Raw genomic sequence first — 126,709 nt, 5'->3', positions numbered from 1 at the left:
TTAATTTGCTTTTGCTCATTTTTAGAACCTGGCTAATGGCTTATTAATTTTTTTTCACTGACTATAAGGGAGTTTTCCCTTCAAATAAACATAATATTAAATCCTCCAAGCAACCTGCCCAAAAAATAATTTATAGGCTCAGTATGAGTAATGAGCACACACTAGTCACCTACACCCCACTCCCCCTACCTGGGCATTTCATCTACAGGTGCCTTTGCCCCCATGGGCAGGCAAAACAAAGGACTTGCTTTGTCTCCATGGTGGGGAGAGAATTATGTTATTTTACTTTTTTTTGTGGAACTGAGGTTTGAACTCAGGGCCTACACTTTGAGCTACTCCACCAGCCCTTTTTTGTGATGGGCTTTCAAGATAGGGTATTGCAAACTATTTGCTCCATCCTCCTTATCTCTGCCTCCTAAGTAGCTAGGATTACAGGTGTGAGCCACTAGCACCCAGCCATAGGGGTGGAATTTTGAAAAGAAATTTGACTGAAAACAAGAAAGACAGTGGGAAAAAAACAACCTATAAGTAGTGTAAGACCAGGTGGATTGACAAAGACCCCGTGTGAGACTCATGACGCCGGACTTCTCCCTGAATGCCTGTTGGGGGTACATTCCTGATTTTGAGAATTCTGAACCCTACCCAAACAGATCTAGTGGAATAGTTGGGGCAAGCACTCCAGTCTGAAGTCCAGGGGTGGCCATGGGGTCAACAGAAGCCCCACCCCAAACCTTCCTAACCCCAGATATATATATGATGAAAAGGAAGAGCCAGGTTGCCTGGCAGGACCTGTCACCTCTTCCATCTTGTCCCAAACTGCTCCACTCTGCAGAAAGGTAATTTCCTCCAGGTGCTATTGATTAGGCTTATCAATTCTCCCTTCTTCCTCCATTTTGTTTAAATTTATTACTTCCCTTTTTTCCTTTCTCTTAGTTTGTAGCATAAGGGGAACAAAGTTCACCAGGTACCGACGTGATTTATTGCTTTTTTTTTTTTTTCCCACTCTAATGTAAGCACTGGGTGTAATAAAATCTCCTCTAAGTACTCATGGCAGCATCCCAGAAATGGAGATGTGTCACTTTCATGGTTGTGTTCTTAAAATATTCTGTGGAGTGCCAAATGTCTTCCCTCATGAAAGGTTTATTTAAGAAAGGATCCACTCTGCTGAATGTAATAAGAAACAGATGAAAAGAGAACAAGCAGAAGAAAAGGAAGGAGATACAATTATTATTTGTTAATAATAACATACCCATGATAACTAAATGAAAATTTTGTAAAATGGGCAAGGTGGCACATTGGTGTAATCCCAGGACTGAGGAGACTGAGGCAGGAGGCTGGTGACCTTGAGAGGTCAGCCTGGGGGAGAGAGAGAGAGAGAAAGAAAAGAAGAAGAAAAAGAAGGAGGAGGAGGAGGGACAAAGGGAGAAGGAGGGAGAGACAAAGAGAAATTATTATAGTAGGGGTTAAAGTAAATGGATACAAAATAAACATTCAAAATTCTCTTCCTCTCACCAACAATTAGAAAATAAAGAGGGGAAGACCCATACATATAATAGCAACAGTAAAAATAAAGCACCCTAGACATTAGCTTAACAACCAATATGCAGAAACAACATGAAAACGACAGAATTTTACTAACAGTTTAAAGGAATACAATAGATGATAGATAGACCTATCTTGCTCATGGTGAAGAGAACTAATGTTGTAACTGTCTTTTCTTTCAAACAGATATATGGATTTAAAAGTATTCAGTTAAAATGTCAATGAATTTTTTTGGGAAGCTTTCCCAAATAATTCATTAGCTCATCTGGAAAAACAAAGAGAAAATGAGATACCCCTCCACACTCACACACTCCCGCACACACATACTCCTGAAGAGGTGGAGGTCTGAGCTAGACAGCTGGATGAGGGCTTGTGGATAGCTGCAGAGACAGGCAGGCAGCGGGGAGGGGACCAACAACCACCGGCGGGCTTGTGGTCCCTGGGACAAGTGGGGAGGACGTGGATCTGTTTCATTCATCAGGTGCTCCATCTGGCAGATTTGTGGGAGCTAGGGCTGGAGCTGTAAAGAAGACATGGTCCATGCCCTCCGGGGAGCTTGGGGTCAGCTTGGGGAGGCAGACAGCACACAAGTGAACATGTGTTATCACATCGCATGGGATGCTGTGAGGAAAATTAAACCACAGCGAAGGGACACGGGGACACACGGGCTCCGCAGACCCAGCAGGCAGGACAGCTGCTCCCAGGAAGAGGCGCCCTCGATGAGGGATGGAAGGGTGGGTTATGTGCGCAAGGATGAAATCCCATCCAGAAGAAGAAGGGGTGGAGCCAGGCAGGGCGGGGCTTCGCAGGGCGGTGGCCTTCTCTGTAGGGAATCCTCCCTGCCCAGGAATGCTGGCTTCACTGATAGCACCCCTCCCGGCCCCCAGCAATGGGATATAAGCCTGGGTGGGCATTCTCTCACTCCCTCCCCGTCTTCCCTGCTCTCCTCTCCCCTCTTCTCGACCCTCCCCAGTCCTGTTTCCCCTTCTCCCCTTCCCTTCTTCCCTTTCTCCCTCTTTCCCCCTCTCCCCTCCCCCACAGGGCTGTATGGAGTCGTGGAGTCCCTGAGTAAAGGGCCACTGAGAGACAGGAAGAGGGGAGTTAGGCTCCAAGGGGACTTCCAGTCAGGGCTGAAGGCAGGAGTGGGTGTGCAAAGAAGAGGTGAGACAGGACTGTCCAGGGGGAGAGACCCAGAGGGGATGGGGGTGAGTTCTATACATGGGACTGAGACAGAGAGCAGCAGAGAGACAGAGGGAGTGAAATACCCACCATGACATTCAAGTGTCGCTGACACACCTATGGGTCTCACAAATAATAGAATTCATCTTTTATTGGTCACCAAATGACCAACTCACCAGACTTAGCTAGGACACTGATTTCTCAAACAGCATTTCAGGAAATATGCTTTGTAAATGTCTCATATTCTTTAAATTTCACTAGCATGTTCAGACTGTTACAAACTGGAAGGTCAGTTTAGCTTTCCTCTGACGCACTCTTTATGTAACAGTATTCCAAATTTGTAACATCTCATATGAGAATTTTTCAGTTGACACTGATCGCTCTAGAATTCTTTCAAAAGTCATTTTCTGTTTTGCCAACATTTAACATTTTTAGGATTCTTTTACTAGTTTCTCTGAATGGCCAGCTTGATGAATTTAGCAAATGTACAGATGTAACAGACTCAGGGCTGCCTGCTAGATATGAAGCTGACAGGCAACTTGTATTTTATGGAATGGTTTTAAAAGAATTTGAAAACAGTTTTGACTTTGTCTTCAAATGAAATTTCAAGGAGTGATCCAGAGCTACAGACTAGGAAAGGAAAGTAGGGCCTGGCCTCTGATTAAAGAAAGGAGGCTGAGAATGGGGGTGGCTTGCAAGGAAGAAAGGGACACTGGCTATTGGGTGTCTGTCATTTGCAGAGCATCAGGAGCAAAGTGACCATCAAGCAGGTAAAAAAAGAAAGTAGAGTGGCTGGGGTTGAGATGCACAGGATGACCCTGGAGGAAGGGCAGCTATGCAGCAAGGTCTGGACAGCTTTCCTGTCCCAAGCCTCAGTACCCACACCACAATTCCCACAGGAGTCTTTCTTCCTCAAGTCCACAAAACCAGGACTAGAGGACAAGTAAATTAAATATTTGCCTAACCCCAATACATAAACAATTAGGTTGTTTCTGTTCCCTGTTATAATAATTTATATTGACTAGAACTGAGATTTTACCATGTTTGGGAATATTTTCTTAGGAAAGAATTTTTGGAAATAATTGGTCAAAAGTTAGAACATCAGTGGTCATGCCAAACAGTTTCCCCATCTGGGGGGAAAGCACTGACACCAGGAATCTCTGAGAGAGTAAATGGGTCTATCATCCTCAATACCCACTGAGTGTTTGCTCCTTAACAAAGTCCATATGCTGGGCACTGGTGGCCCACACCTGTAATCCTAGCTACTCAGGGAGCAGAGAACAGGAGGATTTGTTTGAGACCAGTCCAGGCAAAGAGTTCAAGAGACCCCATCTTGAAAATACCCAACACAAAAAAAGGAAAAAGAGGCATGCTCAAGTAGTAGAACACCTGCTTAGCAAATGTGAGACCCTGAGTTCAAACCCCAGTACCGTCCTAAAAAAAGAAAGTCCCTATAGATTAATGTATTAGTCTGTTTTTAATTAATATAACAAAATACTTGGTAACTTTATAAATAAAAGATTTAGCTGGCGGAGTGGCTCAAGTGGTAGAGCACTGGCCTAGCAAAAAAGAAGCCCCGAGTTCAAACCCAGTACCACCAATAAATAAATAAATAAATGAAGAAGTTTAGGACTGGGGGCATGGTTCAAGTGGAAAACAGCCTGCCTAGCAAGCTAGCACAAGGCCTTGAGTTCAAACCCCAGAACCACAAAAATAAAAAAGGTTTATTTTGTTTATTAGCTCATAGTTTTAGATGCTAAAAGTCCAAATGATAGTGGAAAGTCAATCCCCTGACTCAATGCCAATTCACAAACAATGAAAGCAGGGTTTTTGGAGAAGAGGAAGTAAAGGTTTATTAATTTTGCAAGGCAAGGTAAGAACTTTATGAGCTGCTATGTCAAAAATTACAGTTCAGGACTGAAGGTGTGGCTCAAGCAGGAGAGTACCTGCTTTACAAATGGGAAGCCCTGAGTCTAAACCCCAGTCCTGCCAAAAACAAACAAAAATTACAGTCCTACTCTCAAAATGGGAAGATGGGTTTGTAAAGGAATGCCCAGGAGTTTGGACTGAGTCACGGCCAACGTGTGATGGTAGCCTTGAGTCTGCTTATTTCCTGATGTGTTAGCATTAGTCGTGGAGTGGAGTCGTATTCTTCACTGTCTTATATGTTCCTTCTTTCCCATAGTCAGTAAGATAAGAAGAGCATGATAACCTTGCCTGGAGCTGGAAAGACTTCTTGAGTTCCCTCATGTGGGGGAATGGGGGAGGGAGATAAGACAAAGAGAAGGAAAAGAAAAGAAAAAAAAATGTAAGTAAAGGGCTGGTTAGCAAAATGAGTTATTGAGCTAAAACTGTTGTGGGAAGCTCACACAGGGCAGCAAAGCTTTTGGGAAGCAAGTTTACTAAGCAAGCCAGCAGCGACTCAAGGGGGCCTTCCTTATATACCATTTAGAGGGTTATAGAAATAGGGGTGGGGGTAACAACTTGTCCTGAAGGGTGGACTGCAGGAGGTCCATGTATTCCCAAAAGGTGTCAGTTAGCCAGGGGGGGAAAATGCCCCTTCTCGTTCCCAGGAAATACCTGTTAGCACCAACAAGACACTTCTCCTATGACATCCATCTGCCAAAATCTCTGCACTCAGGCAATAAAAAAAACACGATAAAACCCAATTTCCAATCTGACCAGGGACCACGGTTTCCAGGTCCTGCTGCATGACCCATGCAGCCTTTCCTTTCTCTTCTCTACAAATAAAACTTCTGTGACCTTTGCTGCTCAAGTCCACCTTTGATTTCTATCTAAAAGAGGACCAAGGACCCTCACCACCTGAGTTCCCCTGCATATCATCTTGGTGACCATGAAGTGACACTTCTTCTTCACCTGAGGTCTGACCCACTAAGGAGGAGATCCGAAAATGGCCGGTGGGGAGGAAAGTTTGTCTTTAACCTACAAGGGTGCTCTGGCTGGGGCAACTCCCCAGTGGGACTGAAGGCTGAAGATGCAACTTCCTGATCCACCCTGAGGCTCTGAAGGTGGCTAAGTATTGGAACCCCTCCGGCTATGCCTGAGGCACACAGACAATCAGATCTCTGCACTTTCTTCACAGTTCCGTGGCCCGAGAGGGGAGGTCACCCCTCGCTTCCAGTGCTCCAGTACTGCCTCTTGGGGAGTCGACCTGGACAGCAGTGATGACTTATAATCCCTCATGTGTTGAGCCTGGGAACTCTGTTTTCCCCAATCCTCAACTTCCCCTTCTTCTTTTCTAAGTAGATCAGGATGAATGGCCTCCCCCTTTTTCCTAGACAGCAGTGGGTTTCCTTCTTTAGTGGAGTCTGGGAGAAATTCTTACATCCCCCTGTTCAAAACCTAACCCCTAGACTATGTCCTCAGGAGCTCCCATGTCCCTTCTGCAGCCCCCATTTCAATTGAGTACACCAAAAAGTGCTACTCTCTAACTTGGGCTTAACTGTTTTTGTGAGGCATCTGGTTGATCTGGTTAAGCAGGTTCCTGCAGTCTGCCCTTAGGGCAGAAAAGAGCATTTTTACCTGAGAGCTACCTAAGAAGACAGAGACCTCAATGGTCCCTTACCACGGGGTGGGGGTGGGGGACAATGCTTTCAGATGCTCCCTCTCTTTTCATAGAATATATATAGGATATATAGGGGGACAAAAGTCTACCTCATTAAAAGTCCCCACCCATGTCTCTACAAAGGCCCCCTCTGGCCATGCAAACCCTCTTGGTTGCTTTAGAGGCCCTCACTGATAAGAGTTATTTTTAAATTACAAGCCTTCAGCTGGTAGGGGAGAACCAGGTACCTGGGTTGCAAGGCAAACAGGCGAAATAAAATGAACAGGTGAAAAAAATTGATCAGACTTACCCTGGCTGGCTGGCTGCTGCTGGATGTACCTAAATGTCTTCCTCACGACCTTAGCTACAGGTGGTAGTGGCAGGACAGCACAGGAGAGAGGGATGCCCTCTTCCACATAGAGGGTTTCCTCACCTGGGGATGCCTGGGTAAAAGGAGAAAACTCCTCTTAAGGTGATCGATTTTCCCTTGCTTCCCTTTTTTAGATGGGGAATCAAGCTTCCAGGATCCTGGAAGGATCCCCCCTGCCTGCTTTCTAAAACATTAAAAAGACCTTGATCCAGAAAGTCTTCAATAGAAGCAACTTCAGTTTTACTGCACCCAGGCCTGGCCACAATATCCTCTGGGAGATGAGGAAAAGTGGCCAAAAAGAGGGAGCATTAATTATAATACCATTCTGGAATTGGAGAACATCATTCTGAGTGAGGTTAGCCTGGCCCAAAAGACCAAAAATTGGATGTTCTTCCTCATATGCAGACATTAGAGCAAGGGCAAACACAACAAGGGGATTGGACTTTGAGCACATGATAAAAGCGAGAGCACACAAGGGAGGGGTGAGGATAGGTAAGACACCAAAAAAACTAGATAGCATTTGCTGCCCTCAATGCAGAGAAACTAAAGCAGATACTTTAAAGCAACTGAGGTCAATAGGAGAAGGGGACCAGGAACTAGAGAAAAGGTTAGTTCAAGAAGCATTAACTTAGAAGGTAACACACATGCACAGGAAATCAATGCGAGTCAACTCCCTGTATAGCTATCCTTATCTCAACCAGCAAAAACCCTTGGTCCTTCCTATTATTGCTTATACTCTCTCTTCAACAAAATTAGAGATAAAGGCAAAATAGTTTCTGCCGGGTAGTGAGGGGGTGGGGGGGGAGGGAGGGGGCGAGGGAGTGGGTGGGGGAAGGGGGGAGAAATGACCCAAACATTGTATGCACATATGAGTAAAATAAAAATTTTTTTTAAAAATTATAATACCATTCTTAAATTAGATATGTTCTGTAGAAAAGAGGGAAACTGGACTAAAGTCCCATATGTTCAATTGTTCTTTTTCCTAAGAGACCACCCAAAATGGCTAAACAAATACAGGCTAGATACTCAGACCATGGTGACCTTTTACAAAAAGCCCCCAGGCTCCCTTGAGGAACAGAACCCAAAAAAACCATCTGATGCCCAAGGGCTCCCAACAATGTCAAAGGGGGCCTCCCCCGTGACAGAAATCAAATCTCTAGGGGAACCACAGGGGATATATCCCACCCTGAGGAAACTGGTCAATGCCCCATCAGCTACCCCTCTACCCCAACATTGCCCCACAGGATTCTATCCCCTCCAGTTAATTCCTGGAGGGGATAGGGCTATGTTCCTTTCAGATTAAGTGAGCTTAAAGAAATAAAAAAGGATTTAGGAAGTTACACAGAAAACCTGGATCAGAACATCCAGGCATTCAGAGAAGTCAGCCAAAATTTTAAACTAAGCTGGAAGGATGTAATGCTATTGTTATCTCAAACTCTCACTTCTCTAGAGAAACAGAGATTCTCTAGATCAGACAGCTGCAGCTGGGGACAATTATCACTTAGATAAATGTGACCCCACAGGCCTATTTCAGAGTGGGCCCTTGGCGGAGGAGGAGAGGAGGGGGAAGAAAGACAGAATACTGGATACCTAAAAAGGAATCCCAATTCCCAGCTCCCACAAGAGATCAGGCAGTGCCTAGATATGATCCTAAGTGGGACCCTAAAAATGACAAGGATGAATGGATCCGTAACCATTTCATTCACTGCATTCTTGAGGGTCTAAGGAGAGCCAAGATAAAACCCCTTAATTACTCCCAAGTCACGGCTGTACAGCAAGTACCCTTAGAACCCCAGTAGCTTTCCTATAGAGACTTAAGGATGCTTTACAAATGCACACCAACATTGTACCGGAGTCACAGGAGGAGGAAATTGTCCTAAAAGATAAATTTCTAACACAGTCAGCCCCAGGTATTCATAAAAAGTTTCAAAAGCTTGTGGCTAAAGGGAGCAGAGATCTAGACCAGTTGGTCCATATAACCACATCCATATACTATAATAGGGACTTAGAAAAAGAAAAAAAATGACCTGGAAAAGGAAAAGAGAAAGGATAAACAGCAGAGGCTCTGATCACAGCATTCCAAGGGGACTCCCTGGAGCACAGTCCAAACCTGAGGACATGTTTTCAATATGGAGAAGTAGGCCATTTTAGGAGGCAGTGGCCCTAGAGGAAGCCATCTCTGGGACCCTGCCCCATCTGCCAGGGAAATCATTGGAAGGCATACTTCCTCAGTTCCCAAGGGAAACAAGGCCAGAGTCTGCCACCAAATGATGCCCCTGCAGCTTCCCATCCCGGCTCCTGTGACTACCATAAAACCAGAGGAGTCCCAGGCAATACTTACTATTAAAAAACACAAGGTCAGCCTCCTTATCAGGAGGCTGATACTGGAGCCAGCAGCTCAGCTATTCCTTTCTCTCTCGGACCCAAATCCTCCAAGAAAATTACTGTTCAGGGCATATTAGTCAGCCCCTAGAGTGTTATTTCACTCAGTCTCTAACCTGCTCATGGGGAGATTTCCACTTCTGTCACTTGTTTTTATTGTCCCAGAAACCCCTACTCCTCTGCTAAGGTGAGACCTTCTATCTAAATTGGGGGTGCAGCTCCTTTTAACCCCAGGGGAGTACTTTTGCTTGCCCCTGATAGAGGAACAAGTAGACCCCATGGTGTTAACGGATGGACATACTGTGGGATGGACACAAATACAATATCCCTTAAGACCAGAAGTTAAGGAAGGACTAATTCCCATAAACAAAGACTTAAAGAAACAGGTACTACTAATAGAATGCTCCAGCCCATATAATACTCCTATTCTTGGTGTCAGGAAGGGACCTAACAAATGGAGACTAGTCCAAGATCTCCACCTGATCAATGACACAGTAGTGCCTCTCCACCCTGTAGTTCCAAATCCCTATACACTTCTAGCCCAAATACCCCCAGGTACTGCTTACTACTCTGTCCTGGACTTACAGGATGCCCTTACACCCTAAAAGTCAACCTATCTTTGCCTTTGAGGACTCCACATGAAAGGCTGAACAGGTCACCTGGACTGTCCTCCCCAGGGATTCAGAGATAGCCCCCATCTCTTTGGGTTGGCTCTAACCCAAGACTTGGAAGAATGGCAATATCCACAAGCTACTCTGCTACAATATGTAGATGAACTCCTCCTCTGTGGCCCAACTGAACCTGTCATTTAATGATCCACTGAATCCTTACTAAACTTCCTAGCAGATAGAAGATATAAAATCTCTAAAGAAAAACCCCAATTGTGTCAGTCTAGGGTTACATATTTAGGCGTCGTCCTGGAGAAGGAAATGAGGGCTCTAGCAGAAGACAGAATCCATCCAATCCTGATGTTTCCTCTACCTAAAACTCTAAAACAACTTTTAAGGGCCTTTTTTGACAGGACACTGTAGAATTTGGATCCCAGGATATGCAGACCTAGCCAGGTCCTTATATCAGATCCTTAAGGAAGCACAGAAGGATCCCCAGCCTTTTATTAAACAGGATGGCAAGTCAAAAAGTACATTTTACCAGTTTAAAAAAAGGCCCTTATGACAGCTCCAGCCCTGTGTCTCCCGGTTCAGGACACATTTCAATTATATGTCTATGAACAGGGAGGACAAGCCCTGGGAATGGTGACTCAGCTCTGGGATATCACTCCCCAGCCAGTGGGCTACTTAAGCAAAGAATTAGATCAGGTAGCCAAGGGATGGCCAGGATGTCTTCAAGCAGTCACTGCAGTTAGGCTTCTAGTGCCTAGAGCTCAAAAACTTGTCCTAAACTGGCCCCTGACAGTTTACACCCCACATGACCTAGGGGAAAATTTGAACTTAAAATACAGCTCACTCGAATAGTTTTAGGGATAATTGATTGCAGCCTTAGCTGGAATAAGCTATGGGGTGGTTGCCAATCATGTAACTACAAAAAACCTAACCAAAATAGGTAAGGGCACCTCAGGTCTTTGTTGTCCCTTGCCTGTATGGTCATGGACCACCACCTAGCCCTAGATTTTCTTTTAGCTAAACAAGGAGGGCTATGTGCCATCACCAATACTTCCTGTCGCACGTATATAAACACTTCAGGCCTTGTAGAGGAACGTGCAGACTACATTCTCCAACAGGCTACGTGGCTCTGGAACAGTGCCTCAAACTCAGATATCCTCACAGGTATGGGATCAAATAAAATCCTGGCTCCCTCCAGGACATGGGTCCTACCTTTTCTGAGGCCTATAGTTGCCATTATTCTGTTACTTGTGTTTGGACCTTGCATTTTAAACTTACTTGTCAAGTTTGTTTCCTCTTGCCTAAAATCCATCAAACTACAGATGCCCCTGATGGAGATGAAAACGACCTACTATCGAGGTCCCCTCGATAACCCCTCTCATGGTCAGCTCTGATGCTGTGGGTCCCTTCGTAACCCTCTGTCAGCTAGAAGCAGTCACTAAATAGACTTTGCCATCCCTATTCCTAACAGCAGTTAGGGTGATCATTGAGAGGGTGACTTGAAGGGTAGACTGCAGGAGGTCCATGTATTCCCAAAAAGTCAATTAGCCAGGGGGAAAAACGCCCCTTCTCCTTCCCAAGAAATATCTGTTTGCACCAACGAGACACTTCTTTGACATCTGTCCCCAAAATTTCTGCCCTTGGGCAATAAAAAACCCTATAAAACCCAATTTCCAACCTGACCCAGGGACCACCGGTTTCCAGGTCCTGCTGCATGACCCATGCAGCCTTTCCTTTCTCTTCTCTACAAATAAAACTTATCAGACCATTGCTGCTCAAGTCCACCTTTGATTTCTATCTAAGACAGGATCAAGGACCCTCACCACCTGAGCTCTCCTGTGTATCAGTCCCATACGTAGCCACATGTTATTTCATTGGCCACTTTAACCTCTGGGGCGAGGTGACCCTTCTCTGATCTCCATGTAACATTTCCCAACTCCAGTTTTTCTTTGTTTCACTGTAGCACTCATTAGCTCCCTTCCCCTCCCTGCCTTCCTGCCACAAAACTACAGTTGTGAGCATACTAAAGTATCTGTCCCCATTACATAGGTGGTATTGAGACAGAAGAGCCTCTGGAAACCTCCGTTACAACCTCCCTATTGCCTTAAAGGGTAGAAAGAAGGAAAAGCAGGACAGACAGAGTAAGGACTGTGTGAGGTTTATGTCACAACCAATCAGAACAGTGCAGGCACAGCCAACCAAAATGCTGCTTTATATGTACCTAATTAGCATAGAGATTGAGCAACACCCTGGAGAAAATGGATAAAAACCTCAGACCTCTCAGGCACCCTCTCTTTGGACACCCTTCCAACCTGATGGTTCTACTCTCCCACTTTACACTTTTCTATCTCAATAAACTTTCCTGCTTTTCTCGATTTTACTCAACTCTCATTGTCCATGAAGTTGATTCTTCAGCTTTGTGAGATAAGAACCCGGAACTCCAACACTCCCTCTGGCTAAACACCTAAGCCAGCAAGGTTGAGTGGAGGCTCTGGGTCCTTCACAAATCTTCCTTTTTAGTATGGTGCAGGTCCTGACAAGGGCCTCCCTTAGCTGCATCACCTCATGGTAGGAGTGGATATGGGAGGAAAATCATATCACTGAAACAGGAAGTTAGAGCGGTCCCTCCCAAGGGCACTCCCTCCCCAGTGCATTTCAGCTTGGCTCCACTTCCTAAAAGTTCCACACCACCCTGTGCTGCCACACTGAGGACCATGTTCTCACCACATTACCCTTGGGGACAAGTTATATCCATATGGACAAACCATAGCAGTGTGAAGCTGAAATTCTATGATGAATCTATATTAAAGTTCCTGCATACTAATCTCAGCTGAGTAGAATATCATGATTGTGGAGAGATGGTATAATAGTGGCCGACCCTTTGTGAATTATCCTTTGACTTCCCCTCCCTTTGCCAAACATTTTAAATTTTAAAGAAAAGCCACAGCTAAATAAGATGTTAATTACTGCTGGAGCGCCCTGGTGGCTCACGCCTATAATCCTAGCTACTCAAGAGGCAGAGATCAGTCAGTCTTTTTTTAGGTTTACAGAATTCAGAACATCTGGTGACCCTCCCATAACATCAGAATGTGTAACACCCCCTTTATTTATTTATTTATTTATTTGGTACTGGGGTTTGAACCCAGGGCCTATACCTTGAGCCTCTCCATTAGCCCTTTTTTGTGATGGTTTTTATCAAGATAGGGTCTCACGAACTATTTGCCTGGGCTGGTTTCAAACTTCGAACCTCCTGATCTCTGGTTCCTGAGTAGCTAGGATTACAAGTGTGAGCCACCAGCACCCTGCATCTCCTTTACTTTAGTCCTGTGTATCAACAAACACAATAATGTGAAGATTAATTTGCATGAAAGTAGTATGTTTGTCTAAAGAATTATAGGAATTAGTTTCAGGAGGTTGAGGTTGACTGAGATGCTCCAGTCAGAGAAAAACAAAGAGATGGTGAAGACCCACCCAGCATGTAGTCTTCCTACCAATGGCCTTCTGTACCTCCTCTTTCTTCCCATAATATAAAAGCCCTTTTGTCTACTTGAGTTCCCTAAGATGGTCTTTTTTTGGGGGTGGCAGAGGGTTGACAATGTTACTGGTAGATAGGGTGTTCCTCCATTTCTTTGGGTGCCCCAGGAGCAGCAAAAGAACCATAAAGAGTAAGAACATAGGGACTGAAGGGTGGCTCAAGTGGTAGAGTGCTTGCTGAGCAAGTGCAAGGCCCTGAGTTCAATACCTAGTACTGCAAAAAAACCAAAATAAGTAGAAAGATAGCAAGGAATGATTTACTAACAAAGTGAAAAGTATACCTTGAGACATGAGGCAGGCAGTTCAGATATGGACCAACTGCCTTGAAGTTGGCACTTAGGGTTTTATTTTCTGATAGGACAAGGTCACTAGGTGGTGTGAAATTGAGGCCCTCCTCTTGGGGCCCCTCCCAAATGATTTGGTGGTGACTGCATTATAGCTGCTTGGCTGTGAGAAGTCTATGCCTGTGCTTTTGAAGTGAGGGTAGGCATCAGCATATTTAATCCCTTTTGCCATTCTGACTTAGCACCACCAGTGGAAGGTCATAGAGTGGTCATTATGCCCTGTAAGGGGGACAAATGCCCTTGATGTGGGAAGTGTGCTAGATAAGTAGGGTAAGAGCTGTTGTTGTTATCCTAATCACAGTTGCAGGGTGTGAGTCTATCTGGGGTTTCAGAATCTTACCTCTATGAAAGGGGAATGGAATCTTGTGCCAGGCGTATTTCCATCCTCATTCCTGCTCATGTCTACCTAGATGTTTACACTAACAATAACTCCCTGCCTCCCCCCACCCTGCCGCATCTTCTCAGGGTGCCAGCCCTTGAATAAACCTGATTTCATTCCCACCAACTCTTGTCTCTTAAAAATTGGCTTTCAAGTAATGAGCAGACAGATGTGGGCCCAACAACAAAATGTTGCAGATCAAGAGCTGAAATTATTTTGGGGTATCTTAGTACTTTTCATCATTTACTTTCAACCTCTGTATCTGACCTAACGTCCTCCTGACTAGTAGGTAAACCTCTTAGCATGTATTGCTAAACTTAAGAGACCTCTAGCCTCCACCAAGCCTAATGCTAAATAATACTATAAAATAACTTTAAAGTTATAGAAAATATTTCTCCATCTGTATCCCCAGCTGCTCAGGAGGCTGAGGCAGGAAGATCAAAAGTTTGAGGTCACCCTGGGTACATAGTGAGACCCTATCTCAGAAGGAGAAAGAAAGAAAGAAAGAAAAGAAAGAAAGAAGAGGGAGAGAGGATGGATGGAAGGAAGGAGAGGGAGGAAGGGAAGATGGAAGGAAGAATAGAAGGAAGGAAGGAAGGGAGGAAAAGATTTCCCCACTTTGCTGTAACCCACCAACCCAATGTCCTCAGCAGTGTATTTGGCAAATGTATTTAAGGCAGGCTAGATAGGGAGAGACCAGGACTCTTAAAACATATATGACTCAATATTATATTTCAAATATAATATTTATTTAATATTATTTAATAATAACATAGTGTTTTTCTTACTCTGAGCCTTCTTTTCAATTGCAAATATGTGCATATTATTTTACACTAAGGTGTATTTACACTAAGGGCTAAGGCCCGGGGAACAACTCAAACCACCACCCTAGCCCAGGGAACATGCAAACCCCTCCCCACTCATCAATTATTGCCGATCAAGGACTACTTAGGTGGCTGGTGGAGTGGCTCAAGCAATAAGAAGATCTGCCTAGAAAGTGTGAGGCCCTGAGTTCAAACCCCAGTGCCAAAAAAAAAAAAAGACAAAACAAAAAAACTACTCATACTTGGTTCATCATGGCCTTTTGTAACCTGTTTCCCTAACCTTGAATAAACCTTTATTTGGGATTTTTTTTTTTTTTGGTGGTGGTGGTAATGGAGTTTGAATTTAAGGCCTCACACTCGCAAGGTAGGTGTGCTACCACTTGAGCCACTCCGTGAGGCAGACTAACCTAGGGGATGTTCAGGACTCAGAAAAACATTACATCTTAAATTAGCCGTGCTTTGGCTCAGGTTACTCCCCTCACCTGGCTGGGAATCGCCTATGCCCCTCCCCACTCATTGATTATTGGATGGGAATCTCCAAGTTCTCCCCTTCCCATAGGTTATAGGTTATCATAGGTTTTAAAAGCATCAGAAACGCAGAAACAGGCTCTTTTGGCCGCCAGATTCTGTCTGGGCCTCGCCATGCTCCCCTTTATATTTCCCTGCCCTAACTTTCAATAAACTTTATTTACACCCACGAGTCCTGCCATGGATTCTTCCACATGGGACAAAGAATTTGGAAGTCTTTCAATCACAGACTGAACCAGCGTCATGAGGCCTTAGGTTTTCCAGCCGTGGTAGCTGCTGCCTCTTTCCTGCAGCTGCCATGAATCTGCACCCCCACTCCCCCTCCTCACTTCTCTTTGCTACTGGACTTTTAGCCAGCAAGTGAGTGGCACACCCCACCCAACCATCCCCAGGCCTTGAACTGAGGGAAAATGGCCTTGGAGTAAAAGTGACAGTAAAGTTTGTTGGGAAGGGAGAGTGCTTTCTAGCAGATTGAAGGTGGTTTTCTCTAGAATAAAAGCAATGAGATCAGATTTTAAGGCTAAAATATTTACTAAGAAACTCTTGCTTTGGATCCTTTTGGCTCCTGGGTTGATGTTCTGAGTTTGGGTCATTGTCTTGTTAAGTGATTACTGGTTCCTACTCTAATTGATGGAGAATTTCTGTTTGAGATTCCTAGCCTATGCTCTGTCTAGTTCCTTGGTTTGGGTCTTTGGTTTATTAAATTCACTTGTGAAAACCTCTCTGCTCCAGGCATAGTTGATGTTTAGGGTGTAAATTACTGTTGGCTTTAGGGTAGTGGCTAACTTTAGATAGCTCTGGCTATCTAATCTTAAAAAAGGTTAGTGGAGTTAAAAAGTTAAATTACTTTTAAAAGGGGTAAAACCTCAATGTTCAAAAGGTAACAAAATATATGATGTAATTAATATGACTATAATTTAAGAGGTTATCTAAATCATTTCCTAAAATCAAAATTTAGTAAACTAACTTCAAGCTAGCATCTAATTCTATCTTAAAGATATTCTCTTTCTTTTTTGAAGGTTTAGCAAGGATTTATTTTAGTATGTGGAGGGGGAGAAAAAGAGAAATATTTCCTGTTCCCCATGCAGTAAATGGGAGCAAAGACTCCCTATATTAAAGATATTCTGCTCTTAGTAATATTTGCTAAAAACTGGCTTATAGGAGAGGTTTTATGTTTTATCAGGATATTTGTTTGTAAAATTTATTAAACGTCATTTAAATACTATACAAAAGTTTACAGGATTAGAGTTATATTTTTAATACAAAGTGGCTACCATTTGGTCAATAAAAAACAAGTCTATTTGAGGGAACTGGCACTGTCTTCATAAGCTTGTAAGAGTTCTAAAAATTTGATTTTTGTTACTGCTGCACACCTACATCTGTGTAGCTGTGATGTTAGTTGTTGTCTTTAAATGTTAAATGTACTTAAATTCTCTTGGCTTTCTAAAATTAAAAACAGTGCCATTTAATTAAGGATTGACACTGGTCACCCATAAAGTATATCTGTCATACTCGAAAGGCAAAACTAAAAGGGGGAATTTATTCTATTAATAAGATGTTATTTTTTTACACTAGAATACAAGTTTTAAATATATACTTGAGATAAGGAAAACTTAATGGTACTAGTTAATGCTGTCCATAATTATTATAAAACATTTCTATCAAGTATCTATTTCTCAAACAATTGTCTATTTAAATATTTGCCATTGTTGGTTTTGTTTTGTACTTTCCTTAACAAAACTTTAACTGTTCTGTTGATATTTTGCAAAGTACAACATAAATAGCATGTCTTTTTAAAATGCTCTATTATCTACAGAGGAAAAAACTGGGCTTACTTACAGCCACGAAGTTAAAAAAAACAAAAAAAAATGGATCCTTATGTGTGGGTATTTTGAATATGCAATTTATTTAGGGGCTTTATTCTTAGCAATTAAATCTATTCCATCACGATACTTCAATTAGTAAACTGGACAACAAAAAAAGTCCCTCAAAGTTTAAAGGTTTACTGGCCTTTGCCCTAGCCCTGGTAATCCTAAATTTAGATAAGCCTTTAAAACTAAAAGACAGGACATTACATTGAAGGAAGGAAAAGTTCTGCAGCCTGTGACTAATTCTCCAAAACTATCCAATGAAACTTTTTGAATCCCACCTTAGTTTGCTTCAATTATTTGGTCTTCTCATTAGCCTGCCTAACTAATATGGACACCTGTTTCTCAGGGAGAAATGTCTTTTATTCCTCTAAAAGATTGCTATTTTGAGCCTGTATGTTGCATGTACCATGTCTTTGTGTTCTATTTGAGACCCTTTGGAGAGACCATGTGGTCGCAGGAAATGCTGCCACCATGATGGAGCCATTATGTGTTCAACATCATCTTGCCATCCTCTAGGAAAATTGTAACTAATTTGTGATTAAAATCCTCTGAATTAATCTAGTTTTTATAAATGTTGTTTCTGATACATTAATCTGTTAAGGATTGGACGAAGTTTAGAGTATTTGTTAGAGATCTATTATAAACTACTTAGGAATCTAGCTAACTAATCTACTAAAGATAATGACAAAAATTAAGAGTGCACTCTAAATTGTGATTGCTTTGTGTGTCATTGTGTGCTTTCTGTGAATGACTTAGTCTATCTTTTACCTGTGTACTGTGGCCAATAAATTTTTGAGCTCATTTAAATGCTTATATTGATATTCTTTGGCATGCCTAGGTCAACATCTGTGTGTGTATGTGTGTGTGTGTAGTCTTTAGGATGATTCCTAAGCTACTTTTATAAAGTTAATGTGCACAACTGTCTCAAGTTATCTGAAGTTCTAATTCCAACCAGTCCTAACTATCCTCTACCTTAGGACTAAAAGAAAATTTATGGACAATAAATTTCATTCTATTATGAATGTAATTTACATTTAGCTTTTTTATAATTAGGTTCTTATAGATTAGTGTTATAAAAAAGATAGTTCTTATAGATTAGTATTATAGATGTGTTCTTATAGATTAGTATTATAAAAAAGATAGTTTGTCTTCCTAAGTCTTTTAAGGTATAAGGTTGGTAAGAGTTTTATTAAAAGCAGTGTTAACTAAATTCAGGTTTTTACAAATATTGTTTCAAGATACAAATTAAGGTCTTAAAGCTTAAAAGTTTATATATGTGTGACAGGGTTGGCTACAGTTTAAAGTTTGCCTAGAGAGTTTTCTAATGTTAAAATTTAAGGTACTAATGTGTATTTAAAAATGGGTTAATGTTTTATCAAAATAACTGTCAAGGACTTTTGGTGCTATCAGCTGATACTAAATTTTACCAAAACCAAACAAAAGTTCACCCTCCACAAAAAACCTTAAGTTTTTATTGGGGTCTACTAAAAGGTGGTTAATCCTAGAATACTAAATTATGTGTGTCATTAACTCTCAGTGACTGAGCCTTTTATTTTTGGGATCTATGGGGCTGCATGCAGGTCAACAACAATCCTGCTGTGTGTCCTAAGTCATTCTGTTAGTTATCATCAGCTGTCTAGGATGTGATTTCTTATGCTTACTCCCTTATCTCTATTTCTGTATTTAATCATTTGAGACATTAATCTTGCTGGTTTTTATCTTTTTAGGAAATGTACTTGTTTCCCTATTCTTCTCAGTTTACAAGCTAACTACAACCCATGGCCTGATGTGAACATTGACCATGAGTGATGAGTTTATATCTGCCAAGCTTACCTTGGTACAAGTTAGATTCTGTACTGGTTAAAAAAATTCATAATAAGATGTTTCCCTTTTTTTTTTTTTTTAACACTTAACAGATTGTCCTCCTTTATATTGTTATCTTTTCATTTTACATGTTGTTTTTGGTTATCGGCCTCTTTGCCCAGTATGTAATAGTTCTGATGTTTTAGTAGTTGGGTTGGCATTCAGGATCAGCATCCCGTTTAGGAATCCTCATGCAGGGGTGTAAGAAACTGGCCCTTCAGAGCAGTAGGAAGTCAGGGGGCCCTGCTGCTTGTTTCACAGAGATGTCTGCGGGGGGCCTTTAAGGCAAGGCAGGTCTACAGGACCTGCAATTGAGACTTTCAAGATGTAAGAGGGACACTTTGAGGATCATGGAATTGATTTTTATCTCTACCAAAGGGAAACTTTCCTCCTTTCCTTTTCCTTCCTTCTTCCCTCCCTCCCTCCTTCCCTCTTCCTTTCTCTCTATCTCTCAACCTCCCCTCATCCCCAAGCCAGCATAGGAAATTCTATTCAGAGCCCTCATGCAGGGGTGGAGAGACTGATCCTAAGGGAGAACAGTTCTCCCTTAAGGGGTAAAGTTCCTCTTCCCTCTCCCTCTCTCTCTTCATAGGCCCACATGGGTGGAGATGCTTTGATCCTGCTAACCAAAAATAAGATGGCAAACTCTCTATATAGCCCATTTAAGATTATTTACTATCTTTTGCATCCTGTCTTATCAGACACAAAAACCCTAAGGTATTTTTTCTGACAACACTGAGGAAACTTAAGTTAAACTAAGTAAAAATTCTTTTAAATAGTTCTAATTCTGCTAGTGCCTTGTATCTAAATGTTACAAAATCATTTACAGAGTTTAAAAAAGTGGATACATGTAAACACCTAGTTATTTTATCTAAGGTATATTCTATCTAATAAGGTATTGACATTTCTACTCTTTATGACAAATGCTAAAAGTTCTGCCATTTAGGCCTGACATCTGTTTGTCAGATAAACACTGGTTTATCTGACATTGGCTAGATAAACATTGTTTTATATATATAATAAGCAACTGAACATCAAAACAGGGGCTTTTTGAAATTACTGACACTGCCTTCCCCTAACCATTGGAAAATTCAGGGTTTTTAATTGTCAGTACTGTATTGATAGTACTGACAACCACTAACTTGTTACTTTACCTAACCAAAATTGAAGGTTTAAACTCTGATGCTGCTACTGGCTCCTTTATATGTTAGGTGTCTTTGTCTTCTTCAAGTATGTAAGCCCTCTAAAATCGTTACAAAAAGACAATGCACCAAGTTGATGTCCTAACTCCTTTTACAAGTTGGCGCATATTTCCCAATTGTAATGAGAGGCTTAGTAGTACTATACTATTAATTGCTAAACTATTAACCACAGTTATTTTAAGTCTTGTCTTGTAGTTCTGATCCTTCAGGAGCATTTATAGGCAAGCCCATAAAAAAAATGACAAATGAGATCTTTGTGAACAACCCACATCTGGACAGTAATTCAGATAACCTGTGTCCAAATGAGCCCCAAGGGAAAGAAATAAGAGAGACAATTTCCCCTTGTAGGTAGGGTCTGCTGCCCCTTGGTACTTTGAAGCAGATACTGAAGATGGACTGCCCCCCTTCAGCAGCCCCCAAAAAGTTTTGTGTATTTTCTCTCAGCAGGAACTTGAGGCAGGCTAAATCAGGGAAAGTTCAGGACTCACAGAAAAACGTTACATCTTAGATTAACCATGCTTTGGCTCAGGAACCGCCCTCACCTGGCTGGGATTCACCCAGGTCCTCCCCACTCATTGATTATTGGATGTGGATCTCCTTGTTCTCCCCTTCCCATGGGTTATCATAGGTTTCAGAAGCACCTGAAGAGCAGAAACACTCAGCTTCCGGCTTCCACCTGACCCACCATGCTTTCCTTTGCATTTCCCTTCCCTAAGTTTTAATAAATTCCATTTGCACCCATGTGTCCTGCCACAGATTCTGCCACATGGGACGAAAATTTGGAAATCTTCTGATCACAGACTGAACCAGCACCATACCACCACCAGCCCCCCACTTTTTTTTATGGTGCTGGAGTTTGAACTCAGGGCCTACACCTTGAGCCACCCCACCAGCCCCTTTTTGTGATAGATTTTTTTCAAGATAGGGTCTCATGACCTATTTTGCCCAGGCTGTTTTTTCTTTTTTGTTTTTTTTCCTCTCTTTTTATCATTTCCCAGGCTGGTTTTGAACCATGAGCCTCCTGATTTCTGCCTCCAGAGTAGCTAGGATTACAAGCATGAGCCACTGGCGCCCAGCACACCAGGCCCCTTTTAATAAACTTTTACTATCACTCTCACTACATCTACATCTCCTGCCTGGATGCATCCATGTGGGATATAAGAATCTGGGTTTTCTGTTTATCAGGAACTACAACATATCCATTTATGACTTTGTTTCATGGCTATAAAATCTCTCATATAACCTCTTCCATGGAGAAACACAACATTCAGTGTAACTTGAATCCATGTTCCTGGGCCATGGTCACCCATATTTGTCTTATAACAAACTATTTTTTTATTAGAGTTGTTTTATGTCTATAATAGTACTCTATAGCTGCAAACCATGAGCAAAGTTTCAATTTTGTTTTTGAAACCTGCATAAAGTCCTATGGCCAACACATAGTTTTTCCTGTCACACAGGTCACAAATTCTAACTCAGGGAACTTCTGTCTGCTGGCAGCCTTACTACACTTCAGTCTCTTCTCTTTCAAATCTAATTGGCAATTGCTAAGCCTGGAGATCTACATTTTTAAAATGTCACAACTGTAATCACTTGTATGCCGCTGACTTTCTTAAGAGGTGGACTGACTGGAAAAGGAGGCCCCTATAGTGGAAGGAAAAGGAGTGGCAGAGACTAGCTGTGTATTTTCTAAAGCAGCAAGTCTGAAAAAAGAACAAAAAATCCTTATGCACACAAAGGAGCCCAGGGAATTTCACCCCAATATATGGCACCCTGGAATTCTATATATTCATTTTAATTTTAATTTTAATTTTTTTCTTCAATGCCAGGGACTGAGCTTAGGGCTGTGGGCACACCAGGTAAGCACTATAACCACTGAGCCACACCCCCATTCCCTTGATTATTTTAAAGGCCCTTGAAGACCAGAAATTCTTGGAAGAGGCTTTACTCTAATATTCCCTTATCTGCCTTGAGACTGGACCCACCAAAGAGCACAGTTGCCTTTCATCCCCTCTCTGAAATACCATCACCTGCCCCAGAAAAGAAGACTGAAGAATGAACAACACCTGGATGGACTCTGTCACAAGACGTCGTCTGTCTCTTAGACTCATTTCAATTCCAGAGAATCATTTACAAGATATTTTATCTTTCTGGGCCTCATTCACATTCCAAAGAGAATAATTTGCAAGCTAATTTCTGTTTCCTAAGTCCATTCATCCTCTCTAAAATCATTTACTAACCCTCAAAATCAACTACACCCCCCAACCTCCCTTTGCCCTTTGAAGAAAAGTATTCGGCATTTGCAACTCACTGACAGTCATGCCTCTGTGGTTTTCTCCTAGTGTGTTGAGTACATTTGTGTCTTGTCTCCTGTCTATTGTCTGCTCATATTAGTGGACCCTCAGAGGAACAGAATGGATGGGAAGACCTTCAAATAACCTCCCCATCTGTTGATTCTACTGTCTCTTCTGCACCAAAGAGGAGCAAGCAAAAGGTTTAGTGGCGGTCTAGGTGGGGGTCAAAGGGTAGAGCTAGGCAAAGGTTCCTGTGTGGAACTTACAGCACTGAGGTTCTCTGAAGGGAACAAACTTTCCTTTAAAGCAGAGCTATTCTTTTACATCAATAACCTTCATTACTTGGTAAAAGTAACTGTACTCAGCTAATAATGGACAAGTTCACTTTAAACTTATTTGAATTCTACATTGTTTTCTGTGTTGAAATGCCCTTAATGATTTAATATGAAATATGGAAATGTGAATTCTTTTAGAAAAGTTTTTATCTGAGACAAGTGTCAAAATTGTAGGTTTTTGATGGTTGCTACAATTACTACCTCCAGATCTTGGATTGATTAGGAAAGTGTGTGTATGCATGAGTGCATGTAACTTCATGTGTGTGCAAATGTGGGGGGGGGGTGAAATGAGACTTACCAATTCAGCATTGTCACTTGTTACAAACCCATCTCACAGTCACTTCGTCTACCCTCAGGCTCACTGCCCCTCTCAGCAATGAGGAAAATGCTCTAGGAAAAGCTCTTGTCTTCATGCTGATCCAAAGTGAGGAACCACTGTTAACACCAGGGCGGAAAAGACCAATATTCTCCAATTCCAAGCAGACCCTTGTTGGAATCCTAAGGGAAGGTAACAAGGGCATTGTTCCTGAGTCTGGTCAGGCTGCCCAGACACTGATGGTCAACTGAAAATTTGCAGGCATCAGAGACCTAGGTGGGAAGAAGGAGGCTGGAATGCGTGACCAGCAAGATTCTCAGAGGACCAGATTCCCAAAGAAGGGGCATCAGGGTCTCTACTTTGGGCCCAAACAGATGTGAACTCCCAGGACTCCACTAGGGCTTCCAGACTTTTGGGGAGGCCTCTGCTCATCTAGTCCAGGCTCCACATTCACCCTGACAGGGGAAAGCTCCTTCCCACCTCTTGAAGATTCTATTACCACCTGGTCTCACCAGCCCCTGTTGATGGCAGAGTCCTGGAGGAAAATCCAGGAACAGCAGGCCAGGAGGCTAGAGCACCTCAGCAGGGGAATCAGCCCAATATGGTGAGCCACTGAGAGTTTTTCCTTGCACCTGGTCAGCCCAGGGAGCGTCCTGCTCTCCAGGAGGAAGGGATTCATCATTTGCTCAGTCACTCATTGGATACCTACTATGTGCCAGATACTCTGCCAGGTGTTTATGTAAAGCCAAGTGCAAATCTTTTAAAAAATAAAATAAAAATTCCCATGGTGTCTCAGGGAAGTTTCTTTTTCAGTATTCCCTCTAGAAGGCTGGAATGCTTTCCTTCTTTGACAGGCATGCAAATCTTTTCAAAAGCTAGATAAAGTGGCTCAGGCCTATAAATCCTAGCTTCACAGGAGGCAGAGATTAGGAGGATACTGGTTTGAAGCCAGCCCCAGGCAAATAGTTCCAGCAAGACCCTATCTCAAAAAGCCCCATCACAAAAAAAGGGCTGGCAGATTGGCTCGCAGTAAGAGTGCCTGCCTAGCAAACATGAGGCCCTGAGTTCAGACCTCAGTACCAAAACAGGGGAGAAAAAAAAAAATCAAGAAAATAATTATTGTGGAAATGTATTATTTACAAAGGAATTTGGCATGCAATCCTTTTTTAGTGGAGGTTAGGCTGGTTGTCTTGTAGCACTCTTTGCCTCTGCTGTTTGTATTGGAGGGCTATACATCTTCCAGGAGCCATAAAAACAAAGTTTAGTGACAGACAATAAACTTTCAGGACATCAGTTAGTGACAAAGATGGAGTTTTTTGATGACAGTATTAAAGTATAAGTAGGGTATTATATCCCTATATAAATTATGGTTGAGGCCAGGTTAATTTTTTCAAAGGTTACATATGGCTGAGAAAAAGGTGTTTACATTTTTATGAGGTCAGAGAATGTCAGGGCTGACTAATGACTTTGAATAAGCATCTCATGCATGAAATTTAACCTCTCCTAGCTGCCTCTTGAAGGAAAACGCAAATGAGTAGACAGCTATCCACAGCCTGCCATGCCTAGATTGGGGCACTTGCTGAAAAATTCACTTTACCCTGTGGACGGAGGCTCCTAGATGTGTTCCCAACAGAATGGCACAGAATGATAATCACCCTCCTGTCCCTTTGGGACATATGGCTGAAACATGAGAAGTGCATGTGCCCAGGCCATACTCAGTCTTCACAGGATCAAAGTCACATTTCAGGTCCCACACTCAGAGGCCCTGCTGGAGTACTAAATTAGTTATATCCATGTTTGATGGCACTCCTTGGTACCTGCAATAAGGATTTCTCCAGATTTCCCAAGAATGTAGAAGATAGGGGAAAAGACTGCCTTCCAAGAGTTACCAAAGAGAGCCTAAAAGGATATGGCAGAGCTAAGCCTATGGGACAGACCTAGAATGGCTCCAGGGCCTCTCTTGGGAGCTCTGCAGAAGGAAGAACAGATCTCACAAAAGGTCAAGTCCTCCAGAAGGGGGGCTGGTGACGGACCACACAAAGGTAATCACAGTGCAGCCTGCAAAATAGTGGAGGGTAGCAGCTCTGCCCTCAAGCCTCTCCAGTCCTCACCCCTTGAGGAAGCCCACCCCCTTAAGAAATAAATGTGTCTCTCTGTGCTGACTCGATGCCATTAGCTGCCCACTCATCAGACTTTTTTGTGCCAACTCCATCTTCCCCAGGTAATCTGCTTATGGTTTGCATTTTCTAAATGTGGGTCAGTCACAGAGAAGAAGAAAAAAAAAAAAAAAGATTGTGGAGCCAGAATTTCTCCATTTCTTCTGGCAGCAACATTTCTCAAAAAAAAAATGAATTAAGTTGGTGTTCTTGGGTTGATACATAAATCTGGTAAGTTTGATTAATGTGAATCTGACCCACAGCAGACAGCATGATAGACTGAATCAGGGTCCAACCCAGCCTGACCACCACTATCCCCAATAGAAAGAACAGCTGATTTCCGTGTCCAATTTTTTGTGTGCACATGTTTTCAGTTCCTTTGGATATATACCTAGGAGTAGAACTGTTGGATCAAATAGTAACTCTATGTTTTTTATTTTTATTTTTTTTGCAGTACTGAGGATTGAAGCCAGCACCTAGATCTTGCACTCTGCCGCTTGAGCTACACCCCAGCACTTTTCGTTTTTACTTTGAAATAGGATCCTGTTAACTTTGTCCAGGCTGGCCTGAAACTTACCATCCTCCTGCCTCAACCTTCTGAGTAGCTGGGATTTCAGGTATGCACCACCACTAACAAGCTTCTATGTTAAATTTTTGAGGAACTACCAGACTGTATCCCAAAGTGGGTGAACCATTTTACGTAACAAATGGCTTCATATATGGGCTTCAGTTTCTCCTTACCATCACCAACACTTGTTGTTGGTGATGTGTTTGGGAGAGCAATAGGGTGCACCATTCCTGGAAGTACTGTAATATCAGGTCAATATGTAAAGTTGACAGAGCAAACTCCTATTCCATCTACTTGCTCCAAAAATTAACATTTAACATACCATCTTCAGACAGAGGACATACCATATGTTAAGCTGATTAGAACAAATACTGGATCTTAGCCAAAAGGCTGAGAAGTGATTTTATCTGTCTTTTAATTATAATTATCCCTGTAGGTATGAAGTGATACCTCATTGTGGTTTTCATTTGCATTATCCTGTTGGCTAATGATGGTGAAGCATGTTTTCATGTGCTTATTTGTCTTTTATATAGCTATACTATATATATATATATATATATATTTATTTATGTATCCATTCAGATCTTTTGCCTATTCTTTAATTGAGTTGTCTTGTTAGGCAAGCACTCTACCACTGAGTTACATCCCAGTCCAGGTTCTTTTTATTATTGATTCTTTATGTATTCTTTACATATTCTAGATAACAGTCCCATATTAGATATATAATTTGTAAACCTTTTCTCCCATCTTGGATTGTCTTTTCACTTTTTTTAGAATCCTCTTAAGCAAAAATGCTTTTAATTGTGATAAAGTCCAATCTACCTATTTTTAATCTGGTGTTATACCTAGAAGCTGTTACCAAATTCAACATGACAAAAATTTACCTTCATGTGCTTTCCTAAGAATTTTATTGTTTTAACTCTTATATTTAGGTCTATAATCCATTTTGAGCCAATTTTTATTTATGATGTAAAATAGGTATACAACTGGGCGGAGGAAGTGGCTTTGACAGCTATATCTGGTTCCCAATCTCTTCCTCACTATGGTTTGTTGCTGTTGTTTTTCTTTCTTTTTTTTTTTTTTGATGGGACTGGGGTTTGGACTCAGGGCTTCATGATTGCTTTCTCTGCTTCTTGTATGCCATGAAGTGAACAGCCTTCCTCCCACATGCCCCCACTACCATGATCTTCTACCTCATCACAGGCCCCAAATCAATGGAGTCAAGGACTATAGGTTCAAACCTCTGAAACCATGAGTTAAGTTTATTTCTGTCAGGTATATTGTCACAGTAATGAGAAAAGTTACTAATATACTATCCTTATACCATTATCACATTGACTTACTTACTCTTGAATTTATTAAGTTTTGTAATCAGGAAATGTGAGTCCTCCAATTTCCAGAGTCCTCTTTCTTATTTTTCAAGATTGTTTTGGCTGTTCTGGGCTCCTTGATTTTTCATATGAATTTCAGGGTCAATTTCTGCAAAGAAGCCAGCCAAAATTCTAGCAGGAATTGCACTGAATCTATAGATCAATTTGGGAAGTATTGCCATTTTAATAATATTAAGTCTTTCAATCAATGAACGTAAGATGTCTTTTCATTCATTTAAATCTTTTAAATTTTAACAATATTTTATAGATTTAAGAGACTACTTTGCACTTGTTTTTATATTTATTTTCAGGCACTTTTGCTACTATAAATTGTTTTATTTCATTTTCAGATTTTTCATTGCAAGTGTATAGTAATGGATATTTATATGAATCTTGAATCCAGTAACCATGTTGAACCATTTATTAATTTTAATAGTTTACCATACTTTTTGGACACTATATGATAACAGGAGAGGAAGCACTGTGAAGTTAGAAAAGCCTTCTCAACTCACCTCATTCCAAAAGCTCAGAGTAACTTATTTTGTATAAAAATTGGAGAATACAAAATAATGTCAAATTCTACCCAAAATGTGTACAAGAGAACAAGAAGATAAAAAGTACAATAAGACCTCACAGACGATAAGCAAAACTAGATCAAATGTTTCAAATCATAAGAAGGGGTGTGGGGTGGCAGAACATGTGCCTAGTGCAAGCACGGCCCTGAGTTCAATCCCAAGCACAGCAAAAAAAAAAAAAAAGGAAAAATTAATCATTTTAAGAATCAGAATTAGAAAATCTTAGAAGTGAAATGACAGAAGTCAGGACAGATTTAGAAATGCAAGCAAAAAGTCATTTCGGATATGAAGAGCAAATCAGAAGAAATACACAAGTGAGCCAGGTGATGCCTCAGAGAAATACAACGTGAGAAGAAACATTTAACTCAAAAAGAAATGAGGGCTGGGGATGTAGCTCAAGTGGTAACTGCGTAACAAACACAAGGCCCAGAGTTCAAAATCCCAGTACCACCAAAAATATAAAAGGAAAAAAAAAAAAGAAAGTTTGGCATGGTGGTAGACACCTGTAATCTAGCACTTTCAAAGCTGAGGCAGGAGGATCAGGAGTTCAAGGCCAGCCTGGCTAGACAGACCCTGTCTTAACAAAACAGTGAATACATGTAAGGAACTCATGGGAAATGACAAGTACAGGAAATAGGCAAAGAAAATCCAACACATATATAATAGGAGCAAGGGACTAGAATGGAGACTAAAAACTAACTTAGGGAAACATCCCTGAAAATAAGAGGAAAGGAGAGGGGAGGGTGGAAAGAAAAGAAAAACGATACATTACTCAGGAAGAAGAAACCACGAAGTAATCTGAAAAGAGAAAGTTTATTACAACAATTACTAGAACTCTGAAGAACACTGGAAGGAATACTGGATAAATGGCAATGCCTCTATGCCAACAGATGAGACAAGAAGGCCAAGCAAAGGTCCCCAGCGCATCAGGTCTGAAATCAAGACTTTGAGAAGACACTTCTGCGGCTCCTGGGGTGGTGAAACTCACTGAGCTGGGAAGCATCAGAAGCAGCTGCTCACCAGGAGGTGCCATGGGCAGCTTGCTGGCCACCAGGCAGCCAGCTGAGCACCCATACACCACATGAGCTAGGCCAACTTCCACTACCAGTGTCCTACAGCACCCTCTACTGACAAAGCTGGACATCAGGCTCGCTTACTGCAGAGACAACAGGTTAGTAACTGGTACAATCTGTATGCCTGTAAAGACAGTCCTGCAATGAAAATCAGGATATTACTGGATATTATAGAGGAAAAATCCTTGAAGTATCAAGAGGAAAAGAAGTGATTTATAAAGAAAAGAAAGTGAGATAATCATCAGACATTTCAAAAGCACTGTTTTGTATCAGTGCTTTTGTATTCTTTTCTAAGGGAAAAGAAATGTCAACCAAATATTTTGACAGTCAGGAAAACTGACTTTCATGTATAAATGATACAAAGTGCTACTGATGTATAAGGACTCGGAATACTGTTCCAGTGAGACCTTCCTGAAAAATTTACTAGAGTCCAAGCCTCAGACTACCAAAATTAGTGAAGATGTCAAGTGGTAGAAGGCATCAGATCCACAGATACTTGTCAAACTAAAAGAATACAAGATTTAAAAAGAAGGGAGTGTTGTGTATGATGGCTACAGGCTCTAAATTGTTGATCCAGAATAGCTGTAACAGTGGGGAGACAGAAATTTCAGACTCTTTTCAGTTATAATTCTGGTGGGCTAGCATTAGGATCCTTATTCCCTATTGCCTGAAACTAAAGATATTTTCAGTATCATCCCATTTGTCCTAAAGAATCAGGATTCTCAGTGTGAAAGAAAGGAGAAATAGACATAATTTTTAAGAGATTAAATAAAAATCTATGGTACTGAAATTTGAACTGAAAATAACAGTATGATCTCATCTATCATTCTATGTATGTCTGTTATCGCTGACCAGTGAACAGGCCTAGAAACAAAGGCCAACCCAGTAACAGTGAGCATCCCTGGGGTCCACATGTGGTCATGAGATGCCCTTTCTCTCTGACAGTCAGGGCTGCATGGAGAAACAGCTGATTCCATACCTGAGGGGAAAATGTCCAAAAGAGAGAACAGAACACCTTAAAATTTATGAAAGCACAAAGCCATCATACCCTACCAGGTCATTTCCAAAGGACTCAGGTGACAATCCAAGGAGACCAAAGCTGGGACAATTTGAGATTTGACCATAGTAATAACTGTAAAACCCACAAAATACATTTAAATCCACGGGTTTATAGTGGCATTAGAAAAATGAATCAGTCACCTCCAGGGGTTAAGGGACCAGTTTGTTGTTTTTCAAACTGGTACATATAGGGAGACAAGGAAGCATTTTCCTGCTTTTCCTGTCCTATATGCTGGACAAACTCACAGCAGAGCATCTATTGATAAGAATTCCAGCAAATAAATGAAGAAGAAATGGTGGAATTAAAATGTTATCATCTATAGCAGTAACAGCTGAGGTTCTTCCCATTACCTGATGGGAAACCCTAAAGCAGCCTCACTAATGTTGCCATCATCTGTCTAATGCACGTAGTCTATTTTCCCAAAGTCTATTTACTTCTACATTGTGTGGAATGACAAACCTGAGAAGCAATAAAATCTGACTCAGAACACAATGAAAACATGTATGTGTTGCCACTTTGCAACTCCCAGTGAGTTTGTAACTCCCACAGTTTGCAAATCCCAAACCAGGGAGTATTAGTGGCACAGATATCCCAGAAGGTGAGGCAACTGGACATCATGCACCTCCATGAAGGAATGCACTACCTCCTGGAGGCTTGCCAAAGAAACAAGTGTATCTAATCAAGCTTCTGAACCTGACAGATGGTGAGCAGCAAACGCAGAGCACACAGGAGCATGGTGAACTGACCCATGAGCGGGTAGTCAGAAAAATCCAGTGGAAGCACTACAGTCACATGGCTCAAGTTCTTCAACAGATAAATTGAAAGTAAAGAAAGAAATGAAGGGAGAGCCTGTTAATTAAGAGAATTTAGTAAAAAGACTTTTTTGCAGTACTAGGGTTTGAACTCAGTGTCTTGCACTTGCAAGGCAGGCGCTCTTACCGCTTCAGCCACTCTGCCAGCCCTTTTTTTGTGATGGATTTTTTTCAAGATAGGGTCTTACAAACTATTTGCCCAGGGCTGACTTTCCAACTGTGATCTTCCTGATCTCTGACTCCTGAGTAGCTAGTATTACAGGCATGAGCCACCTGCGCCCAACCAAAAGACATTTTAAAAGTTGACAAAAACCAAGCTATGGTGTCCAGGGATACACAGTTGGGTGACAAAATTATAAGCATGGAAGTCACATAGCACTTACAGGAACTTGGTACTACCAGAGACCAGCAGACCACCCTTAGGCAAGTCATCTTACACCCAGCCCAACCAGCAAGCTCCTCACCAAGAGCACCCACAGGTCACCTCTGTGGCTTCCAAACTTTCTACTAGCTCAAGGACTGGTTTCTGGGCTGGCCTAAGTTTCTGCTGCCAGGTGAGCCCTTCTCTGCAAATAGGTCCCCTTTTCACCATTCCTGCTAGAGCACGGGTACTCAGAGAGGACTAGGTTCACTCCTTCTTTGCCACTTACTGCTGTGTGGCCTGGGGCAGATTACCTAACCTCTCCTAGCCTTTGGTGCCTTGCACATAGTGATCGTTCAACAGAGGGGGGCTAATTTTTATTTCCTCACACTCAACACTTGGCATTGGGTCTATTATGCCTGTTCAGCTTCTTGTACAATTAAAACAGTGAACTCCAGGATTGCAGCCTTTGGTCTCTTTTCTATGGTTATAACAATTATCTGAGATCAGGGAATCAGGAATCAGTTTATTTTGGTTCACAACTTTGAAGGTTGACAAGTCCAAGATTGGGCAGCCAGATCTGGTAAGGGCCACATGTAGCTTCAGCTCATGGCGGAAACCAGAAGGGCAACTGGGCACATGTGACAGGGACAAACACGAGATGTGGCCTTGCTTTTTAACAACGTGCTCTCACAGTAATTGATTCCCTAAGAACTGCATTAATCCCTCTTAGTGACCTAATCATCTCTTAAAGCCCCACCTCCAATGCTACCATAATGACAATCAAATTTCAACATAAATTTCAGAAGGACAAACCATTTCCAGACCATAGCAAACAAGATGACTGCTCTGGAGCCTTTCAAAAAACATAACTTCTCTTTTTTTTTTTTTTTTTGGCAGTACTAGGGTTTGAATTCAGGGTCTAGGACCTGCTAGGCATGTGCTCTACCACTTGAACCACACTCCCAGCTCTTTTTGTTTTGGTCATCTTTCTTAAAAGGTCTTGAGTTTTTGTCCAGGCTAACCTCAGACTGCGATCCTCCTACCTATGCCTCTGAGTAGTTGGGATTATAGATATGTCACCACATCCAGCTTATTTGCTAAGATGGGTGTCTCACCAACTTCTTTGACCAAGCTAACCTTGAAAAACCATCCTCCCAATCTCTGCCTCTTGGTAGCTGGTATTACAGATATGCAACACCATGCCCAGCACTATATGTAACATTCTTAAAATGACAAATTATAGGGTTAATGGTTTCTAGGTGTTTTTAAGGACAGGGCAGATAGAGGAGGTGACTATAACAAGTATTATGAGGGATCTTTGGGATGATACAGCAAGTTCTGTATCTTGGTTGTGGAGGGAATCCACACATTGCATAGAAACACACATACACACACACACACAACCACTGTCTGGCAACAGCAGCCCATGACTCATGTAATGCCACAACACAAAAAGTACCTTTCAACTAAAGGACTCCTGGATGTCTCCTATAGACAGAATTCAGAATTCACCTGCCTCTCTGGGACTTGGTCTTGGCCTTTTGCAAGTCGTCATCTTCTTGTTCCTGGCCTACACCATAGACTTTCAGACAACTTCAATTTAGACAGGAAATTAACTGCCTTGTCTGAGCTTCTTCCCACCTCTACCTACCCTGTGGTTCTATGGTTTGAATTCATGGCCTGCTTGTTAGGCAGGCGCTTTACCACTTCAGGCATGCCTCCAGTCCTGTCTGGGCTTCTAAATCCTCACCTCCAGCCTCAGGAACCAGGCTCTGCCTTTGACCAAAATGTACTTGAGCCTCTGATTTCAGCATCTTTCCCTACAGACTGACACATAGCTTCTCTCTGCTGGCCATTTCTGGGTAGTACTTAGAAATCAGCATAAAAAAATGACCCTAGTGGGAAAATGAGTGAGAGAACAAGGAATCACAAAAGACAAGCAATGGGGTAATTAGCATACAAAAAAGTTTACCCTCATCGGTAACTCAAGAAATTCAAACTAAAACAGACATCAATTATAAGTAGTGGGTCTCCAGGTTATACCACTCTCTTTTAACTTGGTTACAATTTGGGGGCTGGCACAACCCCTCTTTAGTTTTGAAAATTTGCTATAACAGCTCCCAGAATTTAGGAAAACACTTTACTTACTATTTCTGGTCTCTTATAAAGGGGACCATAAAGAATACAAATGAACAGTCACTGAAGAGATATACTGGATGTTGTCCAACAGGGTTCCCAAAACAGGAGCTCCTGTCCCCACTGAGTTGGGTTCTCCACCCTTCTGGCATGGGGATGCTTTCACCCATCCAGAATATCTTTGAACACCCTCAGTGTAATGGAGCCTCCATTTAAAACAAAGACAACAAAAGGGTTTTTATTGCTGATAACTGATTAAATCACTAGCCCCTCCCTGGAAGTCAGTGGAGGTAGGGCTGAAAGTTCCAACCCTCTAATTACATGGTGGGTTCCTCTGGTAGCAAAATGCCATTCTGAAGCTGTCTGGGAAATCATTAAGAAACACCTCTTTGGGGGCTGCACATGTAGCTCAGTGGTAGAGCCCTTGCCTAGCACGCAGGAAGGCTGAGATGGATCCCCAGCACAGGGGAGGGGAGGAATTCTTATAGTGATGAAAACATGCAGTGGTTGTGGATACACAAACCTAAACAGGTTGTTAGACTGCAAAGAACCTAACACACATGCACACATACCCAAATAAGTAAATGTGAATTTATCTGAATAAGATCTGTGGGCTGAATCAATGTCAATATTCTGGCTGCCATGTGTTAGTTTGGCAAAATGTTACCATTAGGGAAGCTGAGCAAAGTGCACAGGGACTTCTCTGTATTGTTTCTTGTGAATGCATATGAAACTACAACTGCCTCAGTAAAAAGCTTTTAAAAATATTTCAGATACTGCCATGACCATGGACTGAAACCTCAGAAACAGTGAGCCAAATAAATCTTTCCTCCTTTACGTTGATTTTCCTCAGCAATAAAGTGACTGAACACCCCTAAAACATTTTAGAATAGGCAGGGGAACACAGAAACTCTGGAGATCAGGGCCATGAAAGCTGAAGACTGCTTGAAGTGGGCTCACCACTGCCAACTACAACATAAAGATGGTTAAGCCAGATAGAGGCTGAGAGAGTCAGCTGGAGGTCAATGGCCTCCCTGACAAGAAAATGATCAGTGGCTGGTCAGGGGCAGGTGCTGATGAGGAGGAAGCAGAGACAGAAAAGGCAGATAATCTCATGAAGCTTGGTTGTTAGAAAAAAGTGGAGGCTAGAAAGGGACATGAGGTTCCCAGAGGGAAATTCTTCTCACACGCGTGAGGCTGAAGACTGCTGGGAGAAGAGGCACAGGTGGAGAAGCTATACTCACAGAATGAGGGACGTCTTTTCCACCACAGGACAAAGGAGGTAAAGATGAATTAGACAAATCTGCAGAGGGAAGAAAAGAAACCAGTTTCTCCACCAAAGTTCTCTATTTTCGCTATGAGGTAGTAAAGCATAGGGAGAGGAGTGTAATCGGGTAAACCACTGTCAGAAATTGGTGGAACTTCCTAACAGTTGTAAGGAATGAGAGAGACAATGGGACATATAAAGGGTGGCTCAACAGCTCTGAGGACCCAGTTAAAGTTGGGGAGAACAAACCTATAGTGGAACCATCTGCAGTCATGAGATTTCTCCAGTGGTGTGTGAAGAGGAAGGGTAAATCACTGGCTTGATCCATTGCAGGGGTTTGCTAGAGAAAGCAATACAATAATGGGCATAAAGGACCCCAGGAAGGAAGGCTGCCTCATCTTTGCTTTCCCCCCTCACTGGTTCTTAACCAAGGACAGTAGCTCTCATCCCTAATAGACACAATTTCTGTAATAAACACGACGATGGCATCCACCTTTACTGTCCCAAGGTCAAGTCACAGACAACCTACTTAGCAGATAAAAACTTAAGAGCTCCACTTAGAGCTGGGTGTGGTGGTGCATGCTAGTAATTTTGGCATTCAGGAGGCTGAGTTCCACGCCATCCTGGGCTACACAGCAAGACCGTCTAAAAAAAAAAAAACCAAAAAGGAATCCACTTAATGCCCTAATGGTGATATAAAATGAAATCTATAATAGCGTATGTATTTAAATTTACACATCTCAAGCAAAACTACAAGAAAAGACCAACAGCCAGGCACTGGTGGCTTATATCTGCAATCTCAGCAACTCAGGAGACAGTGATCAGGAGGATCGCAGATCAAAGCCAGCCTTGGTAAATAGTTCACAAGATCCTACTTTGAAAATAGGCAACACAAAAGGGGGCTGGCGGAGTAGTAGAGCACCTGCCTAGCAAGTATGAGGCCCTGAGTTCGAACCCCAGTACCCTCACCACCAAAGGGAAAAAAAAAGACATACTAATCAGATGCTCATGGCTATATGCAAAATCCCCAGGAAGATACAGGTGAAATCACAGACTGCCCAAAAATGCTAGACTTGACACTCAAATACCATGAGAAGTGTAATAATTGGGTCCTCCAGGACCAATAAATGTCAACCAGCTGCTGCATATAAAATAAAAAAAATTTTGAAGTCTCAGGCTGTTAGAATAATGACATTTTAAGTAGAAGAACTAGAATGATCTACAGGAGGTGGGAGAGGTAAAGAAAATATTAGAGAATGAAAATATTAAAACAACCCAGATATAAATGGAATATAATGTAGTAGACAGTAAGCTGTTGAATATTAGGGGAGCTTGGTGATACAGAATAAAAGGAGGAAGAGGGGGTTAATTTAACTAAAGCATGATATACAGGCCTGAGGTACCAAGGCAAAACCCCCTTGAACTATTAATAATTCACTTTAAAAAAATTAAGGCAGTAGGGAAAAATAGGTCTTTTCTAGGGGTGGATACCAGTGGGAGGTAAGTGGCCACCAGGAAAGGGGGAATGAGGGTGTGTACAGTGGATGTGTTTTGTTTACATATATGAAAACAGAAGAGGGAGAATGATGGAGGGGGATAAATCTAATTGAGCACATATGTAAATATTAGAATCTGTCCCCTCATGCAACTATTAAATGCTAATAAAATTTTTTTAAAAAGAACTAGAATGCTCAATTTCACTTCAGGCAACCCAGCATGCCTGATTTCAGCATCAAAAGCAATCTATTCTCTTTATTTCTTTGGTCATCACTCCATTTACCTACTCAAATCTGGAAAGGAGAGGAGATGATGCTATTGGTGGTGATCATCTCAGATTTGGGACACAAGAACAACCTGCATTGGCTTTGACCAACTCCCTGATGTTACCCAAGTAAGAGCCATGATTCTTGTTAGTACAAACAGTAGAGCACAGAAGGGACTTCAGGAAGTACCAAAGCTCAGGTAAAGAAGGTGGATTGGGCAAGGTGTGGTGGCTCACATCTGTAATCCTAACAACTCAGGAGACAGAGATCAGCAGGATCATAAAAGTTTGAGACCCCATCTCAACCAATAGCTGGGTGTGGTGGTGTACATGACTGTCATCCCAACTATACAGGAAGCATAAAATAGGAGGATCCCAGTTCAGGCTGGCCTGGACATAGGGTGAGACTCTAGTGTTCAAAGCCAGCCCCAGATAGTTTGTGAGACCCTATCTTTAAAAAAGCCATCACAAAAAGGGCTGGTGGAGTGGCTCAAGTGGTAACAGCACCTGCCTAGCAAGCATGAGGCCCTGAGTTCAAATCTCAGTGCCACCAAAAAACAAAAAACTTGTCCTCTAAAGTAAGGATGACTGTAATAATGCCCTTACTAACTCTGAAGACTGGAGAAATGACTTTATATACATGAAAACATTTTGTAAAGTACTTTACCAATGTGTTAATATTGCCATCATTTTCAAGGAAGCAGGGCCAGGCGCCAGTGGTTCACACCTATAATCCTAGCTATTCAGGAGGCAGAAATCAGGAGGCTTGCGGTTTGAAGTCAGCCAGGGTAAAGAGTCTGCAAGACCCTATCTCAAAAAAACCCACCACAAAACAGGATTGGTGGAGTGGCTCAAAGTATAGGTCCTGAGTTCAAACCCCAGTGCCACAAAAAAAAAAAAGGAAGAAGCAGAGCTGTGGAGAAAATGTTCCTACAGATCCTTAGGGCCGTGGGGACCATCAAAACAAATGACCATGCATGGTATACAAACCAAGCTACATTTTATAACCTACTTACCAGAGGGAAAAATAAGTTCAAAAGGTAGCTTTCCAAGAGTATTCCTCTTTTAGGTCTAGAAAGAATAGCTATAAACACCTATGAGGTTGGGAGATAGTCTCTCTTAGGGTTTTTGAGAAATATGTTTCCCAAAACTTCCCCCAAAATGTAAAATGTGTCCCACTAGAAAGAGCAATACTCCAAAAGATTTGGTGATGAAATCAGCTGTGGGCACAGGCTCCCCGCCCCCATCCCAGGACTTCTCTAAGCCCTTAGTAATGAATTTCCAGTGAGGATATGGGATGCAGGGAGTGCCACATTTATTTAATAACAGAACCCCTTTTCCACAGAGCATCTGACCAGGGGATTCATGAAATACACTTTGGGAATTAAACTTAACTCTCCTGTTGGACATAATGTGGTATGGGCACATGGACCGGCGTGAAAAGAAAACAAGGACACTTGAACATTTCATCAAGGGTAGGCAGTTGCTGGACATTTTAGAAAAAGCTGAAACCCAGTTTTCCACCATGGAATTGAATAACATCACATTTCTCTGAAACACCCTAATCACTGCCCCTCCACATCCACCCTCTATACAACCCCACGCTCTACAGTCACATACAGCAAAATCTATGCTTTTTATTTTTTGTTCTGAAATGTGCTTTTTCCTCAATGAACTTTAATATCAGCCCAGGACCTCCACTTCCCCTCATAAAAACAAAACACACACACATACACACACCACCCTCCCACCAAGTGAAAAATCCCCGGCGATTAATCTTTAACAAATATTGACACAGGGGAGAAAAAAGCACGATGAAATGTATTAGAATCAACCTGTACAAAAAAAAAAAAAGTTAAAATATAACCTGAAACTGTTCAAATTCTGAAAGTCTAGTCAAGTCCTTTTCTCTGGCCAGGAGTGCGGTGTCATCAGAGGGCTCTGGGTCACCAGCCAAGGAGGAATGGGAAGGAAGAGACAGAAGCAGCAACTGTCCTTCTCCAGACGAGGGGCCTCGGCACCACCACCCCACTGCAGGGGCGGCCAGGAGGCATGAAAGATCTCGGGAGAGCAAACGTTGGCAGACAGCCCCAGCGGGCAGCTGGGCCTACATGCCGAAATGAGGCTGAGCAGTCAGAGGCAGCAGGAAGAGTGGCCAGCAGAGGATACCAAGCCGGGAGAAACAATTTCTGCCACCCAGCAGACCCCAGCACCCTCCGTTTGTGCTCAGATACCAGAGGTTAGTCAGCCCAGCACTCCCAACTGATGAGAGATCTGAACTGGGCTTAAGAGGCTAAAAACCCGCAGGTTTAGTAAACATAGCCCAGCATCACATCCCTCCATTGCCTGAACTGGAGCTGCCAACACAGGGTAAGGCAGGAGAGGAGAACAAAGCATGTGGATACCTGGCTAGACGTCTGCACCATTGTGGGTACTGCGGTACATGGGGCTGGAGAAGGAAGGCCCCTCCTTGCTCAGAGAGGGAGGGGCCTCCTCTGCAGTCATCCCTGTGGGCCGGGTAAAGCTGCCTCCGGCTTATGACCAGCCTGACAAAAGGACACGGAGCAAAAGAACAACTGGGAGGGAGACAAGCCCGTACGCAGAGACAAAAACCTCCTGGAGGGAAGCCGGGCAGTGTTCAATCCTGTTAGGACGGCATCCGTGGAGCCCCTGAGTCTGAAGGGAACAACTAGGGAAGGAAAAGGTGGATAGGGGTAGGAGCAATGGTTTTTCTGGACCGGTACCAATGGGTGAGGAGGTGCTGGTGAGGGGATGGGCAGGTCTGGAACTCACTGCAGGTAGAGAGGAGAGGAAATAGGCCCGTGGTGTCCCCTCCCCACCTGACCCAGGCCTGGTGAGTGCCAGCTGCCCCAGCCAGCCCTAGTGGCGGCTAGAGACCAGACCTTTCACTTTGGACATCTTCTTGGTGGGCTGCCTCTGCTCAGTATGAGGGGGACACTCCCGCTCGGCCAGCTGCTGCTCCATTTCCTGAGCTGAGGAGGACGCGGTGGCTTTAAGTGTCTTCTTGATGTTGGTAACCTGGAGGAGAAACAGAATTGGCATGTTCAGCCTGTAAGCACCTGAAACTCACCAAGACTTGTTCTCACTGTAATGAGGACCACTCAGAGAAGCAGCCAAAATCCTCTGTAAGAAAATCTGAATGATCTTCAGAAGCTCAGAGGGGGAGAAAACAACCAGGAGCTACTCGTTCAAGACATGTGGAAATGAGTCTAGCAAAAATGGGAAACTAATGCTTTCTTGGTTGATACGAGCAGTAGTGGACCATGTGGCAAAGAGATACAATACAGGAGACAGAAGTACCCATTAAAGTGTCCCTAGACAAAGGGTGTGTGACCCAAGCATTCTATACTCAGCTTCTGTTCATGTATAAAGCCACATTTTCACAAAGATATTGACAGTACAGTTCCACAACTCTTCTGAATAAACAACTGGAGGATGAACTTCAAGCAAATAAAGAAAAGAAGGAAAAAACTGGCAAGTGGTACATGTCTGTGATGCCAGCACTCAGGAGGCTGAAGCAGGAGGATGGTGAGTTCCAGGTGAGTCTGGGCAAAAAACATGAGACCCTACCTGAAAAATAACTAAAGCAAAAGAAAGCATAAGGCCCTGAGTTCAAACCCAAGTACTGCCCCAAACAAACAAACAGCAAGAATTGGCACATCCTATCACTATCTCACCATTATTTGCAGTATACATTTTCTTTCAGTTAATAAAGAAGGGGCTCAAACATATCTAAGCAACTTCTGAACAGTTTTCCATGTCAGCACATAAAAATCCTCTGTAATATCTGTTTACTACCGTCTTATACATGTTCAACAATTTTAAAATTTGTTCCCAGTTTGTTTTTTGGTGATAGTCTGAACAGTTTTCTGTTCATGCCTGCATACTGTGTGAACTCCTGTGCAAGACAAACTAGAAGTGAGATTTCCAGATCAATGGGGCTGCACATTTTACACTGAAGCAGTACTGCTACATAGGTTGAGCATCCCTTGTCTGAAGTGCCTAGAACCACAGTTTCAGATTTCAAAGCTTTTCAGATTTTGGAAGATTTGTGTAGTTTTACTGACTGGTGGAGTGGCTCAAGTAGTTGAGGGCCTGTCTAGCAAGCATGAGGCCCCGAGTTCAACCGAGTTTAAACTTGAATACCGTCAAAAAAAAAAAATCAGATTTTTTTTTTTTTAGATTTCAGATTTTTGGATTAGGGATGCTCAACCTGACTACCTTGTGAAAAGTGATTGTACCAATTTTTATTTCTACATGTGTACTCCAGTGCCTGTTTATATACATATTCCCCAACACGAGTTCTAATGGTTTTTACATTTCTATTCTTCAGGTTGTGCAAAGAAAGAAAAAGTACAGGAAACGTAGCTAGAAGTAGGAGAGGCAGAAGGGAAGAACTGTCCACTCAAAAAAACATTAGGCTTGCCAGGTGCTGGTGGCTCACGCCTGTAATCCTAGTTACTCAGGAGGCAGATATCAGGAGGATCGAGGTTTGAAGTCAGCCCAGGCAAATAGTTCTGCAAGACCCTATCTTGAAAAAACCCTTCACAAAAATAGGGCTGGTGGAGTAGCTTAAGGTGAAGGCCCTGAGTTCAAACCCCAGAACCACAAAACAAAACAAAAAACTATTAGGCTTAAAAAAAAAAAAAGTTGGAAGAAAGAAAAGAAAGCTGACACAGAGAGTAAGATCTGGAGGCGAGGCTCAAGTGGTAGAGTATCTGCCTAGCAAGTGTAAGGCCCTGCAATCAAACCCCTGCACCACCAAAAAAACAAAACAAAAACAGAAATGTGATTTCTCAGTATAACTGTTTCATAAAGTAACATCTCAAGGCATCTGCATGTTGATATGCTTTCTAAGCATCAGGAGGAAGTAACTAAAATCTTAGTAAGAGGTAACACATGACTTAAGTTTGTTTCTTTGCATGCCAGTTACCTCTGACTTTCAAGGTATGAAAAAGTCCTGCAACAGAACAGTATCTGAGCAAAGGGTTTGTTTTAAGGTTCCTCCAGAGGTGACAAATTTTTAATCAAACAAGACATTAGAAAACTAACAAGTTTTTGCAGACTGTATACAGCTCAGTGGTAGACAGCTTGCCTAGCAGCATCTGCAAGACTCTGGCTTTCAGCCCCAGCACCAGCAACAAAAAATATTTCCAAACCTGGTACCTTTCCAAATGATTGCCTTTTCCACCTAACAAAACAGCTTTATTAAAAAATTTAAAAATAAAATAAACAATACATAGCTTCCTAATTTTACCTTGGCTGGTAAACCCATTTAATCTTATTTCCTCGGGTTATTATATAATAATTTTTATTAAATAATCAGTTTATACCACAAATAGTCTATAGTCTACACTGATTCTTTCATTTGATATCTCTTAGATTTACTGACAGTCTCATAATCCCTGCATGTGCAAGAAAAATACTACAAGCAATCAATCCCCAAACAATGGTTGCATTTTCAAACCCCTCCACTGTTTCTGTAGCATAAAGTCATGACAAGCCTATCAGAAATAAACAACCATTATTTCTCTTTTTTACAGTGGTGTCAGGTGATGTAGGGCAGATTTGGACTCAGAGTATCTGTGGTTGAACTGAGCAGTCAGTCCCTGACCTGCCGGCTAAGAGCAAACCCTGCCTGTGGCACACAGGCAACATTCCCTTGTCAGCCTCCCACAACTACCCCCAGTGCTTTGCTGTTTTATCCTTTGGTTGCATGTACACTTGTTCTTCTCAAAGCTCAATACTTCCAGTGTCATGTCCGTACATGTGAACTCTCAGGTTCTGATGAAATTTCCAGTGGAGCTTGAGCATTACCCCTCTCCAAGGGGAGAGAAGGGCTTATCTCTTAGATTTAAAGACAGTCTCATAATTCCGTCTTCACTTCCTGTCTACACCAGCACTCTCCACCATGATAACACAGCCTCCTCATCTCATGGGGACATATTATATTTAAAAGCTTTTGATTCAGGATCCTGTCAAATGCTTTTGAGCAAGAAAGCAGACCAAAGCATGGACACCCATCCCCGTCACTCAAATGCCTGTCTACTTCCCCAAACAATTTTCTCTCAGTAAGCTCAGTGACCCTGGTATGCAACAAAAAGAAAAAAGTCTTGGCCAAGGGAAATCCTGGTTCTTTCTCTAGTTTTAAACACCAGTGAAGGTCTAATACCTTCCTTTCCTGCTCCTCAATACAGCCTGCATTCCAGCCCTGTCTCCAACACCACACTCAGAAGCAGTCATTTCATTTCTGCCTTTCACAACCCAACAATTTCAGCCTGAGAAAAATGCCTCCTTGGCTATCCCTGACTGGAAAGTAAAGTACCTCTTCTATACAAGGTGCCCTGACCGCTGCAGCCCACAATGTCCTGCCTCCCCTCCATCCGCACTTGCCTGGCAGTGCCTTTCACTCTGTTCATCTGGCCCACCATTCAGCCTCCTTCATTTTTCAGGCACACATATCTCACTCCTCCAATAAGACTAGACAACTGGATGTGGTGGTACATGCCTATAATCCCAACTACTCAGAAGGTGGAGGTAGGAGGATTGAGGTCCCAAGCTCCAAAGCAAGCCTGGGCAAAAATACAAGATCCTATCTGAAAAACAAGCTAAAAGCAAAAGGGTTTGGGGTGTGGCAGGGCACTTGCTAGAACACAAGGCTCCAAGGCTCGAAGTTCAATTCTCAGTACCGCCAAAAAAAAAAAAAAAGACTACTGACAGTGGTTAACACTTGGAAGCAAAATGTTAACTCTATAGTGAAGAGGGCTTCATGGGCAAGTATCTTTTATGCCTGAGAAACTAGGACTTTCTTCCATGGACTTAGTCTGGGCAGGAGAAATGCCACAGCCCACAAACTGACTCCCAGAGATGCCATGCTCAAGTCAACTGTACTGCTGGCACTTTAAACATACAGACCTCACAGAGGGGACTACTGAGCCAATTACTCTCATGGTTGAAGGGAATATTAAGAGTCAACTAGTTCCTGCCAGGTATCCACCTGAGTGGATATCTTCAGAGACTTCTAAGACTTCAGATTGGCCACCCAGGTAGGGCTGCCCGTTAAACCTGTTTTGGCCTGATATTTTGAGATGTCTAATTCCTCTTTCCTAGTGCCCCCATCAACTGACAACAAACAACCCCAGAGATTTGCCCCCTTCTAACCTCACTCCTCAAGGGGCTGGCTCATAGGCCATCCTGCCCTACCTAAGAGTTTGTGGAGCTTTTCAAAACATGGGTCTCAGGAATTTTCCAATGGGACTGTACATACTGGTCAAAGTGCAGCCTGGCTCTGTCAGACCTTAAATACTCAGGCAAAAAGAGAGAGAAGAGCCTCCAGGGATAGGAAACTTCCTTCAACTATGGAGCAAAGCAAAGGCAGACAACAGCTGGGTATGACAGCAAACACCTATAATCCCAGCACTGTGGAGGCTGATGCACAAGGATAGAGGCCAGCGTGCTATATAATGAGATAACTGTCTCAAAGAATAAACAAACAAACAAAAAAAGGCAGACAATAGGAAATAGAGCCAATGGTTGGGAAAGTACTACAAAGAAAAAGCAAACCCTCTCTCCAGGGGGTACCAGGATGCGTACTTGCTTTTAGTGTGCTATAACAGCCAACAGGCCTCAAAATTTGTCATCAAACTCCTGGGGAAGTTTCTATGTAATGATAAATAGAGCTTACTTTTGCTTTTTTACCTACATGAGTAGAACATAGCCTATTTTGTAAATGTTTAACAGTAGCTATATACTAAATTCCACAAAACACCAGACATGGGCACAGTCAAATAAAAAGAAAAATACATTCCAAAACCAAATGTAAGTGAAGAGGGGCTATCTGACAGTGTAATTCATCACTTCTTCCTCTCCAGACCACTTGCTCAGAAACAGTACAAAGGCCATAATGTTGCTGTTCTTTTGCCCCAGGTACACTGGAACTACACCAAATAAAGCGTTAATCCTACAGAGGGCTAAGGGAACATTCTTAGGAAGTTTGTGATAGAATTGACTTCACTCAGAGGGAAGGGTATGGAAGGAGAAACTCACCAGTTTCCCCCCTGAAAACAGCAATCTAATTTAAGAGCAAATGAAGAAATATCATCAACTTAGTTGAAAAATGGCTGTACAAGTTAGGCCAAGGACAAAAGAAATTAAACATAAAGAGAATACAACAGAATTTCCTTTGTTCTTTATAGATTTGTCTTCTTTTCAAGAGAGTAAGTACATTCTGTGCACCTCAAGCAGTGGACAATCAGCCCCTATAATTGGAACCAAGCACTGACTGACCGGAAAACAAGACTATGAGCTCAGATCTCTCTTCCTATGTCAGTCTGTTCCAAGTTTTCCAGAAGACTATTAAATCAATACATTATTCTATCTGAAGTTGGACATAGCCTTGACTTTTTTCTTACATTTCTTTCCCTCAAATGTAAATCCTTAGTGCCACCTAGTGGCAGCAACAGGCTCTGCCACCAGGGGTAGCTGTGTTTGACCACAAGCAGACCACCCAGAACAAATCTTCATCTGTCTCTGGCCTGCCCTTCCCCATCTCTCTTTCTCTCTCTCTCTAAAAAACAGCCATGATTTAAGCCAAGTGTGGTAGGTGGTGTGGCATTTTTGCAATCCCAGCACTCAAGAGGCTAAGGCAGGAAGATCACAAGTTTGAGGCCAACCTGGGCTATATAGCAAGACAATGTTTCAAAAAAGAAAGAAAAAAAGCACTACAATTTAAAGAGTATGCTGTTGCCTTAGCGTGTGCCTCAAGGGTCAGACGTATCTACAATAGCTCCATCACACCCAGCTGTCTTTTGTCTCATGCCATTCACCACAAAAGAAACTCGAACAGTTCAAAATTCTACAACTAGTACCATTCATCTTTGTTAATGACCACCATGGGCCTTTTCATGGGGAGATTCCAAGATGGCCAGCAAGCTCACACTGGTTACTCTGGGTCATTGCCATGGTAAGGCAAGCAGCTCCTGCCTGCCTCCGTTGAGTCTCCTCGTTCTGACACTGCAGATCACTTTTACTTTTATTTTCATTAAAATTTATTGAAGATATCTGTTTCTTAAAAAATGGTTTTAAGGTTGGTGACATGTGTCTGGTGGTATAGCACTTGCCTAGCAAGCACAAGGCCCTGAGTTCAAAACCCAGGACCATAAGGAAAAAATTTTAAAAAGATGACCACAATGTCACCTACCTACCTACTTCCCACAAATTCAGTAACAGTTCAACACAACCAGCAGTGATGAGGCTCCTCTGGGTACCCTCAACTAGGTTAAAGGTTATAGGTTTTGCATAGGGTAGGCTCTCTGAGATTAGGCAGGGCATGTGGAGCCTCTCCAAGCCTCATTTTTCCCAGGGTTGGATTTACAGGAAAGAATAAACAAAAAGGAGGGTAGCCACACCAGAGTACTTCTTTGCTCAGATCTCAATGCTGGATCAGAGGGGAGGCCACCATCATCAGGAGGGTGCTGTACAGCTTATTAGAAAAGCAGCAGGCTTTCTTTCCTGCCTGTCTTTGCCTGTGCTAATGCTAAACTAAATGCAGTTCATCCTCCTTGGCTAGAAGCAGGATATTAAAAATGACCATAGATTGAACACCCACAGAGTGATGTACATGGGAGAAGGGGAAATGTATTCAAGATTAATCAGCTCTAACTCATGAAAAGCCTAGCTCGGAAGTCCACTGCCATGCAAATACAGCATACAGAATATTTAGCTCAATATCTGAGTACCTACTATGGGTGAGGTATGGGACAAGGATCTGGTTTTACAAAGACACGTAAGACACAGGTTTTATTTACAAGGAGTACAGAAACATTTTAAATTTCAGAGTTCTGTTTGAAAGGCACACCTATTCATTTCTTGTACTCCTCAGCTAGAATTCTGGTACGTTCTCTGCCACACTCTTGATTTTAAAATCACACCTGATTCTTTTTTTTTTTTTCATTTTTCTTTTATTATTCATATGTGCATACAAGGCTTGGTTCATTTCTCCCCCCTGCCCCCACCCCCTCCCTTACCACCCACTCGGTCCCCTCCCTCTCCCCCCTACCTCAATACCCAGCAGAAACTATTTTGCCCTTATTTCTAATTTTGTTGTAGAGAGAGTATAAGCAATAATAGGAAGGAACAAGGGTTTTTGCTGGTTGAGATAAGGATAGCTATACAGGGCATTGACTCACATTGATTTCCTGTGCGTGGGTGTTACCTTCTAGGTTAATTCTTTTTGATCTAACCTTTTCTCTAGTACCTGTTCCCCTTTTCCTATTGGCCTCAGTTGCTTTAAGGTATCTGCTTTAGTTTCTCTGCGTTAAGGGCAACAAATGCTAGCTAGTTTTTTAGGTGTCTTACCTATCCTCACCCCTCCCTTGTGTGCTCTCGCTTTTATCATGTCACACCTGATTCTTAAAACTCATTCAATACCACTAAACACTTTAAGCATGCCACACTAGAATAGGACTTCAAATGCTAACAAAGAATAGTGCGTTTGAGCATAAGAGTTCTATCTGCTATAGGCACATGAACAAATGCCCAGAATATAAAAGCTGGAGCCTGTGTCCCTCAAAGAGACTACAGAACAACTCAGTGTCACCAAAACCACATGCTTATCTTCCTTTTCATTTCATCCACTGAATTTTTCCCCAAGTATGAAACAGATCATGCATTTAAAAAGTCGCAATACATACTTATCGGTTTAGAGAATAAAATGAACACTAGGAACCTACCACACCTGGTATATTACCACCAGGTGCAAGTGGCTCATTCCTGTTATCCTAGCTACTTGGAAGGTTGAGATCAGGAGGATCCAGTTTCCAGGCCAGCCTAAGCAAACAGTTGGTGAGACCCTCATCTCCAAAATAACCACAGCAAAATGGACAGGAGGTGTGGCTCAAGAGGTAGAGCAACTGCTTTGCAAGTGTGAAGCTCTGAGTTCAAAAACCCCAGTTTCACCAAAAACAAAGTGCATTACCAGAGTCTTGAAGCCCATGTGCCCCTGACTACCTGCACCATTCTCCTACAGGCAGTGCTAGTAATCAACCTCAGGCTAGTACTCTACCACTGAGCTATACCCGCAGCTTCCCTTCTATTCACTTTTAAGACCCACCCAGAAACTCATTTTCTTTTGCTCAGCAGCTGCAAAATATGTACAGAGGAATTAAAACCATCTCTGTAACCCAAGCCTGTTCACTCTCTGCTCACTAAGAATTAATAGAGAGATAGAGAGGATCAGGGCAGGAGCTGTGTCCCACATATCCTTGTTTCCCAGTACCTAACCCAAAGCCTGTTTGGGGAACTGTTTGTTTCATCCACACCAAGACACATGACAAAAACAAAAATACTGCAAAAAGAATAGCCAGGTATACCCTGGGGAGAGAAGCAAATGTTCCCTGCCTCCTTACCTCTGCCTCCACCTGCTGCTGAGTCCGGTGGTGGTTCTCTTTGTACTGGTTGGCTCTCAGAACTTGCTGCTCAATGCCCAGTAGAACCGCTTCACAACCATCACACCTGCAACAGAGAAAACCAGCCCTGATTACCAAAAGTCTGAGGGAATCTTTTCCAAGCCTCAGGAATCTCCTCCCCACAGCCCTCTCAGCACCTTATGGGACATCCTTTAATACTCCCTGTCAGGGCCCCTGCTCCTCCCTCCTTCCAAGCAACAAGCTTGTCTCAACACATAACACAAAACAAAAAATGTGCTTTGTGGGTAGTTTCTTGGTACAGGGCTCTAATTTCCAACTTTTACAGTCGATGGGAAATGGTTTTATGGAATGTGAAACTGAAGGAGAAGGGAGAAACTCTCCAGGTGTCCCTGAGTAGTCACTTTCTTCAACAGGAAAAATATTTCTAAAAGTCTTGTATTTTGGAGACTGCCCTGTTCCTCAGAAATTGAAGTTACTTCCTAATTGCCCACATCCCTCCTCACTTTTATTCTCCCCAGTTTTTATTTTGAGAATTAAAGATAAATAAATAGATTTTTTTTGAAAGAATAGTACAATAAATATCCACATACCCTCCACTTAAGATTCACTATTATAAGTGGTGGAGTGGTTCAAGCAGTACAGTGCCTGCCTAGCAAGCTTGAAGCCCTGAGTTCAAACCCCAGTAACACCAAAAAAAAAAAAAAAAAAAAAAAAACCCAAAGATTTATTATTGTGAACACTTCTGCCATATTTGTTCTACCTCTCAACACAACTCTGTTGCCAACACCTCAATAGGAGTTATAAAAATCTCCCCTGGTGAAGACCCTGGGACAGGAGTCAGGATTTCTTCTGGTCAAATATATTGGGGACTTACCAGAGGAAATCAGACCATGGTCAAAGTTGGAACAAGACAACCAGCTTTAGTATGACTGCACATCTAGATTTGGTATGCCAGTCCATTTTTATATCAAGTATATTTTTCTTTCTTTCTCTCCTTTCTTCTCTCTCTCCCTCCCTCCTTGCCTCTTTCTTACTCTCTTTCCCTCTTTCTTCCCTTCCCTCCCTTCCTCCTCCCCCTCCTCTTTCTTTCATAGTGCTGGGGATGTAACATGCCCCGCAAGCTCTCTACCACTGAGTCACATCCCCAGCCTGCTAAGCTTATTCTGTTTTAAGTTTTACAATCTTTTGAAAATCCCTGCTTTTGTCAAATGTTGCAAAGGGAAGGTATATGGGGCCACAGTTGAGACAGAATTCAGGGTGAGGGCTGGGTAACACATGTCCTGAGGTCTAGTAGCATAAGTGAGGGAAAACTGGGGCATCAGACCCTACCAAATCAAAGCTGGGCCACTCATATCTGGATAACCTCTACTTGGGGATAAGCCAGAGATTCAGTTTGTTTTGAAGGAAACACTTTCCCTATCCCTCTGCACTAAGTTTGTAGTTCTGCTCTGTGACCTTCCAGCATGCCTGGGCCTGCCTGTGAACATACTCTCCTCACCTTCAATTATACTCTACTCCTGGCCCTCCTTCAAACTCACTAAAACTTCTCTAAGTCTATCTGGATTTATAAGCTCCAAATCATTTAAGTAACTCCACAATAAATCCTTATAAAATATGTAACTGCTCTTACAAATATCGAATTCCATTAAAATTAATGACTACACCCAATTTTTGGTTGTTGTTATGTACTAAGGATTGAACACAGGACCTTATGCTTGCCAGAGCTCTACCACTTGAGCCATGCCCCCAGTCCTTTTGCTCTAGTTTTTCAGATCAGGCTTTGAGCTTACTTTGCCTAGACCACAATCCTCTTACCTCCACCTCCTGAGTACCTGGGACTGCTAGCATGCATCTCCATATACAGTTTGTTTTTGACACTGGGTCTTGCTTGCTAACTTTTTGCCCAGGCTGGCCTCAAGCTGCAATCCTATCACTACCTCCAGAATAGCGGGAGTAACAGACATAAACCACAGTGCCTGGTACCCAATTCTTTTTATACCAGGACAAATAGTCTGTGTGCTAATCTGTGTTCCAAATAAGAAAAATTCACTCCATGTCTGCCAATATCCTTCACAGTATTTTACAAAACACCAGCCCAGTGTATTACTGACTCTGAACATGGATTCTCAATCTTACAAATGCTAACTTCTGAGCTTGGCCAAACTTTGAGTCTGCAGGGTTGGAGATGTTTGGGAAAGTGCAGAATTGGTGGTGTTACACAGCTATGATGCAGAGGCTCCACCTGCATCTCCACCTGGGTATTTTATAGTATACTGTTAAATAGCTCCTACTGCATTTAAAATAAGAACAATTTTACAATCCAGGCACCAAGAAGCCTAAAACTATTGCTACACAGCTGCAACCACAAGGCAGTCCCACTCTCCGGTTCACTGTCTTAAGGTCCCAGTTCCCCAGGAGCCTCAAGGCCTACACCAAGCTGACTTCTAGAAATCATGTTTTTGCAAGCAGAAGCACAAAGGGAATGCTAGCTATCCCCCTCCTTCTTTCAGCCTCACCATTCATGCAAGGTCTTGACAATATTATTGATATCCTTCTTCCGGATGTCACGGCCAATGCAAAAATCCACTTCAAGCAGCTGGTTTCGCTGGTCCAGCTTGCCCTGGATGATATCAGTGTAGACAGCCTCTATGATAAGGTCTTCTAGTTCCCGGAGATTTCTCATCTCCAGGTCCTTCAGCAGCACAGAGTAAGGGATACACTGTGGATAAGATCATGTGATAGTTATAAAGAACACCTGGTAAGCATTAATGAAAATGCAGGTACTACCCACACAACCAACAACTGCCTCTGGATTTGGGCAATGGAGGCCAATGGTAATCATCAATATCTAGGACAAGAAGAGATGATAAATGAACTGTGAGACCCAGACAAGACCCACAGCATCCAATAAGGGCCCGCTATTTTTCTACATCCCAGACCTCATCCAGCCCTCAGCTTCCACAACCTGGAGCATCCTCTTACAGATCATAAATACTTCTTCCAAAGGAAAGAAAAACACTCAGTAAGTGACACTTTGCAACCTTCTGGAAACTTGTAGACTTTGCAGAGAATGCTAGATTATTCAAACCTCCAATAGATTCCAAACACTGAAGAGAAATAGCTGTTTGTCCAGCAGAGCAATTTAAAACAAAAAAAAAATTGCAGGCCAGAACATTTACCTACAGATGGCCAGTGGAGACAGCCAGTCCAAATCACCCTGAAGTTTGTTCCTGTTTTCCCAGAAACCAATGCCAAATTCCCAACAATAGTCCTTTACTGGGTTGTACTAACATTCTGCATGACTCTAAAACAAGATATCTAAATATCCAGTCCAGTCTCAGTGGCTCATGCCTATAATTCCAGCTATTCCAAAGGCAGAGATCAGGAGAATAGCAGCTTGAGGCCAGCTCACACAAAAGTTAATGAAACCCCATCTCAACAAATAAGCTGGGCATTGTGTTTTTATACCTCCAGCTAGGCAGGAGGTGAACATAGGTGGATCACTATCTGAGGCCTCAGGCAAAACTGTGAGATGTTATCTGAAAAATAACTAAAGCAAAAAACAGGCTGGGGTGGGGTAGGGTGCTGGTGGCTCACACTTATAATCCTAGTTACTCAGGAGGCAAAGATCAGGAGCATTGCAGTTTGAGGCCATTCCAGGCAAATAGTTCATGAGACCCTATCTTGAAAATAGCCAACATAAAAAAGGGCTGGTGCAGTGGTTCAAGTGGTAGAGTGCCTGCCTAGCAAACATGAACCCTAAGTTCAAACCCCAGTGCCACCAAAAAAAACGGGCTGTGGGCATGGCTCAAGTGGTATAGCACCTGCCTAGCAAGCACAACGCCAAGTTCAAACCCCAACACCACCAAAAATAAATAAAGAGCTTGTTGCAAATCCTGATACATCACTAGTAGTTTAAAAATAAACACAGTGAACAAATTTGTAGAAACAGCCGGGCACAGGTGGCTCACACCTGTAATCCTAGCTACCCAGGAGCCAGAGATCAGGAGGATCTTGGCTCAAAGACAGCCCAGACAAACAGCCTGAGAGACCCTATCTCGAAAAGACCCAACACACAAAAAAAGAGGGCTGATGCAGTGGCTCAAGGTGTAGGCCCTGAGTTCAAACCCCAGTACTGCAAAAAAAAAAAAAAAAAAATCTGTAAAAATAGACAAGAGGAAGATGTACACAAAGAGAACATCTAGAAGGGTTTTCTATAACTGATGGCATTCTATCTAGGCTGCAGAAAGGAAAGAAAAAGTCACCCTGCTCTTTGCCACCCTTGGAAAAGTACATAATCAGGAAAAGAGAAAGGTCAGGTCCTCACTTCTCAAGAAAATAGGGCTCCCTGAGCTGGCAATGTAGCTTAATAGTAAGCACTTGCCTAAAATATACTAGGCCCTGAGTTCCATCCTCAGCACCAGAGAGAGAGAGAAAGAGAAAGAGAAAAGTGGAGAGGGGAAAAAAGTCTCTGCCCTGAAATGCCAGGCTGAGAATCAAATTTGCGATTAGATCAGGTAAAATGATTTCAGAAACTGAAAGGGCAATCCAGGAACAAACATCCATCTCTCAAACTCAATCACAGAGAAGTGCAAAAGGCCTACTTCCACAAAGATTTAGACTCAGGCTAGATTAGGCGGAGGGCCAAAATTAACTAAGTCTGGACCCTCATTATTAATGGCTGTAAACAGCTGGCTACAAGGCTTCTTCTAAATCAGCTGAGGCAGAGAACCTGCAGGTATGGTGAAGTAGCATCTTACAGGTTAGGTCTAAAGCTAGTATATGAGGTAAAAATTCTAACTGATGTTAATTAACTGTAAAAATCCCAAAGACAGAATATTAGAAATCTACCTCCCTGGGCAGGGGTGTGGCTCACTGATTAAGCATTTGCCTAATATGCACAAGGCCCTCAAGATAGATAGACAGACAGACAGATCTACCTCTCTATAAATCCTATACAGCAAGTTTTTCCTTCAGCATGGGCACAGCTCACTGTACACCAAGCAACAGAGGGAGTCATTAACTTACTACAAGACGTCTTGCTAATTGAAAAGTATGTATCTTTAAACAGCAGTCTCCCCTTAACATAGCAAAATGCTTACCCCGCATGAGGTCCACAACATGCCAGAACAGAGACCTGCTGATCCAATCACTGCTGGGCATGCTTTTCCTGAGTGGAATGGGAGTAACTCTACACATTCTAATTGTAATATTTTTCTCTTTTTTCCTTTACCAAGTAAATTTCATGCATTTAAGATAAGACTCTACTTGTGCAGCTAGGAGTTCCCTCACTGATGCCAATGAGACACCTGAGTGTGGTTCTGAGGAAGACAAGAAAGGGCTGGGGGCCGTACCTTCATTCTTGACGCCAAACTCACGATGGTAAGATGTTTCAGCTTGTTCTGCTGAGCTATGCTCAGTTCCGGCAGGCTCTCCTTGTTGGCTGCTCAGTCCCACCCACCACAAAGATCAAGACACAAAATAAAATTAGGATTTCTTTTATGGAGTAAGTTCACTGACTCCCTACCAAATCTATTACTAAATCACTGTCATGGCTCTGTACTTATTCACTGGCAAACATTCCGTGGGCACCTCCTCTCTTCCCTAAAAGATCATGTGCTTCCAAAAGAATGTTCAATCTCTACATCCAAGGAGTTTAGTCTCCTGAAAACCCAGGTATGAACAAATAAAATGATATAGTGATGATTTTAATGGAATACTTTGTGCCCCTTGAAAAGTTCAATTAAGTTCAACACATCTTTACTGAGCATCTGTTATGTGCAAAGCATGCACTTTCTTACAGGGAATCAAGGATGAATAAGATAGACTTTGTCAAGAGCTGCTGCATCACACAACTCTGGGGACACCGACCACCTGGAATTGTACAACTCAGTGGCCCTGGACTTGTCCTCAGTATTACAATTAGGTGTGTCAACAGCTACGAATGCAAGGCAGGACTACCAAAGAAAGACAGAAACCACCAGAAGGGGAAGAGGAAGACAAAGAACAGGGGATGATGGGAAGAGAAGGGGAAAAAGGGAGGGGAATAAGGACAGAGACAGGGAGAGGGATAAAGAGAAGGCAAACACAATTTCATCTGGGAAATACAGGAGATGAAAAGAAAGAAAGGCTCATGAAGCCTGAGATGAACCTTGAGGGATGAGAAAATTTTAGTATTAATAGTATAGCAGCAGTTGCAGGAGACAAATTGAGCACACACAGATGCATCCATACACACACACTAATCTTCACAACATCCCCAAAAGACATATTCTAAATTACCATAATTCTGGACTCCAAAAAGCTGGATCCACACTGATTGATTTTTTTCTCGAGTATGGTGCTAAAATTCAATTGGTAGTGATTCCTGTCCTGAACTGAGGCCAGCTCTTTATTCCACATTTTTTTGTGGTAAAATTATCCATGTGTTTAATTACAAATGCTGCCTACACCCCTCTGCAAATGTTATATAAAAAGGTATGCATATCATATGATCTTTTTCAAGTCCCCAAAATCCTAAATTCTGAAAACATCTAGCCTCAAAGAGTGCAGGTAAGGGATTAAGGACTTGTATTATTACTCTCATGTTACTGATACATAGATTATTTAATTTGTTGATAGACACACAACTAGTAGAAGTGAGTTAAAACATAAATGCAGGCAAACTGGTACCAGAGTCTGCACAATGCTGCTTCTTTTGTAAGTAAGGACACAAACAGAGAATACACTCATCAGAACAAAGAGGTCAGAAAAATGTGGTGTACCAGGAAGTGACAAACTGTTCAGTCTCATGGTAGCAAAGAAAAAGTAGAATTGACCAGTAAGAAAGGAGGAGAAGTCAGGGATACTGTAGGGAAAATCTTAAGTGTCAGGCTACTTTTATACCACAAAAAAAAAAAAAAGATAGAAAAAACCTAGGAAAGCCAGAAAAAAATGGTTGGATGTAAGGGTAAATTAGTGTTTGGACATGCAAGTCCTTCATTCCTGTTGTTGAAGAGTCTAATCTAAAACATCTCAAATGGACTAGGGATATAGCTTAGTGGTACAGTGGTAGATTATGGGATATTAAAAATGCCTATAATCCCAGCACTTGGCTGAGGCAAAAAGACTTCAAGTTCAAAGCCATTCTATGCTACGTAGCAAGACCCCATTGTCTCAAGAAAAAAATAAAAAGAAAAAATAATTTTGATAACATTAGAATGTTGAAATATTTACTATTAGGTATTCTAGCAATCTATACCATCTGAGTACCCTACAAACACTAGTTCTCAAGACTCTCATCTGGGAAATTAACAAAGGCTCTATTTATGGATGAATATACCCACAGTCCCCATTTTATTCCCTAGGAAATAAAAGGTGAAAAGAAAATTCCTTTTGTGAGGTCACCTATGGGGCACAGTAGAATGAGAAACAGTCAGGTCAAGAACCCCTCACCCCTACAACATTCATACCCACAAACTTTCTATCTCAAACCTCGATGATCCTCCAAAAAGAGAGAGCAACATAGTTAAGACAAGTCTTTTGAAGGATCTTAACCAACTCACCTATGTAATCTGGGTATGTTCCATAGGCAAACAGGTTCAGCAACTGCAAATAAGCAGCATTAGCTCCTTCGGCAAGCTGAAGAGGAAAAACAAAGTTCACCAGAGTCCAAACATTTACCGATCACTATGGTGTTCAGAGGACAAGTGACCATGTGCCAAAGATGCCATGGCTGTTTATTCTGTTCTTTCCAATTCTCTGGTTCTTGAGGAAAAAATTAAGTAAGATTATTAAAGTCCTAAATTGAATTATTCTCCCTAAGGAAGATGTTTTATACTACACATAGTAGGCCCAAGTGGCTGCTTCTCTCCTTCTTCCTGTCCCTACTATGTGGACTATGAACCATGGGAGAGATTAGTACAAAAAAGCCAGGCTAGGACAGGAAACCAGGATATCAAGCTGCCTCAAATAAAACTTTCCATTAAGACTACTTACTCTTCACTGATGTCGATGGCAAAAAGACATCTGTAGAAGAAAAACAAAAGAAAGCTCTGCCCTACTGTCAATTATCTTAACTGGGTGCTTCTTATACTATAAACAAGGTCCTGTTACTCTTCCAACTTACCAATTCCATAAAGTCTAACACACATAAGTGGCAGACACCGATAGCAATACTACTTAATTTTAGTCATTTTTTAAAAAAAGGTTCCAAGAACTACATCCATAATTTCACACCACTGAAAGGCAACAAGCTTATTCCCAGTTCACAAGAGAAAACATAAACTGTGGGAGACAGAGTGGTTTGCCAGTCACTCAAGGAGAACTCTGCTATCTTATACCTCTCTACATTTTCAGGTTACCATGACCTCCTGAGGTTCCTGACTCAGAGTTGGAAGAGACCTAGTAGAAACCACCAAATCTAGCCCCGACCTTCCAGGCAATTACAAAACTAGCCAGAATAGACTACCTCCTCTGCAGCACATGCTTGGAAACTTCTCCCACTGGCCTAAGTCAATAAGGTTGTGTCAGTTCTAATTTTCATACGTTTCCTCTTAGCCAAGCTTTCACAGTTACAATACTGCCCCTTTCCACAGCATCCACTTGAGGTATTCGTTCAGGCTTTTCATGAACCTGAGGAAACATATTATCCCTTGTTCATCTCTTCTGTTGAAAATGAACCCAATCCTCTCAAATCTTCCTCAAAGAATTCATTTTCCAGGGCAGGGAGGAAATTGGCTGGGGGAAGAGGATGGGGTAATCTAACCAATGTACAATGTAAGGTTTTTCAGAATTGGCACAATGAATCTCCCCATATAATGAATATATGCTAATAAAATGGGGAAAAAAAGAATTCATTTTCCGTATCTGGTAATTTAAACTTTTATTAAAAGCTTACAGTGTGTCAAACTAAGACTTCAGCTCCAAGGAAATAATGGTGAGCACAGAAGACCTCACCTTCACAGAGCATAACACTTTTGCAAGCAAGACTGACAATAAAACAAAACTTACAATTAAAAACTAAAAGTGGCTCCTTCTTTCCATCTCTGGCCATTAGAGGAAGAGGATCCAGGTATGGAATGGATATGGAGAACTACTCTAGTCTCTTGATCACAAGGAATAAGCAGACATATAGCACTGAAAGCCCACAGCTCAGATTACAACTGGTTGTGGGAGTGGAGCCAGCAGCTGATGGCAAAGGTGCCATGGTAACCATGAAGGTGATAAAGCACCCAACAAAAGCCAGCCACTCCTACATGCAGGCCACCACCAACAAAAGCATCAATGTCACTCTACACAGCATCTAGCACATAACCAACAAGAAGCACCACACCCTGGATCTGTGCATGGTAGCCATCCACACAGTAAGCACCATCCTGTGCAACCAGAAGCCTATGATAGAAAAGAACAAGTGGATCTGCCCCACTAATATAACACGTAATTGAGTACTCCCTCCAAAGCTAGAAAGATGTTTATAGTTATCTCAAATAAACAAATAAATAAAAATACAAGTGTCAAAAGTGAGATACAGAGGTTGAAAAGTATAAGCTGCTTTATACTTTGTTCCATCTGGTGATTCTTCAAGAGACTGTCTCATTTTTGAGGTATAATGATGAAAACTAGATATAATAATAAAACAAACAGACAAAGCAAACTGTATTATTTCCTTGCTTTATGTGTCTTAGCTTTTTAAGCACATTTATTTTAGCACAATACTGCCCCTTTCCACAGGAACAATATTTTCCAATTCATGCTCATCTCATGTTCAATAGCAGCAGTAATACGGTTAGGCACCATAGTTCAGACCTGTAGTTCCACTTACTTGGGAGACAGAGATGGGGAGACTGCAGTTCAGACCAGTCTGGGCAAGAAAGCTAGCAAGACCCCATTTTAAACAATAACTGTGTTTATACTGCTTGTAATTGTAATTCTAACTAGCGGGAGGTATGGGCGGATACACACAAGACAAGACCCTATCCAAAAAATAACTAAGAGCACAAAAAGACAAAAGGGTTGGGGATATGGCTTAAATGACAGAGTACCTACCTAGCAAGCATGAGGCCTGGAGTTCAAACTACAGTACCACCAAAAATAAATAAGTAATAGTAATTTTCTACTCCATATGTCCAAAACCAATCTTCCTTGTCTATACTATATTGAATCCCTGAAACTATCTATGTTGAAATGTATCCACACTTAAACCACTACTTTTCTGATTTATCAAGACCATTTTGCCTTTTTTACTATCTTTCTGATAACTAATGATCCAATCTAATTTTACCCAAGTTCAGGGGAAAATATTGAATAAAAGGAGTCCATGCTATCATCCTCAATCTCCTACTCTTGACTTACCAATTTCTACCTCTCCCTTAACAGAACCACTGTACTTGAGCGCTTGAAAGTCCATGGACATTTGGAGAATGAAGGAAAAGCTTGGAACAAAGAAGACAAAGAAACTGTTTGGAAACCACTCTTACCTCCTGAACGTTGGCCAGTTCCAGCAGTTCTCCAAAGACATACACTCCGGGAGCCTCTAACACCTGGCTTATGAGAGCAGTGAGAGCTGAGCCACTGGTACCTTTGGCTAGTAAAATAAACTGCTCCAGAAGGTTACTTGAGGGTTTCTGTTCACCTGCCATTCTCTGGCCTTGTGATCTGTCCAAAAGGAAAGTGTAAGTAAGTCATTCTTCTTCTCCTTTCCAAAAGAGATCATGCTGGATTGAGATGCCAGTATACTTTTCTAGTGTTCATAAAAATAAAACAGATCTGGGAGCATGGGTCAAGTGGTAGAGTGCCTGTTTGGCCAAGCACAAGTGGCCCTGATTTCAAACCCCAGTCAAAAATATTTTTTAAAAAAACAGCTCCTGAATGTAAGATGGGTAAAGTTCAACCTGGAGTTAAAGGGATTTTGCCCTCAATTCTAAAGTTCTGAAACACTTTGTTTTCTTTTTTTTTTTTTTTTGGTGAGACTGGGGTTTGAACTCAGGTCTCTGCACTTGCAAAGCAGGCACTTTACCACATAAGCCACACTTCCAGTCCTGAAACACACTTTGTAAGAAACACTTCCTGCTTTCCTTGCAACCATGAGGCCAAGTTCAAACCCTAGTGCCACCAAAAACAAAAACAAAAAACTTCCCTAACACTGTCCTTCTCGCAAAGAACACCACACTAGAGTGTAGAGTGTCTCAATATGTTTTTGTTTTTTAATTTGTGGGACTAAGGTCTGAACTCAAGTAGGTATTTTACTGCTTAAGCAACAACTCCAGTCCATTTTACTCTGGTTATTTTTGGAGATGGGGGAGGGGGTGTGCAGGGTGTGTCTGAAACTATTTGTTCTGGCTTTGAACTGCAATCCTCCTAGTCTTGACCCCCCACCAAGTAGCAAGGATTACAGGTGTGAGCCACCAGTGTCTGGCCCTCCCTGTATGTTTCATATCTATGTCATTTATGGACTCTTAAGAGAAAGAAAACATTCCCATATAGAGGCAATTTGTTACAGCTTCCTGTATGTCACCAGAATCCCCTCTAAAGCCAAACACAGATAACAAAAAGTACACAAATAGCACATTTCATTTCATAAAACAAAACAACAACAAAAACTCATTCATGGGCTGGAGGTGTTAGCTCAGTGGTACAGCAGTGCTTACTTAGCATGTCTAAGACCCTGGATTCCAACCCCAGCGACACAAGGGAGGAAAAAAAAAGGCATTTAGCGACAGGAAAAGGGAAAGAGTCATTGTGAAAAATAAGGAATATATAGTCAAACTTAGAAAACACATGCTTTGTAAGTCTATGGGGAAAAATCCCTCCATTTGGCCTCCTACTGGTATGTGACATTTTACCAAACTTGACTTCAGAACTGTACAAAACCTTAACAATAGCAAGATTTTGGAAAACAACTTAAATACTGTATTTCAATCCCCAAGACATTTAAGCACAAGAGGGCCCATCACTTGTGCAATCTAAACACATACTGAGTATGTGGACACATAGCATCCCTACGCTACAGGAATCCCACATAAGAAAAATTTGTCTTACACAAATGATACATATTGAGGAGTGTGACAAAATGAAGGAAAGAGGTATGGATAATAGAGTAAAGCAAAAGAATAAAGAATAGTTTGGTGCAAGAGAAATTAATTTTTCCTGTGGAGTCAGGCATACGGAGCGGCAGTCCTTTCATCCTATTAGAAAAGCAAGTGTATTGCCTCACTTAGGGTTACCTAAGAAGGTCCTGTCAGAAACAGAAAAAGTGAAGTACTAGGAAACAAAGAGCTCTGAGGAGGGAAGAGGAAAGGGGAGGAAGGGGAAAGGGTGATAGGAAGCAGGGGAAGGGTGGGGAAGAAGGTAGGTGAGGATGGTTAGAAAAGGAGGAAGGAATACTGGCCCTTCCAAGTGGACACGTGTGAATAGACACAAAGATTGGGATATAGGCCAAGAGACGAAACAGAAAGAGCTGGGAGTGGAGAGGAGATAGGGAAGTGGGGAGAAACTTCGGTGTCTCCAAAAGATCTCAGCCTGCGGGGGCAGAGAGTGTAAGGCGTCGGTGATAGTCCTTTTCTTCTACAGTGAGAAGCCCCTAGGAGGAAGCTAGAGACAGAGACAGACGGAGATAATTCCCGTCAGAGGAGGGCGCTATTTCTATGGACCGGACAGGGGCAAACGGGCAGACTCTGGGGGAAGGGAGGCATCCAGGACAGCCACAGCGCAGAAGCTTTGGGTTGCAGGCTGGAGTGGACGTCAGGGCTGGCAGCTTGCTCCGGGCAGGCCCGCGGGCGTGGAGCGAGGAACCGTGGGGAGCGCTCCCCGGGGCGGGGGCGGGGCAGGGCGGCCGCTGGCTTTTCTGCGGCAGGGCACAAAGCCAGAGGTCCGGCCGAGATTGGCGCATCAGCCCCCGCACGGTCCGCTCTTTCGCTGTCCGTACCTGTCCACGCCGACTCTCAGTCCTCTTCGTCGCTGGCTCGGCCTCCCGGAGCCTGCCCGCAGGTTGTCAAGCGTCCATGATCGGCCCGGCGTCCGGCGCTTTTCTGCCTCCGCCGACCCGCCGCCCATGAGGCTCCCCCGGAAGCCTCCCGCCGCTGCACTCGAGTTCCGCCCACACAAGGTTCCACAACCTGGTTCACAGCCACCGATCCTCAGTAGGGCACGGGTGGGAAAAGAGGGTCCCGGCCAGGCTGCAGCCCGCGAACTGGGTGCAAAGGCGAAGGACAAGAGGCCCAAGGAGAGGAATGTGGCCTAGGTGATACCGGGGTCCGAACCGTGGCGATCGCCATCACCATCTGGGCCGGAAACCCACCCTTTGGCTGGGCTTTACTGAGGGGCTCCGCATGGCAACTGCGGCTATCCCGGGATTCTGAGAAACATTAAGCCTCAAAACAATGTGCACTTATTGAACATTTTTCCATGTGTCAGGTGCTGTACATGTGTTATCGCATTGAATTTTCATAACATGACCTGTAATATTCCTATTTTCCAGGTGAGCTAAGCTTAAAAATCCAAGTCAATAAATGGCAACACCACTTACTATGGTAGAGCGCCTGCGTGAGGCCAAGTTCAACTCTTCAGTGCCATAAGTAAATAAGTAAATAAATAAAATAAACAAACTTAAAAATCAGTTTATGTGGCGTTTCTTTTTTTTTTTTTTTTTTTTTAGGTGGTGGTGGTACTGTGGTTTGAACTCAGGGCTTACATGCTTTCTGGCATTCCACTGTTTGAGCCAACACTAACAGCCCTTTTGCTTTAATTTTTCAAATAGTTTCAGGCTGGCAGAGTGGCTCAAGTGGTAGAGCATCTGCCTAGTAAGTGTGAGGCCCTGAGTTCAAACTCCAGTACCACCAAAAATAATAAGAGTCTTACTTTATGCCCAGACAGGCCTGGATCAGGCTCCTCCTATTTATGGCTCTGGCTCATACCTAAGATGACAGGCTTGCAGCACCACGCTCAGCTTTTATTGGTTGAAATGGAGTCTCTAACTTTTTCACTAGGCAGGACTCCCACAAATCCTCCCATCTGTGCTTCCTGGAGTAGCTGGGATTACAGGTGTGTGCCTTGGTGCCCAACCCCTTAAACTGATTTCTTTTTTTTTTTTTTTTTTTGGATGGGCCTGGGGTTTGAACTCAGGGCTTCATACTTGCAAAGCAGGCACTCTACTGCTTGAGCCACACCTCCAGGCTAAACTGATTTCTTTATAGCCACAGATTTTCAGGTCTTGAAGACAAGGAAAAGAGCCCTATTTACCTGTTGTGCATTAAAGTGTAGAAGTCAGAAAAGACAGATGCTAAGGAGCCTAGTACCAATGAATTCATTCATTTATTCAAAATATTTCTTTAGTGTCTATTATGTTCTAGTAGGTGTTGTAAAGGTTAGGCTGGCGGAGTGGCTCAAGTGGTAGAGCACCTGACTACCAGGTGTTGTAGAAGGTTACAATAAGATAAAACAAGGTTCTTGCCCTCAAAAAGTTCCAATGCATTAAGTGCTATGAGAAAGATATGACATCACTTTAGAAGCACAAAAGAGAATAGATCGGGGAAAACAGCCATTTTCTGAGTGAAAAGGAAGTAGTGGCCATATTCACAGAGGCTTGCACTATGCAGCATGCACTAATGCAGAAAAAGGAGAATGAGTGGCTGGAACCCAGTGCTCAGGGGTGGGAAACAAGGGGTGCAGTGCTGCTGTCAAGTCATTAAGGGTCTTGGAATCCACATACCCTGTACTATACCCAGTAAAAACCTAAAGACAGCAAAGGCTCCACCTTAGACAGCCCAAGACCCTGAGAAACACATCTTCCCATAGAGGGTGGCAAGGCACCGTGGGGGAATAATTAAGGCTCTCCTGAGTGTGGTCTGGGGAGAGGTGTTTAGGACAGGTATCTGGAGGAGATGAGGCACGGTGAGCAAGCAAATCAGAGGGTGTAAGCCAGATGGAGGGTTTTTATTTTCTCTTGAGGGCACTGAGGAACTATTTAGGCTTTTTAAACTGAGAAAAGGTGTAAATAAGTGGCATCTTAGAGTGACTGGTTGGCTGTGGAGGCAGGGAAACCCCTGAGATGTGACTGATTTATTCCAAATAACAGACTGTGAGATCTTGAAGAATATTCATAGCAGCTGGAGATGAAAAAGAAGGGACACCATTGGAAATATTAAGACCATAGAATCTATCAGACTTGGTGGCCAGCTGAATGCAGGGAGCAGGAAGGAGGGTACTTGGGATTCTGCCCAGGAAGCCAGGGCTGTCTAAAGGTGGTGTTAACACTGCCCGGAAGTTACCATGTGGGTTCTCTGACCCTTGGCCTATGACCACATCCTGTTGACTGTCAACACTCTGGCTATCACCAAGAAATGAGAGTGAGGAAGGGCCAAGAGCTGCAGCCATGGCTGAGTGGGTCTCCATCACCATGGAGACTTTTTTTGGTTGAAATAGTTATTGCCTGTCTGTTAAAGAGGGTGAAAACAAAAAAGATATTTTAATAATGATTTATTCATAATGCCTTTGAGCTACTGAGCATTTTATCTGACACAGGAAGAGACAAGTTTGGATTATTTTTATAGAACTTATCTTTGATTTTCATTAAATGTCTCCATCTCTGAAAAAAATAAATAAATAAAGGTGGTGTTAATAGGGCAGCAGAGGAACAAGGGCATACTTGAGAATGGAAGACAACTGGGTGCAGTTTGAGTTCATAAAAATTCTGCTAATACCTCTGCATCCCCCAGAACAGTCCAGACCCACAGGGCTTCAGCTAAAGCCCTTCCCAGGGTGCCTCCCTCCTAATCCTCCTACCTTTGCCTCTCTTCACCCTTTTGACAGCTCAAACCAAGCCTTCCCCTGCTCAGCATGACTTAGATCAGGCTTGTTGCTCTTCTCTTTTGCCTCTTCTCTCATATCTGCCTATAATAATCTTACTAATCCTACAGCCAAAGATTTCTTAAATTCAATGCCAAGAGTGTTCCATAAAACAACACACTAAGCTATTGCACTACGTTAAAATTAAGAATTTCTATTTCAAAACCCGCTAGTGAAAAGACAAGCCACAGTTTTGGAAAAGATATTTGCAAAAGTGTATATCACACAAAGAACTCTGTATCCAGACTATGTAAAGAACTACAAACCAGTAAAAGACGAATTTTAAGAAGTGGGCAAAAGACTTGAACAGGCACTTGACAAAGAGGACATTCAAACTGGCAATAAACATGCAAAAAAGTGCTCAACATCAGAAACATATAAATAGATACGTTAATGAAATGCCATGTTTATCCAGAATGGCTAAAATTAAAAAGGCCAATGACAAATACCCAGTGAACAAGGATAAAGGCAACTAGAATTCTCTTACATTACTGGGAAAGGAAATTTGTACAGTCACTTTGGAAAGCTGCATACCCTCCCAGCTAGTCACTTCTCTCTTAAAATGTGTGCACATGTCCACAAAAAGAAATATACAAGCCAGGTACCAGTGGCTTATGCCTGTAATCCTAGCTACTTTAGAGTCTGAGATTGGGCAGATCAAGGAAGGATGCCTCGAGAGACCTCCCCCCTCCAAAATACCAGAACAAAATGGACTGGAGGTGTGGCTAAAGTGGTAGAATACCTGCTTTGCAAGTGTGAAGTCCTGAGTTCAAATCCCAGTCCCACCAAAAAAAGAAAGAAACATAAAGGAATGCACATGTAAGAATTTGGCTGTATTAATACCAGCCAAAAAATGGTAACAATCCAGATGTCCACCAACAATAAGCTGTAGCATATACATACAAAGGAGTATTACTGAGCAACTGGGAAAAAAGGTACACATAACTTGTATGAATCTCACAAAAATACTGACAAGAAAAGCCAGATATATACTATACACACTTATCATTACATTTAAGTGAAATTCAAGTACAAACAAAACTGATCTAACCTGTGTTAAAGTCAGAAGAGTGGTTGGTTATCTCCAGATGTGAAGATGCAGTACCAACTGGGAAGGGGCACAAGGAGTGCTGCAAATGTTTATATCTTGATTTGGATGGTGGCAACAAGGGTATGTATATATGTGAAAATTGTTCTCTCACTGCATGTATGTTATACCTTATTAAACAAAATATTTAATGGAGATGTGTGCTTGGTGGCACACATCTGTGCACTTGGGAGACTGAGGCAGGAAGATTGTCAGTTTGATGTCAGCCTGGGCTTCACAGCACGACCCTGTCTCAAAACAAAAGTCTGTAATCCCAGCACTCAGGAGGCTGAGGCAGGAAGATTATGAGCTCAAAGCCAGCCTGGTCTACGTAGAAAGTTCCATAGTGAGACCCTATTTCAAACAAACGAATGAAAATCTGAGGATAAAAATGTGGTAACATAGAAAAAGATTCTATGATCCTTCAAGTTGAAATGCCACTTTCTCCATAAAGTTTTGTCAACTGTTATAAATCTCTCCATCAGGGCTTCTGTGGCATTCTGACACCGTTTCTTTTATGGCATTTATCACATTACGTCTTGAGTTTCTTTATTTCCCTAACTAGGTGGTTATTCGTTCTAGTGACAGTGAACATGTCTTTCACCTTTTACACACTCTGTACCTGACAAATAATAGAAGCTGACAATATCTTTGAATTACATGAAAGAAAAAATTGGCTTGGTGCCCAGATGGATGAGAAAGGGGACAGGAACAGGAAGGAAGGTCTAGGAAAGCACATGGGAGGTCTTCAAGGAAAGCGTGGCTTACACCAATCTTACCTACTTCCTGAAATCACATTAAATGTCACCTTGAGTGACAAAAAATAGCAAGTCGAAACACCAAGTATGCTTACACTGAGGATAAACAAACACGGAGCATCCGCACTTGCAGGAAATCCATCAACTAAATGCTTACCTGTCTTCCGGGTGTTTCAAACCTGATTGGGAAAACTGTTCATCAAGGAGAATAACAGTCACGTTGTCACGCTACTAAAAATAACGTCCCCCTAGCGTAGTGCAAAGAACTGGACTTCAGGTCAGTAGACCTCAGGCTGCATTCTAACTGTCCCAACTTGCTGTGATCTCTGACCAATCTCTTTGCCTCTCTGGGCCTCAATTTCCTCACATGTAAAAACAAAAGGGATTGGAATAGCAAATTCTTTAAAGTCCCTTTCTGCATTAACATTCTGAGTATACAATCCATAGTTTTCCCAGTCCAAAGCAAGAACACACCAGAAAACCCAGCAAAACACGTAAAAAGCGCCTCAGACCAACAAACCGAACACGATTTGAGGAAATCATCTTGTTCCACTTTCATGGGTTAATGAGTGTTTTTGTTTGTTGTCTGCAGCCTTACCATGATTTGAAGGAGACTTCTGAGTTCCACGTAAACAGAAGTTAATTCTTCGTGGGCTGTCATCTTCTTTTCAGCGTGAAGAATGTCTTCCCGCCTGGTTTCAAGTCTCGGGATTCTGAAATCACCAAGCTCGCTAGCGGGCGGGTTGTGAATTTGTGCACACTGCAGGGCACACTGGAATCTAAGTTAGAGGAACCGAGCTCGAGGAATGCTGGGATTTGTAGTCTCGGACCTCTGGTGTGTTCTGGGATTTGTGGTCCCTGACTCACACTAGAATGCTGGGAAATGTAGTCTCAGCCACTTCTCACGGTGCACACTACCATCGTCTCAGATGGCTAGTGTGCACAGCGACAGGAGTAGGTCCCCGGAGCCTCTGCAGATTGCAAGCCACCCCTCCACTGGGGCAAACTCTAGGCAACAACACCGAATGAAAATTTTGCCCTATGGGACTTCTCGAGGAGGACCTTTCCCATTGACGCTCTTCGTCCCCGCGAAGCCGCTGAACATTCCTATTGGCTGCTGAGGATGCCAATCGCGAAGACTGGCTTGCCATTGGCTTTGGGGCGGACGCTCCGCTCCTAGAGGGAAGGAGAAGGGATCAGCAGCGGGAGCTGAGGGGAGGGAGAGGCCGGTCCGGGTCTGGCCTCTGCTGCTGCTCTCCCGAGGTCTCCAGGCCGGGTTGTGGCTCTGTCCTCGGCTTCTGGGTACCGTCTGCGAGGCTCGTCCGGCCAGTGTGGGAGAGCCGCGGGTGGCAGCCGCCACATCATGTCGGCCAAGGACGAGCGGGCCAGGGAGATCCTGAGAGGCTTCAAACTGTATCCGCCCGGGAGCGGGGCGGGACCGGGAGGACTTGGAGGCGGCCGCTCCCTGAGGAGACTGGCGGGGGCCGGGGGCGCCAGGTGGGCACCCGTAAAGAAGGGCCGCGAGAGGGGACTGGAAAGGAACAGCGTGCGGGCCGCGGGCGGGACCGGGAACGGGACCGGGAGCAGGCACAGAGGGGCGCTCTGAGGGAGGAAGGGGACGTTGGCGGAGCCCGGGGGCGTGGAGGCGGACGAGACCCGGGACCCAGCTGCGAGAGGCGTCGGAAACCGGTGTCCCGGGGCCAGCTGGGTCCGGAGCTCCGGCCCGGACCCGGAGGCCGGGAAGCCGCTGCGGCCGGCTAGCAGGGCTGAGGGGGCGCGGCGGGCCGGCCTGGAAGGAAGCCTAGAGGCGTCTTTGGCGGGAAGCCCACCAGGGCAGCGGGGAAAAGTGACTCGGAGCGAGTGACCTTGTGTGGGGTGCGTGCAAATGCTGCGTTTAAACTCTCAGGTCCCCCGCCCCACTCCACCCCCGGCTCGTTGCCACAACTTCCCTGCCTCACTTGTGGCTTCTTCCAAGGCTGGAATAGTAGAGGGAGGTGGGAATAGAAATCCGAGATCGACCTCGTCTTCACTCTCTGGTTGCCTTTAGGAGCACTGGACAGCCAGTGTTTTCCCCTCGTCCAGCAAGACGAGGACCGTAAGCCTGCGTGTGACGTGCCTTGAGGGACTTGGGATTTGCATTGAGACTCCTAGCAGAGGTATCTCACGCTGGCATCCGTGTGGTTAACGCCTAGCCACGGTGGAGCTGTCCAGCAATTATTTGACGACACCATAGGATGTGTGTAGTAGGTACAGATCTCATTGTCCCAGGTTTGTCCTGGTGCCACTTTTGCCACCTCCTCTCCTCAGTGTAGCGAGGAAGCTTTGAGTTTTGATGGCGTCTTAGTCTGTCACAAGATGTGCAGAGAAAACATTTGATCCTGTGTATTGCAATTTTACCTTCTCCTGCTGACCTTAATCTCTTCTTACCTCCCTTCTCCTGGAACGTTCTTAGTTCTTCTCTCGAAGAAATGTCACCACTTTATAGAGCTCTTTCTCTGGAGATTTATTAAGCAGTGTTGTCTGAGTCGCCTGTTGTGCTTTTCACAATGCCCATTTCACCCTTGCAGATCGTGTAATTGTTTTGTCATAGTCAGAAACCGAGTTGGTAGTAAATTTTAGAACACAATGGAGAAAGGTACAGGAATGAAGTGGAGGTATTGGCATCTGAGAACTAAGTGGTAGAGTGTTTGCATTCACGAAGCCCTGGGTTCAAGCCCCAGCACCAAAAAGGAAAAAAAAAAAAGAAAGAAAGAAAGATTAAAGAAGTTTTGCATGGGGCTGGTGGAGTAGCTCAAGCAGTTAGCACCTGCCGAGCAAGTGTGAGACCCTGAGTTTAATCCCCATTACTGCCAAAAAAAAAAAAGTTTTGGATGTACAAATGAAATTCTTCAAGTGGAAACTAACCTGCCACATTTTTTAAAAGCCCAAAGCTGTATCCTCTTTACATACTACCATTCGTGATTAACTTTCAGTATTTTTATGTAGTGTAGTGATGTTTAGTAGCAAACACGTATAGCTCTGTGTACTTTTGTTTTTCTCCATAATGGAGTCTATAAGTAGATAGGATGAGTAAAGTGTTAGAAAAGTTATGGTGTGGATTCTATTTTTCCCTTGAATAATTTTTTTTTCAGTACTGGGGCTTGAACTCGGGGTCTTCACCTTGAGCTACTCCACTAGCCTTTTTTTGTGATGTGCTTTTTTCAAGATAGGATCTCAAGAACTATTTGACCAGGCTGGCTTTGAACCACGATCCTCCTGATCCCTACATCCTGAGTAGCTAGGATTACAGGTGTTAACCACCAGTGTCCAGCCCCTTGAATAATTTATATAGCTACTTAACATGGATGCTGTGAACAGTAGGCCAGAGACTGTGGAACACTGAAAGATTTCAGAACCAATGTTTTTGTCTGGTTATAACTAACGTGTTGCTTGCTGAAAGCAAGTGTTTTCAACAAATGGCTTTGAATGAAGCAGAAAAATCTTAGAATTTCTCATCTTCAGTTTTGACTCTTAACCCAATTGACAAAGTGGCTAAGGAGTCAATATAGAAAAGAGTAGAAAAAAAACTTCTGTCGGCCCACTAGAAGGAAGGTGAGTTAGCCACTTCAGTGATGACAGTGCATTAAGAAAACAGGCTTTCAAGAAAAGTGGATGGATGCTGATTAAATCCTGAAGCACAAGGGAAGCAGGTGCATAAAAGTTAGCAGGTGCATAAAAGTTAGCATGGGAGCACTAGAGTGCTCACCTCTGCTAGCCTTTACTGGGATCTGAGGGTTAAGAGAGAAACGGAAAGTAAGAACTTTCTTATCTTTTTTATTTGTCATTAAGTTACTTCAAAACTAAAATATTTGTTAAGATTTTTTTGTCATACCACTTCTACACCATCTCTCCCCACCCTTTTCAGCTCATACACATTAAGAGTTTTGCATTTCCTTTTTTTTTTGGCTGTATGAGGGTTTGAACTCAGGTCCTTGTGCTTGCCATACAGGCACTCTACCACTTGAGCCACATTCTCATCCACCAAGAGTCTTGAATTTTTTTTGTGGTTTGTTAAAATCATATTTCCTAATTGTAAATGAAAGTTATGAAGGAAATATTACTTGGGGGAACATTTTAGCAGCTGATTTAGAGATTGTTTGTGAATTCCACATTCCCCATTGCATGCTTTCAACCAGGGTCTGTTGGGTGGCTTTTATGCATAGGGCACTCTGCTTGAAGGATACAAAAATGTATAAGTTGCAGTTCCTTCTGCACAGAGGAATATCTTCAAAAGATGTCATAGTGTAAGATCTCTATAAATATTTGTGTCCCCAAAATGTATTTTTTAAAATAATATTTAATTTTTCTATTACAAACTCCAGCCACCTAGGATAACCTTTGTTCCTTTGAGGGGTTTTTTGTTTTGTTTTATTTACAGTACTGGGGTTTAAACTCAGGGGTTTGCATTCTTACCACTTGAGCTACACCTCCAGCCCCCTTTGTTAATACTTTAGTGTATTCTAACATGGCTAGCATTTATTGTATTTGGGAGTTAGGCAGGGAATGGTATAAGGATTTGAACTTGGGACCTCATACTTGCTGGGCAGGCACTTACCACTTGAGCCAGCTCCTATCCCTTTTTGCTTTAGTTATTTTTTGAATAGGGTCTTATGTTTTTGCCTGGGCTGGACTGGACCTTGACCTCATATTTGTGCCTCCTCCATAGGTGGGATGACAGGACGTGTGCCACCACACCCGGCATATTAGTTGCAATGGTGTCTCAATAACTTTTTGCATGGGCTGGCCTCAAACTAAAATCCTCCTAATCTCTGCCTCCCAAGTAACTAGTATTACAGGTGTGAGCCACTGTACCTGGCCTTATATTTGCTTTTTTTTTTTTAATGAATTATTGTTTTGTGACTTACTTTATTTGCTTAATAAACTTATCATGTTCATAATTTCCAAAGAGTTGTTTTCAGCGACACACATTTATTATAGTTCTCTTTTTCTTTTTCTTTCTTTTTTTTTTTTTTGAGATAAGAATCTCTGTGTTGCTCAGGTTAGTCTGGAACTTCTGAGCTCAAGTGATTCTCCAGCATCAGCCCCTCTAGTACATGGAACTATAGGTATGCCAACAGCCCTAGCTTATCATATACTCTTATACTTGGTTTCTACTATATGTGTAATGCAATGTTTGACCTATTTGATTTATTTTTGCATTGGCATCAATATATACCTTGTTAAATTAATATCAAGAAACTGACAGACTATCATAAGAAAGGGTTAAGTTTTTATGATTTCATTATCTTGGGACATTACTTTGGTAGAAGATATGCACCAGAGAATTAGTTTTCTTTAAGGTTAGCTAATTATCTCTATTTATTTTTGATACTATAAATATTAATATAGTACCCAGAATGTAAATGGCTGCCTACAAATCAATAAAATAAACATTTTACAAAAAATAAACATTTAACTCAAAATGGAGAAAAGATATGAACAAACGCTCCCAAAAGAAATGACCAATGAATAAGTGAAGAGATGTTCAACCTTACTAAAACAATAGACTACCCCAAATTAATTGTATTCAGTGTTGGCAACTTGGGAGGGAAAAGAACACTTTTGTTGGGGTATGTATGTGTGTGCATGTGTGGCCTCTGTGGAAAGTAGTTTATGTCTATGCACACTTTACATGCAACTGTAGTAGAGGATAGGGCATAGTGTTTAAGAGCATGAACTATAGGTTCAGACTTAGTACCTCTACCCTTCTGACCTTTGGCAGAGCACTCACAGTCTTTGCACCTCAATATCCATCTCTCATAGATTCATAGGGTTGTTAAGAGAATTAAATTAAATTTAGCACAGCATCTGATACATAGTAAATAATAAATATTAGCTTGTGTTATTCTATTAATAATTATAAATAATAACAATGTTAATATGACTCTAAAGCTGCTTACTTTTCTAAGATATAAAGAATGTCTTCATGCTATTATATTTTCTTACTGAGAAATTATGACATTTCTGTTTTGCTTCTGAAGATATAATTCATTTAATAAGCATTATCTAGGAATGAATCTGATTCCATTTTCTGGCAAGTTAGCTAAAACAAAAAAACAATCCTGAAAGCACCTTTCACTCATTTGCTTACTTTTCCTTTCCCACAGTTTTGTCTTGGAGCCCCTATATTCTCGTTCTCATGGCATTTTGATCTTTGATTTTGCTTCCAGTCTAAAACTGTTGTCTTAGCCAGGCACCAATAGCTCATGCCTGTAATCTTAGCCTCTTGGAAGGCTGAGATCAGGAGAGTAGAAGTTCAAGGACAGAGCACGCAAATAGTTCTTGAGATCCCATTTTCAAAAATTAGGAGAGCAAAATGGACTGGAGGCATGACTTAAGCGGTAGAGCACCTGCTTTGCAAGTGTGAAGCCCTGAGTTCAAACCCCAGTCCCACCGAAAACAAACAAAAAAGAACAGTTTCTTGGGCTAGAGATGTAGCTCAGAGTTGAGCTGGCCTAACATGTGAGAGACTCTGAGGGAAAAAAGTTCTCTTCATATCTTCTGTTCACTTGGGTTTCATTATTAAAAATAATAGACTATTGAACTTCTCTCAAATGTCAGTATTGCCCATGCCAATATTGCCTAAGACAGTTGCCTTGGCTAGGCTTTAGAAATGAATTTGAGGTTTGTGATTTCCTAAAGCAATTTTTGTCTTGTCAATTTAAGTTTTCAGAGAGGAAAAAAAAAAAAAGACCACCCATAGCCCATAAACACTGATCAGAGTCTGTCTAGTCATGGATTCCATGTAGATTCTGATGGGTAACTTGTTACTGAACGGATTAAATAAGAGTAATGTCCTAATGATTATATTACTTAAGATTCTTATATAGGCATTCCTGCTTTTGCATTTTTGGAAGGAATTTTGAATATAATTAAACATTTATAGTCTTCATTAGACATAAATTCATTCCTAAGATTGTGTATATGGTTTGTAGTAAAACATTGTAACTTTTAGAGAAATGAGACAACAGCAGTCAGACTCTTGGAAAATTCCAGCAATACCACCCATCACTACATTTGATAAAGGACTTCGCAGCTCTAGTTCTTACTGGTTTGACCTCCCCTTGTCCTCACTTGTCAGCATTCCATGTCCACAAATCCCCCTTTTAGAACAGGACTTGACTTCCGAGTGTGTAAACCTGTCCCTTTACCTGAACTTTAGCATTATGGGAAGGAAATTTAGAGGTATCTTGTCCAGCAGCCTGACTGTTCTAACCATTGCTCGAAGGCCTAAAACTCAGAACTGTCAAGATTGCAAGAACATCGCTGTGATAATGGATTCTAAAACCATTCAAAGTTTCTACCTAAAGTCTTTTATTTTATTTTTTTCCACTACCAAAGTCTGATGTTGGTCAGTTCCTTCCTTGGATATCTGAGCAAATTTAACAGAAAAAAAAGATTTCAAGAGCAATATTCTTTTTTCATTTTGACCTGTTGATAATTTTAAAGCTAGGAGGAAAAACTAATATATTTTCTTACAGCCAAATGTACATAAAGATCAGTGGACTGGACTAAGAAAGCATACTATTTATGGCAGAAAAGGTAACAGTCTTCTTGTAGGAGCATACTCAAGAGTTCATTAGTCCACAGTGAAGGGAAGGAGGGCAGAATGGAGCTGATTCAGAGATGAGCACTTGATACATTCAATAATTGGGGAATTGAGAGTAACGATAGAGTTGGACAAGCTGGGTATGGTGGTTCATGCCTGTAATCCCAGCATTTGGGAAGCTGAAGCAGGGGGATTGTGAGGTCAGGGCCAGCCTGGGCTACATGGTAAGATGGTGAGACCCTGTCTCAAAAAACAACCAACAACAAAAAAAAGAATTGGCAAGGTACATGAGTGTTCTCTTCTAAAGTTTAAAAAACTGTTCTAAAGAGGACAAATTAAATGTGTGCTATGTTGCTCACAGATGAAGTATAAAACTCAAGAGTAGAACCAGGCATTGGTGGTGGGTGCCAGAGCTGTGCACCTGACATCCCAGCTGTGCAGGAGGCTGAGATCTGGAGCATCTCCATTCCGTCCAGCCCACACAAAAGACGCTTTGAAACCCTATCTTAAAGGAAAAAAGCTGGGCATGGTGGTACACATTTGTCATCCCAGCTACTTCAGGAAGCATAAATAGAAGGATCATGGTCCAAATTGGCCTTGGCAAAAAACAAGAGCCTATCTCAAAACTAACCATAGCAAAAAGGGCTGAAAGTGTGACTCAAGCAATAGAATGCTGCTTAGCAAGTGCAAGGCTCTGAGTTCAAACACCAGTACCACAAAAAGCATAAAAACCTCAGGAGTGGGGCTAGTAGGGTGGTCAGTACCACAAAAAGAAAAAAAAAAAAAGAAAAAGCCCTCAGGGATAGAAATTAAAGAGGACAGAGTTTAGTTCAGTTCTAACAATTAGAGTTACCTCTGGGGGCAGGCAGGAGGAGATATTTTCCTGAAACCATTTTAAGCAGCAATGGATACCTGTTCTAAGAGTGTTGCAGAAAGAAACTGTGTATTCATCAGATGTTTATTATTAGAGCAGATGATCTCCAGAAGGACTCTAATATCCTTTTCCAATACTATATAGTTCTTTGCTTTGGTGACAACTTTTCTTAGTTGACAAGGACTTTTTCTTTTTTTTTTTTTTATTATTCATCTGTGCATACAATGCTTGGGTCATTTCTCCCCCCCCACACCCCCTCCCTTACCACCACTCCGCCCCCTCCCTCTCCCTCTCACCCCCTCTATACCCGGCAGAAACTATTTTGCCCTTATCTCTAATTTTGTTGTAGAGAGAGTATAAGCAATAATAGGAAGGAACAAGGGTTTTTGCTGGTTGAGATAAGGATAGCTATACAGGGCATTGACTCACATTGATTTCCTGTGCATGGGTGTTACCTTCTAGGTTAATTCTTTTTGATCTAACCTTTTCTCTAGTTCCTGGTCCCCTTTTCCTATTGGCCTCAGTTGCTTTAAGGTATCTGCTTTAGTTTCTCTGCGTTAAGGGCAACAAATGCTAGCTAGTTTTTTAGGTGTCTGACCTATCCTCACCCCTCCCTTGTGTGCTCTCGCTTTTATCATGTGCTCAAAGTCCAATCCCAACAAGGACTTTTTCTAGCAAGTATTTCCACTGAGATATTCTACACCAAAAGTAGGCAAAACTTTTTTTGTAATGTGGTGTAATTAAAGCATAGGATCTGGCTTCCTTTTTGTTTTTCAAACAACTCTTTTCTTAGATTTTTAGTCTTAGTGAAATATTTTGTTTAGTGCATTGTGGATACACTGATTCAGAGTCAAGGAGAACAATTATTGCCTCTGAATTTAAAGTCTAAAGAATTAAACATAAATAGCCCTAATATAAATAATGCTATAAATATAGCCACAAAAAGAAAGGGGGTAGTCTAGTATCTGGTATTCCTATAGTATTTTTCAGTTTCTCAAAACTGGCTCAAAGTCATCCCAGGCAAATAGTTTGCGAGACCCTATCTCGAAAAAAACCCATCACAAAAAAGGGCTGGTGGAGTGGCTCAAGGTGTAGGCCCTGAGTTCAAGCCCCAGTACTACCAAAAAAAGAAAAAAAGAGAGAGAAAGATGTCCTTTCATAGGAATTTGATTAGTAACTTTGTTCAGAATGAGACATAGGAGGTTGTTGCTCAAGTCTGATAAGCACAAGATTGTGATGATATCATTTTTGTCCAGTGATCTTCAGATAAGCAATTCATGTCATCTCATTAATAGGAAAAGAAGAGATAATATTTCATATGATCCCTTTGGACCTCAGCACAAATAAGTGTGCATTTCCTGGTCTTGTTCAGAGTAGACTAGGCTACCTTGTAAATAGCTTGGGTTATATCATCTTTGTCATAGAACCTTTTCTTTAAACATCCATGAAAAGTAATGGGTGAAAGTATATTGTGGGTAAGTTTTGGAACTAACTACAGGGTTCCTGTTATAGAGTGTTATGTGCATTTAGGGTTAGTTTTAAATTTTCCTTTAAGTATTTATGGATTAAGATAAGAATTTAGCAGATGGTATCCTTTTCTGTAATTTTCTGATTAAAAAAAATGGGTGGGCAAACTGTAAGATAGCCATAACTATACCATGTGTGGCACTGCTAGCTGTGTCACAGTTCTATTTGGAAAGTATGATTCTTGGACAGTTCACTGCCAAATGAAGGATTAAGGAAAAGGGACTAAATCTGAGAATCTGAGCCCTGTCATGAAACTTAAAGTGAGAAACATAACTATAAGCCTTGATTGCTGTTGAGTCATCTTCTGTACAAAGAGCTGATGGAGAAGACCCAGAAGAGCTGGGTTCTGGTCCTAGTGCTGCCACTTACTGGCAGTTGGTTCAGACATTTGTTAACAGTATCTGAAAGAGGCAGATCATGTGTTAAATCCAAGACATGTAAATCATAAATCAGTTTCCATGTCCAAAGAAGATTTCTTCTATAAAAGAGAAAGAATAACAATCAGAATACAGTGTGATAAGTCCATTGGATTAAGTGCAGTAGAAACTCAGAGGAAGAATGCTGTTGCTGGGGGCGTCAAGAAAGACTTCAGGTTGTCACTGGAATTGAAAGATGAGTAGGTGTTGAATAGTTTAATCTTTTAGATACTGGAGAGTAACAGAGGAAAGTGATGACATGAAAAAGAGAAGAGGGAAGAAACTTCAGGAATGAGTTGGAGTCAAGAGTGAGAAAGAATAAAGATTGAAAAAAAAAAGTTCTAGCCTGGCAGAGTGGCTCAAGTGGTCAAGTACCTATCTAGCAAGTGCCAGACCCTTAGTTGAAACCCCAGTACCATGCGCCCAACCCCCCAAAAAAAGAGTCCTTGGAATGCTGAAAATTTCATTCATTCAATGAATATTTGAAACTCTCCTGAGAGTCACATGATATTTTATAGGCCATTAGTAATCTTTTTGAAAATAATAGGCATTTAGAAAAATAACCTTAATCTGCTAAGATTAAAAAAATGAATGGTAGCCAGGTGCCGGTGGCTCATGCCTGTAATCTTAACTACTCAAAAGGCAGGGATCAGGAAGATCATGGTTCAAAGCCAGCCCCGGCAAGTAGTTCCTCGAGACCCTAGCTTGAAAAACCCTTCACAAAAAAGGGCTGGTGGAGTGTCTCAAGGTGTAGGCCCTGAGTTCAAACCTCAATACCTCAAAAAAAAAAAAAAACGAATGATAGATGAGCAAATAGAGTCACCAAAAATAGATTATTCTTTAAGAAATCTAGGAGAGCAGAGTTTAGGGGATTGGCTTAAATGGGTAAAAAGATTTTATTAGTATTGATGATACAGCTCAACTGTAGTATACTTGCCTAGCATGTATGAAGCTCTCGGGTCCATCCTCAGAACAGCAAAACAAAACAAACAAACAAAAAATATTAAATAGCAGAAATCACTTTCTAAGTTGTCCAATTTTGTGCAGTTCATTTATTATCTGTAAAACAAGGATAATGTTTGCTCCATCTGACTTAGAGATGTTATGAAATTTGAATGAAATAGTATATGCCAACTCACTTCTAAAATCAAAGCTCTTCAAATGTATTATGCTTACTATTATATTATTATAATCATTTATTTATCTTTGCTTTAAATTTCAGGATTTCTTTTACAAATACATAGATTTCATATTTCAGGGTGCCAAAAAAGCCAGAGACTTCATGATTCTTTTTCACGCTAACTTAGAAATCTGAAAGTCTTTTTTCATAATTCTGGGAAATAATTGGCTGTTGGAGTGACAACAAAAGAACCTCCCTAGGTAACACTTAAGTCTATTTGAAAATCAAAATCATCTTTCACTTTGCTTTTTTGTTTTGGTTTTTGTTTTTTTTTTTTTTTTTTTTGGTGCTACTGGGAATTGAACTCAGGGCTTCAAGCTTGCTAGGAGGTGTTCTACCACTTGAGTTACTCTACCCACCCATGCTTTTGGTTTTTTTAAAGGGTTATAATTTGAGGAAGTTGATTTCTCTCTCAAAATTGTAGCATTTACAAAAAAGAAAAAATAGGTGAAGTTCAGGAACCTTTAAATGTAGATTTTTCTTTTTCTTTTTCTTTTTTTTTTCAGTCCTGGGTAGGGAGCCCAAGGCCTTGCATATGCTAGGCAAGTGCTCTACTACTGAGTCCCACCCCTGTCCCTGAATGTAGACTTTGATAGGGTTCAAGAAACTATCTGTGCCTCCAACTAGCATGAAAGAAATGGTGGCCTTTGGGGAAATTGGGCCCCTGAGAAAGAGCCTCCTGTTATCTCTTCTTCAGTCTGTAGGTGCTGGGAAGCAAATAAAAAGATGTGTCTCTTCTTGCTTGTTTCTGACTAGTTTCAGGTGTATAACCGCACATGTCAGTAGAATAATGGACCTAGTAGAAAAAGAAAGGTTTGTTTCATTGTTTGACTTTGCTAGTGAGAAGACTGGTTATGTTTCAAATGGTGAGCTCTTTCTCATTACTAAATTACTTGCCTTCACCGTTTCCCAGGCCAGTTTGGATTTTGATTGTCCACTTTCCAAGCACAGTAACTTTGCCAGAGCTAGAGTTTTATTTCACCAAGGATATCACCACTAAGTACAGTGCTGCATATTAAATTTCAAGGATACTGAAGCCTCGGTTCTCAGGAATCCATTTATATTTTCTCACCTTGTCTCCCTTAAATTGGAACATCACTAGGAAATTATGGGGTAGAGAAATAGGTTTCAGCATGTTTGAATTTGAATTGATTCTTGAAAAAGTCCTGAAAGGGGTGGGCCTGATGTCCACATCTGTAATCCCAGCTACTCAGGAGAAAGAGAGCAGAAGGATAGAGGTCCAAGGCCTGCCCTAGCAAAAACAAGACCCTATCTGAAAAATAATTGAAACAAAAAGGGCTGGGGGCATGGCTCAAGTGGTGAAGTACGTGCCTAGGAAGTGAGAGACCCTCAGTTCAAACCCTAGTACAAAGAGGAGAAAAAAATTTTTTTTAAGATATCCTAATCTGTATAACCGATACTAGACCAGAAGCAGCATAGAAGGATGGCTTTGACAGAGTGGTATTAAAATAGAATTAATGAAGTTAGAGCTGGTATCATGTCCGCCTAACAAGCACAAGGTCCTAAGTTCAAACTCCAGTACCGCAAAAAAATGAAAAAAATAAAAGAATTAATGAAGGTGAGAGTAAAAGAGGGAAATGAGTTCAGAACATAAACATGGAACCAGAGTAGTGTCTCAAGCAGTAGAGACATGCTTTGCAAACCCAAAGCCCTAAGTTCAAGCACCAGTCTCACCAAAAAAAAATGTGAACAGGGAGTGAAGAATTTTAGAGGGGAGAACTCATGAAGGTAGAATGTTAAAAGAGAATGAAAAGAAAAAATCACACCAGAAAGTGTGACAAAAAAAAAAAAAAAACGAATTCCAGTCCAGGTGCCAGTGGGTACCTCACACGTGTAATCCTAGCAACTAGGGGACAGAGATCAGAAGAATTGTGTTTCAAGCCAGCCCAGGCAAATAGTTTGCAAGACTTTATCTCGAAAAATACCCAACACAAAAAAGAGTTGGTGGAGTGGCTCAAGAGCACCTGCTTAGCAAGCGTGAGGCCCTGAGTTCAAACCCCAGTGCTACCAAAAAAACCCAAAACATTTCTATGATGAAAATGCTCAGAATGCCACCAAATAGTTCCTTCTCCTTTTGTTTATTGCTAGTCTTTGCAGCTGCTTTTACCCCCAAAGGAATGAGATGGGAAAGGTTTTCTTTATGCCTGCAACCTTATTGAAGCTTTGCCTCAGATTGCTTGGTCTCCTATGGTAGACATTAGCATATATCATTATTGCGTAGTCAGCCGTTTTGCCTGAAAAAAAATCTTCCCTTAAATTTACTCAGAGTTACATGCCCATATACAAGCACTCTGTCAAGTCATGAACTCAAACTTAATGCAGAATGGGCTTTTAAATTCTACTGTTTTTACCTGCAATTCAGCTGACTGATTTAACTGTTCTCCTTAGGAGAGTGGGGTGTGTTGGTTGATTAGTCGGTTGGTTGGTTGTTTTTTTTGCTGAGCACGAGCTCTAAATCCCCTCTTCCACAGCCTGCTGAATCCTGAATAAGCAAGTAGCTCCTCTGGTTTGCTTCCCAGATACTCTTCAAAACGTCTTACTTAATGGTAGAATTCTAATCAACTTTTCTGATTTGTTCTTTGATGCTTAGTGTGGTTCAACAAATATGGTTCATACATACTATGTGCATAGCACTCAGAAGAGAAAAATAAGTAATATACTGTGCATGGAATTTGACTGTAAACAATATACACAGTATACTGATAAGTACTATCATTCAGGTAAGGTATAAACAAGTAATGGGGGTGAGAGGCAACACTGAAATAGATGGCAGAGCCTGGACTCAGTGTCTTCCTCCAATTAGCCTTTTGCCATCTTCACTTCTTCACCCCAGGTTTATAGCAGTTTGTTAACCCTAGGACCTCTTGGTTGCCTGTGGTTTCCCATTCTTTACCAAACTATTAGCACTAACACATTGTCTTCTCTGTTGTCCTTTTAACCTATTAGTAACTCATTTTTTTAAAAATTAGGGTTGATAATTTGGCTGAAGTGGTAGAGTGCCTACCTAGCAAGAATGAGGCCCTGAGTTCGAACCTCAGTACCACCAAAAAAAATAATAATAATATTTTTCCAAACCTACTTACAAAGCCTAAACTGTATATGTTCCTCAGAAATGTATTTGCTTGAGGATGGAAGGACTTTTTTTCTCCCTCGGACATTCACAGCACTAGACAGATCTTGTGAAGAGCAGAAAAGTCTTTTTTTCTTATTCTTCCTATCCCCTGGATGGGGGGTGGTGCTTAAATCATCACTGGCAAAGAACCAGGTTTTTACTTCTAATCCTTCACAGACTAGTATTTTTATAAAATACAATAAAATGAATTATTAGAAAGGTGACATACAGAATAAAAGTAAAAAACTTATTGCAGTCCACAAACATCTTGCTAAATTGTCATTAAAATTTTTAAACACTTGTCAAAGATTTGTGGCAAATGGATTCACAGAGTAGTACCAATCTGTAGACTACATTCTAAGTAGCACAGCTGTGGAATCCCCAAAACAATCTGTGCATAATGCACAGTAATATCTCTATTCATATTTGGGGAATAAATACATGATGTGATGATCAGCATGATTGTAGTAATAAGCAAGGCAAAAGGACAGTAGAAGATCTTTGGATTTTACCTTTTTTTTATAGGTCTGGGGTTTTGAACTCAGGACTTTGTGCTTGTAAAGCAGGCACTCTACCTCTTGAGCCACAACTCCAGTCCTAGGAGGTCTTTGGAGAACTTAGAGGAAAATTAAGTGAGAAGGTGAGGAGTACTACATGAAGTACACTCCGTGTAAAACTTTTTTTCATCACACTGAACACACATTTGCCCCTCAAGTAAGGCAGGTATATATATTAAAGCTGTGTGAATTCTTGAGAAATGTAGTTTGACTTTTTTTGGAAGGGATGGTTATTTTGGGACTTTATTTGGGAATTTTGTGTGTGTTGGGGTTTTTGTGTATGTGTTTTGGTTTTGGTTGTACTGGGGTTTTAACCTATGGCCTTATGATTGCTAGGCAGACACTCTACCACTTGTGCCACACCCCCAGCCCCTTTTGGTTTAGTTGTTTTTCTAGTAGAGTCTTAACGTTTTTGCCCCAGATGTCCTGGACCATGGTACTCCTATTCATGTTTTCTATGTAGCTGGGATGGCAGGTATGCCACTATGCCCAGCTGAGAAATATAGTTTTGATCTTGAAAAATTGCTCTAAGTGACTATAGCAAATATCAATCTGCTTATCTAAACTAGCTCTCAAGAGTAGATCTAAGGTTGGCTAAGATTGGTTCAGATATTAATCCCTGCTCTTAGAATCAGTGTATCTTTCTGTGTTGTAATGTGGACCACATAGCCAAATGATTTCTGCTGGATATTTTCTTGTTTCCTCTGTGTCTTCTTAGAAGATTAGTTAAATAGGGTAAAAAGTTTTTTTTACCAAAAACTTTGTTGCAAACAAGCCTTTCTGTCAATTAAGGTGATTTCAGGTTGCTCTACAACACTATAGTTCACAAAACCAAATTGTAAATTCTAGAATTCCTTCAAATTAAAGATATTGAGGTATAGAGTAAAGAAAAACAGGGAGACTTTTTTGAGACAAGATCTCACTGTGTAGCTCAGGCAGGTCTTGAACTCCTGATCCTCCTGTCTCCACCTCCCAAGTGTTGGGATTATAGATGTGTACCACCATGCCTGGCTTTGAAACTCCTTTCTAATAGTCAAATGCACAGCTGTACTCGAAAGAGAGTTAATTATTTTGAAATATTTAAGCTCAAATAATGTTTAAAGGCAACTTATAATAAGGAAGTTTTATTGTCATAAATAGAAGTTTGTCTCCAATGTGGATCAGTACACCATCAATAATTCCATATATCATCTGTATTCTCTACTAAGCATATCCCAAGAGACTGTTTTTAGCAAGGACCAAAGAACTATTTCCATGGTATATTTGGGTGTCTACTTTCCTTTCTCACCTTCTCAGCAGTCCCCTCAAGTCTTCTAGCTCTGAAGGCCTGCCCTCACAAAGGGGACCCAAAGACCTTGTAACTGCCTGAAGCCACTCTTCCATAGAGTATGTAGCATAGACAGACCTATGTCTGAGTGCTACCTGTGTTATCGTTCAGCTGCAGAACAGTCTTGAGTAGACGCTCTCCCTGTGACAAATGACATGCAGGATAGTGGTAGTATCATAAATGTTAAGAGCATGGCTGTTAGAATCAGACATCAAAACCAGCTTTACCACTTGCTGTCTTAATGAGCTTTGAGCATTGTACTTACCATCCCGGACCATAGGTTCTTCATCAGGAGAAGGGTTGTAATAATGCTTATTTCATGGGATTGTGAGGACTCATTTAGATATAGGTAAAGCACATAACACTGTATCTGGCACATAATTCATGTTAACCATCATCATTATACAACAAATAATTGCTGAATTAAAAGACTGCATACATTTCTGCTAAAAACTCTTAAAAGATAAGTAGCATGAATTGTCTGACAATAGATAGAATTCCATTTCTTGGTAAAGTCTTTAGTTTCTTCTGATCATTTAAGCAGAAATTTGCTTAGCCAAGGCCCATTTGTTCAGGACTGATAAAAGTATGCTGACTGCATCATATAATTTCTCCAGATAATTTTACACAAAAGTTTTCTTATTGTATTTAGAAATTATTTTGGAAGAATAAAAGTCTGGTTGTGATTTAGGAATATTTTTATACTAAATGTCTATTTTGTTATTGTTTTAAAAAACATACTGCTAAACATTCCTAATTTCCTTAGGAAAGTCCTCAGGAAAAAGTGCTTTTTCCTTTTTTTTAATTATGTGTTTAGTGAATTTCATCTGAAAGTTTAGAAATTCAGAAAAGGGTGTTGCCAGGAAACTGCTAAGGGGACCCCATGTTTGAGCTTCTGAGTGTTCTCTCTACACACAGAGTTTGAGCAAATGGTTCAGTTTGTTGTTGGTTCCTAAAGCAGTGCCAGGGGAGACTTATACTCCTGGGGTCTCTTATGTCCCCAGGAGGAGTTGATGAAAGATGGTTGTTAATCTATACCAACTTTAGTTTATTAGCTGTACTGGTTCCCAGATATGTTTTTGGCAGAGCAATAGATTCCAACATGTCTCCTAACAGTGCTTCTCTATACTTTTCCGGGACTATAACCAGTGGCTTTATTTTTCCACAATGTTTTAGGCATTTGATCTATTTCCCCTCACTGCCCATCTGTCTTCTCCCCTAAGCCCGCTTACACACAAATGCATAAACTCCAATGACTACTTTTCTTCCCTGAAAAATGTGTCATTCCAAATCTTTCCAATCCCTAAAATCTTATTTCCTAGAAACACTTTTTAATTCACAGCCTCACTCTTTGTTCGTCTACCTGGTATATAGTATATGGTATATAGTATGGACTTCAGTAGCTGTAATTTTTTTCTTTCTGTTCATTAATGAATTTTCTTTGCAAGAACTCTAAAGCTACTCAAAGTGTGGTCTCTGGGCCAGTAGCATTAATCTTACATGGAAGCTTATTAGAAATGCAGAATCTCATGTTCTACCCTAGAATCAGAATCTATAGTTTAAGAAGATTCCCAGGTGATTTGTGTGCACATGAAAGAGGAAAGCCAGCCTTAGCTGGGCATGATGGTACACACCTGTAATCCAATCCCAGTTTACTCAGAGAGCTGAAGCAGGAAGATCACAAGTCCAAGGCCAACGTGAGCAATTTAGCAACACCTTATCTCAAAATAAAGTAAAACAGGGCTGGGGATGTTAATTCAGTGGTAGAGTGCTTGCCTAGCATGCAGGAGACCCTAAATTCAATCTCTATTACCAAAAAAGAGGGGGAAGCCAGCCCTGATATAAATCACCTTTTGCTCAAGAGGGGAACAACTTTGCCAGGTAGTAGCTTTCAACCTTGGCTTCAGTGGACTCACGTGGGGAATGTTGAAAACTACTGATGCCTGGTTTTATCTCTAGAGATTCTGATCTTTGTTTTGTTTTTGGTTTTTTTTGTTGTTGTTATTGTTTTGGTTTGGTTTTTGGCAGTTCTGGGGCTTGAACGCAGGGCCTATACCTTGAGCCACTCCACTAGCCCTTTTTTGTGATGGGTTTTCTGAGACGGTCTCACAGACTGTTTTTCTGGGCTGGCTTTGAATCGTAGTCCTCCTGATCTCTGTCTCCTGAGTAGTTTGGATTATAGGCTTGAGCCACCAATGCCCAGCTGAGATTCTGATCATATTGGCCTGGAATGGGGATGGGGGGCTCAGTCTAGGCATTAGGAGTATAAAAACTTCCCAATTTATTGTAATATGCAGCAAGGTTGAGAACCAGTATTATTCATGACTCATAATTTGCCTTAGCTTCTTAGAATGTCAAGTATATATAAATCGATGCAATTCTAATGACATAAAAAACATACTTTTTGCAATTACATTTTTTGGAAAAAATTGAAAATACATACACCAAAATATTAAATGGCAGTCTCTGGTTTATAGAATTAGAGCAATTGCTTATTTTTGTCCTCTGTTTTTCAAATTTCTCTAATAGCCATGGATTCCTTTGGGAAAGAATCCTGTATGTATACACACACTTTTTGTGTGTTTGTGTGTGGTGCTGGTGCTCTACCACTTAAGCCACTCTGCCAACCCTTTTTTTGTGTGTGTGTTGGGTATTTGCAAGATAGGGTCTCACAAACTATTGGCCTGGGCTGGCCTCAAATCATGATCCTCCTCATCTCTGCCTCCCAAGTAGCTAGGATTATAGGCTATTGATATACTTTTTAACCAATGTAGTCATATTATGCATATTTCATAAACTGTGTGTGTGTGTGTGTGTGTGTGTGTGTGTGTTGCTGGGAATGGAATCCATAGTCTTGTATGTTAGTAAAGCCTCTTAACTGCTGAGGCACACCCCAGCTCATAAACTGCTTTTTAGTTGTTAAGAAATTTTACTCTGCCTTTTCATATATCACTATATTATGAACATTTTCTTACACAATTAAATATCATTTACATAGGCTTTTAGAGTGTTTAAAGTGAATTCTGACCCAAGATGACTGGATTTGCACCTTAAAAAAATACATTTACATATTGATACAGGGTTTTTGAAAGATTGACTATTTAATTCTTGTAAATCTTGTGTTTGGAAGTGGCCCTTTTCCATAGAATGGGAGAGAGTTACAGGGAGTTGTCCCAGTAAAGTCTCATCAGACCTTCCCACAGGCTTTTTCCACTGTTGTCAGTTGAGTACCAGTGTGTGTGTGTTGTGTATGCATGCTTAAACCAACACATAGAACTTGACTTTACTGTCGCCAGAGACGCTGCATCACAGGAGATTCTTACAATGTTTAGATTGAAACCTATGCGTCCTGTCAGAGGGAGCTATATTTCTAATTTCTTCAAATTCTTGGTTTAGATGGAACTGTGATTGAAAAACCACCAATTCTCACAATTTGAGTTCCCTCTGCATTAGTAGAGTCATAAAGCAGGAAAATCCTGAAAGCAGCATCCTGAACACCTCAACATTTTGTGGTTGGCTGAACTGCGTTGTAATCAAAGTCAAGGAGGGGCTGAGGATGTAGGTCAGAAGTACAATACTTGCCTAGCATGTACAAGACCCTGAGTCCAATCTTTAGTACTGAAAAAAAAAAAAAAAACAAGAAAACCTGGTTGAGAATTGTGCAGGGCAGGGGGTTTGGTTGTTTTGTTTTGTTTTGTTTTGTTTTGTTTTGTTTTTTGGGGGAGGGTCAGGTACTGAGGTTTGAACTTGGGGTCTTGCACTTGCTAAAGTAAGAGCTCTGCCACATGAACAAACAAACAAAAGAGAGGAAAAAAAAAAGAAAGAAAGAAAAGAACTCTACCACTTGAGCCATACCACAGTTCCTGTGCAGTTTTCATTGTAAAGAAAATGGCTTAATAACTTTATTCACCAAGCTAAAATTCTTAAAAGTTTTTTTTTTGGACTGGATCTCACTATGTAGCCCAGGCTGGTCTTGAACTTGTTATCATCCTGCCTCAACTTCCCAATCACAGAGCTTTTAATTATAGCATTTCTTTTGAGGAGAAAGATTACAAGGTATTTAATGACAAAAAGGCTTCAGGAGCTGTATCTATTGAATAGTCATGTGAGGATGTGAGCTCCTTTGAGTAGTGTTGATCTGAGTTTGCCTTAACCTGAGACTGTAGCCCTATCAGCCTTGACTATCTGGATATGCAAATCAGGAAGAGAGGAGACACCTGGGTATGGCACAGGACTGAAAGGTGATACAAAATAGTGAGTGGATATTCAGCTTTGGAGGCAAGTTGTAGACACTGATACTTATCTTATCAAACAAGAACTGATCGCAGGCAGCCAAAGATAGTACTTTGTACAAGCCTCTATTATAGATAGGATTTCTCACATTGCATTATAATTATTTTTTTACCTGATGGTTTTCCCTACCTGAAAGAAACTTTAGGAATCATTAAAGAGACCATGTCTTATTAATCATAATACGTCTTAGCACTGTATTCAGTAAATGTTGAACAAATGAAATGCCCAATCAAGCCTTGTTATAATCCAAAACTGCTTGGTCAAAATTCAAACCTGGATTAACTTCACTTTTTTTTGGTACCAATTATAAATTGATCATTACTTAATACCAATAGGAGTTTAACAAATGTGAAGTAGGTAACTATTCTGGAAATTCTGGGGAGGGAAGATGGAAGAAAATAATCATAAAACTTTGCGGGGGCGGGGGGACTCTTTTGTGGTACTAGGGTTTGAACTCAGGGATTTGCACTGGCTAGCCAAAGTACTCTACCACTTGAACCAAACCTACAGCCCCAAAATATTTAAGAGTACTTTTTTTTTTTTTTTTTGGCAGAATTGGGAGTTAAACTCAGGACCTCATGCTTGTTAGGCAGGCACTTTACCACTTGAACCATAAAACTGTTCGTGCTTGCTAAGCAGGCCCTCTGCTGCTTGAGCCACATCTCCAGTCCAAATCATAAAACTTTTGATCTGAAATTATATCAAAATTTGGGATTAGATTTTTAGACCAAATTTGTTTATGTTCAGAATGATACCAGGCTTTGGAGGAGCCTGGTACACTGTCATCATAGTGCCTTGACTCTTAGATAAGAAAATCAGGGTAATCTACTAGATTGGAGCGGTTTTAAAAGCTATACTCCCCCTAGATTAACGAGAGATGCTATTGACAGACCAAGCAGCTTCCCCTGTGGAGATGGAATGGGGATACCTGGCTAAAATTGGTTCTGTTATGTTTTGAATTTACCTTGCAATAAACCCTGTTTTCCATTAAAAAAAATCAAAATAAGGAAAGAATGTTTCTCTAGCCACTAATGCTAAAATATTGGGTAAATTAAATGGATGTGACATATATTATATTTGGAGATACTTAATGAAGTTACTGCCCTAAAACATTATTTTGACTTTTAACCAATAGTCAGAAATTGTCTGAACCGAACTTGGTGGTACATACCTGTCTATAATCCCAGTTGAGGCTGAGGCAGGATTGTGAGTTTGAGGCCAGAATGGGCTCCATATCGAGACTCTGTCTAAAAAAAAAACTGGTTGTCAGCTTAGAATTTGTTCACACTAAGTGCTCTGTTTTTGCCATACTGGCATTTAAAGCCTCACACTTGAGGCACTTTAGGCTCTCTACTACTTGAGCCACACCATCAGTCCTTTTTGCTTTGGTTATTTTTGAGATAGTGTCTCACATTTTTGTCCAGTCTGACCTAGGCCATGAACCTCCAACTTATACCCCACAAGTACCTAGGATAACAGGCATGCACCAACATGCCCAGCTTTTTTTGTTGAGATACTGTCTCACTAACATTTTGTTCAGGCTGACCTCAAACTACAATCTTCCCAATCTCTGCCTCCCAAGTAGCTGGGAGTACAGGTGTGAGGTATTGCACCTGACTCTCTTGACTTTTAAATTTTATATGTATATATATAATACTATATATATATATATTACTGAAGATTAGTATAGAATATATAGTTTCAGTATCTATCAAATTGCTATTTTAAGCCTGGCGCCGGTAGCTCACGCCTATAATCCTAGCTACTCAGGAGGCAGAGATCATGAGAATCATGGTTCAAAGTCAGGCTGGGCAAATAGTTCATGAGACCCCATCTTGAAAAACAAATCACAAAAAAGGGCTGGGGAGTGGCTTGAGGTATAGGCCTTGAGTTCAAATCTCTGTACCATACACGAAAAAATGCTATTTTAAATGAATTCCAAACATTACATGTAATGGATGATTCACTAAGGAAAAATTGAGTTAAAGAAATACTCTATACAACAGAGCCATTTTTTTATAACCCTGAAGGTGGCTTAATAGACAAAATCTGGATTTTATTCCATCCCTCCCTCTCTCAGTAGGCCTTCGGTAAGACTGTTAATGTCTCTGGGGCTATTCATTAAAATGAGGATTATACCTACTTACATCAAGAGGGTTAGCTGCTGGGGCTGGCGGAGTGGTTCAAGTGGTAGACCACCTGCCTACCAAGTATGAGGCCCTGAGTTCAAACCTTAGACCCACCAAAAAAAAAAAAAAAAAAAAGGGTCAGCTGAGATAGTATATGTAAAATGATTTATAGACCTTAAAGTGCTATGCAAATGAATGATGAGTTTCATATTTGGCCTTAGCAAATGTGAAGCCCAATTACTTATCTTTTTATTATTAAAGCTATTATTTAGAAAATATTAGGGTGGTAGGTTTATTTGGGTATGAGAAGTAGTTGATGATATTTTCATGTCTTCACTGTCCTTGTGCAGACCTGTCTTTTTTTGGTCATTTATACAATAAAGTTGGAAAGAAAATCGAACAGGGTCATTTTGACCCTTTGACTAATTTAGAAAGTCTTTTCTTGATATCTCTGTGTATATACATAGCAGCTTTATTGAGAAAATTCACATACCATATAATTCAGCCAGTTAATTCATTGGTTTTTAATATAATCGCAATGTTTGCTTTAACCTGAGATTGTAGCCCTGTTAGCATTGGCTACCCTGCTGGGTGCGCAAATCAGGAGGGGTTCTGTCAACACAATCACTTTTAGAACATTTCATTACTATTAAGAGAAATCTGCACCCACTAATGATTACCCCCTATTTTCCCTACCCTCCCATGAAGCTCTAGGAAGCCATTAATCTATTTGCTGTCTATTGAGTTGCCTGTTCTGGGATTTCAGATAAATAGAGTCATAGAATATATGGGCTTTCGTGACTGACTTCTTTCACTTAGCATAATGCGTTCAAGGTTCATCCATGTTGTATATATCCATATTTAATTCCTTTTTATGGCTGAATATCTGTTGTAATAGATATACCACAGTTGGGGGCTGATGGTGTGGCTTAAGTAGTGGAACACCTGTCTAGCAAACTCAAGGCCATGAGTTCAAACCTCAGTACAACCAAAAAAAAAAGATATACCACAGTTTACTTACCCATTCAGCTGATGGACATTGGGGTTGTTTCCATTTTTTTTATTATTGTGAATAATTCTGATATGTATGAGGACAAGTTTTTGGGTGAACATGTTTTCATTTTTATTTATTGTTTTCATTCCACGAGGAGTGGAATTGCTGAGCCATGTGGTAAATTATGTGTAACCTTTTCATGAATTGCCAAACTGTTATCCTTTTTTTTTTTCCTCCCTTTTTTTTTTTTTTTAATTTTATTATTCATATGTGCATACAAGGTTTGGGTCATTTCTCCCCCATGCCCCCACCCCCTCCCTTACCACCCACTCCGCCCCCTCCCTCTCCCCGCCCCAATACCCAGCAGAAACTATTTTGCCCTTATTTCTAATTTTGTTGTAGAGAGAATATAAGCAATAATAGGAAGGAACAAGGGTTTTTGCTGGTTGAGATAAGGATAGCTATACAGGGCATTGACTCACATTGATTTCCTATGCGTGTGTGTTACCTTCTAGGTTAATTCTTTTTGATCTAACCTTTTCTCTAGTTCCTGGTCCCCTTTTCCTATTGGCCTCAGTTGCTTTTAAGGTATCTACTTTAGGCCAAACTGTTTTCCAAAGGGCCATACACCCTTTTACGTTACCACCAAGAGTGTATAAGCATCTTTCTTCCTTCCTTCCTTCCTTCGTTCCTTCCTCCTTCCCTCCCTGCCTCCCTTCCTTCTTTCCTTTCTTCTTTTTCATTCTTTCTTTTTTTCTTTTTTTTGTGGTACCGAGGATTGAACCCAGGGTCTCCCACTTGAGCTACATCCCCAGCCCTTTTGTTTTCAAGAGAGGGTCTCACTAACTTTGCCCAGGTTTGCCTCAACTCATGGTCCTCCTGCTTCCACCTCTAGACTAGCTGGGATTATAGATATGTACCACCATTCCTGGCTCCAGTCTCTTTACATTCTTAACACTTATTATCATGTCTCTTTGATAATACCCACCCTAGTATGTGTGAAGTGGTATCTCATGGTTTTGATTTACAATTCCTTGTTAACTAATGATGTTGAGCATGTTTTCGTGTTCTTGTTGGATTTGTGTGTGTGTGCACATGTGTGTGTATAATGTCCATTCAGATCCTCTGTTCATTTTTAAATTGGGTTGTCTTTCTATTATTGAGTTTTAAGAATTTTATGTTCTAGATAAAATTCTCTTATCAGATCTAGGATTTACAAATATTTTCTCTTATTCTGTGTTGTCTTTTCACTTACTTGATAAACTTTGAAACATAAGAATTTTTAATTTTGATGAAGTCAATTTATTAATTTCTTTTGGCAATGGTGGGTTTTTTGGTTGGTTGTTTTGTTTTGTCATACCTAAGAAGGTTTTGCCTAACCCAAGGTCACAAAGATTTATTTTTATAGTTTTTTCCTAAGATTTTTATAATCTTAACTCTTTCATTTAGGTCTGTGAGCCATTTGAGTTGATTTCTATGTGGGATGAGAGTAGGGGCCCAACTTTATTTGCATATTGAAATTCCATTGTCCCAGCACCATTTGTTGAAAAGACAGTTATTTCCCCCATTCAATTATTTTGGCACCCTTTCAAAAATCAATAGACTATTAATGTGAGGTTTATTTATGGACTTTCAATTCCATTTAATTGATCTACATGTTTATCCTTATGCCAATACCATGCAGTCTTGATTACTCTAGCATTGTAGCAAGCTTTAAAATCAAGAAGTGTGAGTTGAGCTTTTTTCCCTTTTTCAAGATTGTTTGGCATTTCTGAGTGCATTGGTTTCCATAGGAATTTTAGGAACAGTTTGTCAGTTTCTGCAAAGAAGCCAGTGGAGTTTTGATAAGGGTTGCGTTGAATTTGTAGGTCAACTTAGGGAATATTTCTATCTTTATACTGAGTCCAACCCATGTAATTCTTTTTTTTTTTTTTTTTTTTTGTCTATAGGAGAGAATAACAAAAGGTATGGTAAAAAGTTAAGCAGGGACATAGTGGTACAATCCCAGCACTGGGGAGGCCAAGGGAGAATTGCAGAACAGAATCTCAAATTTAAGTCTATACCAATCTGGCTATGGAATGAGACCCTATCTCGAAAAAAAAAAAAAAAAGAAAGAAAAGTTCTTTGCCCTTCCACCACAAAGAAAAGGTCTGGGGGACAATTTGACAAGTGGTGAAGGAGGACAACCTGAGAATCCTGTTAGTCACCTCCTTGGGTCTTACAGAATCTGGGCCCAGAGGGTTTCCAGAGGCTGACAGTGGACAGGTTCCCTACTGATGCACAAGTGTATTCCATTCTTAGTGATCTCTAAAATGTCTCCTGTGGTTAGAGACAATAGGGCAAGGAAGGTATGTTTATTTCCTAAGTAGATGAACCTATTGCCTTTTGTATCCTTTAAGCTTTTAATTTTCCTCAACATGAGAAGTTCACTTTCTTTGTTGTTTTGTTTTATGGTTGTTGGTTTCTTTTGTTGACCACTTTGAAGAGGTTCTTTTTTTAATGTTGTTATTGTATATATTAGTTGTATAGGGTTTGGTTGTGACGTTTCCATATATTCATATAATGTGCCCAGTTTGGTTCATCTCCTTCAGTATTCTCCTTCCCCCTTCTTAAAATGACTTCAGCAGGTTTCAGTGTTCTGTATTCATACATATATAGAAAATACATCAGTTGTATTCACCCTCATTTACTCTCCCCTTCCATTAGTACCCTCCCCTTATCATGATCTGTTTTCCATTCCTGTCCCTTATTGTTTTAAGTATCTGTTATTGTTCAGTGGGGTTTTGCCTTGGTATTTTACCTGTAAATCTGTTGTACTTTAATCAGTCTAACCCCCTCCATTACTCTTCCTTACCCTTTTCCCCTTATGGAGGGAGTCTTTAAACTTCATCAGCCAAAACATTTTAAGAAGTTAAGCTCTAAGGCCATGCTTTTTCACAGTTTGGAAATTATAGGTTTCTGAAGAGACCTAATGTATGGTGATTCCACAGGAAACCAGTTTGTTAATGTAACTATAGTATCAACACTTTATTTTTGTGTTCCTTTAAAAAAAAAATCTAGGTGCATGTAGTTGCATTCTCGTTTACTATATACTAACGAATAAATTATAGTGAAATCTTTCCTTCCCATACCTTTGAGGTAGTCTTAAGATTCAAACTCTTTTAAATGTTACTTTTGAGGAAAGTTGACCTCTTCTGTCGTCAGGAGGCTCAGCTCTTTCTATTAAGAACCTTTTTCCCGCAGAAAACTAAGTGAGAATAAAGGATGCTTTTTGCTGATAGAAACTTGAGTTCTATTCTTGATGCCCAATGGCATGATTTCTGACTCTGGAAGTGATCCTTCTCTTATAACAAAGCATAGGGCTTCTCTGATGCTTTCTTTCTTAAAGTCAAAGGCCAGTGGTACTCCCTGGAGAAAAGCACAGGCTCTAGCTGTCTGGGGAGTGACGTTGAAGCCAGAGCTAGTGACAGTGCTCAGTTCTCCCCAGGGGAGATCTGGTAAGAAAAGAACGAAAGAACTGACTCATTAGGACTACCCAATAAGAATTCATAGATATATTAAGAAATTTTAAATCCTTAAAGTAAATCAATCCAAGTATCACCTGCATCTTCATCTTACTATTTGCTGCCTTTTTAAATATTGGGTAAGGTATTAATATCTCCAAAACTTACTTTTCTCATCCAGAAAGTGAAGTAATAGAGGTAATAAGACCTAACCCAGGAGGTTTTATGTTTGTAAAGCACCTAATACAGGACTTGGCACATTGCCTATTAATGAGACGAAGCATATAAAAATACGAAGAAACAAGCTGGGCGCCCGTGGCTCATGCCTGTAATCCTAGTGACTCAGGAGGCAGAGATCAGGAGAATTATGGTTCGAAGTCAGCCAAGGCAAATAGTTCGTGAAAACCTATCTTGAAAACACCCATCACAAAAAAGGACTGTTGGAGTGGCTCAAGGTGTAAGCCCTGAGTTCAAGTCCCAGAACTGAAAAAAAAATTACGAAGAAACAAGATCTAGATATAAAAAAAAATCTTAATTTAACAGAAAAATAACAGTGCTAATAAAAAAGACTTTAAAGCCGGGCGCCAGGGCTCATGCCTGTAATTCTAGCTACTCAGGAGCAGAGATCAAGAGAATCAAAGTTCGAAGCCAGCCCGGGAAAATAGTTTCACAAGACCCTGTTACTTGAAAAACCCTTCACAAAAATAGGGCTGGTGGGGTGGCTTAAGGTGAAGGCCATGAATTCAAGCCCCAGTACCACAAAAAAAAAAAAAAGGAAAAAGGCTTTATACTCACAGAAAAGCATACCTGAGGACAATATTACTGTGTTCCAGGTACTCTATCAGTTTTTGTTTTGTTTTGTTTGTATGTTATGAGACTTCACACTGGTGCTTTAAGCCATGTGCTGATGGAAGAGAGGGAATGAAACTGAACATGAAAGAATGCTGGAATAGGAATGAGTAAAGAAAGTAGAAAAGGGTGAGAAGTCCTCACTGGAAAAAGCATAAAACAGGTTTGAGGAGGGCTTGGTGGACTGGCTCAAGTGGTGGAGTGCCTGCCTAGCATGAGACCCTGAGTTCAAACCCCAGGACCACCAAAAAAAAAGAGGGTTGTCACATGGTCCGTGATTGACCCTTTTCAGTTGAGCAGTTGTTTTTTGAGGTGAGGTGGAAACAACCTGCAGTTAAGTGTGTTGACGTAAGACATCTAGACTTAATCCCGTTGAGGGGGAAAGCACTGAAAGGTTTTGAGCAGGAGGTGGCATGAGCCAAATGATATTTAAGAAAGATTAGTTCAGCAGCACTGGATTGAAATGGAGAGGGAAGAAATGAAGAAGAAGAGAAAGGAGTTAAGTAGGAAGTTCCTGCAAAAGCCCAGCGATGATGTGGAAACAGCCAAGACATTTCAGTGGAAGAAATATCAGTACTGTCTGGAAAGGAAGGTCAACAGCAGTCATGAAATGACCAAGAGAACAGCGCTCAAAGGGATGAAGTCTTCAGGCAATTTTTGGCACCAAAATAATTTTGTTCTCACTTACCAGGCTGGAAACCTTGAGAACAGGCTGTAAAGGACTCCATGACTCTTCTTCCTATAAACTTCCAGGACCTCTCAAGTGCAGGCTTCTCAAAGGCCCAAGTCCTTTCTGCAGGTGTCATCATCTCCTTGCTTTATTCTACACCCAGTTCATCCAACTACTTTCCTTTCTGTTTATAATTAAATAGAACCCCTGCCTCCAGAGCTCTTCAGAGTCCTGCTCTACCTTCTTGCCCTCACTGAAATCTGGTTTCCCTGGAGGCAGCAGCTTCCCTGGCCACCCTCTGGGCAGCTCCTTCTCCATCTCTTTCTCTAAGGGGTGGCTCAGGGAGCCAGTTTGACAGGCAAAATTTTACTTCCCTAGGTTTTGCCTAGTGTTCTCATGAGCTGTCCATCTTGTTCTTTCTTATATAAGTGCTCCTTATAGTAAAGAGATTGTTCCTTTCCCCATCATATTACAAATATTTTTTCTAATTTTTTTCATTTGACTTAACTTTTATCGTGATTTTGAGTTACAGAAGGTTTTCTGTATTAAATACTCAGGTCATTAGGTGATTACATTCCCCTTATAAAAAGTTGAAACAGCCTGGCGCCAGTGGCTTACATCTATAATCCTGGGTACTTAGGAGGCTGAGATCAGGAGGACTGAAGTTTTAAGGCCAGCCTGGGCACAAAACTCCATCTTCAAAAAAACCAGAATAAAAAAAAGTGGACTGGAAGTGTGGCTGAAGGAGTAGAGTGCCTGCTTTGCAAACACCAAGCCCTCAGTTCAAACCCCAGTCTCATCAAAAAAAAAAAAAAAGTTAAAACAATTTTAATTGAGTTTCTCCTAATCTCTATCCCTAACATAAATCCCTCCTTCCCCTTGCTAAAACCACTCAGGCCCTGAACTTTTCCTGAGGAATTATATGTACTTTATGATTTCTTCTTTTGCTTTCTGCTTAGAGAGGCTCTTCTTATCCTATGGTTTCATAAATATTCACTTATATTTTCTTTATCTCTGACTCTTGAGGCCAAGTGGAGTGAATTGTACTATGTAGCACAAAATAACCGTTTCTCTTCACCAACTTGGAATTTAGCATATATAAAAGAGATTTGATGAGGTCACACCTATTTTATGCCAGTACCATACACTTTTTTTTTAATTGTTTTATTATTCATATGTTCATACAAGGCTTGGGTCATTGAGTACCATACACTTATTGAAGAATACTTTATTTACTGTCTACCACTTACATATCCTAGATCAACTCTTTTTTCTCATTTCATTCTTAAAATTCTTCTGTGTGTATGTGTGTAGGGGGGTACTGGAGTTTTGAACCATGACCTCATGCTTGCTTGGCAAGTGCTCTACCACCTGGGCTACACATACACTCCAGTGCTTTTTTGCTTTAGTTATTTTTCAGGTAGGGTCTCCCTTTTTTTGCCCAAGGCCACCATCAGACCATGATCCTATGTATGGCCTCCCACACAGGATCACAGGTGTGCATTACCACTTCCTAGCTTATTGGTTGAGATGGAGTCTTGAAAACTTTTTGCCCTGACTGGCGTCAAACCATGATCTTCCCCATCTCCACATCCCAAGAAGTTGGGATGAAAGATGGAGCCACATGCTCAGCCACATTCTTTGGTGGTTTATTTTTTTGTTTTTTTGTTTTTTTGTTTTTTGCAGTACTGAGGTCAGCCACATTCTTAAAATTCTCTGCTGTCAGAGTGGCTCGAATAGTAGAGCACCTAGCAAGTGTGAGGCCCTGAGTTCAAACCCCAATACCACCAAAAATAAAACACTTAAAAGACTTCCCTATTAGCAACCACTGTTCTCTCTTAAAATAAAAACAATTTTCTCCCTCAAACACCTTGATTTTTATGAAGTATCTTTATTTTCTAATTACTCAGGATCAAAATCAGGGTGAGAAATAAACATCCTAACAACAGAGGACAAGAAACAAAATTTCCAAAAACTCCTTCTCCTGGTTCTTTTAATACTTTCTCCCTCCCTCCCTCCCTTCCATCCTTCCTTCCTTCCTCCCTCCCTCCCTCCCACCCTCTCTCTCTCTTTCTCCCTCTCCTTCTTTCTCTGTCAGCCTCCCAAGTGCTACAATTACAGTGTGCACCACCACACTGGCTTCAATAAGATCTGTTAAATAAAAGAGTGTTAGCCAAAAAAAAAAAGGATAGACAGAGAGAGAGGGGGGTTGAGCAAAGAAAGGAGTCAAAGGAATTTAGTGGACTTCCCTGCCCAAAGCCAGCACTGCAGACCTTCCTTTTGTTCCTTCCTCTTACTGATATTTCCATGTTCTCCAAGTAGCCAACCACAAGTTTCCTGTCATATCAGATTACTGTGCTGTTTGGTGTATTCTGTTTCCAGGGAAGAACAGAGTCAAGTTAGGCAAGGGAGCAAATCCAAAGCCTCTGCTGTTGTTACCAACAAAAGCAAACTCTGTAGCCCTCCCCTGTGGTTATGAGACAAATAATAATAATAGGAACAAATTGACAGAGGCTACCCCTGCAAGCTGTGGCTAATTTATCATAGAGTTGCAAGCTCTCTTGATTGTACAGTTAGTGCTGCCCTGGAAGTTGTTTTAGATACAGGTAGTTTGATTTTGGTGCTTGCTTGAAGCAGTATTGTAAGTATATGCTTATTATAAGGGACCATAGACAGGACAGTGATGCATTGCAGATTCTTTGGCCTTAAAAAAAAAAGAGGCTGGTGTTGGCATAGCTCTAATAGTAGAATGCCTGCCTAGCAAGCAAGTTCAAGTTCCAGTAGTGCCAAAAAAAAAAGAAGAAGAAGAAGAAAGAAAGAAGGAAAGAAGGAAAGCAAAAATTAACCTTAGGAAAAGATTGAAGAAAAAATATTAAATTAAATCTGGGCTTTTTCAAAGGGACTCAATACCTGAATTATATTTACTTCTAAATGAGTCATAATCTTTAGATTATGGTAGAGTGCCTGCCTAGAAAGCCCAAAGCCTTGAGTTCAACCTCAGTACCACCAAAACAAAAGAAAAAAGAAAATGTACCTTAAACTGGGAATAGTGGTACTAATCCCAGCACTCAGAAGGCTGAGGCAGGAGAATTCAGAGTTCAAGGCCAACCTTGACTACATAGCAAGACTCTCAACAAAACAAAACCCCAATACCACCAAAAAAAAGAGAGAGAGAGAAAACAAAAATTAGAAAGAAAATGTACTCCATAAAAATAATATTGACTATCCTTATATAGCTATTCCTACTAATTTGTAGGCAGTTTCTCCATTATTTTTCCTTCTTCTCTGTAATACCCAAAATAAAAATGAGATTTTTTTTTTTCTTAAGTACTTTTTGACACACTGGAAAGTTACTGATCAATATAACCAAACAATTGCCAGTCAGTAAATCCCAGCCAGAGATCTCCCTGCTGTTGTCATTAGCTTAATGAAAAGAAATATCTGTGCTGTCAAGAAGCCCATAATCAGACTAGGGAACTGGTAGCTAGTATTCAAAATGCCTGCAAAAAGCACTGCTAGAGGCGAGAAGAAAGGAAAGATTAATGGGGAGCAGACAGAGACAGACAGAGGAAGATAAGAAATATGCATTGAGGAGGAGCCATTTACAAGTGGAAGCTGATTTTTAAATGTTGATTAGTTCAGAGATGTAGGATTATAGTGTGTGGTTTTTGTTTTGTTTTTTTGGTTGGGGGGATGGGTTTTGAACTCAGGGCTTCATGCTTGCAATGCAAGTGCTCTACTGCTTGAGCCAATCCTCCAGTCCATTTTGCTCTGGTTATTTTGAAGGAGGAGTCTTGCTGTTTGCCTGGGCTGACCTTGAACCTCAGTTCTGATCTCAGCCTCCCAAGTTGTCCAGCTATAGTGTCTATTTTAGCCAGGAGGTAGCCTGTTAATTTTGCCCCTCTATTCAAAGAAGCCACACACATCTTCCTTTAGTGAACTGAAACCAGATGACCACAGTGTTGATATGACAGAAACTGCTGAACACAGAATAATCTGATCAAATTCAAAAGACCCCGTCCAAGTCCTCTTCTGTAGGAACTTACTTTATGTTAGAATAATGAGGTACACAGGCCCACATTATCACTGAAGAAGTTTCCAGTGGAAGAAAGAAATCCAAGTAACCTAGGACATTAAAAATTAGGCCTGCTCTTTAGTTACTTAAGTCAAAGTTTTCTATGCTTTTGTTTTTAACTAATAAACAGATTTTAACATTATAAGAGGTTATTACAGTGAAAACTCCCAACCAGAAGAAAGAAAGAAAGAAAGCTGTATTTCAGTTTAAAAGGCATTCTGTGTTTTTTTAATCAGATAAAAGAATAAGTTATATTCTAAAAGAAACAGGGAACCATTATAGCTCTTAAGTAGAGGAGTAAGACAGCGACAGTGGCATTGAAGTGAGACTATTATGGCAGTTTGCAGGTTTGGTCAGAGAAGGAGGAGACAGACTTTCTGTAAAGACTTATGGGGTAGAGTGCCTGCTTTGCAAGCACAAAGCCCTGAGTTCAAACCCCAATCCCACACATACACACATACAAAAAAAAAAGATTTCTGGACTTTGTCATGGTAGACCTTTCCTACTTTTCCTAGAAGTTTCCCAACCAAAAATGGTGGTACATACCTGTAATCCCAGTGGTCAGGAGGCTGAGGCAGAAGGATTCCAAGTTCCAGGCCAGTCTAGGCTACATAGTAAGACCCTGACTCAAAAAAGATTTCAAGAATTTTTTTTCTGATTTCTTTTGGGGTTTTTTTGTTGTCATTGTTTATTTTGTATGGGTTTTTCTTTTTGGTAATGGCGGTGTTTGAATTGAGTGTCTGTCTCATGCTTGATAGGCAGATACTCTGCCACTTTAGTCACGCCCCCCCAATCCCCAGTCTTTTTTTTTTTTTTTCAAGTAAAGCAGGAGAGTTTATTGAGATAGAAAAGTGTAAAGCAGGAGAATAAAGCCCCCAGAGTTGGGAGGGGTCCCAAGAGAGTGTACCCCACCCCCATCTTTGTTTAATCTTTGATTTATCTGAAATACATTTCAGTGGAAGGAGAAACAGAGATTTAGCTTTTCCAGATGCCTACGCTTTGGTCCCAATGCTATATATATAATAGTCCGTGTTTTTGTCACTGACTTAAGATGTTCCCATTAACATATACTAAATTCTGTATGATTTCATAAATTTTATATTCCCTTCCATTGATCTGTCTAGTCATATCCAATGCTATTTCAACTACTATAGCCTTAAGTTTTAATATCTCCCATCCAAGTACTAACCAGGCCTGACCCTGATTAGCTTCCAAGATCAGACAAGATCAGGTGCGTTCAGGGTGATTTGCTGTAGACAAGTTTTAATAGCTAGATGGACATGTTTCCTATTGTTATTCTTCTTTTCAGAATTTTCCTGGTGATTCTCATATTTTCCATAAAAATTTGAGAATCAGCTTATCAGGTTTTTTTTAATCCTGTAATTATAGGAATTACATTAAATTTGCAGATTAATTTATGGAGTCCTACGTCTTTATGACAGGTTTTTCTACCCAAAAGTAGGATATGTTTCCAATTAAAGATTTCTTTGGGAGCTAGGAGTATAGAGCATTTGCTTAGCATGTGCAAAGCGTTGGTTCAATCCCCAGCACCACAAAAGAAAGAAAAACTCAGTAGTTTTAATAGTTGTCCTGGAAATGTCTTAACTTGGGCTGCAATAACAAAATAAAGACTAGGTGGCTTATGAACAAAGGAAACATACATATCTCACAGTTGTGGAAGCTAGAAGTCTGAAACAGGGTACTAACAGTCAGGTTCTGGTTACAGCCCTCTTCTGGTTGGCAAATTGCCCTCTTCTCTTTGTATCCTCACGTGGTGAAGGAGAGGAAGAGAACTCTCTGGGGTCCCTTTTATAATGGCCATAAATCCCCCCACAAAGGTTGCAGCTTAATGAGGGGGAGTATTAAGTTCAAAGCTAATAAAGTAGTATCTATATGCTTTTAATCAACCTATTCCTTAGTACAATGCTTACCTGTGAATTCCTGGCTGCTGTTTCCCATGCCTCATTGACTCCTGATCTATCCTTCTCAGTAGTTATAAAATATTTTAAATTCTTTTAGCCCATTTCCTGCATCATATCTCCCAAGGAAATTTACCTAGTAACCATTCATTGAACTGGTTTCTTCCAGTCCCCAAGCTTTCCCTTCCCACTCCACCAACCGCCTCACTGTCTCATATACCTTAATTCTGTCCCCAGCATATAGCAGCATCTAAATCACACCAGGTCACATCTATTCTATTTTGGGTGGGGAAATGGGGGGAGGGAGTGATACTGGAGTTTGAACTCAGGACCTTGCACTTGCAGGCGCTGTACCACTTGAAACCACACCACCAGCCCACATCTATTCTTCAACACAGAAGAATTTAACCTTCACTTTGAGCCAAGGGTCTCCATTCTTCCATAATTATTTATGGAATATTTACTTCCTTTTTGCCTTTCCTAAATCTAATACTTCGTAAATTGTTGATTTTCTCTGAAGCTTATTTTAAATATGCTCTTACTTTTACATATGAGAGTGGTTCTTTATTCTGCTTGGTTCCAAATAATAGGGTCCCAATACCAGGAGTGGCTCTGTAAGCAGGAGACTTTCCATATTAAAGGAGTGTTCCTTTGTGCTCATCCTTGGGTACAAATCACCAGGGATCCTTTAAATGAGAAAAGACCTGGCTGGCCCAGAGAGTGGTATTTATAAATAGTACTCTAGCCTCCCTTCTTTAAAGCTTGTCTACCTAATCCTCCTCTCAAGATTGGAAGTGACTTGACCTTTGAATCTTAAAACTCAGGCTCTTTTTCTCTGAAAATCTGGTTAACAAAAACCTGCTAAAGCAACAATATTTTTAGCTAGATGATAATTAGTCATCAAAGCTCATCTTTCACGTATAACATTTTTAACCAAATGTTTCTACTTTTGAGAACCAACTGTTTGGGTTTTGGTTTGGGTTTAGTTTGGTTTGGTTGGGGGTAAGGGTGTCTGTTTTGAGACAGAGCCTCACTATGTAGCCCAGACTGACCTCAAACCAAAGACCCTCCTGCCTCAGCCTCTGGAGTAGCTGGATTTATAAACAAGTATGTGCCGCCACATCTGATCTCTTAAGTCGTTTTTGGTGTTGGTGCTGGGGATTGAACCCAGGACCTCACTATACTAGGCAAACACTGTACCACTAAGCTACATCCCCAGCACTCATTGTTATTTACCTTAATGACTTTTTTTAGTAGTAAGCTATTATGGATTTGCATTTTTATGATTTATAGAGGTGTTCCCAAATAGCTATATCTCTACCATAAGCTAAGAACCTTTGCAACCTTAGCTTTCTTTTGCTTTTTTTTCTATTGGTTGAATGATTGATTGCAGTGCTAGGGATGAAATAAAAAGCCTTGCACATGGTAGACCAATGCTCTAACACTGAGCTATATCCCCAGCCCAGAGTCTTCCTTTTTACCCTTAAAATTACAGAACTTGAAGGGACTTTATATAGCCTCCATCCCAGCACCCCGGGGTGAGCTTTCTTTGTATGTTTCTAATTTTGTATTACTTAATGAGAATAGAATCTTACCAAGTCTTTTTAGGATTGTAAAATGAAGCACTTCCCCTCAGAAGGAAGCAGCCAGAGGGTGCTGTTGGAAAGAGGGTTTGGTTGCTAGACAGCAAAAGAAAAAAAGCATATGTAAACTGTATCATCTGTGTGTAGCTGGCACTTGTCTCTTTAGGAATATTAACCATCTTTCATAGACTTTGCTTCTGTTCTTGGATAACAGTAATTTTCTTCTTCTTTGTCCACCCTATTTTTTTAAACAAAAGTATCTTTTTAAACTTAGTAGTCTTTATTTTTATAGCTTTTAAATGTAGTCTTTATTTTTATAAAGTTGTATGTGTCCACCATTTAAAGAATCAGTCTAGGGCTGGGAGCATGGCTCAAGAGGTAAAGCACCTGCCTAGCAAGTTCAAACCCCAGTAACACCCAAAAAAAAAGAAGAACCAGTCCTCCCACTTTCTAATGAAGAGGTACATTCTCTGTCTTCCCAATTCTATTTTCTACTCCCCAGAGAAAACCGAAAACTCTTTTCAATTCTTTTTAGCTGATTTATTTAGTATTTATCTTGGTATTTCTAAGGAGCACAGTATGGCTACATTTTAGTATTTCAGTTTTAGGCATTGTTTATCTACTTCGCATTATGGAAAAATAACAGTGTTGTTGTTTCTTAAACCTTCATGTCTCCAGGCCCTTCCCCATCCTCCTGAGCTAACTGACTGGATCTGAAGTCTGTGTTTTGATTTATTACAACTGTGTCTACATTATTTGCAGTGAAACATAAAGTATACTACAACTATATATTGTTTCCAGTACTATCTTTGATTTGTCCCTAATGTCAGTAATTGTCCTGTTTTTTGATTCGTTTGCTTAGGTCTTCTGCACTGTGCACTCATTTCTCCTAACTGTATACACCTACCTCTCATGAATCCCATGTTGTCCGCTTCCTTGGCTTTTTCTGTCATTTTGATAGAGCATGTAATCAGTTTATTGGAAAAGTAAAAACATTTTTTCAGCTCATAATCAGGAATTATTTCCTCGAGAATGTTAAAGGCATTGCTGTTTTTTTCTGTTGAAAAGTAATTCTGGGATTTTATTGAAAAATCATTCTGATTTTTTCTCTTTATATCACAATTTGTTTTTCCTTTGGAAATAAACTTCTCTTTATGGTTTTTTTTCTTTCTTTCTTTCTTTGTGTGTGTGGCGGGGGGCGGGGGTCGGACTAGGGTTTGAAATCAGGGCCTACACCTTGAGCCACTCCATCAGCCATTTTTTGTGATGGGTTTTTTCGATATAGGGTCTCTTGAACTATTTGTCCAAGCTGGCTTTGAGCTTCTATCCTTCTGACCTCTGCCTCTTAAGTAGCTAGGATTACAGGTGTGAGTCACCAGTGCTGGGCAAGAATCTTCTCAGTATCTTTGATATTCTACAGATTCACTGTGATGGGACTTAGAAATTTGCTGGACACTTCAGTGTATTTATATATTTGTTTTTGGCAGTGCTGGGGTTTGAACTCCAAGGCTTGCACTTCCTAGGCAAGCCCAAGTCCTTGACTTAATTTAATGATATCTTCCCTTCTATTTTTTCTGTTCTGTCTTTCTAGGATTCCTTTTATTAGATGTTGAACTCCTTGGACTATTTTCCACTTTTTGTATTTTTTCTCTTCTATTTTCTTTTCCAAACTTTTTGTTTGCTTTTTTTTTTTTTTTTTTTTTTTTTTGTTACTAAGGTTTTGAACTTAGGGCCTCACACTTGCTAAGCAGGCACTCATACTGTTTGAGCCATTCAACCAGCCCTTTTCTCTCCTATTTTCTATCCTTGACTTTTTCTTTGTCTTTCTTTTTTTTCTTTTCCCTTGAGAGCTTTCCTCAACTTTATCTTCCAACTCTTGCATTGAGTTGTTTGATTCTGGTACCAAAATGCATGTTATTCTAGAGTTCTCTTTTGTCCTCTGAATGTACTTTTTAGAACACTGGTATTATTATTAGGAAAAACTGATATTAACATACTTATTTTATCAAATAATACAAACAATAGAGAATGTAAATACTTGAATAGGAGGCATTTTTGGACTGAAAAAATAGTATCAGTTGACTAGACTCATAAGTTGGAAACTTGAGCCAGAGAAAATTGCCTAAAATATGAAAAATCAATTGTGTATAACATTTAGTATCTGTAAGGGTTATGTCAATTCTTTATTTTTTAATGCTTAAAAAAAAAAAACTTTGTAACTTTGTATCTTCATCTATAGTCTTTTTTTCTCTTAGTTTGTTTTGGTCTACTTTTCATACTAATGCCTTCTTGAATTTCTGGGAATTCATAGCTATCTTCTCATATTTAAAAGCAGGGCACTAAAAAGCTATTTGAGAGTTCTGTGCTTATGAGTGAAGTATATGGACTGTGGTCTTCACTGTAGGGGGATCCACATTAGTCTTTCTTTTGAGATAGTTCTGATACCTGTTCTTTTATGTTAGCTGGTCAGATACTGTTGGCAGATTTTAAATTTTTCTCTGTTCATTTTCTATCCTTTTCTTGCAATTTCTAGGTGAGTGCAATCTTTGGATCCTTAGTTGTATATAAATGTATCTCCTATAGGTCTCTCATTTCCTCCAGTTGATATCTGTTGGATTCTTATACACACCCTGGTCTGCTTTCATGGCACTAAGCAGATTGGCAGACTTGTTGAAAAGTAAACAAGAGTTGGTAGGAACAAATGCAAGATTCCTAGGGTACAAAGTTGAGTCACTTTCAGAGCTTTATTTTTCCTTAGTCATATTTGATCAGAAATTGGATGAACCTTCGGGATGCTGAGACAGGGAAGATACTCTGGCAAGGAACAGAGGACCTGTCGGTCCCTGGTGTGGAACATGAAGGTACTCTCTTATCCCTTGTGTGCCCAGGCTATGACCACTGCTAGAATATGCCCTGACATGAGGGAGCAAAGTAAATGCACAGGCGGGTGAACCAAGAAGGCACAGTATGCAAATCCACTTGTTACTGACATTTTTTCTTTACTCTTTACATTGTCTTTCTCCTATTTCCCAAAATCTATTTTGTGCTGAAATTTTAGCATTTGAACATACCCAAAGATAATAAGCTAAGATTGCAACTATTTTCCAAAAGAAAATTTGCATTTTTATCTCCCTGAAGTAAACGAAAAGGTAGAGTTACAACCAACAAAACAGAATAAAGAAGGGTACCCATGCAGCTCTGTGCCTAACAACAGCAGCTAGGTGAGGCCTGTGGAGGCACCAGATTTGGTGTTCCTTGATGATCTATCAAATACAGTTGACCCATTAGAGAGTTCTGCCTTCACCTAAAGAAAGTAATGCACTTACTGAGGCATTATCTGAAATCTAATGTATATACAAGTTCTTTAAATCAGCCATGAGAAGCTCCCAGAAACCTGAAGCATCATAATCATGTGCTTTTCATTTAGAACTGCTCCAACATTTCTTTTCCCTCATCAGCCCGTGTTCCCAAGAAAATCCTCAAGTGCAAGGCAGTGTCTCGAGAATTGAATTTTAGTTCGGCAGAACAAATGGAAAAATTCCGCCTGGAACAAAAAGTTTACTTCAAAGGACAATGCCTAGAAGGTATTCTGCTGCCTACATGCTTAAAATCAGGGCTCAGGGTGACAGAGACAAAAAGCAAAGTGGTACTTTGAAACATTTATTTTATAACTCAGTTTATAAGAGTATTCCTACACTCTGCAAGATTGGGGACCCCCCAGTGAAAACTAAAACAAGACTGGCCACAATTAAGGGCTTGGAGGTCTCTGACACTGGGATCCTGGGTGTCTGTCCCTGGTTTGGTACTGATGTGGTATTGTGATATGATCATGGAGGAAGCAGCTGTGATCAAACCTCATACAGTGTCTACATACAGCATCATAAGACAAGGTGGCAGAGCCATTCTTCATTGAGTTCTCACATGAAGTATAAGAGGACACATAGGCACCTTCTTATTTCTACTAAGATTCCAGGTGAAAAAGCCTGCTTCTGCTTTAGTTCACATCCATGCTACTTTTCTCAGAAAATGCTGCTGTACTATGACCTGGTCACTGGTCCTTATCCGCTAGATCCCATGTAAAGCAAGGCTCTGGTACAATTTGGAGGACAGCCTGAGGAGGCTTCCATATCTTTTCATATGTCTCTGTTCTGGGAGGTTTCTGATAGCTTCCTTCAGTGGTTCTGGGTAGAGATTCACTCTAAATGAAGAGAACAAAAAAGCCCTTAAACTTTATATGGAGGCAGCTGCTCACTGGCCTTTCCTTCTTCCTTCAGAATGGTTCTTCGAGTTTGGCTTTGTGATCCCTCACTCTACAAATACCTGGCAGTCCCTGATAGAGGCAGCACCTGAGTCCCAAATGATGCCAGCCAGCGTCCTGACGTGAGTGAAGTCCCAGGAAACCTGGAAGTGTGTCTCTAGCAGGCTTTCCAGGCAGGTGGGACTCCTTGTCCCATTCAGGGGGAGGGAACTAGGGAGAAATAAAGATAAAAAGAGTACCCAGGGTGTTATAGTTTATAGGTTGCTGACTTATCCTATGAAAAAGACATTGTAGAGCAGAAAGAATTAAAAACTTTAGATTAGACCATGTTTTAAATTCCCAATTTACCCTACCTGCCATCTTGGGTAATAATATACCTTACCTTTCTGAACCTTAGTGTTTCATTTCTACACAAAGAATGAACTAATTCTCTCTCACAGAGGTGGAGTAAAGCTAAAATGAGACAATGTGGAAGGAAACTGGCACTTAATAGATATCAAATCTAGCTACTTCGTAGTCTCTCCTGATTGCTGTCCTCTGGTATCTTTGCATTATTTGGATCGCCTTAACACAATCTGTGGTGCATACCTGTAAACTCAACATTAAGGAGGCTGAAGTTGCAGTGGAAGGAGTGAATTCAAGTATGATATATTTGATATTGTAAGAACCTTTGTAAATACTCCAATATGCCCCCCACCCAGCACAACAATAAAAAAAAAAAAGAGGCTGAAGTTGAAGGATTTCAAGTCCAAGACCAGCCTGGGTTTCATAGTGAATCCCTGTCTCTTAAAAAAAAAAAAAAAAAAAAAAAAGCCGGGTGCTGGTGGCTCATGCCTGTAATCCTAGCTACTCCAGAGGCAGAGATCAGGAGGATCGCAGCTCAAAGCCAGCCCAGGCAAATAAGTTCATGAGACCCTATCTTGAAAAACCCTTCACAAAAATAGGGCTGATGGAGTGGCTCAAGATGAAGTGAAGACCCTGAATTCAAGCCCCAGTACCACAAAAAAAATAAATAAAAAAGAGTCCCACGCCCATGGAGAATTATCTGATCATCTCTGCCAGCAGTTCCTTTATGAAAGCCTTATTAAATGTAAAATAGAGATTATTTACATTTTAAGTTTTTAGTATGGACAATACTGGGATTTAAACTCAGGACCTCACATTTGCTAGGCAACTCTTTACCATTTGAGCCACACACTCAACCTTCTTTAATAGATTTTTAATTACAATGGTAGCTTTTTTTGGTTAGTTTTTGTTATTTATCATCAGAAATGTAACTCTTGGTTGTTAATTACTCAGGGATATTACAAGGTAATATAGGAGGACATTCTTATAGATTTTATTAACCTTCATTTGACTTCTTGACCAGCCTGATTTCTTTCAGGCACTAAAACCAGTAAATCTTGCTAACATCTTTGCATTATTTTACTTGCTTGCTTTTTTTTGGGGGGGGGGTAGTGCTAGGTATTGAATTAAAGGCCTTGTACATGTTGTTAGGCAAGTACTTTATCACTGAGCTACATCCCCAGTCCACATCTTTGCATTATGTCATCTGTTACCCTGAAAAGTGATTTGGTAAGGTCACAGTCTAAACCATTTTACAAATAGAGGCACTGTGATATCCACCCATAAAAATGAAATTCCACCCTCACAATATAGATGCATCAATTCAGGTTCTTTATTGTAAGCCACAGAAACAGACTAGCTAACAGAACAGAGTTGGAGCAAGTAAGAGACATGGGCAGCTTGGAGGATACAGGGGCAGGAATCTTTGAATGGCTTCCTCAAGGACCAGCCAGAGGAAGGATCCTGCTCAGAGGAGAGAATCTGATTGGCCCAAATTATATCCTTTGTCCACTCCTTTGTAAGGTGACGGAAGGGTCTCTCAGTATTCACTTGGATTGGAGGAAGGATGGTTCCCAAAATGAAGAGTAGAGTGCTATTACCCAAAGTCAGGAGTATCACTGCAGGGTAGGCAAACCCAAGCTATTCCCTGTAGTCAGTATTGGAGGGAAAGGTCCCTCCCCTGAGGTCTTAGGCATCTGTTTGAAATCCAGCCAGAGCTGTCCACCAACACAGTATCAGAAAGTCTGTGGGATCCATATGCAACCTGTGCAGAACACTCTATGAAGGAAATACGCTTTCACTTCTGACTTCTGAGCTTGACGGAAACAAACTAGTCACAGAAGTTAAGTGCCATGTGAGACATCTAGGTCACATGGACAAAGTCATTTTTTGTTTTGTTTTTTTTGTTTGTTTCTGAGATAGGATGTTGCTATGTAGCCCAGGCTGGCCTCGAACTTGCAATGCTTCTGCCTCAGCCTCTTGGGTACTGAGATTACAGGCATGAACCATCATGCCTTGCTCTGGACAAGGATTTTAAAGGCCCCAAGCTCAGGCTCTAACTGGCGCCTAGGTGCAGGCTCAGGGTCTAGGCTCGGGGCCCAGGTGGACTTGTGAAAGTGGAGCTTGCCCCGATGCTCACATTCTCTTCTTTCTCACAGGGGGAACGTCATCATAGAGACAAAGTTTTTTGACGATGATCTTCTTGTAAGCACGTCCAGAGTGAGGCTTTTCTACGTTTGAGAGAAGAACTTGTGTACACTTCAAGAATTGGGGTTTTGCGGGGAGGAGGAAATTGTTTACTTTTTTCCTCCACACATTTGATTTTTGACACTTCACCCAATTACCTTGATGCAGAACCTGCTTATGGCCACCAGGGACCAGCTTCATGTAGGTAACCAGATGGCTTTTTTCTCCCAAGCTGCCATCTTCCACTGACCAGTCTACACTCCCAACCTGAGATCAGGGCAGGCGATATGCCTCGACTCCTTCCTGGTACACACACAGGAACAAGCCCATACCTCAAACCAGTACTGCAACTGTCACCTGCCCCACCTGCTCCTTGGGCCCTACAGGCTTCCTTTCGCTCTCGTCAAATTGGAACATTCACACTCCTGACCCATGTCCCATGTTTAGTTTTTTCCACCATTTCTATTTCGTACATTCTCATACATTTAACTTGTAAAATAGACTGTGATATTATTACTACATAATGTAATTAAAACATGAATTAAAATATTCCTACAGTCTTTAGCATGGCACTGCTTCCATCTCCTTTTTTCTGGAACATGAACCTATCTCCGTGAGGGAAGAAAGTTATCTAGCAGGTCGTAGGATCTCAACTATATTTTACTCGAAAGATGAACTCATACATCTTATTCCTGAGTGCCTCTGTTGCTGCTTCCAAGAACATACATCAGAGAAAGAATGATGGGGAAGCACCCTCGCTGGGGGACGTCTCAGAAGCTTTAAGAACACTTTCAGAGGAAGCTACCATGAAGAGACTCAAGTTCATCCACAGTGCTCTCAGGTCTAACAGAAAACCAAAAGGGGTTTGTTTTTTAGAACTGATACAGTTACTGCCCTTTATAAAATACCAACAATTACTAGCAAACACAAAGCTCTGAGTTCAAACCCCAGTACTGCCAAAAAAAATTAAAAGTCACCTGGTAACTGCGCATGGTGGCATATACCTGTAATCTCAGTATGCAAGAGGTGGAGATAGGGCCAGGTGCTGGTGGCTCACACCAGTAATCCTAGCTACTCAGGAGGCAGAGATCAGGAGGACCTCGGTATGAAGCCAATCTGGGCAAATAGTTTGAGAGACCCTATCTCGAAAATACCTATCACAAAAAGGGCTGGTGGAGTGGCTCAAGGGGAAGGCCTGAGTTCAAGCTCCAATACCACAAAAAAAAAGAGGTAGGGGTAGGAGGGAGGGTCATGGGTCGAGGCCAGCCTGGGAAAAAGTTAATAAGACCCTATCTCAAAAACAAGCCAGCAGCAGAAAACTGGTGGCTCACACCTGTAATCTGAGCTACTTAGGAGGCAGAGATCAGGAGTTTCACAGTTCCTGGGCAAATCACAAAAAAAAAGCTGATGGAGTGGCTCAAGTGGTAGAGCGTCTGTCTAGCAAGTGTGAGGCCCTGAGTTCAAGCCCCAATACAACAAAAAGAAAAAAAAAGATCAGGCATGATAGTACATGTCTATAATCCCAGCTACTAAGGAGGCAGAGGTAGGAGGATTGTGGTGTGAGGCCAGCCCAGGCAAAAAAGCTCAACACCTTATCTGAAGAAAAAAAGAAAAACCTATAAGCAAAAGGACTGGGGCATGGCTCAAGTGGCAGAGCACCTGCCTAGCAAACGTTGAGTTCAAACTCCAGTACTGAAAAAAAGAAAAGTTACCTAAGTGGAAAGTCTGATGCCAGAGGATGGCTCTTTGGCATGGCCTTACTCCCAGATTTCCACCCTCCTCTGTCCATTACCTGGCTCTGTGTCCATGAATGGAGAGGAGACTCAGTGCCTTCTTAGTGTACTGGCACCACCTTTCTGAGATGATTCTGTTCATCATATTAGATCATTATCTTCAAAAGCTGCTTCCCCATGCCCTTACCAGTCAAAACTTTGCTAGCTGATCTGAGAAAAATGAAAAGAATTATAGCCCAATCATTCTCAGAAGCCACCTAGCTCTTTGGGGTGACAATACAGATGCTTAGGAAAAAGTTATTTTATGATAACAAACAATGCAAAGATTTGTGTGCTTCAGAGACAGCGTCAATCAGAGCACCACACAGCACCATGGGGTTTGAGCTAGCAGGGAGGACAGCAGGGTGCTGAGTGATGGGAGGAGGGAAGTAGCCAAAGGAGAGATCATGGGAGCTGGAGGGACTAGGCCCCTTGTTAGCGTCCAAGTCACCTGAGACAGGTTGCGTGCAGGCTAAGATGGGACTTGATAAAAGCCCAGCTGCTCAAAGACTTGGGTTTCTTTTGGACACCCTGAAAGTTAAAGAATTTTACTGGAAGAAGTGTATAGACCATGCCGGGCACAGGGTATGGCCACTGGGGTTGGGTTTGGTTTTGGGTTTTTGTTGTTGTTTGGGGGTGGGGTGGGAGTTGTTTGTTCATTTGTCTTTTCAGGACTGGGATTTGAACTCAGGGACTTCAGCTTGCTAGGCAAGTGACTTGAGGCATACCCCCAACCCCTGTTTTTTTTGAAATAGGGTCTCTATGAAGCACTGGCTAGGTGCAAAGTCATGATCCTCACCTCAGCCTCCAGAGTGCTGGGATTACAGGCATGGTTCAAGTGGTAGTGCACCTGCTTTTCAAGCACAAGGCCCTGAGTTCAAACTGGCATTGTGAAAACAGCAAACATAAAAAGAACCCTTGATTTTATTTGGCCTACGATCCAGCAGCTTCCACTGCAGCTTTGAATAAACAGGGAGGAGTGGGGTGTGAAGAAAGGATTTGACACACATTTGGTTCCCAAACTGTGTTCCAAGGCATTATGTAAACTAACAAGAGATTTTTGTTTTGTTTTGTTTTGTTTTGTTTTGTTTTGTTTTTAATTTTCAACAGAAATACAGAGATACTGTGCATCTGTCCTGTACTGCTCAATTAGCTCAAGATAGCTAAGTTTCAATGTTAGGCCATGCTACATTCTCTGTGGTGAAATATCTTTAGGAAATCAGGCATTTTTAACAAGAAGCAAGGACCCAGAGAACATGAATATGAGTAAATGTGGTGCCAAGTCTGATTCCAAGGCTTGAGTAACTGTGCAGCACCCAATAGGCACATACACAGCATTTGGAACATTCGTTGTGCAGAGAAGGTTTTGGGAGCTCTAGTGATCCTGCAGTTTGAAAGTACACTGGTCAGAGGGTTAGAAACATTCCCTCTCCGTACCCACTCCATTCCCCAGCTATGATCTAAATGTTTGCTCCTCTCCCACACATTCGTACACTAAAATTTACCCAAGTTGATTGTGTTAGAAGGTAGGGTCTTTGTGAGGTTATTAGATCATGGGGCAGAGTCCTATACTAGAAACCCCAAGCCAGGCCATGGTGTGGTGGTGCATGTCTGTAATCCCAGTACTAAGGAGGTTGAGGCAAGCCTGAGTTTGCAAGGTTCAAGGCCAGACTGAGCTACATTTAAACTCAGGCCTTCATACTTACAAAGCAGGCACTCTACCGCTTGAGCCACATCACCAGTCCATTTTGCTCTGGGTGTTTAGGAAATGGAGTCTCATGAACTATTTGCTGTCCTTCAACCTCAATTCTTCCCATCTCAGCCTCCCAAGCAGCTAGGATTGAGCCACCAACTCTCAACAATAAATTTCCCTTTCTTCATAAACTAGTTTGTAACTGAAAGAGACCTCCATGGATAAGTGGACTACTGCTTTCTTTATCTATGCTTGCTTGCCATCCCCTCCTTCCCTCCTTTCATTCCTCCCTCTCTCCTTCCTTCTCTCCCTTCCTTCCTTCCTCCCTTCCTCCTTCTTTTTTGGGGGCTTGAACTCAGGACCTACACCTTGAGCCACTCCACCAGCCCTTTTTGTGAGGGTTTTTTCAAGATAGGGTCTCGCAAACTATTTGCCAGGGTTGGTTCCAGACCATGATCCTCCTGATCTCTGCCTCCTGAGTAACTAGGATTACAGGCGTGAGCCACTGCAGCCCAGTCTCTCTCTTTTTTTTTTTTCTCCTTTCTCTTTCTCTCTTTCTCTGAAAAAGTTTATAGGCTCACTGTGAAAAATGTACAAAACACAAACCTTTATGGGAAGAAAAAAAAAAAACTTGGATGCCAGTGGCTCATGCCTGTAATCCTAGCTGAGTTCAAACCCCAGTGCTGTGCTCCATATTTTTCAAGACTACTTGTAGCCCTGGAAGGGAGGTCAAATGCCTCGCATCAGCAGTTAGCAGTGTTACTTCTAGAGTACCTGAATGGGCAAGGGGTTGAGGTCATCCAACGGGCCTACAATTCTTTTCTATATTGAAAAAGTTCTTGGCAAACATTGTTCCATCTACTGAGCAGTTACACGCCAGTTACTTGCCTGTTTCCTGGCTGTCTGCATTTAGCTTGTCTGTTGACTCTGGTTGATAGATAACATTGCAGTAAAATCTCAGTTTAGTGCCTCCCCGGCCATTCTGCTATTGTCAGTTGCCTGGCCTTAGGAATGCTATGTCAGAAAGTATGTGTGCATATTTTTTTTCATCTTGATATATATAGGGTCAGAATGCTGTATAGAAAGGTTTGTACCAGTTTCTACCCTTTGCTGTCCCCCCTCCCCCACCCACCAAGGTCATTTGCATCCTTGGCCAAGGTCAACCCCTTCTGCTCTGTGCTGACCAGGGCACCACCTGAGCACAAGCTCCAGATTGCCTGTAACCAAAAGAGAAAGGAGGCCAGGCAGGGTTCTAAGCCAGACTGTGGAACCAGTTCCGAAGGAGTCCACCATCTGGCTAATTCAGCAAATATTTCCTGAGTCCTCCAGGTGAGGTCCTCGTTGTGCAGGATCAGCTTTTTCAGGACACTAATGCCCTTCAATATGTTAATATTGGCCCTATTGAAAACAAATCTAGGCTAAATAAAATTGAGAGTGAGCAGCATGTTACTTTCCTTTGGGAGACTCAGCACCCTGGGCAAGCTACAGGTCCAGTGACTCCTGTAAAAAGAAAACCCTTTTCCTGTTACTTAACCCAGTACTTCATCAAACAGGAGGGCCCCCACCTCCTATGTCTCAGGCACACCTCTGGGCAAAGGCACCAGGCTGCCCAAAGACAGGGAGCCTCTCAGGCAGTCAAGTTCAATGAGTGAGCTCAGCTGTGAGGCATGGATAGAAACATAGGGAGGCAAGAAGACCAGAGGTTGCTGTGGGCTAGAGAAGAGGGAGAGTGGCTCCGGGCAGAAGACACGAGGTGGCCCCTCAGATGATGCTGGGCTGGGAGTGGTGCAGGTAGGACCACCAACCTGCTCAGAGGGAGTCCAGGAGCATCATTTCCTCTGCTGAGGCTCTCACCTCGATGTTCCTCCCAATCTGGAAATCGCACCAGGAAAGGGGTCCTGCCACCTCTGGACTCTTCTTTCTTCAAGCTGTCTTTGTCCATGGAGAATTGGTTGGTTTTGCAGACTGGAGCAAGAAGTCTTGCATTCTCCCTGTGTACTAGTTGGGACTCTCAGTTACAGATAACAGAAAATCCAATCTGAACCAGACTAAGCTAGAAAGAAACTTACTGACTTTTATAATTGAAAAGTCCAAAAATTGATCTATCTTCAGGCACAGGTGGACTTGGGGCTAAGCAATCTCCTCAGAACCTAAGGCTCCTCTGCCTCTTGGCTCAGCTCTGCTCCTCTCAGTGACCTGCAGTCTCAGTCCCTCTGTCCTTAAATATAAATCTCCAAAAGACAAAACCAAACGTTTCTTCTCTTCCCAATAACTTGATTTAAAAAAAAAGTCCCAAGGCTCACTCTGGGTGACTTAGGTCATGTGCCAACTCTGAACCAATCAGTGCTGTCTGCGGCCTCAAAGGCACTGACCGACCGGGACCAAGTCGTAGGTTCTAGCCTGGCTTGCCTTCGAGTGGAAGGAGGGACATTCTCAGGAGGAAGGATGGAGGCTGCTGAAGGTAAAAACAGCAGATGCCCCCAGCACCCTCTGGAATCCTCAGCAGCAGCCCCGTGGTGGAAGGGACCTTCTCCCTGCCAAGAGCCTCGAAGCTGGGCTCCTGCACAGGTGCATGTGAAATGAGCTTGTCTCAAGTGACCACCTGGTGCTTCTTGTTGCTATAGCAGCAGCTTTGCTGGAGAGCCCATGGGACATGCACTCTCTACGCTGGGTCCCTTGGCTGTGCCCAGGACTTCATGGAATCCACACCAACCGCCACCTGCCAGGCCTTTTCTGCAAATAATGAGCATAATATTCACCCAGTATGTGAGCACAGTGGGCCCGGTGGTCTGAAAATATTTCAGAGTTTCCTACGTTGCGTGTCCACCTCTTTTCGGAGTTCATGCCAGGGCTGCAATTGTAAGCCGTCTAGAGAAGTGGGCATCAAGAGACAGCCCTGTATCCTTCCCTGACTGGCTGTACCCCTACCTATAAGAGCTTGTGGTGTGGAGAGGACAAACATCACATTGCAAAATTGGAGCACACCTGTGTCAGGACTTGGGCAGCTAGATATGCAAGTGGGGGAGGGGAAAGGCTAGGCTTTTGAGACCAGCCAGATTGAGGCAGATCCCAAATAAAACTGGGCCCAGGGGTCTCCTGCAGTTTCCACAGCAGGGGACCACAGAGTGACCAGAGGCCTGAGGCAGGCAGAGCTGCCCCACCTCCAATCCCCATCCAGGACACAGGTATCAGCCCACAAAGGCCTGTCAGGGTAGCACGCAGGTCAGACAGAGCCAGACAGTACCACTGAGGGCCCTGGACTCCCAGTTCCCAGTTCTAGTGGCTGAGCATCCTAGGGCTACACTTAAGGCCAGCGGCCACAGCAAGCATGTGCAGAATCTTATGACAGGGCCTCACGAGCAATCAAGCATCCACCCCTGCCCCCCATGTTCTATACTCCTTGCCAGAGATGACCCAGAACTGGGTCTGCTATGGGAGGGTGATAGGTACATGGACCATTTGAATGGTGCTGAGACACAGGGCCGATGACTGCAGTGATGGGCATTGAGGGAGCCCTGGGATCTGAAATCCAGAGAAGGCCATGACCCTGGAGAAGCTACCCCTAGACCCCATCTCTGGCTCTGAGGAAGCCTGGAGTCTCCTCTCAGGTGAAGTGTGACTGGATTTGGGTCACCAAGTCCAGGGGCCAAAAAGTTCTTGGTCTCATCTGAGAAAGAATTCAAGGACAGACACACAGGAACCATAAGCAGAAGCAGGTTTACTAATGCAAAGCAAAGAGAAAGCAGAGCTGAAGTGCTTTCTCCACGTTGGAGGGTGAGCAGTCTCAAAAGAGAGCATTGCACTAGGGGATCCCAAGACCTCAAGCTTTTTATTGGAGTCTGCAGACATGGGGTGGTCAGTCCTGATAAACGTGGCATAAACTTCCAGCCTGGTTTATGGATCACCAACGCACACGTCAGGCCTTGGGTGGTCAAGGCTGTGGGGGCTGTGGGTCAGCAAAACCCTGCTGCGTGTCACAAGTTGTAACATTACTGTCAGCAGCCCAGGCTGTGATTCCTTATCAATATCCAAGCCATCGTTCTCGGCCTCCAGTTTTCCTAACCCCCCATGTAACTCCTATATCAAAAGGACCAGGTCCTGGGGATGCAGTGTCAGCTGCCAAGGGAAAGGATGGGAAATGACACTGACTCTCAAGTCTAATTGGAGTTCCAGCAATAGAGAGGGAGGGGGAGGTTAGTTGGGGTAGCTGAGGCTGCTTTCCCTAGACCAGGACCTATTGAAGGCCTCTTTTTCCTGGACAGAACACAATCCAGGGAACTACCTGCGGTTCCTCTCTGTCCACCAGAGGGCGCCAGACCCTCACGAATCTTCAAAGTAGCGTTCAGAGGCTTAGAAGCTGGATCAAGGTGACTCTCGACTCTCTGGACAGGTCCCCAGTTCATTGTGAGTTTATCCCAGGACTAGGGAAGAGTGTTCACCAAACCTTTGGTGAAGTAAGGAGCTGAGCTGGGTGAGAGCATGCAGGAAGCTCTGGGCACTGGGTGTCTCAAGGGCCCTGACACCAGCCTCATCCTACGGCTCACTTTTGGCAGAGGAGGAGCCTTAGGCCCCAGGAAGCCTCACTTACTTGCTCTATATTGACATGACTGCCATGCCCGTGTCTGGACCGAGGCTAAGCTGCTCACGTCCTTTCTGGGTAGTGGTTCCCAACAGGGCTACAGCCTGAGGGAGCTGGGTTGGACTTGATCCCAACTCCATACATGGCCTGTTACATGTGGTCCCCATGACCCTTCACCTGCTTTAGAGATTTACCCTCCTGGGCTCTGGGCTTGGGAGCATCCCAGGACTAAGCTGCCCTGGGCAGCAAGACAGAGGAACCAGCCAGTTGGGGACCAACTGGAAGAGCCAGCATGCAGAGGTCCAAGAGGTGGAAAAGGCTGTGTGGTCTGTGTATGGGATCAGAGGATCCCTCCTTCCCAAAGCCTCAATCTGTCTCTGATCTGGGGCAGCAAAAGGGAGACTATCCTGGAACTCTAGCATCTCCTATGAAGCCCAAAGGTGGAGAGGTGTGGAATGGGCCAGGCATGGTGTGGTCTGCAGTAGTGTGCACTGCAGGGGGCTGGGGTGGGGGGATACTGGGGTTTGAACTCAAGGTCTCATGCTTGCTCCAGGTGCTCTACCACTTAAATCACACTTTTTGCTTTATTTTTCACATAGGGTCTCTAGATTTTGCCAAGGGCTGATCTCCACAATCCATCCTGCCTCCTGGGTAGCTGGGATTACAGCACTGAGCCACCACACCTGGCCTGGCCAATGCACACACTTTCTCTTCTTCCCAGCACCACCCCTTAACTCAGCCCAGCCTCTTCAGGTATCTAGGGCTCTCCAGGAAGTTTTTTGGTTTTGTTTTTGTGAAAGTTTTTTTTTTTTTTTTTTTTGGTGGGATCAAGGTTTGAACTCAGGGCTTCATGCTTACAAAGCAAGTGTTTTAACACTTGAGCCATGTCTCCAGCCCTTTGTGAAAGTTTTAACAAGAATTTATTTTAGGATAACAGGATAAAGTATAGACAGAGGGAAGGAAGGGAAAAAGGGAAACATTTCCTGTTCCCCACACAGGAAATGAGAGCAAAACCCTTTCAGTGGCTCCCCCAAATACAACCTGTATACCTGGTTCGTATGTCCCAGCCCCTGTCTCACAGGAAACACTTCACCTCAGCATCCATATCAGGAGGCCCGCCTGGGCACAGCACCCTTGCCTTTTCCCCACCTCCCTTCCAACCTCCACTGTCAGTTTACATACCACCTTCCTGGGGAAGCCTTCCTTGACTTTTTTCCTTGGCCCATAGCAGTGCCCAGGACAGATAAATCACTGCGGAGCTGATGATCACTGCCCTGCTTCTTGATTGATATCTGCCAATCCCCAGGATGTAGGCTCTAAATGGTGGGGACGGGGAGATGGAACCCCTCTCATCAGGAGGGGCAGATTACAGCATTTTCATAGAACTGTACCCAAAACAGCTCCAGGGTTAACGCCAAAGTATGGTTGGGGGGCTGGGAGATGACAAGGTCAGGTTTCTGCACACATCAGGGTTCCTCCGGAGGGGCGTCCCCCATTCTGACCTCAACTGGTCTCATGCCCCAAGTTATCTCACTGGGACTCCCCGCTCCTGTAAGACATCTGCCCACCTCTTCTGGCAGAGGGTCCTGCACAACCATCTCCAGAAAGATCAGGCTTCAAGTTCAGTAGTCTGGGACTCACAGCCATCTCCACCTAAGGGCACCTCCTCCAGGCTGCTTTCCATTCCTGACTACTTAACATGGGTCTGAAAACCAGATGGTTTAGTGTCCTCTCCAGTGTGCTCATGGAACAAAGGGGCCCATTTCTCCAGGGAGCCTGGAGCTTACCAGTTTGCATCAGCCCCCTCAGCCATAGAACCGGTCCTAAATGGAGGCAGGTGACATGAGCCACCAGCAGGGGGAGCCATCACATTGTTGGGCTACATGGCAGTGCCTGTATTGCATGAGGACACGGGTTGGGGGGGGTTTCAGGAGCCACCAACACGGACAGGCTCCACAGGCTCCACGTACATCCACTTGCATTTCCCCAGTGCCAGAGGACACTTCCAGGGAGCCAGGACTTACATTTGGCACACAGTAACAAGAGTCCAAATTCCCAGGAAATGGTTCTTGGTACCATCCGTGGTGGGTAGCAGCCTCCACTTCTTCCCATTAAGTCCAATACCCTATTGGTCACTCTGGCCACCTGAAACCCAATGGCCAACTGAAGCAGAGTCCTGACAACCCATCAGAACAGAACTGCTGTCCACTTACCCAGAAAAATCTTACCTGCATCCCTCCCCAAAACACTTGAAGAAATGAGAACACAGAAAAACCAGACATGAGACAGCTTTGTTAGAACAACTCAGCAAAATAAAATTCCGGTTTATTGTTGGACAACATTGTTTCACACATACATCAAACAGGCCAAAAAAAATAAACAGCAACTTCATAGACAAAAAAAGGAAAAAAAGAAACCTTTTATCTTTGGCCTTTTTAACCATCTCATACAAACCAACTACTTATAGTACAGCTAAGTACATACACAAAAAAAGTTACTGGAATGCTCGGAATAAGATTGTTTTTTTTGTTGTTGTTTTTGCTTTTTTTACAAGGTTTTCTTTCTCCTTTGAGATCATAATGAACATGGTCACACCACAAGTAAAGTCAGAGTAGGACAGAGAAAGCTCTGAAGGCTGGTTTGGTCATCCGAGATCATTAAAAATGGCTGACCCCTAACAATATGTACAAAAATATAAAATGTAAATAAAAAATACAAACAAATTTTCCTTTTTAAAGTACTTTTAAGAAAAAAAGCAGGGCCTTGGAAGTTTTGGTTTTTTTCCTCCCCTGTTGCAAATTCACGTTGTGGTTTTGGTGGGGTGGTGGAGAGCTTGGGTGGCGCTGCCCGAAGTGGGCGGGCGGGCGGGCCTCTACTCGAAGGTGACCACGTTTAGATTCTGAGACGGGAAGTGGAGGGTTGAATAGGTCACGGTGGCCTTTTTTAGTTTAACTTTTCCTTTTTTGCTGTCTAGTCATCCTCATCAGTCTTCTGCTTCTTGGTATCAACATCATCATCCTGGGCAGAAAACAGTGTCACAGCCCTGCCCTCCAGTGCCTCTGCCCCTGCAGAACAGCCATCATGCCCAGGGAACTCCACACTTGGGGGTGGGGGTGTCAGCCCTTCCCCATTTCTGCCTCAGGGTATGGTTCCACTTGGGGTTGTTCATTGTTATCCCCAACTTCAAAGAACCAACCTCTCCCAGCTTTCCTGCTTCAGCTCAAGTCCAGCTAGAGGCAGGAGAGGGGGACCTCACATCTAAACCCCTCAAGACAGAGCCTACCTCATCATCTTCAGCTGCCCGTTTGCCCGTGGCTGCCTCAGCCTCCTCATCTTCATCTCCATCCTCTTCCTCACCTGGAAAGATCCAAGGGCCAGATAAACCAGTGTCCCACAACTGTGGCTAACAGACGTATTGGGGTAGAATGTCCCTAACCTCTCTCTGCTCCTTGATGAAAGCAGACAGACCAGATACCCACTCACCCGTGTAGTGGCTTCCTGTGACCAATCAGTGCCTGGTGGCTTTTAAAGAGGGGGACCCAATATCTAGTGAGAATGAGTGGGCGTGGCAGGCATAAAACAAAGTTACAAAGTTCTGACTCCACAGGTGCAAGCCCAGTTCATGTGGCCCACTCCCCCATATACCATGGTCTTGAACCCAGGTAAAGGAACCAGAAATGTGGGAGACAGGGCTACTCACCATCACCTTCCTCCTCCTCCTCCTCTTCTTCCCCACCTTCTTCCTCTTCTTCATCTACTTCATTGTCAGCCTCCTGCTCTCCATTTTCCTCATTCTGCTTAACAGAAAACACACCGGTCACTGGATACTAGCATGAGTCATGCCCCTATCCCTCAAGGATGAGGGATGCCTAGCATACAGGAGACCCATCACCCAAGCTCCTGTGTTGGGACTGCCAAGAGACCAGCCTCCCTTCCCCATGTTGGGGGAACCTCAAATGAGATTATGGGAGAACTTCTTGCCATGGGTAGAGCCAGGTGGACAGAACACTCACAGCATTCCCATTGGCAGGAGCGTCTCTCCCATTTTCTGCCTCCTCCACAACTTCCTTCTTCTCCTTTAAGTCCTTTAAAGGGGAAGGAAAAAAGCCAATCTGAGTAACCCAGAGCAAGCAAGAAGGCTGAGATCTACACATTCAAAAGTTGGGTACACCTGTTATGTGTAGTGACCAATAGAAGAACACGCCGTACCTGCTTACTCAGATTTCCTGTAATTCCCCAAGTCCTGGACCAGACACACTACACGGAGCCCACTATTGGGGATCCAATGGACCCCTCATAGTTAAGGAGTGGTGACACCAGAGTCCCAAACCAGTCAGGCCGGGCCGACCAGCTAAGGAAATACTCACCCTTGACACCCGCCCATCATTCCAGCTAGAGAGCTCCACCCCTCATAAGCCCTTCTTGGAAGGCGGCAGGTATGTGCCATAAATAAGGGAATGGAGGGAGGGGCCTGCTGCTGCCCAACCTGTCCCCGGGATGGGGGAGCCTGGGAAGCGATGAGGCCACATGGGCTGCCAAAACCCCAGAACCCTAGCAACTGCAAATTTATGTGGAAAAGCATGTCACACAGCACCCAGCCCCCCAGACAATCGTCCCGGAGGGGACGTTATGGGGCTTATGTCCGGGGTCTGCCGGTCTCCACATGCGTGTGCACAGACCTCACGCTGGTCCTGTTGACAGCTCAGTGTCACTGGCACAGCACCTCCTGAACAAACTAAGCCCAGGGCCTCGCCGCCCTAAACTCTTCCCACTGGAGCGGCCAAGTCAGCCATGCGGCGCCAGGCATCCAGCAACTCGGGCGCAGCGAACCGTGGGCCGCCGTTCGACTAGCGGCCTTTGGGCACCTGCAGGCGGGTTCGCTCCAGCCCGCCCACCGCCCGCTCCCGCCCCCTGGCGGCCAAAGTCCCGGGGAGCGGGTGGGGGGCGGGGAGGTGCCGGCGCGCAGGCGCACAACCCCCGCCCGGCAGACTAAGCGCGCGGGCCTCGGCACGCACCGCGCGCACGGAGCACGTGGCCCGGGGCCGCCGAGTGCGCCCCGGGCCCTGGAGACTCGCAGCCGGCAGGCAGCGCTCACCCTGCCAAGCGCGCCGAATTACGCGCCAGTTTGCCGGCTTCTGGATGCCCCCTGCCGCCTGTCGGGCAGGCTGGACGTGCCCGGCCTGCGTCTCCGCTTTGGCGGGCAAAGTCCCGCGGGTGGCTGACCTAAGTCTGCGGGGCTGTTTCAGTGCCGAGGCCGTCGAGGGCGCGTTCCCCGGGGCCACTCGTCGTCCCCCCGCGGGACTTCACCTTAGAGAAACGCTCACGCTGAGGCCAGCGCTGGGAAGGAGGAAGCTCCCCCAACCGGTTACTGGGCTGGGTCCACTGGGGCCTGTCGAGAGCCCCTCCAGAGATACCGGCCTCGAGGTCCGCTCCGCAGTGGAGTCGCCCCAGGGAGAGGCGAAGGTGACGCCAGGGGCACATGAGTTAAGGAGACGCCAAGGTGACTCACGCCAGGTCCCCGCAGGGGAACGGGGGGCGCGAGTAGGACCGAAATGTTAGCAGTAACTGTGTAAGAGGCGGTTCGCCTGCACCGCTCCCCAGGGCGGGCACGGGAGTGGCGCGGCGCAGAGTAGGGGCCGAGCCACGCGCGACTCTGGGCGCAGGGCAGGCAGTGAGCCCGCCCGAGGTGGAGGTCCGGGCGGCCGGGGCCGCAGGCTTCGCCCGCATGGTCCCCGAACCTCCGCACACACGGCTCTCCCGGGCAGCCGCGGGGGGCGCCGATCGCCACCCCGCAGCTTCACTTTCCGTTTCCTCCCCCTGCAGCGCGTGGGTTCACGGCCTGGGCCAAGCCCCGCACCGCCGGTGCATTACTGCCTGAGCCTTGGCGTCCGTTCCCGGCGCTCTCCCCCCAGAGGGCGCCCACCCAACCGGTCTAGCCGCGATCTCCAAGGCGACCCTTCACACCTCCGCGGAGACACCGAGTCCATCCCAGCCGCCCCAGCCCGGGTCACTCCAGATAAGCCACCACCGGCCCGCTGTACGGCGCGAAACCTCGCAACCCGGGGCCGAACAAAGAGCAGCGCGGCCACCGGGCGCCTGCTGCCACTTTCCGCAGCCGACCCGCGCCCTCACACGCGCCCCCAACACTTCCGATCGCCAACGCGCTTGAGTTTCAAAGTTATTTCCGTGCGCTGGGCGAGCCAAAGACCCCCCATCCCGACCCCTCTCCTCCCGCTGCCCCTCGGGGAGTCACAAACAAGTTCCAAGGACTTCGGCTCAGCCTTCCCCGGAGTCCCCCAAGCCTCCGCGTCCGCTCCAGGCCCTTCGGCAGGCTCCCGAACTGCAGCACTTCTGCCAGCGGCGCTTCCCGCCCCCTCCCCCGCACACAAAGAGTGGGCTGCCCCGGGGCACCGCGCTAAGGGCGGACAGGGGACTCCCGGCGGGAGGTAACCATAGCGAGCTCCGGGGCAGTCCGGCCGCGCCGCGCCAAACATCGCCCGGGCGGCAGCTGCGCGCGGACCCCGAAGGGGCGGGCGGCGTCCAGCCTCACCTTGGTGGTGATCTCGGAGCTGGTGTCCACGGCCGCGTCTGACATGGTGGGGCACGCCGGTGGTCCGATGCAACGAGTGAGAGAGAAAGCGAAGGTTTGGGGACTCTGGCGAGAAAGCTGCCGGAGCCCGCGGCGGCGCAGGAGGAGGAGGAGGAGGAGGCGCGCGGCGGAGGTGGCTGCGGCGAGGCGGACCCGGGAACAATGCAAAGATGGCTTTTCAGAGCAGCCAGTGGGGGACTCACGCGGCGCCAGAACCTTTAATATAGATTAGTGGGCGGCGCTTGGTCTCCCTTGCTCGAACGCTATTGGCTGAACGCCGGGAGCGGGCGTTCGCTCATTGGCTCTATTCCGAACAATGGGCAAGCGAGCTTAAAGCGGCAGTGCCTCGGCGCGGCCCGTGCTGCGCAGTCGCCGACCGTACTGTCATTCAGGGTCTAAGTTTGCCGGGTCTCGACAGCGCAGAGACCGCGGGAGAGTGAGGTGCGCGCGCGCGCGCGCTTTGGGCGCGCGCTCCCGCCGCTGTTTTGCTGGGGCTGCTGACGCAGAAAGCCAAAGCGCGGCAAAGCTGCCCGCCCAGCCTTCCTCCTGCCCCTCCCCTTGGCTGCTGGGAGGGAGGGGAAGGGGGAGGGGGGAGGAGGAGGAGGAGATGGCGGGCGCACGACGGTTGCCAGCGAGGGGGAGGGGACGGCGGGTACAGGGCGGTGCTCGCTCCGGGCGGTGCCCTGCGTAGTGCCCGCGCAGGTACCCAGCCCGTGCCACGGCCCCTTCGACCAAAAGTTGTCCGGCTATGAGTGGACGTAAGCCCGCGAGCAGTGACTAGGTCGCAAGGCTGAGACCCGTCCACCCGGGCCGCCCCGTCCTCGCCCAAGTCCACGGGAAGTGACCCGCCACCCACCACTAGTCTCGGCGTCTGCCGCCCATGTCAGCCGACGAGTGGGCACTGCGCCAAGCTCATACTCGGGAGCTCGTGCACCGAGGGGACTCGATGCCGGGCGTGGCCTCTTGCCCTCGAGCAGGACAGCCCGCGGCCGCTCTCCGCATAGCGGCGCCCGCATCGCAGAGTCTAGTCCTCCGCCTGTCCAGGGCGCTCACTGCCGTCAGTGCAGCCTCCTTAGGGTCCCGCCCAGCCATCGAGTGTACCCCTCACCCATCCACATTGGGGGCTTCGATGCGCACATGAATATTGCGCAATTAGCTGGGGGGGGAAATAACAGTCCCTTACACCAGCCAAGGTTAGTTGTTGGGGGCTCCTTCAAATTTAGGGAGCAAGTTAAAGAACCACGCGGAGCCCCGAGAAGAGAACCATGAAGGCGCCACACTCAAGATGGCGTTGGACTCAGCAAGCGTGGCGTGACGTGGCAATCCAACCCACCCAGACGATCCGAAGACCCTAGACTACACCTCCTTATCGCCACCTCACTTGGCTGTCGAACTAACAAATTTGCTCTGTGGTAGCAAAGACTAGAGGACTCGGAAGCGGATTCTAGAAAAAAAAAAAAAAAAAAAAATACCTGCGCCACACACAAGATGGCGACAGATCGCATCCGTCCTGGGTTGCCAGAAGGGGGCGCCCGCCACGGAAGGCGGGACTCCAAAAAAGCGAGCGCACACTGGCTGAGAGTGGCGGGCGAACACAAAGTTGACGCTTTGCGTCTTGCCATTGGCAGTTTCCGCCATCAGTCTCCTGGGGCCGCGGATCTGGGAATAGAGAAAACCCGGAGTGTAGGATTATGGACGGTGGACGGATGCCAAGTCCAGCAAGAATTTGAAGTCGAGGCGAGAAGAGACGCTGAGGCTCCCTTGTTGGTTCCCTTTGGCCCATCCCTACCGCGAGACCCCTTTTACTGAGCTTGCCACATGCTCCCCGGTTGGAAGGAGCGCGCGGTACGGGGCGCCACCGGTGTTGAGCCCCCTCGTGCTGCCTCCGCCCCTCCTGCGTCAAGCCCGCATCCCGGCGCACACGTGCCAGTCGGGCCGCTGGCCCATTGGGTTTTCCCGAGCCACTTTTCCTTTGGGAAGGAACCTGTCTCCTCTGTTCTATGGCCCGAAGAAACGTAACGCAGGGGCACCCATCTCCTTGCCTGGACATCGCTTCTGCCCCACCGTGCGCCGCGGCGGCAGGGGCGGGAGGGCAGCAACGCCCGCGAGGTCTCGGTTTATCCCGAGGCGCACGAATGACTGGAGACGGGATTTCTCCCCAGGGTGGGGCGCACGCGCGCCCTAGGGGCTTACAGAGATGTCTCAAAGGACCACGTGTCCCAACAGTGTCTCCCCCACCCCCGCCAGTGTCTTAGGTCTCAGACCTGCCATTCTCTGAGTGATGAAGGGATTGTGCGTCATTGTAAACGCAGTGGGGAGCGTCTTCTACCTGCGGTGCATCCATTAAGCTCCAGTTACCCTCCAGAGATTGCTCCAGCCACGAAACCCAGACGTAGTGGCCTGTGCCAAATTTTAGTGGTCAAGGCTTCCTCCCAGGCAGTCGCTTCCGCGTCCACAGCTGAAGACTGAACCTGAGAGTTCTGGATTCTGACGAGGGGGTGGAAGGAGGATCACAGGAAGGAACTGGGTGAATGTGAATTTCCCTCTAAGGACTGCTTTGCCTGATCTTGTTCCCATGACGCTGGCTTTGTTAGAAGTGGGTAAGAAAGACTCAAGTCCATTTGATTCCAGAAGCACTACTTACATTCACCAGGCACTTACAGAGCGCCTGCTATGTACATGGTAGTGAGTTTTTTTGGTTTTGGTTTTGGTTTCCCTTGTTTTTGGTGGGAGTGGAGTTTGAACTCAGGGCTTCACACTTACAAAGGAAGCACTCTACCACTTGAAACACACCTACAATCCATTTTGCTGTGGTTATTTTGGAGGTGGGGTCTCCAGAACTATTTGCCTTGGCTGGCCTCCAGAATGATTTGATGAGATCCTCCAGATCTCAGCCTCCCAAGTACCTAGGGTTACAGGCACAAGCCACTGGCACCTGGCTAGTAGTGACTCTTTGATGCTTCAAGAATTTCCATTTCTTCTTATGGTGGGTAGGACAGTTATTGGGTTAACCACATAAAGCTGATGTTTTCGTAGGTCTTAATCAATTGAAATCAATATACCACCACACGTTTTAACAAGGGGTTTTATATATCTAACAAGGGACTTAGAGTTAACAAGTGAATCAGTATCAGAACTGGACTAAACTCCTAGAACTGAGGAGTTAAGAAGAGCCTTGTAACAAATCTCTGTGAGTCTATGTGGGCCATAGACATGGGGTGTCTGACAGCTGGTAACTGTGAGATTTAAAATTGAAGCTGTGTA

The 126,709-nt window shown here is 42.8% G+C and overlaps 3 protein-coding genes and 2 non-coding genes across 8 annotated transcripts; 2 read left to right on the top strand and 3 right to left on the bottom strand.

Annotated features, from left to right (window-relative positions):
- Nucleotides 1-26,086: 26,086 nt before the first annotated feature.
- On the bottom strand, nt 26,087-26,274 carry LOC141422760 (U2 spliceosomal RNA). The gene has a single exon (XR_012447502.1). It is a non-coding gene; the product is annotated as a U2 spliceosomal RNA (small nuclear RNA).
- A 10,496-nt stretch (nt 26,275-36,770) lies between these two features.
- Trnaa-agc (transfer RNA alanine (anticodon AGC)) lies at nt 36,771-36,844 on the top strand. The gene has a single exon. It is a non-coding gene; the product is annotated as a tRNA-Ala (tRNA).
- Nucleotides 36,845-37,755: 911 nt separating this feature from the next.
- Nucleotides 37,756-66,204, bottom strand: Cops7b (COP9 signalosome subunit 7B). Of its 2 annotated transcripts, none has more exons than XM_020172825.2 (7): nt 66,004-66,204; nt 58,196-58,373; nt 55,283-55,358; nt 53,093-53,181; nt 50,255-50,457; nt 47,718-47,823; nt 37,756-39,330 (listed from the first exon to the last, which is right to left on the bottom strand). In XM_020172825.2, exons 2-7 carry the CDS (start codon nt 58,355-58,357, stop codon nt 39,172-39,174), a joined length of 795 nt encoding a protein of 264 aa, XP_020028414.1. In that variant the 5' UTR covers nt 58,358-58,373; nt 66,004-66,204; the 3' UTR covers nt 37,756-39,171. The 2 variants fall into 2 exon arrangements, with proteins under 2 accessions (XP_020028414.1, XP_020028413.1); XM_020172824.2 differs by lacking the exon at nt 66,004-66,204 and adding an exon at nt 60,643-60,780.
- A 354-nt stretch (nt 66,205-66,558) lies between these two features.
- On the top strand, nt 66,559-109,381 carry Pde6d (phosphodiesterase 6D). 3 transcript variants are annotated; one of them, XR_012447406.1, is made up of 5 exons: nt 66,559-66,818; nt 104,795-104,883; nt 105,481-105,606; nt 106,297-106,457; nt 108,785-109,381. XR_012447406.1 is itself a non-coding variant. In XM_074071997.1 (5 exons), the coding sequence occupies exons 1-4, from the start codon at nt 66,769-66,771 to the stop codon at nt 106,404-106,406; spliced, it is 375 nt and encodes a 124-aa protein (XP_073928098.1). In that variant the 5' UTR covers nt 66,559-66,768; the 3' UTR covers nt 106,407-106,453; nt 108,785-109,381. The 3 variants fall into 3 exon arrangements, 2 of the variants coding, with proteins under 2 accessions (XP_073928098.1, XP_020028415.1); XM_074071997.1 differs by having other exon boundaries at nt 106,297-106,453; XM_020172826.2 differs by having other exon boundaries at nt 66,560-66,818; nt 106,297-106,402.
- Nucleotides 109,382-119,146: 9,765 nt separating this feature from the next.
- Ptma (prothymosin alpha) lies at nt 119,147-123,651 on the bottom strand. The gene is made up of 5 exons (XM_020179613.2): nt 123,407-123,651; nt 120,870-120,941; nt 120,557-120,650; nt 120,140-120,213; nt 119,147-119,874 (listed from the first exon to the last, which is right to left on the bottom strand). The coding sequence occupies exons 1-5, from the start codon at nt 123,449-123,451 to the stop codon at nt 119,827-119,829; spliced, it is 333 nt and encodes a 110-aa protein (XP_020035202.1). The 5' UTR covers nt 123,452-123,651; the 3' UTR covers nt 119,147-119,826.
- Between the last annotated feature and the right edge of the window lie 3,058 nt (nt 123,652-126,709).

This window comes from Castor canadensis, chromosome 4 (assembly GCF_047511655.1).
Source record: "Castor canadensis chromosome 4, mCasCan1.hap1v2, whole genome shotgun sequence".
NCBI classification, from domain to species: Eukaryota; Metazoa; Chordata; class Mammalia; order Rodentia; family Castoridae; genus Castor; species Castor canadensis.
This window is presented reverse-complemented; position numbering and strand designations above follow the sequence as displayed.

Excerpts from the sequence above, each read along its gene's own strand:
- Pde6d (XM_020172826.2), top strand. The coding sequence starts at position 66,769 with ATGTCGGCCAAGGACGAGCGGGCCAGGGAGATCCTGAGAGGCTTCAAA. Across the intron at positions 104,884-105,480 it reads CCCTGGTGTGGAACATGAAG|CCCGTGTTCCCAAGAAAATC; the intron begins GTACTCTCTTAT and ends TTCCCTCATCAG. Across the intron at positions 105,607-106,296 it reads CAAAGGACAATGCCTAGAAG|AATGGTTCTTCGAGTTTGGC; the intron begins GTATTCTGCTGC and ends TTCTTCCTTCAG.
- Cops7b (XM_020172824.2), bottom strand. The coding sequence starts at position 60,770 with ATGGGCGGCGGGTCGGCGGAGGCAGAAAAGCGCCGGACGCCGGGCCGA. Across the intron at positions 58,374-60,642 it reads CTGAGAGTCGGCGTGGACAG|ATCACAAGGCCAGAGAATGG; the intron begins GTACGGACAGCG and ends CCTTTTGGACAG. Across the intron at positions 53,182-55,282 it reads AACATACCCAGATTACATAG|CCAACAAGGAGAGCCTGCCG; the intron begins GTGAGTTGGTTA and ends GGGACTGAGCAG.
- Ptma (XM_020179613.2), bottom strand. The coding sequence starts at position 123,451 with ATGTCAGACGCGGCCGTGGACACCAGCTCCGAGATCACCACCAAG. Across the intron at positions 120,942-123,406 it reads GCTCCGAGATCACCACCAAG|GACTTAAAGGAGAAGAAGGA; the intron begins GTGAGGCTGGAC and ends TCCCCTTTAAAG. Across the intron at positions 119,875-120,139 it reads GGGCAGCTGAAGATGATGAG|GATGATGATGTTGATACCAA; the intron begins GTAGGCTCTGTC and ends TTTTCTGCCCAG.